Source organism: Urocitellus parryii, chromosome 1 (assembly GCF_045843805.1).
Source record: "Urocitellus parryii isolate mUroPar1 chromosome 1, mUroPar1.hap1, whole genome shotgun sequence".
Classification (NCBI taxonomy): domain Eukaryota; kingdom Metazoa; phylum Chordata; class Mammalia; order Rodentia; family Sciuridae; genus Urocitellus; species Urocitellus parryii.
The window spans coordinates 101,480,757-101,624,935 of NC_135531.1; the positions used below are offsets into that span (position 1 = coordinate 101,480,757).

Consider the following 144,179-nt stretch of genomic DNA (forward strand, 5'->3'; position numbering starts at 1 on the left):
ATCCCCAGCACCACACACACACATACACACACGGCAAGGAATCTAGTAGGATAGTTCTGCTTGTACATTCCCAGTTGGACGTATCATCTGACCTTCCCCACAAATGAAAGCGATAATCAGGCTTATTGGATGATATTGTCAATTCTTTCCAAGCCTGCCTTTCATGGTTGGATGTCATGTGAGCAAAGTGAAATTTTATTTGATGCAATCATGAGAGCTGGGAGATGCTTTTCATTGAAATGACACACTCTCTGTCCTGTTCAATAGCATGAGATGACTCTTTGCTATAGGTGGCTAGAGATCCTGATTTGGGATCTCTCAATCTTTATTGCTAATAATGTCTCAGGTAGCTTGATGGCAATGCTTCAGTGCTGCAAAACTTAGATTTAACCAAACTGAAGCACTATTTTATTACACAGGGGAATCTTTTTCTCAACAACACAAGTCAAATACAGCAGTTATAATAATTACAAAGCACTTTGTGCTACTTTAAGCACCTCTTGTTCCAGAATTGCAAATAAAATATTTCATGAAAAAGCATTTCAACCCCATTTTTCAGATGAGGAAACTGAGGCACAGAGAGGTTAAGTGACTGGGTCAAAGACATCTGGGTCAGCAGTACATACAAGGACAAAAAGTGGGTCCCCAGTGTTCTAGATTTTCTTGCAGATTCTTCAGTTATTGTTCTGGCTTGAAAAAGGTTAGCACTAAAACTGAAGGATAAAGATGCTGAACTCACATATGGAAAGATATGTGTAGCATTTTGTCAAAAGAGTTTCTGGCTCCCTACACACATTCTTTATGCGTGGGAATTCTAACCCCACAAATAAAACCTTGACATTTTGAAAAATTGAGGTTATCTTGTTATCTATAGTAAATGAGGTGTAAAATTAACTTTTCAGGAACATGTAGTTACTCTCAGAGTTGAGTCCAAGACTCAGTAATGCATAACTTAGGAAAAATACTGGCCTTCTAATTGTCTCTGGTATAAAATGGCCTTATCAGCAACATAATGTTACCTCTCTATAGAAAAGTAGAGCCATCTTGTTGCTGCTAGCTGACCAGGAAGAAAAGTCATCACTCTAAATGACAAGAGGTCAAATTGCTCTAGGTATATCAGGAAATTTTAATATTCACATTTTGGTGGTAAACCCAACTGTTGGTAGAAGTTTACTTATCACCTCTATATGATGTTTTAACCCAAATCATATAGCATATTCATTGCAGGCAATTTTTAAACTGAAAACCAGCAATTATGGAAATAGAAGGATTCAGAGGTGCTCTCTGGCCCATGTTCCCTATGGATGTTGGTGTTCTAAACAGAACTAAGTCAGGGAGCTTGCAATTTAGAGTATCATCTTCTTAATATGAATGAGATCAGTCTGTTGTTGGTGAAGGAGTGCAGATGTGAGAGAAGAATAAAGAAGCATCAAATCCACATTTACATCTCATGTTACATTCACCGGAGTCCTTTGACTTGGTTGCCAGTTTAGGTAGGGTCACTGAGATCCACTTCTGTCATCTGTCAATGCATTCCACCAGCTTCATCTTTTGCAGAAAATAAAAATGGAGAGTGCTTTTCTTCCCTTCACACTGCAGATGTCTCTGTTCCTGAGTTTAAAACAATCATAAAGACAGAAAAGCAAATCCCTGTAGTAAGAAACCAGACTTTTCAAATGAAACATTTTATTGTAAATAGCTCCTCATAGGTATTCCTCGTGCTTCATTCCCCACCCACCCTTATTTTTTTGTTGTTGTTGGTTTTGTTTTGATTTTTTAAAATTGTGTTTATTTTGAGGACTGGTATTTCCATGGGGTGTGGTGTTACATTAAAATGAGCCCCCTGCACAGCAGGGGTTGAATGTTTCATTGTAACTTTGGTTCCATGCCCAAGACACATCTTTGCTTGATCTGCTGAAACTGGTTTCACTGCTGATTTTTTTCTTTACACAATATATGTTTATAGTTCATTTCTTCTGGTTTGACATATACATGTTTCATTAAATGCAGCATATATTGTAGATTTTCAACAGGGTCATGTAGGAACTGTCAAGTAAGAAACCTTGAATAATGGCTTTAAAGTACAAGTTGCAGTCTTGGCTACAGGGTACTTCTTAGCTTTTGATCTCCTTTGCACTGGTGTAAACAATTTTGCCATCTTTGAAGGTTTAGAAGCATTTGCCTTTCTGGGGTCTGTTCCTTGTTTTCGGTTATTCTGTAAAACAAAGGAAAAAATTCTTTAATCACCGTTTTTTGTTAATGGCTGAATGAGGAAAAAAAAATGTCTAGCACAAGGCAAGTTTGTTTTAATTCCCAGCATCCCCACCCATCCCACCAAAAAAAAAAAAAAAAGTAAATGTGTAAATGTGTTTTTATAAAGATAAAAATATTTTCTCTACTATCTCTTTGGGCTGAATGCCTTTGTGCAAGTTAGATGACATCTCTAAGCTTAGTTACTTTAATTTTAAATGAGAAAATGAAAGTCTTTGTTTCAAAGTTTGTTGCAAAATAATGTATGTAATTAATGGTTCTTGTCTCATAGTAAGTGGCCTGAAATATTAGCTATTATCTTTATTGCCTTTACCTCTGGAGTCTTCCAGGGCGGTATCTTAAAACTCAATTGTATCATCATGGCCCTGACATTAATTTAAGGTTATTTTAGAAGCAGTTCTCTATATGCCCTTCAGCCACTAGCTTTTTTTTTTTTTTTTTCAGAGTGGAAAGTAGAGGCTTTATTAAAGGACAGCAGAAAAGACTTCTCCCGGAGGAAGAAGGGGACCCAAGAGATGGAATCCCAAGCCACTAGCTTTTATGTCATGCTTTCTCCCAATAATTATAGCCATTGACAGGTAGTCTCCACCCTATTTGGAAGACTACCTGGGATTCTGCCACAGGGTTTTCCCAGGTGGCCCCCAGATGTCTCTGAAAAGTTGCCTTTCTGGAGCTATACCAATCAAGACTTTTACCCTGTTCCTCCTTAGGTCCATGCGTCTGGGTTTTCCCTTGGATAGAATATCACCTAATACTTCTTCTCCAATAAAAGCAGGAAATGGCAGAGGATGTGCGATCATGTGCTTGACCAAGGACAAGTTATATAAGCCCGCTAGACCTCAATTTCTTCATCTATAAAATGAAGATACTAATCAATAGAAAGATTTTATTATTGTCCCTGAAATGTTGACCAAGATCCTAAAGGAGGGAAAAGAAGGCACTTAGTACCCAAAGGACACTTTCAGGATACCATATATTAGCAAATTAAAGATTCATAGAACTTCCTGCTGGGAGGACAAGTCAGAAATATTTGGGATTTTTATTTGTAGATAGAGCCACTCTGCTCCCAAGACTGGGTTAGATTAGGATGAAAGAGTTGAAGTTACAGAGAAGGAGTAGTGGAAAGGAGTGCAGTGGCTGGGGACAGCCACCCTGAGGGAGGGGGCATAAGGTGTTAAAAGGCATGATGAGACTTGGGCTGGGTGCAAGAAGAGACTCGCTTTCTTTGGTGCAAACACAGACTTGTTTCTCTTGTTTTTCTGAGCGAAGACCTGGAGAGAGATGACAGGGCAAAGATGGAGGAAATAGTGTAGTTGTCTTCTAGTCTATTCAACTAAAGACTGCCTCCCCAGCTGGGAGCTGTGGGATGTACCAACTATAATATGGGAGCCAAATGGCAGTGGAAGAGGTTGGGTGGAATAGTGGGACTACTGCAGGGGCATGCCTCCTTCTGAAGAACTCACACATCTCCCAGGATGTCCAGTCTTTCTTGCCTCTCAGAGGAAAGACCTCAAGACCTGGTTAACAAGGTCAGTGAATTGATCCAGGGGCAGGATGCCTTTCCCTTTCCTTCCCTGGAAAAGGGCAGAACTTTGAAGGTGGAGCCATGCCTCTTAGAGCAAACCAGGAATCTACTCTCCACAGGGTACCCAACTCATAACTCAGGTAGGATAACGGAGAAAATGAGGCCAAACAAAGGCTGAGACTGAATTTTTAAACTGGACAAGACTTTTGACTGAAAAGGTAGGGAAGCACCTTGGGATCTAATTAAAGAAAGAAAGAGGGAAATAGGAAAGAACCTAAGAAAACAGACTGAGTTCATATTTGCACACTACTGTAATGACAGCCTTAAACAACTAATTGCAAATATAATAATCTCTTATTCCCTGGTTGAAAAAAAAAAGAGAACTGATCTAAACATTCATATAAAAGACCTTTAAGGGATATATGATTGTTTGTGTATCTGTATACATAAAAACTATACAACACAAAAGGCTTTTACTTGCAAATTTTCAATTTATATTTCAATAGAGATTAGACCCTATTTTGTGTCAAAGCTTGTAAAGGTAATTTCTGCTTTTTTACAATTGAGGTAAATAAAACCTATCATTTGAGCAAACACATGTTGTTTTTAAAAACCAATGAACATATAAGAATTCTCCCATAATGTTACATTTCTGTAAATTGACATTGACAGGTAGTCTCCACCCTAAGGACTATTTGGAAGACTGTAAAAGGACCTATTAAATTTATAGTAAAGTCAGATTTGAATAAATCTGAACTTCTGAATAGCTGCAGTTATCCAGATCACAATAGGGGTCATAGGGATTCTGTCACCCAGGTTGCTTAATTGTGCTGAGCTGTACTTTCCTTCTCTGTGAAACAGCAATTGCAGCTATCATTTCTGAAACTTTACAACAGGCTATCAGACGTGAAGTCAATGACTACAGCATGTCACTCTGATTTGGGACTCTAGTATGTGGAAGGGCTCTATCGTCCAATCAGCTACACATTGCAAAACCTAAGAGCCATCGTCACATTTTTCACTCCTTCAACACTCATATTCAATTTATCATATTGTACAGTGTTTTCAGTAAATGGAAACTGCTTTCATTATGTACATTTAAAGATGAGGAAATTGACGCTAAGGATTGTTAAGTAATTGGTTGATGAGAATCTTGTTGGGAAAAGCAAATAATAATGTTGAATGGAGCCTAATTGAAGCCAGGGGATGGAGGCAACCCTGATTGTCCATCGAGATGGGAAGGACAAATGGATGGTGTTTGATGTTGGTGTGGGAAATGTGGTCTAGGTAGATGGAACGCACATTTTAAAAGGCATGAGATAAGGCAGCATGGTGGCGCATGCCTGCAATCCCAGTGGCTTGGGAGGCTGATGCAGGAGGATGGCGAGTTCAAAGTTAGCCTCAGCAATTTAGGGAGGCCCTAGGCAACTCAGCAAGATCCTGCCTGTAAATAAAATATAAAAATGAACCGGGAATGTGGCTCAGTGGTTAAGCGCCCCTGGGTTCAATTCCCAGTGTTCAAAAAAAAAAAAAAAGGCATTAAAATTGTAAAATTTTACATTGTAAAATGTAAAATTAGATTTGAGTTTAAAAATCTCACCCTCACTGCTGTGTGGGGAGTATCAATAGAGAAGCAGTGAGGGGCTGGGGATGTGGCTCAAGCGGTATCGCACTTGCCTGGCATGCGTGCGGCCTGGATTCAATCCTCAGCACCACATACAAACAAAGATATTGTGCCCGCTGAAAAACTAAAAAAAAAAAAAAAAAATTAAAATTCTCTCTCTCTCTCTCTAAAAAAAAAAAAAAAAAAAAAAAATAGAGAAGCAGTGAGCCCAGTTAGGCTATTCCAGCTGTGGCAGAGGGGGAGAATGCATCTAGTTGTGTATTCTTTGCTTTGTCAAGATTGAGTCAAGATAGAGTGCTTGGTATGTCTTAAAAACTTGGCCATTATATACAAAAATAGTGATGCTATTACTTGCTAAATTTGGCAGGGTGTGTGTGTGTGTGTGTGTGTGCTGGGTTTTGAGCCTAGGGCCTTTCGCATGCTAATAACTTGCTGCATCACTGAACTATATACCCCACAACTGCTAATTTTTTTTATATCAGAAAATTAATATTGGGAAGAACTATGGTTTGAATGTTCATGCTCTCTCCAAATCCATGTTGAAACTTAATCCCTAAGCCACAGGGCCTTTAGGAGATGGATGCTCTCATGGATAGTAGTAGTGCCTTGTGAACAGGCTGGAGGAAGCTAGCCAGCCACCTCTGTCCTCCTGTCCCCTCCACCATGTGAACACAGCCACAGGGTGCCACCCTGGAAGCAGGGAGTGGGCCCTCAGCAGACCTTGAACTTACCAATGCTTCCATCTTGGACTGCCCAGCCTCCAGAACTGGGAGAAACAAATTTGTACTATTTATTAATTTCTTAAACTCAGGATTTTGTTATTGTGGTACAAACAGAGCAAGACAGTAAAGTATAATCTATTTTGCAGGGTTGTTATGAATATTAAATAAAGTAGTGGATATTAAATTAATTAAAAACTATAAACCAAGATATCTTCTTCTTTTTCATAATATCATTACTACTATTTTTAAAAGCATTTAGTGATTATTGACTATGTGCTAGGCACTGTCTAGGTGTTTGTGATATATATTTATATACAACGAGGGAGAGAGACATTAAAAATTATATATCCATATTTTCAAATTTATATATATACATACACACATACATACATATATGTACACATACATATGTGTATATGTGAATCCATCCAAATTGTATGTAAAACTTGGCCAGAACAGCCATCAAGAGTGACATCTCTGAGCTGAGATCAGAAGAATGAGTGAGCAAGGTTTACTGGGTGAAGTAGGGGAAAGTATTTGTGCACTAGACAGTTTGAGCAAATTCTGCTGGAGGCAGGAGGGAGTGTGGCTCATCAAGGAAAAATGGAGCAACAGGAAGCCTGAGAAACTGTCTGTAGTAAGACCACTGCTGCACATATTAGGGAACCAGTACTTGATTCTAACACTGGAGCTTTCCTTGGATAAGTGTAAAATTAGATTTGGGTTTGAAAACCTCACTCTCACTGCTGTGTTAGGAATATCAATAGAGAAGCAATGAGCCAAGTTAGACTATTCCAGCTGTGGCAGAGGGGGAGAATGCATCTAGTTGCTTTGTTTATGAATTCTTTAAGTCAGTCTCCCAATGATATATAAAGAACAAATTCATGATGCTATTTTATTATTACAGTACTACACTATTGATGGCTCTGTTCTCACATGTCACAAATCTGCTTTCAAATTCATTTACCCAGGTATTTACTCAATCATCCATCTTCTGTTCTGTCAACTTCAATTTTATGCACCACCTAGTATATATCAGGCATGTAGTAGCTAATGAAATTACAAAAGCAAATATAGCTGAAATCCTTCTCTATGTCTATTGAGTCCAATTTCTGAGACAGAAGTGGAAATAATTTTGGTATGGCCAGATGAAAGACAATGGATATATTTACATAAAGAAAGGAATGATTAACTGGCATATGGTGATTCATCTTATAAATTTTACTAATGTAAAAACAATAAGAAACAAAATTCTTCTATTTTAAACAACAAATACAATAGAAATTCCATATGATCCTTTGTTTTCCACGGGCCACTTGTAAATTTGGTGCAAGGGGATTGAAACATATAAATGTTTTTAAAAAGTGACATTTGCATATTTTAAGGTGATTTGTAACCATTTAACTGTAGTGCAGCTATTTTTATAATATAGCATTTAAAGTTTTTTTTAACATCAGAAGACTAAGATAGTTATAAGTGTTTTTTATGTGTCAAACTAAGAATATTAATCTGATAAATTCAATAATTTGTGGTTGACACTGAAGAAGTGTCATTAGAAATGATCTAGGCCAGGGTGTGTAGCTAAGATGACACTATGGCCTGTTGTCTGGTCAGGTGTTGTCCTATTCACTAATCCATTCCTGTTCATAAGAGTGGGTTCTCTCTCCATTGGTTCACTGCAACCTCGATATGACTAACCCAGAGACAGGTATCTTTCTACTCCTCTCATTTTTATCTTCCTTTTTCTCCTGTGTAACTGTCCAACATGGAAAAGTTAGTGATTGGTATGTCTTGAGTGTGTCCCCCCAAAATCATGTATTGGAAAATCAACAATGAGGTTGCATTACTTCTCAATGCAATAGTGTTGGGATGTGGGGCCTATGAGAGGTGTGAGGCCATGAGGGTGGAGTGAATGGATTAGACATTAGAACTCTGGATTTCTTAGCCTTCCAATTTGGAAACTTTCACTTGAGGACTTGTAGGACTTTCTGACCTTCGACCTTGGACTGAGATTCATACCATTGGCTTTCTTGGTTCTCTGGCCTTCTGATTTGTGTTGAGCCACACAAATGGCTTCTCTAGTTCACCAGCTGACAGATGACCCATCATGGGCGTTAGCTTCCATAGTTATATGAGTCAACTCCCTTAATAGAGCCCACTTATCCTATTCTATTCTATTCATTTTTTGTTTCTGGAAGAATATGACTGATACAATGGTACACTAGCTCTTTGGAATAAAAAGAATGCTTGGACAGATGATACCTCTGGAATGACCTGTTTAAGGTAAAAATTCTCATGTAATCCAGACATCTGAGTTATTCAGTTCTCAGGCACTGAGAGCAGTGCAGGTGCCTTCTGGGGAGATTTTAGTAGCTTCCATATCATCACTGAAAACAATGGCTTAGATAATTGCTAAAAGAAAAGAAGTATTGGTCACTTCATTTTAAGGAAGGAATAAATTTATACATAAGTTAGTCTTGGGTTTCTGAGCAGAGGATAAATAATTTATTTATTAATTTGTTATTTATTATTATTCATTAAAACCATTTTATGGTTATTTTCAGTATACTTGTATGACCTGCTAACAATGCAAGCACTTTTCTTCTTTACTTCTTCCTATCTCTTTCTTGCCTGCTTTGGAGATATAAGTAGCATTAATCAGATTAATCAGTTTTCAGTTATAAAGTCATACTACTTTACATTAATTAAATCCAGATTATTTACCAAAAAAGAGGTGATAAAAAGGCAATTTTGTATTTGGATTTAGGCAATAAACTATCTAGAAATACTAGAAATTATTATTTCCAGTGTTTATATTTGCAAATTCAATAAATTTGATAGCTAACTTTCTAATGATAATAGCTGAGAGTTGTTGATTTTTTAACTTTGTCAGGCAATGTGATAAGTGTTTTATATGCATAACCTCATTCAGTTCTCTCAACATCGTGCTACAGACAACATAATCACTTTATGGAAGAGGAAACCTAATAATAAATTGATTACCATCACATAGCTGATCAATGGCAGAACTCAAACATATTGACTTCAAAGCTGTATACTCTACACTACTGACCCATTTTCTTGCATATATTTTATACAGATCAGATCCATTATCACATTCATTTACTTTATTATAATAATTATATTATTTGTCATCATAACATCATTTAACAGTTACTGAGTTTTAATTATGTGCTATGGAAGAAAACAAATCAAATTTTGCACATTGTTTAAGGAATTACACAGAACAGAAAAGAGATACAGAGATAAGCACATCAGAATTTCAAAAGCCAAAAGCTAAGTTGTACTAAGGAAACAGTAGACAATGCTTCTGACTGCTGACACATGTGAACATAAATGCCCTCTCCTTTGGAAGTTGAAATTAGACTCTGGAGTGAGTTATCTGGATACAAGTTCCAGTTCTGCCAATTGCAGCTCTATGGTCTTGGGAAAGTTACATGCAACTGTAAAATGGGAATAAAAGCAATACTCACCACCTAGGGGGTTTGGTGAGAATTAAATGCATCTAATGCTCAGAAACATCTCCTAGCATATGACAGCATAGCCATTATTGATATCAATATTGAAACTTTGTGGTTTTGTAGCTAGTACTTATCCACTCCTATAGAACCTTGCCCCTTTTTCTATTTAGGTATTATCTTTCACTTTAAGACTCAGACTTCCTCTTTGTGTACTGCAAGACTCTCACCCTTCTCACCAAAGGACAGTTGTCGGACTAAAAAGAAAATCTTTTGGAAGAAGAAATAAAGCCAGAGAGGTGGCTATAAGAGGACATGCTTCACTCTCCTTGTATCAGGTCATGCTATAAAGCCCTCTTCCTTGTTTGCTTCACAAGCAGGTAACAGAATTGATTCTTATGGAGGAAGAAAGGGCCTCTCTTCCATTTTTCAACTTGTTAGAAAAGAATGTTAAATGACCTGGGTCCTAGGAAGGATCTTTATATAGTAATAACTTCTTAGGATAATCAAAGCTGACATGCACCATGGTAAATGGATCTAGAATAGCAGCTAGAATTTCTTCCTTTTTAACCATGGTATTAAGATTTATGGCTTCCATACCTGGCTGGACAGCAGAATCACCTGTTACACTGGTTAAATGCGGATCAATCCTTGCTTTCCACTTTTTACCCTCTTTCTCAACTCCATTTTCAGTGACCTGATTCATTGAGTCTGCAGTAGGGCTTTGGAATCTGTTATTTTTAAGCATTGGAAATCACTGGCTAGGATTACTCATGCATGTGTTCATGAGATACGGACTTGATGATGGCAAGTCCCATTTTTTCTTCCTAAATTGACATTGAAATGTAATTTATTTAAAAACAAGATATAATGTCACTTAATAGTCTATTTCATTGAAGTTCCATGAAGAGGACTAGAAAAGGGTTAAAAAAAATAGTAGTCATGGGCTGGGGTTATGGCTCAGTGATAAAGTATTCACCTAGCATATGTGAGGCTCTGGGTTTGAACCTCAGCACCACATAAAGATAAATAAAGGTATTGTGTCGATTTAATACTAATATATATATAATATATTATATATATACATATATAATATATACATACATATATATACACATGTATACACACACATATATATATGTAGTCATTATTGGATTGTTAAATTCTCAAAATCAGCATTTTTGTTCTTTCTTTCTCTCTCTCTCTCCTTTTTTTTTTTTTTTTTTTTTTTTGCAGGAGTTGGGGGTGGTATTGGGGACTAGGGACTGAACCCAGGGGTGCTTCTTAACCATTGAGCCACACTCTCAGCCTTTAAAAAAAAATGAGACAGGGTCTCGCTGAGTTGCCTAGAGCCTCACTTAGTTTCTGAGGCTGGGTTTGAACTTGCCATCCTCCTGTCTCAGCCTCCTGAGTTGCTGAAATCTCAACTGGTGTGTATCACCATGTCTGGCAGAATTGGCAGTTTCAAGCTGGAAGAAATACTAAAGCCACAGTCCTATTTCTTCACCCTATAGATACAGAAGCAACTCTTTCCATTTAATGGGAGATTGCTATGAGAACACCATGATCTAAAGGCACTGTGACTTCTCAAAGCAATATAGATAACTGGAAAAAAATTCTTAATTCCCACTAATAACCCTTAATTCCCACTTCATAACCCTTCTATGTCTTTAATAGTCATCAAAATGGATTGAATATGTTTCTCATTTTTTGGCTAAACAAACCAAGGGCATTTGTTCTTAAAAAACATAGCAGAATAACTATTTGCAGCACCGTTCTTATCAGATAGCACTTAAAACCACATTTTGAGAATTAAATGGAATCTTACCTTTAAGAGGCACCTTGACATCAAGGCCATAGAATAAAGGCAAGAGAGAAGAACAAGAATAGAAACAGAAACTGCAGAAGAAAAAGAAGACGATTATGTAAATCTGAATTTCTGTAGAGCCATTTAGGTAGTACAAAACCTAAGCATTTCCACATTGCTCAGGTCTTCCCATTTCTCATGTGCACAAGTACCTTTTTGTTTCAAAAATTCACACCTTTCATTTATCTATTGGTAAAGCAATGCCAGAGTTTAATGCTGATTCATATAATTTAGAATTGCATGAGGTCTTCTAGATATTTGGTTTAAGCCTCCAATTTTATAGATGTGTAAAACAAGTATAATAAATCAATAGTTCAATTTCACACAAGTTTGTGCCACAGTGAAGGCTAGAACCTAGATATCCCGAGTCCTACAGTATCTTTATCTTCTATGTATGGGAGAATATTTCAAAAACATAAAATATGATCAGAATATACATGTAACGACACATTAAACTGTCATTGTCTGGTTGATGGGATAGGTTTAGAATCAAGGTGCAGCAGAGAGAATATTAATATGTAGGGTAAACATATGATCAATTATACACAGTGGAATACTTCTAAGAGGGAAATGGGCTGTTATTAGTAATTACATTGGGGCAATAGGGAGTTCCTGGGTATGTGTGGGTATAGTGTATACACCTCCTGTTGGTATGAAATATGCTCCTGCATCAATGGGCATGTTAGATAATGAATGTGTGATGTTCCCACTATTGTGCCTCTCGTATAGACCGTTTCTTAATGGACTCACGATTATTAAATAAAGTCTGACTTATCTCACTTTACTGAGGACTTTCACTAGAAAAGCAAATAATTGGATGAACAAACACAGACTGTGTGGCACTGGAGTACAACCAACTGTAGGCTAATTATAAAAGGTCATAGGTTAGGTGAGTTTTAAAACATTTTGATTTCCTTGGTAATGTACTTATTACTGAGTCCATAAGTCTTTTGCTCAATTATCCCATACAGAAAATATCCTGTTGGTTCCAGCATATTTGATTAAGGGTCAGATATGAGCTTCTCATAGTGTACATACTATTTGCATATTCCCTTTACTGTTGTTGCTTATAAGGTTCTGGCTTCACTGTGGCTAAATTGTATAATCAAGTTATAAATATGGTGCTCATGGTCATGTATTAGTGACTATTCCATAATTTTGAAAAGCAGAAATTTTATCCATTAAAAAAAAATCCTGGAAGATACACCCACAGCAGGGAAAGCTAGAGATGGAGAGAAACAGCAGGCTTCCCACAATTACTATGAGAAGGTCTGACATCAGAGCTACTTCTCTGGTCATAAGCAGATGTCTGCACTTAATCTGTGATGAAATTCTTGGTCCCTGCAGTATGGTGGACAGATCATGGCACTTGGAGTCAGTCACACACCCTGACTTCTGGTCTTGATTTCCCATAGATTAGTTACATAATCTTGGGCAAGTTATTAATCTCTTTGATCCATTGTTTTATTATCTACATAAAAAGGGACCAGAACATCTGCTGTGTCTGTCTCATAGAGTAATTATGAGGATCATATGAGATGACGACTTTGGAAATGCTTTGGACTATGCTTTGGACATAGTTGAGGTAATTTTGTAAAGTGTGCTGATATCACCTGATTTATACTAACTGTGTGCATGGCAATGGGCCTCAAATAAGGGATTCCAAGTACTCTCAGTAGGTGATCTAATAGTCCAAGGGAAAGAATGGAGAGTATCTCTGACATAAATGCTGTTTAGCCTTTTGGAGAGTATGTGAGAGTGAGGCCAACTGAATAGAAGGTTCAGTATAAATCTCATCTTTCATTCATCTCTCTAATCAGAAACAACTGGGATGTTTTTGAAGTGGCTTAGCTTACCATCTCATGTGCAGTATGTGGCTTTGATATCTACAGTCCTTATTTCCTGTTAGGAAGTTAATGAATGTTTAGGAAGTTCATAAATAAAGTGAAATGTATTGAGCAAAAGGGTTGGGAACATTTTCACATTATGTTCTTACAATGAACAAAATCTTAATTCTTTTTTCCCCAAAATTTCTATGGGATTTATTTAGAGAGGGGCTAGGGTGGTGACATTGATAGATATAGTTCCCTCCCCACTTTTCTAAACCTCAGCTAAATGGGGACTGAATGGCATCATCAAGTTTTGGGGGCAGAACTGCCTTAATATCAACTTTCTCCTTTAGCCATACCCAGCAAGTTTATGAATGAGCAAAGCATGGCCAAGGGCTGGCTGCTTGAAAATGTATGAATGGACAATGTTAGATGTGTCTTTGACCCCAGGGAAGCTGGGAGTAACACTGCCTTCTGTGGGTCTTCCTACTAGTCACTGGGAGATTAAAGATGGTTCTTGGTTTACCTCTGCCGTTGCAGAACTATACAGACCACTTTTGAAAAGGGAAATTTGTATTTAAAATTTTATGTGTACTTTAGGAGTATAAATTTCTTTTTAATTATACTTTTAAATTTGATTGATAATTTTCTTAGTATTTCCTAATTTTCACATGTGACCTTGTTACTCATGGGACCCATGAGAAGTGAGTAGAAATGTTGGCATTCCTATTTTCTAGGAATAGCTTAGACATAAGGTGTGCGGTCATTCACTTAAGGTCAAAAGAGCTCCTGAAGAAGCTCCCGTTTAAGAATCTGGTGCTTGATGGCCTGACCACTGCAATCCACTCCTTCCCCATGACCTCACTAAATAAGGATAGCTATAAAAGCAATGTGAGATTAATCAAATCTTGACAATTATCTCAGGAATGGCTGATGGTTTGCTATTTTACTCTTATGTGTCCATGGAACAGGCTGAAAAATAGCCATATGCTTTTTAAATACAGGGTTTTAGGTAGCTACTTCCATTCAGTAAGACTGGGATGCTAGAGAAAACCTCGTTGCTGTCCTTTTTGTATTTCTCCGGGGGACTCTCTTGGTATTTTGGGGAGGACAGGTTTTACTATGTAAGACTGTTAAACTCACAGCATCCCTTCCTGAGCCTCAGCCTTTCTCCCAATACACAATCATTTCCAAGTGACCTCTTTCAGAATCCCTATGTTTTGCTCCCCGCAAACATTGATTGACTTGGAAGAAACATTTTCTTTTTCAGATCTCAGAGAAAGTGATAAGAGGCATAGTTATCATGTGTCAGCCTAAGATTCCGAACTCATGGTTGAAGTAAAACTGTAGCACAAGGATGAAAGGGCTTTTAATGAATAATAATTGGAAAGATTTTTTTAAGGTGCTAAAAATATTTTCAAAAGAAAGAGTGGAGTAATGAAATTCAGAAGAAAGTTTGGGAAAGGAAATGAAAACAAGAAACAAAAACAGAAAACACAGAAAAGAATAAGAACCAACACACAATGCGAAAATGTCAAGGGTGGGTGACTGGTGTCCCAGCCTCTGCTGGAACCCTGGGCCTAACTGCAGGTGAGTCCTACATTTTCTGTACCTGCACCTACCTATGCCAAGTCCACAGTAACTGAGAAGAGAGAGGGAGGACACGGGCAGCAAAATCAATACTACTCTCTCATTAAATAAATAAAGGATAAAACAGATATTGAACTTGACGCATACCTTTTCTTCTAAGTCCTTTATCTGTCTTTTCTGAATGTCTGTTTTATCTTCTAAGTCACGGATTCTCTGAAGAAAGGAAAAAATTAAAAGGAAAACATTGGTAGGTGTTAAGTCATACAGAAAAATTGTTCACAAAACCAAAATTCAAACCATTCTATCAAAACATTTACATTTGTATTGTAGCTAGAAATATCACATAGAGTTTTTTTTGTATGTGTGTGTGTGTGTGTGTGTGTGTGTGTACATACAAGATTGTTTCCACCAGGCTTATGGTGAAAAATTGTCATTGGTTATATTAAAATATTTCCCAACTGTTATGGTTTGGTTCTCAGTTGCTTACCAGAGGCCAGTGCACCAAAGGTGTGGTCCTCAGTGGCAGTGTTGGGAGGTGGTGGAACATCTATTTAGGAGGTGGGGACTAGTTGTAAGGAAAGTCACTGGGGGCATGTCCTCCAAGGCAGTTGCCACTGGGGGTGTGCCCTTACAGGAGATATGGGGACTCCAGCCCCTTTCTCTCTGTTTGCTTTCAGGCTGCCAGGAGGTGAGCAGATTTGTTCCACCACAGACTCCCCACTGTGATGCACAGACTCACAACGCATCCAAAAGAAACCAGAGCCAACCATTGAACTGAAGCCTTTGAAACATGAGCCAAAATAAACCTTTTCCTTTAAGTTGATTTTCTCAAGTATTTTGTCACAGTGACTGGAAGCTGACTAACACACCAGCCCTTTACACTTGGCCTGTTCTTACAGATCCCTTCCCAGGGGAGAGGAATAGATCCCACCAGCTGACTTTGGGCTTGGCCATGAGAATTGTTTTGACTAGGGCATTGTAAGTTGGTGTGATATTCAGGAATACCACATCCTTGTAGAGCGAGCAATATGTTCTAGAACTAGTGAACGAGAAAAAAAAAGGTGTGGTATAAAACATTTGGATTGAGATTTTTGGAGGTTTGTTAGCACAGTGAAAATGGCAAAAGCTCTTTTGTCCAAATATAAATAATCCCATTGCTTTTTTATTAAACCTTTCTTTTCAACCTTATTTTAACTGCTTCAGGGTGGAATTTTTTTTTTATAATAAAAAGTCTATTCAGTGAAATAATACGAGAAAACGTCCCAGAATTGAAGAATGAGACAGAATCCCAAATCCTAGAAGCCTACAGGACGCCGAATGTGCAAAATCATAAGAGATCCACACCTAGACACATTATAATGAAGATGTCCAACATACAGAATAAGGAGAGAATTTTAAAAGCTACAAGAGAAAGGAAGCAGATTACATTAGGGGTAAACCAATCAGGATAACAGCTGATCTCTCAACACAGACTCTAAAAGCTGGAAGATCCTGGAATAACATATTTCAAACAACTAGAAAACCATCTCTTCAAAAAATCCTTGGCAAAACACTACAGGAAGAGGAAATGGAAAACAACAATGAAAACCAACAGTGGGAGGTAGGACAGTAAAGGGGGGAAAATAATCAAAGAGGAAAACAAATCAGGTTTAATAGCATTAATAAACAAATTATGGCTGGAAGAACAAACCATATCTCAATAATAAACCTAAATGTTAATGGCTTAAACTCACCAATTAAGAGACACAGGCTAGTTGAATGGATCACAAAACAAGACCCAACAATATGCTGCCTGCAGGAGACGCATTTGATAGGAAAAGATATACATAGACTGAAGGTGAAAGGTTGGGAAAAATCATATCACTCATATGGACTGCGGAAACAAGCAGGAGTGTCCATACTCATATCAAATAAAATAGATTTCAAGCCAAAGTTAATCAAAAGGGATAAAGAGGGACACTACATACTGCTCAAGGGAACCATACACCAACAAGACATAACAATCATAAATATATATGCCCCAAACAACGGGGCTGCTATGTTCATCAAGCAAACTCTTCTCAAGTTCAAGAGTCTAATAGACCACCATACAATAATCATGGGAGACTTTAACACACCTCTCTCACCACTGGACAGATCTTCCAAACAAAAGTTGAATAAGGAAACTATAGAACTCAATAATACAATTAACAACCTAGACCTAATTGACATATATAGAATATACCACCCAACATCAAGCAGCTACACTTTTTTCTCAGCAGCACATGGATCCTTCTCAAAAATAGATCATATATTATGTCACAGGGAAACTCTTAGTCAATATAAAGGAGTAGAGACAATACCATGCATCTTATCTGATCACAATGGAATGAAACTGAAAATCAATGATAAAAGAAGGAAGGAAAAATCAAGCATCACTTGGAGAATGAACAATAGGTTGCTGAATGATCAATGGGTTTTAGAAGACATCAAGGAGGAAATTAAAAACTTCCTAGAGTTAAATGAAAACACAGACACAACATATCGGAATCTATGGGACACATTGAAAGCAGTTCTAAGAGGAAAATTCATTGCTTGGAGTGCATTCCTTAAAAAAAGAAAAAACCAACAAATAAATGATCTCATACTTCATCTCAAAATCCTAGAAAAAGAAGAGCAAAACAACAGCAAAAGAAATAGAAGGCAAGAAATAATTAAAATCAGAGCTGAAATTAATGAAATCGAAACAAAAGAAACAATTGAAAAAATTGACAAAACAAAAAGTTGGTTCTTTGAAAAAATAAATAAAATTGACAGACCCTTAGCCATGCTAATGAAGAGAAGAAGAGAGAGAACTCAAATTACCAGCATACGGGATGAAAGAGGCAATATCACAACAGACACTTCAGAAATACAGAAGATAATCAGAAATTATTTTGAATCCTTATACTCCAATAAAATAGAAGATAGTGAAGGCATCCATAAATTTCTTAAGTCATATAATCTGCCCAGATTGAGTCAGGAGGATATAGACAACCTAAACAGACCAATATCAATTGAGGAAATAGAAGAAACCATCAAAAGATTACCATCTAAGAAAAGCCCAGGACCGGATGGGTATACAGCAGAGTTTTACAAAACCTTTAAAGAGGAACTAATACCAATACTTTTCAAGCTATTTCAGGAAATAGAAAAAGAGGGAGAACTACCAAATTCATTCTACGAGGCTAACATCACCCTGATTCCGAAACCAGACAAAGACACTTCAAAGAAAGAAAACTACAGACCAATATCTCTAATGAACCTAGATGCAAAAATCCTCAATAAAATTCTGGCTAATCGGATACAAAAACATCAAAAAAATTGTGCACCATGATCAAGTAGGAATCATCCCTGGTATGCAAGGTTGGTTCAATATACGGAAATCAATAAATGTTATTCACCACATCAATAGACTTAAAAATAAGAACCATATGATCATCTCGATAGATGCGGAAAAAGCATTCGACAAAGTACAGCATCCCTTTATGTTCAAAACTCTTGAAAAATTAGGGATAACTGGATCATACCTCAACATTGTAAAAGCAATCTATGATAAGCCTCAGGCTAGCATCATTCTGAATGGAGAAAAATTGAAGGCATTCCCTCTAAGATCTGGAACAAGACAGGGATGCCCTCTCTCACCACTTCTGTTCAACATAGTTCTCGAAACACTGGCCAGAGCAATTAGACAGACGAAAGAAATTAAAGGCATAAAAATAGGAAAAGAAGAACTTCAATTATCACTATTTGCAGAAGACATGATTCTATACCTAGCAGACCCAAAAGGGTCTACAAAGAAACTATTAGAGATAATAAATGAATTCAGCAAAGTGGCAGGTTATAAAATCAACACGCATAAATCAAAGGCATTCCTGTATATCAGCGACAAATCCTCTGAAATGGAAACGAGGACAACCACTCCGTTCACAATATCCTCAAAAAGAATAAAATACTTGGGAATCAACCTAACAAAAGAGGTGAAAGACTTATACAATGAAAACTACAGAACCCTAAAAAGAGAAATTGAAGAAGACCTTAGAAGGTGGAAAAACATACCCTGTTCATGGATAGGCAGAACTAACATCATCAAAATGGCGATGTTACCAAAAGTTCTCTATAGGTTTAATGCAATGCCAATCAAAATCCCAACGGCATTTCTTGTAGAAATAGAGAAAGCAATCATGAAATTCATATGGAAGAATAAAAGACCCAGAGTAGCAAAAACAATACTAAGCAGGAAGTGTGAAACAGGTGGTATAGCGATTCCAGATCTCAAACTATACTACAGAGCAATAGTAACAAAAACAGCATGGTACTGGTACCAAAACAGGCGGGTGGACCAATGGTACAGAATAGAGGACACAGAAACCAACCCACAAAACTACAACTTTCTTATATTTGATAAAGGGGCTAAAAGCATGCAATGGAGGAAAGATAGCATCTTCAACAAATGGTGCTGGGAAAACTGGAAATCCATTTGCATCAAAATGAAACTGAATCTCTTTCTCTCGCCATGCACAAAAGTTAACTCAAAATGGATCAAGGAGCTTGATATCAAAACAGAGACACGGCGTCTGTTAGAAGAAAAAGTTGGCTACGATCTACATACCGTGGGGTCGGGCTCCAAATTCCTCAATAGGACACCCATAGCGCAAGAGTTAACAACTAGAATTAACAAATGGGACTTACTCAAACTAAAAAGTTTTTTCTCAGCAAAAGAAACAATAAGAGAGGTAAATAGGGAGCCTACATCCTGGGAACAAATCTTTACTCCTCTCACTTCAGATAGAGCCCTAATATCCAGAGTATACAAGGAACTCAAAAAATTAGACAAAAAGACAACAAATAACCCAATCAACAAATGGGCCAAGGACCTGAACAGACACTTCTCAGAGGAGGACATACAATCAATCAATAAGTACATGAAAAAATGCTCAACATCGCTAGCAGTCAGAGAAATGCAAATCAAAACCACCCTAAGATACCATCTCACCCCAGTAAGAATGGCAGCCATTATGAAGTCAAATAACAACAAGTGTTGGCGAGGATGTGGGGAAAAGGGTACACTGGTTCATTGTTGGTGGGACTGCAAATTGGTGCAGCCAATTTGGAAAGCAGTATGGAGATTTCTTGGAAAGCTGGGAATGGAACCACCATTTGACCCAGCTATTCCCCTTCTCGGTCTATTCCCCAAAGACCTAATAAGAGCATGCTACAGGGACACTGCTACATCGATGTTCATAGCAGCACAATTCACGATAGCAAGATTGTGGAACCAACCTAGATGCCCTTCAATAGATGAATAGATAAAAAAAATATGGCATTTATACACAATGGAGTATTACTCTGCATTAAGAAACAACAAGATCATAGAATTCGGAGGGAAATGGATGGCATTAGAGCATATTATGCTAAGTGAAGCTAGCCAATCCTTAAAAAACAAATGCCAAATGACTTCTTTGATATAAGGGAAGTAACTAAGGACAGAGGAGGGAGGAAGAACAGGAGAAGAAGATCAACATTAATAGAGATGAGAGGGGGGAGGGAAAGGGAGAGAGAAGGGAAATTGCATGGAAAGGGATGGTGATCCTCAGGGTTATACAAAATTACATACAAGAGGAAGTGAGGGGTAAGGAAAGAATAATACAAGTGGAAGAAATGTTTTACAGTAGAGGGGGTTGAGAGAGAAGAGGGGAGGGGAGGGGAGGGGAGGGGGGATAGTAGAGAATAGGATAGAGAGCAGAATTCATCAGACACTAGAATGGCAATATGTAAATCAATGGAAATGTAATTGATGTAACTGATGTGATTCAGCAATCTGTATATGGGGTAAAAATGGGAGTTCATAACCCTTTTGAATCAAACTGTGAAATATATCGAAATAGATGTAATGTTTTGAACTACCAACAATAAAAAAAATTTAAAAAAAATCATAACAAAAATATTACAAGGAACCATAAAGACAAAAAAACCTCTGGGACTCTTTGAACTTACCTGGTTAACTAGGTAATAAAATCCCTATAATTTTAATAGCACAGATTAAATATCAACATTACATGCATAACTATTTACAAGTAAAAATGTCTTCACGATTACACCTGGCAACCTGACATGTTCATGCCCACGAGAGTACTATGCAGGCTTATTACTGCATCCTCTGTTTGGAACAACTGGGAAACAAGAGAACTAAAGCCTAAGAAGACCACAGTGGTAGCCAAATGCAGTGATAATATATGAAGAGAGGTTTTTATAATGCATGTGGGGAGAAAAAAGGGAAGCTAAGGCAAAGGGTACTTGAACTTGGAAATTAGATCTCTATAAAACAGTAGCTCTCAAGTGGGGCTGATTATTTCCCCTACCCTGGAGGGACATTTGGCAGTGTCTGAATAGTTTTTTTTTTAAAGCTAGTATGCTTATTTTAACATGTATAATTCAGTGGTTCATGACTTTATGCACCATCACCACTATCTAACTGTCTGGACATTTTTTATTGTCATAATTGAAGGTGTGTACAACTAGCATCTTGTAGGTAGAGGCCAGGAAGGCTCTAAATAACCTACTAATGTGATACACAGGACAGCCCTACGCCCTCCCCAGTAAAGAGTAAAGAATTATCTGGTCTAAAATGTCAGTAGTGCTGAGACTGAGAAGCTGTGCTCTATAAGAAAGGCCCTAAGATTTGTGCAGGAGGGGCTGGTATGTTTTGCTTAGAGTTGAGACCATCAAGGGGGGTGTTGAAATGATGTGGGCAATGAATGCTAGAGAAGGAGACGGGAGTGGAATGTTGCTGGTTTGTATATATGTGTGATGTGTGTGCTGGTGTGCATCTCATGATACTTCTATGCTCCAAAGCCATGCAGTAAAAGAGGATATTTGTTAGACATTTCCACCTTGAGTGTGCAAGTAATTCCTTGGCATGTGTCCTGGGTGGGGAGGCAAGTATGATACTGAGAAAAATCATGAATATGTGAGATTACTGAAGTACTGGTTCAGCCATCAACTCTGTGCTTGCTGGACACATCTTGCCATGTTTAAGACTGTGCTGGATTTAGTGGAGAAGATAGGCAACCATTAGACCCTGATCTCAAAGAGCTATTAGATCCAGATGGGAAGACAAAATTTAAAACACAGGAATTAGCAAAATTATGTGGAAAAGTAAACAGTGGCCAAAAATGATGTATAACTCCATCACCAATCTCCAATTCCTGATACAGTTCTTGGCATGGGGGAGCTTCCCTGCAGAGTGGTCAAGTGAAACTACTGAGCTACTTTTCTGACCAAGGCTTCATTTATTTTTGTTCTCATCCCCTTGCCATCCAACCCAACAGGAAACCTTTTTGGGCCCAAACGGATCCCTTTTATATCTTCTTTGTTTACCTCTGCTGCTACCAAGTACACCACCTAGTCGCTGCTGTCCCCCTCAGGATGGTGTGAGAGCTCACTACCAGCCCTTCCTGCCTGTCTCTCATCCATCAACGGCAGCCACGTGAACTCTGAAAATGTGAAAATGACCAAGCAGTCCCCTGAGTTTAAGAAACTGAAGAAAGGGAATAAGAAAAAGTTAGCTGCCTTGTGCTCAGAACAAAATCCAGACGCTGGCAAGGCCCTACAGGATCTGGCCTTTTCTTATCTCTCAAACTTGACTGTGTATGTGCTCCGGCCACACTGGCCTTTTCTCAGTTCCTTGAATGTTATAAAATGATTCCCACCCCAGAGACCTGGCCCTTGTTGTTCCTATCTCCTGAGACATTTTGTCAAGATCTTGGGGTGGCACTTTCCCTGGGTTTTAGATATCTTTTTGAGAGGCTTGCTCTGACCAGTGGTCTAAAGCAGCCAATCCTGCTCCCACGCTCTTGTGCACATTCATATGCACTGTACAATCTTCTTCATAGCACTATCACCACTCTTAGAAATTGCCTTGATCACTGTTCATTTGTGTGTGTGGCTTTGTTCCTTTCCAGCTGTAAGACAGATGAGAGCAGTGACTCTGATGTCTTTGTTCATCATCATATTCCCAGCACCTGGTGCCCAGCAGGCCCCAATACCTGGTTTTGAATAGGTGTATAACAGGGTAGTTTTTTTTTTTTTTTTTTTTTTTTTGTAACAGGGGTAGCACCCAGGGATACTCTGTCACTGAGTTACTTCCCCAGTCCTTTTTATTTTTTATTTAGAGACAGCATCTTGCTAACATGCCCAGACTGGCCTCAAACTTGTGATTCTCTTGCCTCAGCCTCCTGAGTCACTGGAATTACAGGTGGGCACCACTATGCCCAGCAATGAAATGTAGATTTTCTTCTGCAATGTGTGGTCCATTTTGTTCATTAGGAATAGGACCCTGAAGGAGGTGGATGATTAAGTGGAACTGGAAAAATGGTAATGACTGGCTAAATGCAGTGACAACAGAAGGATATTATGGGGTCAACAATCATGCAAAGGCTTGGAGGTGGAAAATCAAGGTCCAAATGATACTAGAAAGTTTTGCATGAGTAGTGTAAAATATGCCCTGGAAATAGTCTTAAGTCAGGTTTTGGAGAGAGGGGCAGCTGGTTGATAAAGGCCCTGAAGAGATCTGCACAAGACTTGATCAATGGAAAATGGATACCATGGGGACTTTAGGGCAAGGAGGTACCATGAAGAAAGGTAACAAGAACCTGTGGTGGAGCTGGCTATGGTGGTGCATGCCTGTAATCCCAGTGGCACAGCATGGGGTGGAGTCGGGGAGTCAGGGAGGAGAATTACAAGTTCAAAGTCAGCCTCAGCTACTCGGCAAAGGCCTAAGAAACTTAGTAAGACCCTGTCTCAAAATGAAAAAATAAAAAAGGGCTGGGAAGGTGGCTCAGTGGTTAAGTGCCCCTGGGTTCAATCCCTGAGCCAAAAAAGAACCTGTGGTGTTATGCACAGTAGACTGAAAAGAAGACAGCAGGAAGCCTTCCCATAACAAGGTCCCCATGGTACCTGCAGGTGCTTTTAAAAATGCCACTTATCAAGTAATGTCATGACTGTCTCCTAAATTTTGTAAAGGCAGGATCTACGGTGAATTCTCTATCATGCACAGTATCTGGCACTAGGAAATACATTTAAATGTTTGAATCAATGCAGAGATGATAGAACTGGGTTACTTCAGGAAACATTTGGAACATCTGAAAGCTGCAGCAGTAATGCCTATAATAATAGGTGTGAACAAAATGGACCAGCCTCAAAAACATTTGGTGGGGAACGCCATCTGGATGCAGGGGTTCTTTAATTGTTGGGGGCAAAGGACAGAATGTTTCCAGCACAGGTGATTTGAGATAAAGTCATTCTGCTGACCAGCAGAGGCTTATGGAGAGAAAAGAGGGAAGGTTATAAGTACAGGGATGCATATTTGAATTTACTCTGAAACATTTAAGCAGATATGTCTAACAAATGGTTAGTGATATGCTCCACATTTAGACTGTATTACATAATTATATATGACAAATCCTGACCAATATTTTCTGAAGTAACTCCCAGAAATAAGCTACTGTTTAAAAGGAAATAAAAATCAGAAATAACTGGAAAAGGCATGTCCTAATGAACAATTGTTTGTGAGATGGAAAATGTCAATGGAACTCTCTGAAGCTAAGAAATATAATGTGCCTATTAGCTCAGGCTGGGTCAATTAAATAAATGCTGTTCTTTCAGGAGTGAAGTACCTCAGCTAACTGGTTGAGGAGAAACTCAAATGGGAAAACAGTTTTTTTTAATCATAAATTTAGATATCGAGTAGTTCATTCAAAAATAAACATTTCTGTGGTTCTAAAACATAACTCTCAATTTGCTAAAATCAATTAAATGTCATTTTTGCCTAAGAAATTTGTGCAGAGGACACTTTTATCCCTTGATAGAAAAAAAATGAATGCATGGAGTAACGCAAAGGGTGCCACAGAGTGGCATTATTAAAGGCTTTAGAATTTGCATGGGTCAAAATCCAGGCCTTTGTGATGGGCTCTGACAGTGAGTCAATAAAACCACACATGTGTTTGTCTCTGGGACAAAGTAATTCAGGCTTCCTTGCTAACTTGGGTAAATAGCTTCTAAGGGCCTGCAAAGATCCTGGCTGCTTCTGAAGACTGCCAATTCCAAGTTCCCACCAACTGTTCTTACTGGTGCCATATTATAATCTCAATTCTTTTTTCACTTACCTCCATCACTGATAGCCACATGATTTCAGTTCCTATATATGCTATCTGGCTTTTAGACCAGTTTCTTGTTACAATACTGAATACTACTGCCTGGCATTTTCAATTCTGGAATTCTTATTGAATCTGCTTTTTTGGCCAGGGCCTTATCCCTCATATGTCAAGATAAAACATGTAAGAATTAGAGTTAAGAATTTTAGTTGGAAATTAGTCCAGGATGCCTATTTTGAGTATTGATTGATTGATTGATTGGTTTGGGGATTGAACCCAGAGGCACTTTACCACTAAGTTACATCCTCAGTCCTTTTTGATTTTTTTTTTTTTTTTTTTTTTTTTTTTTTTAGTTTGAGGTAGGATCTTGCTAAATTTCCAAGGCTGGCCTTGTACTTATGATCCTCCAGCCTCTGCCTCCCACACTGTTGGGATTACAGGTGTGTACCACCACACCAGGTCCTATTTTAAGTCTTGCTGGTTTAGATGAATATGAGCCACAGATGATTTAAACTACATAGTGCAGTACTGAACAATGGTTACACACACCAGTCTTGGGATCAGGCAGACTTAGGTTGTAATCCTAGCTCTGTTACTTACTCTCTGTTTGATCTTGGGAAAATTGCTATCTGTGTGATTTTTGTCTCCAAATTGGGATAATAAAAATACTTACCTTGTGGGCTATTGTGAAGATTAAATAAAATGGTTTAAGTAAATCCTTTAGTTTATAGTTCCTGACATACAGCAAATGGCAGTTAATAGAGTAACTTCAGGTTTTGTTGTTGCTGCTGTTTGTTCTGGGAATAAAGAGAAGCCCTGTTCTTTTTCACACTATTCAGATTATTTTTTAGGCTCAGTTATGGACTAGGATAAGTAATAGAAGAGAAGTAGTATTTCTGCCCTGGAGAGACAGTGTTCTGCTCAAAGAGATTCAAAGGATATTTCATGACAAAGTAATTCTAAAAACGATAGCAGTATGCAGTGCTTCTGAAATACCAATTTTCTGAAGACAGAATTATTACAAACTGCCATCCTGTATTGAGTGATGGTAGAAAATAATATTTATTTTAGTGTCTAAAAACCTCCTGAGCTTCTCCGTTTATACTCAACACCATGTGCTTCATACTAAGTCCCACTTGCTTAGTACTGGCCTATACGGATGTAGGGACTCGGTCCTCACCTGGTGGGCTTGTTGTAAGAGTTCCATTCTCTCCTGGAGAATCTGACAGTCATACTCTCTGCTCTTCCTCAGCATTTGCCGCCGTAACTTTTCTACTGCCGTCCTCAGCTCCTCTTGCTGTTTTTCACTTAATAATTCACCAAACTTGATAACAGTTTCTTGCTGCAGAGCATTGTACAAAGTAGCTTCTAGTTCCTGGATTCTCTGGCAAATAGAATTAGAAAGGTCTAACTTTGGAATGGAGCATTTATGTGTGGTGTGGGAATGTACAGGTGTGGGTGGATATGCACATGGAGGGGTGCCTGAGTCTCCCTGGATCCTGGTGATAGAAGACATTTCAAAGTTTCTCCAGCCCAACTACCCTTCTGGATAATCCTCCTATGAGGGAAGACCACCTGTGAACTGCTCTAGTGGCAGAGATTCATTCATTCTCTGTCTTGGGATCCTGACCATTTCATATACTTTTCATTTTTAGAAAGCCCTTTGTTAAAATAGCCATACCTCCCTCTATTCTCAAGTATAGCTAAGAATAGGTTTATTCTCTCATTTAAAAGCCCCTCAGAAATTTAAAAGCATCTATCATGGTGGCCATTCTTTTAGAATTAAGTGATCTAAGTTGGAACAAAATACTTGAAATTGAAGATATATTTCATCCACAAAATGCTGCCTTTCTTTCACACAACAATTCTCTGTACTTGGGCTGGGGATGTGGCTCAAGCGGTAGTGCGCTCGCCTGGCATGCGTGCGGCCCGGGTTCGATCCTCAGCACCACATACAAACAAAGATGTTGTGTCCACTGAAAGCTAAAAAATAAATATTAAAAAATTCTTTCTCTCTCTCTCTCTCTCACTCTTTCTTTTTCAAAAAAAAAGAAGAAGAAGATGGCTCGATGGTCTCCATGTTTTTTTTTTTTCCTTGAAACAAAAATTGGGGAATATGATTCAAATACGGCTTAGATTCTTGGAATTGGTCTGTTTGTAATACACTGAGATTTATGGTAGCTATAGTGTTAACATTTCTCTGTGAATCCTTGCTCTGAGAGATAAAAAGATTCTACTGTCTCTTACAGCTCAGGGTTTGTACTTGTATTTTTATACTCTTCAGATACAGTTGCCAAAAATCTATAATTGTATCTCCTCTGATTTTTGACAGGAGTAACTGAGCATGTCCGGATGGGGATATTTTCCTAGCTCTTAGCCTTGACTAAGCATATCTGTCTTTGAAAAGTTAAATATGGTTTTCTAAATGAGGACTCAATACTTTTGGGAATCATATACATACCCAGCTCAATTTTAGTATGTATAGGAAGGGTAGGAAGGGAGGGGAAAAATCACTTGCTTCTTTGTTCTCTAAGTAGTAACCAATTGTCATTCTCTTCTTTTCCTTTCAAACAATGCCAGAGTCTCTTATTCATTTTGGAGAGGGAAGACTAATTCATCTTTGTAATAATAAGGGGCTAAGTGTATCACTCTTCCCCCAAAGTGACTCAGTCTGCTTCCAGGAAAGCATTATAAAAACCTCTGTTAGCAGCTTCTTGAAATATTCCTCTGGTTTGTTCTTTTTCTTTTGATTTATTACTATGAATTAATGGGGGCAGGGCACGAGGAGAAAGGAAATATGAGTTGGAGTCCAATATTAGCAATCCTGCAATATGAATTGATGGAGAAGAAATCAAACATGAGTCTCTATCAGCATATCTGTGGGGGAGGAAAAGGCAAGAGTCCACTTACTGACATAGCCTTATTGCTGTGCCTGGATTAGGGTAGCTCAGACCATAGCTAAGACCACAGCATCTAAAGCCAGACCTATACAATACCCACTGACTGGCCTAGGAAAGTTTTGTTTTACTCTCAAGACTTTCCTTATATGTAACGTAGCAATAGTGATATCCATGTCTTACAAGGTAATTATAAGAAATAAATTAATTAAAAATATGCATAAAAAACATTAAAACATCATTACTCTACCACTACATTAGACTTCCACATGTCTAGGTTGCTTAAATAAAATTTCTTTTTCATCTAAACTGCCATCCAATGTGTCTCAATGTTATTTAACAGCCTAAATTTAATTTTTAAAAAATAAAGTATACTTATCTAACATTTTAAGAACACTATAAAAGAAAAGAGTAAGGAAGTTCTTGTTCTAAAATTAGAACCAGATACCAGTAAGTATATGGCCTGTACATTGTGGTCTGCTCAAATACACAGCATGATCAATTAAGTAGGATCCCTGACTCCACAGCAAACAATTGTAAATTCTCTGGATGGCTCCATTGCTTGGTGTACTTACCATATATGCTTGGTCGAGAGCTTGTTTTCTGTAGTCTAGTTCTTCTTCCAGATAGCCTTTTATTTTGCAGAATTGTTCCTATAATAAGGGCCACATTGATAAAGAAAAAGAGTCAGCTTAGTTAAATAGAAAGTGGTATATAAATCACACTGATTAATGTTTTCACAAATTCCAATGAAACAACAAATCACTGGTATTTGTAGAATCAGAGACTTTTGTTAGGGAAAGAGTCTAATGTTCACAGTCTCACACAGGGAATATGAAAATCAATAGACTGAGGTATAAAAGACATAATGAAAAATCCACATGGAATGCTCCAAGATTTTTATTGGAGACAATGTGATTAAGCACAGATTTTGACAAGCTATGTGTTAAATAATAAGTCCATTTGTGTAAATACGGTCGGGTCTGCATCCAGATTCAACCAAATGCAGAGTGAAATTACTCGAAAAATTGTACATCTGTACACGTAGAAACTGTTTCTCTTATTATTTCCTATAAAAATACAGTATAAAAACTAATATGCAGCATTTACATTGTATTAGGATATAACAGATAATCTAGACATGAGGTCAAGGATATAAGATGATGTGTGCCAGCTATATGCAAACATCGTGCCATTTTATATAAGCGACTTGTCCATCTATGAATTTTGATTCAGCAGGGGGTCCTGGAACCAAAGTCCTATGAACACAAAGGGAAAACTCTATATCGTGATAGTATATGTTCTTAAGAATATTGTGAAATTTGTATGATAACCAAATTTAACTTACTGAAATTTGTCTGTGTACAATTAGCAAACTCAGACACAAATAACATTGTGGTGGGGGGGGCAGTTGTGCCTAGGCTGCCCCTTGATGAGCAGGTGTCTGCCCTTGCCTCAGACCTGCTGTGAGCTGGAGACGGCACTGATGCTTCCTCCCTTGCTCCCAGTTCCAGTGGGCTTCTCATATCCTGGACATTGTGCCATTAGGATTTAAAACTGCATCTTTGTGTACAGCATAGTCACAAGTGAAAGTCAATTATTTATTTGGGTGCTTAATTGAAGGGATAGGGACCTTTTCCTGTCCTGGAGAAGCCTCAGTGATGCAGGACTTTGAGACAACAGGAAGCAATTTCGCTGTTGACTTTCTTGATCACCCTTGGGTTCCACTGCCTACAGCCAGCTGATACAGGCTGATTGCTTCATTAGTAACTGTGCATTTCAAGAGCTTTCAAGGGTAATTTTGAACATAGACATTTCTTGTTATATGTTTTGACTATAGAGTCTATTCCTTTTGGTAACTTTACATAGAGCATAAGTAAATGATTTATATGCTGTAAAAATACAAGTTGTTTTAATTCTCTGATAGGAATACACTATATTTTTTTAATGATAATGAGAATATTTATGAATTCTGTCATAAAATTTTATACATTTCTGTAGGTTAATAATAACCAATTCTTTTTTTTTTAAAGAGAGAGTATTTTGAGTGAGAGAGAGAGAGAGAAAGAGAGAGAGAGATTTTATTTATTTATTTATTTTTCAGTTCTCGGCGGACACAACATCTTTGTTTGTATGTGGTGCTGAGGATCGAACCCAGGCCGCACGCATGCCAGGCGAGCGCGCTACCGCTTGAGCCACATCCCCAGCCCAATAATAACCAATTCTGACACTTGGGAATTTAAGTTTTAAAATCATACTGTACTACACATAAAATTTACCATTGTAACCATTTTTAAATGTTCAGTTCAGTGTTGAGAAGCATATTCATATTGTTATGCAACTAATGTGCAAACATTTTTCATCTTGCAAAACTGAAACTAGTCTCATTAAATACCTTTCTATTTTTTCTTCCTCTCAATCTTTGGTAACAACTCTCTCTCTCTCTCTCTCTCTCTCTCTCTCTCTCTCTCTTTACAAATCAAATAGTGATTTTGTTATTTTTACTTATTTTTTAATTGGTGCATGATGACTAGACATAATAGTAGGATTCATGGTCACATATTTGTACATGCACCTAAAATAATTTGAATTTCATTCTTTCTATGTGTTTGACTACTCTGGTTACTCACATGAGTGGGATTATACAGTACTTGTCTTTTTGTGACTAGTTGATTTCATTGAACACAGTGTCATCAAAGTTCATCTACACTGTAGCTTATGTTAGATTTTCTTCCCTTTTAAGGCTGACTTATATTAGAAATATGCCATATTTTGTTATCCAGTCACACATCAATGGACATTTTGATAACTTCCACCTTTTGACTATTGTTAATAATGTCACCATGACTATGAGTACACAAATCTCCCAGACCCTACTTTTAATTCGTGTGTGTGTGTGTGTGTGTGTGTGTGTATGTGTGTCCAGATGTGATATTGCTGGATTGTATGATAATTCTGTTTTGAATTTTTTGGGGTAATCACCATACTGTTTTCCAGAGGGGCTGCACCTTTCCCAATAGTGTATAAGGAATCTGATTTCTCCATATTTTTTCCAACACTTGTTGATTTCTATTTTTTTTAAATAATAATCATCCAAACAGATGTGAAGTGGCTTGGCAATTTAAGTCATCACACTTTCAGTCACCATTTCTATAATTTTTACTTGATAATTCTATGCAGCAAAGAAATTAGCCTAAAAAAGAAAACACCTTATTCAATTTTCTGCAGCTTTAGTTTTGTAAATATCACCAAAATACGTACACTGCTCTTTTTGGAGAATATAACTTGAAATTGTTGAAAACTTCTCAAATTTTATTCCACAGTTTGTATGCAAACAGGGAAATTACAAACTTCCATCAGTGCTGGATCAAACCAAAGAGGCAACTTTCATTTTCCATTTGCCTTATAAATGTTTGCTAATTTTCATGGTACTTTGTCTTTGCACTCACCATGTCACTTTCCAATTCCATCATTTTCTGGTGTAGGGCGGCCTCTGCTCCTTCAATCTGCTGGATCCACTAGGGATTAACAAGAAAACATCTGATATGACTGAGTGATCTGGCATGCACCTTGCAGGCTGTTAATGGGCTCCTCATTCCTCAGTCTCCCCACTTTAGATCTTAGCAGGCTGAGAACTCTAGTGAAAACTTAATGCATTTTCTTTTCTTTTGGTTCAGATACAAGGCTAGAGTCTTCCCTGCGTGTTTAATTCAACAAATGCCTTCACTGACATCTGTCTCTCATCAGGCACTATGCTTAGTGGTAGGGCTACAATGGTGAACAAGACCAACCAGGCTGTTGCTCCCACTGGAGGACACCTTGGGAGGCTCTCCTGGAAGTGGCAATTGCACTGAGGTCTAAAATAAGAGTGAAAGATACCTGGGGGATATTTGCAAAGGAAATCCCCAGCAGAAAGGACACTATATCCAGGTTGGAGGAAGGATAATAAGTAATAGTGATTTTTTAGTAGGAAAAACTGATTAGAGCAAAGTGATAAAGAATTATTTTTAAGTGGAGGCATTTCTAATAAATCACATATAAAGGACTTATCTTCCTAGTGTTCAGAACATATAATTCTGTTATATGGTATTGACGTTAGCATTGAAAAACACCCTGAATGATTTTAAACTATGACTAATACAGTGTGAGCGTACCACGTATATGGTTTATTATAATAGGTCTCTATCAAGTTAACCAACAGCTGATGTGTTAGAAAGGCAACTGGGCTTAATGGTTAAGTGTGTGGACTCTGCAGGGAGATTACCCTAGCTTTCTAGTTTTTCATGTCTGTGTGGTGTTAAAAGCTAACCTGACCTCTCTGTTTCAAGTTTCTTATCTATATAGTGGGTTAATAGTAATGTGAAGGTTAAAGAAAGAAAATCCACATGAAGCACTATTCATCAAGTGCTGCATTTACTCGTGTTCTTCTCCACCAGGTACATTATGTGGTACACAGAGCACTTCAGCATAGTAGAGCCTTAGTGTTTACAGACAGACATCATGTTCAGCCACCCTTTGGTGGTGTTTCTTTCCCTATAGGCTGGAAAGATACTCTCCACGTCCTTTGTACATACATATGGCTTCTTCTTGAAAAAATTTCAAAGCCACAGTTTATTTTATACTGTTGAGTTTTACTAAAATATTTCTTTTTGCTTATGGCTCATTTGTCATAGAGAAGCAAGTTTGTTTTTTAAATCAGGTTTTTGAGAGTACTGTGAATCTTTAATTATGAGCTTTAGCATAGATCCTTATGTTGAGTCCTGCCCCTTACAATTCTGTGCAATCCAGGACAAGTTACTGAATACCCTCAGTCTTGGTTTCCTCATGCATAAAGTGAAAATAGAGACATCTGTAGACTGGATGTGAGAAACAATGAGATAACATATGTACAGTGTTTACTGCAGAACCTGGTCTGCGTTCTCTCATGTAAACTCACTATTAGTATATTTTAATTTTAAAGATAGAACTTCCATATAGTACAATGCTATTCAAATTCATGGTTTCAGAAAACTCAAGGCTGACATTCAGAAATACTTGGGAGTAAAATCTTATCTGTGAGTCTCCCAAAGTAGGAAGTGACTTTGAATCTGTGAAATGCAAAGATCTGCTCCAAAAAGCAGTTGCATCGAGTATGAGCACTTTAGGGCAGATTATGTCTTATTCATCTGGTTCCTCAGTTTCTAACCCAGTGCTCAGCTCATAGCCGTCACTCTGTGTTTGTTCAACTGAACCCCACAGACACCTGACTTGCAAAGGAGGTAAGTAGAGGCATGCACCAATTCACCATAGTGCTAATAACTCAGCTCCCATCTGCTAGACAAGGTCTACTGCCTGCTTTTAATATGATGCCTGATGAGGAGTTTGATCAACATTAAGATTATGGAGTTTGAGTCTTGACTCTGACTCTAATCAACTTCTAGCTGTGTGACTTTGTGCAGTCACACAGAAGAAGACCTACCTTCTCTGTGCTTCAGATTCTCTTTGTAATATTGAGATGATAATAATGCTTAGAGTCAACAGTTAATGCTCAAAAGAGACACAGTGCAAGTGTTCATTGTGATTGAATGTACTTTGCACCACACTCACACAGGGCATCGATGGATTTAGATTGTTGAATCTAAATAAATATGAAGCACACAAGGTCATTTTTCTTTTCATCTCTCTAGTCTATACCTTTCATAGAATTACCCCCATTTTCTTGGTAGTTTTCAAGGCAGTTTTTCTTGCACTAAAGAATTGCAGTCCATCATAACTCAACTTCATGAGACTCTCTACCATTACTAAGTAAATTCTTAGAACTGGCGGGATGATTATGTTTTCTCCCTTTGGGTCACAGGAACTGTATCCTGTGAGCATTCACAAATTCATGTGTTTACTTCTTCAATGAACACTTACTGATCACCTATTCACCTGCTGTTCTGGTTGGAAAGCTTGGAGGGGAAAGAGGAGGGAGAAAGGAGACCATTTTGACCTCATAGGGCTTAGAGTCCAGTGCCAGGTAGATGGGGAAGGGTAGCAAAAGGAAAAAGTAAATGGGAAGGTGCAATGCAATGGTTAAAATCCCAGGAGCAAAGCACAGGCCAGTGTGAAAACACTGAGAACATGTTGAGAGCAAAGCCCTGCCTAGGGAAGCCTTCTGATTAGGATTTAGCCAGGAAGGCACATGCCTGGAATCCCAGGCTGGAGCAGCAGGATGGTAAGTTCAAGGCCACCCTGGACATCTTAGTGAGAACCTATCTCAAATTCTAAAAAATGGGCTGGGGATGTATCTCAGTGGTAGAGTGCCTGCCTAGCATGTGCCAGACCCTGGGTTCAATTCCTAGCACCCCATATACATATAAAAATTTAGCCAGACATAGAGAAAATAGGAAGATGGGAGCATCTTCTAGGTAAGAAGAATGGGGTAAAGGAACTAGGAATAGAGACAGAGATGGAGGAAGAAAGGGAGCAAGAGAATAAGAGGTGCTAGAAAAGTAATCAGTAAGTTAAATCCCAGGGGGTCCCCTTGTCAAAGTTTGGATTCTGGACCTGGATTTTGGGTTAGGGACAATGTGCTGCTACTAATCTGCTGGGGAAAGGAGAGGGAAGCCATTGGGTTAGTAAGTAAACTGTCCGATTTTAAAAGAGCAAAGCACAGCTTTCACATCATTTCATATGTAAGCACTCCAACATGCACTTCTTTCAGATAAAGCCTTAAAAAGACAAAAGAAAAAAAAAGAAAAGAAATCACAAGGCTATTTTCATATTTTGCATAATTAACTTTAATTTCTCTCATTATCTTATACCTGGTCCATATTAAAATTTCTCCAGTGGTCAGTGAAATGTCTTTAATTATTTATTTACTTATTTATTTTTTTGCTCAGCCACTGAGCCACATTCCCAGCCTTTTTAAATATTTTATTTTGAGACATGGTCTCACTAAATTGCTGAGGCTGGCTTTGAACACAATTGTGCTCCTCCTTCCTCAGCCTCCCAAGCTGCTGGGATTACAGGCATGTGCCAATCTGCTTAGCCAAAATAAATGTCTTTTTAAAAAAACAAACAAAGAAACAAACAAACAAACAAACAAAAACACCCCACAACACTTGGTTTCCCTACATCAGGATTAAAAAAGGAGCATTTTAATATTTCTTAAGTATCCTTTTTATTTGATAAAAAACTTCTTTCTTGCTCTTCCCTTCTCCCACCTACCATTTCCCCTTTGTGTCACTATTTGAAGTAACATATTTAAAAAATTTTTATAACTTTATTTGTTTACTTTTTTATGTGCTGAGGATTGAACCCAGTGTCTTACCTGTGCTATGCAAGTGCTCTACCAATCAGCTATATAGTCCCAGCCCCTGGAGTAACATATTTTGACCTGTAGAATTCCCTCATTTCAGATTGGAGAAAGCTGACTATATGTGCTTGGTTTCACTTAATCTCCAACAGATTTTTCTGCATCTCAGAACTTAAAAAGCATCTCAGTGAATGTATACAGTACAACTCTAATTTTACCCAAAGGTGTGTGACTCTCAAGTATGCACTTGTACTGAGGTGCACTGAACACAATCAGTTATCTGGCTTCTCCATTTATTTCTTTCCTCTTCTTCTTGCCTTGCCACTTACCATGGTTGGACACCAGGGGGCAAGAGCACACCAGTGTTGCTTTTCTCCTGACAGTCCCTACACAGGGCTTTCTGAATGGGACTGCAGTGAACCCTCGCCAAGCTACAGAATCAATGGAGAACAATATGTGTGTGTACACCCAAGGAAGAATGTGACAAGAATGGTGCTCCAGGTTACCTCCTCTCAACAAAATCCTTCTTTACTGGCTTCCCAGCTTAGTTAGGATGGGTTGAACAATGTAGCCCAGAAGTTTTTTAAAATATTATCAATTTTTTAGCTGTAGATGGACACAATACCTTTATTTATTTATTTTTATGTGGTAATGAGAATTGAACCCAGTGCCTTACACATGCTAGGCCAGTGCTCTACCACTGAGCCACCATCCTAGCCCCAAGAATTATATACTTTTTAGGGACTTCAAGGTTAAAATTATCCTAAATCAGTGTATATACTTTTAAAAACACATTTATACACACACACACATATTTTATATTCTCATTCAATCTGAGTTGGGTCACATTTATTACATATTCATTAATGCAAAGTCCTGTGCAAAGGGAATGTCCTCCATATTCTACCCTATTCTTTAGATGTTAAACCAGACATAGAGATGATGTGATATGTTACTAAGACTTATTACCTACCTTCTCTGCTAGGGACAGCACAGTACTGGCCTGAATGATGGCCACTTGTTCTTCATTTCTTAAATTCTGTGAAAAATAAAAGAGAAAGGCAATAAGATGAATATATTTATATTTACACTACAGAAAATAACTGATGTCATAGATGCTACTCTTTATGAATGCACAAAAGCTTAACAAATTCCTATTGCTTAGTAATAATTCCCAGTAGTTAATCCAAAACCTGAAAGAGGCATATCAAGTATGATTTCTTTTTCTTTTTTTACATTTCCCTAATTCTGATTTGATTTTGTGTTACTGCAAGGATACTTCATTAATAGCTATTTTATGAGAAAAACAGAAACCAAATAAAATAAAGAACACTCTTCATAGCTGTTTTGATGTGATTCCATAGATTTTGTTTTCTCCTTTGATAATTTTTCAGAATAAACAGTGACTCCTTGAACTTGCATGCATCATTCAGCTAGTATCACAATGAATGATCGCCCACTGAATTAATATGCCTCGACCCTGTCTAGAAGGAGTTTTTAGAAAGAAAAAGGATTATAGCTTTCTGCTTTGTTTTTATGGAGCTGCCAGCAACCCTAGTATTTAGCAGCATTTGCAAATGCCTGACTGATTAATTTTATACTGGATGCCTCTGAGCAACAGTCAGATGGTAATTAGCTTTAATGACTGCAGATGTGGTCAGCATTCAGATCTGAAACCTGCCCATGAAAAGCACTCTTCCGGGTCCCATTTCTGCTACTACCTCCTACAGATCCTAACATCCCCTTTGGCAAAGTTGCTTAATAAATTGTAGAATCTCCCAAGGGAGCTACATCTGTAAGTGAAAACGGTGTCTCACTTGCTATTATTTCATGTACATGATATACTGGTAAGTATTTCTTATCTCTTGTTTAGGCACATTCATATCTTTATCATACTTAATCAATTCATTACTTACCCCATTATCGCCCAAGATATCAAGCTGCTTTATGAGATCAGGGATGTTCACATCCTGCAAAATCAAGAAGATGCATTGAAGTCAAAGAGATGAATGTGGCTTCCTAATCTACCAGTGCCAGTCACCAATTCAGTGAAGTCATTTTAGGGCCATTATGTCTGTGGGCTGTCTTCCATGAGGCATACCTTGTTTTGAGTTTCCACTCTTGCTTCTTAACAGCCGTGTGAACTTGGGAAGTCTACTTAACAGTTCACTCTCAGCTGTCTCAGATGCAAGATAAAAGAGATAATAAAGAGATAATAAATATCTACCTCATAGGCTGGTGTACAGAATGAGGCTGTGTGAGAGTCTAGCATGAAGTAAGAACTTGGGGTATTAATTTTTATTCTTATAATTGCCAATTTTTCCCAATTATGATAGGTTTCAGGCATCAAAAAAGGTAATATAAAGAATCAATTTTGTTCTAATTAAAGGAACCCTGGTTTGGTTAATTTTGACTGTCACTGTAGAAAACTACAAAGCAATTCCTTTTTTTTTTTATATGGTTAGATTAATTTCATCCTTTGGGGAATAGCTTATGGAAGACTCTGGTTCTTGTATTTGTTTGGAGCAGCTAAACTCTGAAACATTTCTCTTGGATATAAGTTACATCCACTAAGTTGTTTAGAATTAGGATTTCTAATCCATTGGAATTAAATTATGATTTATCCAAGGAAAAATCTGAGGGGAAAAAAACCCCTGTTTTCATTTAATTAAAATTAAATTAAAATTTGCTTTGATTTACAAATTTTCATGTAACCTAGGAAGAAGGCCAGAATTTTAAACACTATGAGGTTGTTGAAGTGATGGAAGCCAAGGATGCACAATTTTATTGATTAATTTATATCCCACTTTTTTTTAAACCTCATTATACCACTCCCTCCTCCTACTCATGTTCAAACAACAGCACAGCAGAGCCCTGCCATCAGGAAAGGCAAAATCTATCTCTATGTGATAGGAAGAGAGAAGGCAACTGAAGCAGGCATGTTTGGCAGCTCAGAGTAGGAGCAGACCGGCCATGCAGAGGGTAAAAGAGAGACCAGGACTAGCAGGGCGCATAACAGCTGCAGCTTGGGAAGAGAAACTCACAGTGCAATTTCATTACACGGAAGGACAATACATTTTCTGGGAAATGCAGATACTTCAATTTCACCTTATTCCATTAACACTAAGGGTAGATTTTATTTTATTAAATAAGTGACATGTTATAAAACTGAAGCACTTCCAAAGTGGAAATCCTCTCTAAATTAAATATATCAAGCAAACTAGATGATCTCAAAGATGTCTTCTAATTCCAAAATCCCATAATAATGAATTCCATAGCACCTAGAAAGTCAGATACATTTTTATCTGCAGACTTGCAATATGCTTCTCTCTCTTTCTCTCTCTCTCTCTCTCTCTCTCATTTTTAAAATTTTTAATTTTGCAATCCCGGGAATGGAACCCATAACCTTACACATGCTGAGCAAGCACACAGAGCTACATTTCAGTCTTGATATATGCTATGTGAAGTATTGACTTACTTTCACATTTCCCTTCATTAATTAAGGCTAATTATCTTAATAAATAAGATATTAGAACAGAACTGCTCTGTTCTAAATAATTATGACTGCCTGTGTCCTTACTGTTCATGTATGTGTGACACATTTATATTCTTATTGATTTTTCCAACAGATGTGACTATTTGCAATTCCTACATGATTTGTATTCAGTGATTGAAAAACAAAACAATCATGAACAATTTCCCCTTTTCCAATTCTCAGTTTTTCTAATTTCTAAAAACAAAAAATTTCATGTGTGCCTACCTTGACACCTTCTTTCATACAGTAGATCTGTAGAGCGCTCACACCATCTGAGAATGGGTGGATTTGTAGATTAAAAGGAGGGGATCGCCTCTCTCTCTCCTTGAAATACAGCAAAGAATATGTGAGAATTTTTAAAATAGGGAGCAACTGATTAAACACTAAACCAGTTGTCTCTTTATGCAATTTCAGCAGTGTATCAATATGTCCATTGCCCTCCCCACACAAAAAATTAAACTCAAGGTGTTCATGCTTAAATTTAATAGAAAAAAACTGACCAGTCAACTAAGTGATATGGGAGAAAAATGGATAGATAGTGACATTCATTCTTGCAAATATTTTGATTAGAGAAATGCAGAAAGTGAAGTTCCTGTTTCAACTGTATAAATATTTAGAACTTTCAGATATCAAAGAGTAGCTTGCAAGGAAGTTTATGGTAGCAAATAGCCTTTTCAGTCCACTCAATCATTTTGAATGAGATCTGTAGGTGTAAAAGATGCCTCACTCTTCTTTCCTGAAGGATATCAACTAACTTTTTATCCAGGTCTAATTTGAAATAGCCTCAAGAAGAAATAACTGGTAAAATAATATAAAAATCATACAGTAATTTTCCTTGCAATTTTACATATTAACATATTCAACTTGACCATAAGCCAAATTTTGCATGATACAATCAAAATCTGATTTGATTTCCGTTGTATTTTAAAAAAAAAAAACAACCCAAAGTCAAATACCTGAATTTCCCCCACTTAATCAAGTATTTCCTAAAACATGTTTCCTTGCTTCTTAGTATACTTTTGCATAAATGTTTTTATAGACTAATGTTTATTTAGCAATTCAAATTTAACTAAAGTATTTTCTCTAACATTTTGAAATATAATTCTTGAAGTGACATTTCGGAGTCAAGATTCAATGAAAGATGGACATTTTTTAAAAGCAATGAAGTAATAATGAGGTTAAAATTTATTATTTAAATTATTTTAAAATCATCAGACTTGTGTATAAAGGCATAGGTGTTTGAAAAGCACAGAATGTGAACACACAGTTCTGATTTGCCTCAAGGTTTTACCACTCACAGCTTGGGGGACTTGGAGAACTTAGTTTTAGTTGCCTTGGTGATAAGATTGAGGTCCATGTGGGAGTATGAATTTGAAATGCTTCCTTCAGCCCCTATCTAAGGTACTCAGTGGGTTTTATCATCATCATCATCACCATCATCATCATCTCCTTACTTCTAGTTCTAGGTTTCGAAACTCCAGCAGCTCATTCTGGTCTCGGGCGTCCTGTAGCTCTTGTTGTAGCCGGTGATTTTCTGCCTCTTGTTTTTCTATCTAATAAAGTAAATCTTGAAGTTAGGTGAGCATTGCAAAAAGCAACTACAATTTTGCAAAGCAAGCATGGCTAGTGTTAACTTCCTTGGTGAATCAATCATCTAGACCATGAAAAAATTCCCAAAAAGATGTGAATAAAACTAAAATCCTCCTTTTAGTTATCCTCCAGCTAAGATGTCTGAGTCATAAAGAAAAATGATGGAAGAAATCTCTGTTTCTGGGGATAAAGTCCAAGGCTCCTGTGAATAGTAAATGTGAGCTACTCATATGCTCTTGTGGGACAGACATGGTGGAGTAGAACAAAGTCAAGGATTTCTATAAGGGGTATTGACACCTCTCAATTCTGGAGATACCACTTGTCAGGGAAGTATATTATATTGTAAATGGACAATTTATAATTGTATAGATTTATAGGGTAAAAGTGATATTATAATTTGTGAATATATGTGACATAATTATGTCAAGACAGTTAATTCATCCAGAACCTAAAATACTTGACATTTTTGTGGTGATAATATTTGACATTTATGCTCTTAAGGGTTTTGAAATGTAAAATAATTTTTTAAAAACAACATTTATCTTATACAAAACTTCACTAAATTCCAATTATCTACAGAATAAGGGCAAACTCCTAATTATGAAATTCAAATACTTTAGTAATCTGTTCACCATCTAACTTTAAATCCAGTTTTAAATGTATCAGTATCATTCCTAAAAATCCTCTATATACTCACGTGACCAACCACATACACACTAGAATCTGGCAACCTCAATCTACCCAGATGAAGTGATTCTTCTAGAACTCTGTCTTTTCTTTCTGAAAAGCACTTCCCTATCTCCTTTTTTACAGACAAAACCCTACATTTCTTGGGCACCAAGCTCTAAGGTCCATAAGAACTTTCCTGGGTTGGGGGGAGTCTACCCATTTGGAAGTGACACCTCTTCTTTCTGTTTTCCTATAGGACTTTCTTACAGGACATTTATACAACATGGTGAAGCATAGAATTAAGTTAGCTGTGTACAAATGTGCCTCCTCCTGTATACAGGCTTCTTGTCTGAGTCATCTATGGATATAAGGGATCAGAAAATCTTTATGAATGACAATAGACTTTGGGCTTCCTTTGACACTAGCTGTGTGGGTGGGCATTATACACAGTATTTAAAAATCTCAGATTTAGAAATACAAACCCAGAGTCCATTTCTTTTTATCACAGAATGTATCTTACTCACCCAAATATATACTTTTAAAGTAAAATATTTACTTTTAAATTTATTCTTAGAAGCCAGAGCTCAAAACTTCTCCTTTTGGACCAAATTAAAAAAAAAATACTAAAGGAAATCAGATATAAGACATACAAAAATCATTTTTCATGATAAAAATGAAATAACACTTATTATTAGACATCTCTGAAATTAACAGGAAAGAAAAGGTGGTGAAATTATGGAATATGAATTAATGTAATCAATTCAAGTTTTTTCTTCTTCTTTTCTTGCAGTGCTGGGGATGTAAACCAGGCTTTCACGAATACCAGACAAGTGCTCCAGCACTGAGCTATATCCCATCCCTTAACTCAAGTTTTTTTTTTAACTCTAGATCTTAGTGGTTCAGTGAACTTTCAGATGTCTCTAGAAATTAACTCAGATTGTAAAGGAGATTCTACATTCTGAAATCTTGAATTGGGTCAGTAATGGGATATTTGCTGGTCCTGGTAGTTAGTGAAACAATTAGATCAGCTGTCTACAGATTTGAGTTCATGGGCTGGCACTAAGGACAACGAGGTTTCTTATAGGAACACTCAACCTTCCCAAGGGCACCAGTTCTCGATTTTGGATACCTACACACCCTCTATATCTCAGCTCTGTCTTACATCATGCAGGAAATAAGACCTTGCAGGGCTAGAGGCTGGGGGAGAGGAGACGTGCATCTGTTTCTTCCTTCCCATGCTGATCAGGGTATTGTGCTTAGTTTTTATGACTTGTCAAAGGCAGAAAATGCTGGTAGAAACAATCTACAAAATGATTTTTACATAATTCTGGACTAATCCAGTGAATTAAGTGAATTATTTTCATTACTCAAATAAGCTTTCAAATTCTGTTTCTATCAAGGATAATATAAATTTTTAAATTTTTTTTATCCTTGATTAAATTTGTAGAAGGTAAATAGTAAAGAGAAAGTTGTCTTTGAACTTAAATCATTCTCTGTTAATGTAAAATTGCCTCAAATCAAAAGCCAATGTTCGGGCAGCCAAAATGAATTACATATACTGGCTTGAAATCATGCTTTTGTATCTCACTTTGTTGACCAATTTTCCTAGATGTGCTGTTTTGCTTTAGATGCATCTTTTTAAAAAAAAAAATTCTTAAGAAAAGAAAAAAGAGCCACTCATGGTGGCACATGCCTATAATCCCAGTGGCCCAGGAGGCAGGAGAATCTCAAGTTTGCAGTCAGCCTCAGTGATTTAGCAAAAAAAAAAAAAAAAAAAAGGCGGGGGGTGGGTGGGCTGGGGAAGTAGCTCAGTGGTTGAGCACTTCTGGGTTCAATTTGAGAAAAGAAAAGAAACAAGAAACAAGAAAAAAAAAAACAATCAAGCTTAATGAAAAAGGTTAAAAGTGAGAACACAAATCTGCTGAGTTGCCTCATGGTCTTAAGAGTCATATGCTCATTTCCTTGCACAAAACAATATTTATAGTAGGAGCTGCGTTGTTTTTTTTTTTTTTTTTTGTGGGTGGACAACCACATAAGATGTGTACGTGTGTGTACATATATATATCTATGTACAGTATGTGTACAATATATATATATATATATATATATATATATATATATATACATATATACATGGTTAACAGATCAGCGAGTTGTAGGGATCACACCCTTCAAGTCTGTAGGACGCGCAGCGTGGAGCCATGCACACGTGCCACTTAACTGATGGTGATGGTGGTGACAGGGATGCAGTTGAGCACGCAGCAGAGGATAGAGCAGCGCCGGAAAAGCCTCCCCTTCCCTGGCCCCTGTGCCACTCCTGAGAGCACCCCCTGCTGCTCCTGGATCTCTTGTCATTTTCTCCTCTGCCCCACTAGGGTGTTGCGCCCAACATACCTTTTCTAAAAGCTCCTGGTTTCTCTTAATGAAAAGTTGTTTATCTTCTACCCAGTGTGAATCCTGTTTGACAAAGAATATCGCGCAGTCAGCATTTCAGAGTGGCACGAAAGAGCACGTGTCCGCAAACCACTTGGCCAGAGCTGTCTTCTCTCTACCTGGTGCTTTTGCCTACCAACAGCTGATAAGTGACACCCACCCCTGCCAGCTCCTTCTTCAAAGACATTGGGGCCAAAGTTGCCAGGAAGATTTCACCCCCTTTCCCTCTCACTGGCTACCTCTACCTTTTTCTGTCTGAATAATCCAGGACCAGCCTTCTGGGGACTCAGAAGTGACCACACAGGCAAAAAGTGAAAAGGGTCAGAATGCACACAGGCTAGATACATATGAATGGAAACATTAAAATGCAGAACCATAGATGTAGCATAGAGGCAAAGAATGCAGCTGAGGGTCGGGTGGGTCTTAGTCTTAGCAGCTTGTGAAAACTCTAGGCTATTTGTATGGGGTTCCTCTTCCTCTGGCCTCTTCTCTCTCACCCCACCTCATTCCCAGTTGTGGCTGGTTTCACACTCTGGCCAGCAAAACACCAGGGACAGAAATACTGAGTGAACATTCTGACACAATTTGAGAAAGGTCACTGTGGAGAGCCAAGGTGTGTTCTTGGTTTGGCCCATGCGTGGGGTGAACTGGAGGAGGGTCAGATTGAATTCTGCATCTGCAGAAGAGGTAGCAACCGCATGCCTACCTGCCCTTTCTGAGCCAGCGTTGCTTCCAGATCTTCGATTTTGGCTTTATACCTCAGCACCTCTGCTTGGAGCTGCTCTTGAGCCTGGTGAAAATGAAAATTCCAGAACTCAACAAGCAAAACGGCCAGTACCCCCACCAAAGAGACCCCCTACCATATTTTAATATATATGCTTCTCCAAGGACACCCCCCCCCCCATAATTAAGGTTCTCTTCTCATCAGAAAGATTTTTACACAGGATATCAGTAATAAGTTCTGCAGAGGGCATTGCTCTTTGTAGGGTTAGGGTTAGGGTTAGGGTTGCAGGAAAAAAAAAAAACCTGTCTAGCCTAAAAATATGAGACAAAGAATAACTGTTATATCCCCAACCCACTAACATGTCACCACCCCACTGAGTATAAATCTAAACGAATTTCCAGACTCAGGGTCCAGAGGTTTTTAGGTGATAGATACTCTGGACTACTGCAGCTAGATAATTCTGCTTCCTAAAAACTGCTCAGGTGTTTAGCCTCTTCTGTCCTACATCAATTTAACATTTTTCTTTCTCCCCTGTTCCTTCACTAGTTACTCAACAAGCAACAGAGATGAGAGAGAGAAAAAAAAAAGAAATCTCTAGGACAAAAGCATCTTTCTAAACTACTTCTATGATCTAAATTCTTGCTTAAAACCCTCAGTGGCTCCCTTTATCATCAGGTTAGTGTCCAAGCCCTTTAGCACGGCAATCAAAAAAAGCCCATGTTTTCCTACTCCTCCTCAGCGTGGAGTCTACCCCTTACCTGCTGGTGACATTCTTGTTTCCTAAATCCTAGTTTCTAACTTGCCACTTCTGCATTTGAATGAGTTCTGTTTCTGGAAAGCCTTGGCCCATTTTGCATGTCCACATCTACCCATTCTTACAAAGCCAACTTTGTACCTAAATCTAAATCCAAATCCTAATATTTTAACTACCCTTTCCTGTGTCAGTAACAATGCTCAGTAAATACTGGCAGTGAAAAACACAAATATTACAGTTTTGAGGCAAATGCATGATATCATACAGGTATACCCCTTTCTAATGAAGGATTGCCTGTCTGTTCCAAGCCAAAGTTTCATTAAAAAAATGCTTACTCCCTTATGTATTCAAATGTGTATAAGTATGTGTATGCTACCATTTAACATATATAATTGTAATAGCCATCTTTCCTTCTAAACAACTGACAGCAGTTGCTACAGTACTCTCCAGTATACTGGCCTGTCGTGGTAGCGCACACCTGTAACCCCAGCAGCTTGGGTGGCTGAGGAGGGAGTTCAAAGCCCTCCTCAGCAACTTAGTGAGGCCCTAAGCAACTCAGTAAGATCCTGTCTCTAAATAAAATGTGAAAAAGGAATTGACATGTGGCTCCTTGGTTAAATGCCCCTGAGTTCAATACCTGGCACCAAAAAAAAAAAAAAAAAAAATTCAGTATATTGTAGTCCCTTCAAAAACAAAATCACTGGATACAAATGCTCCCTCAGTCTATGAGGTAGGAATACTGTGATGACTATAACTTTGAAGTCAGAAGGCTAGGTTCATGTCTTTGTGACCTAAGGTAAATAATTTAACTTAAACTAGGTACATTTAACTTCTACTAAGTGATTTTTTTCATAGAGTTTTTTAGGATTACATAGATGCATGTAGAGTACTCCACACAGTGTCTGTAACACAGTCAGCACTCAATAAATGTTAAATATCAGTAGTATGTTTTAATTTTTTTTCCTTTTTTCCTTACCCCACCCCTCCCTTCCTGTCTGCCTTTCTTCCTTCCTTCAAGATGGGCTTGTACGAGGTACTTATGATATAAGAGAAAGAACATTTGACCCAGGAAGATATGAGGTGGAGGGCTGGGGTTGTGGCTCAGAGGCAGAGCACTTGCCTAGCATGTGTAAGGCACTGGGTTTGATTCTCAGCACTGCATATAAGTAAATAAATAAATAAAGGTCCATTGACAACTAAAGAGAGAGAGAGAGAGAGAGAGAGAGAGAGAGAGAGAGAGAGAGAGATGAGTGATATCCCAGCTTTGCCATTTACCAGCTGTGTGAACTTGGGCAATTAAGTTAATCTTTCTGTGTCTTAAACTCCCTTTTAATAAAATAACTGCCTTAGGGAGCTGTCACTGGAATTAAGTGAGATAGAGTCTGTGAAAATTCTCAGTGAGCTGTCCAATGAAATATTATGTAATTATTTACTAAGAAAAGAAACTAACTAGCCAAAAAGATAAAAGTTATTTTTTTTGTTTGCAAGAAATTAAAACCAATATTGTCTAGCTTTGAAAATCAAAGTTTTCAGATGGCAAGAATGAGAACTACATACTCAACAAAAGCATCAATCTAGGTTGTTTTTAATGTCTTTAGATCCAAGGTGTATTGACAAAAAAATTAAAACAGTTCAAAAGCCTTGGAGGAGAGAAGGATGCTACTGACTGACATTTTCCTGTTGCTGAGATCCATGCTGCAACCTCTCCAACCTAATTCAGAGCGCTCTGGGCAGTGGAGCACCAACCTTGGCTTCTCGCTCAGCATCGATGATGCCTCCCGTCTGCTCTTGTAGCAGGGCATATGCTCTTTGGAGGGCCTGGTATTCTTTTGTCAATTGTCGAAATCGTAGCTCAGATTCTTCAGCTGCTAAACTCTTGAGGTTAAAATACAAACAAAAACCAAAACCAGCCCCAAAGTGATTGTGTTAATTAAGGTTCTGTGTTCCAGGTAAGCAATAACTAACATTCACCCACTGTTTATTGGGAAGGAAAGTTGTTTGAGTTAACATTCTGTTTGATTTCATTTTTAATTCTCAAGTGTATATGTGGACACAAGTACTGTAATACTCTCAAGACAGACATTGCAGAAATGTGTAAGAAATGAATTTTAAAAAGAAGCATTTACTCACTTGTTCATTTCTGATTATTACCCATTTATGATTGGATATCAGACAATTTAGATCCAAATGCAAATAAGTACATGGATTTTGGATCTAAATCAAAGGAAGATGATATTCAAATTTTACTTCTTTTCAATAATTCATATCCACGACTTCTTTTGCAGATAAATTATATAAAAAAAAAACTGTTTATATCTCAAGGTCCTAAACTTCAGGACTTACACAATCACTAGGGAGTTTTGTGAAAATTGAAGACTGGGGGATATTCAACCCCAGATCCCAAGTCAAGGGATGTGTGTTTGGGTCCTGGATTCTTCACTGTAATGAAACCACCTAGATTGGTCTGTTGAGGGTGGATCAGAGAGCCTTAGACTCTATACAGAAAACCCCTGAGCTTGTTCATGGGCTCACAACTTCCCTAGATGAAGGATGTTGGAGAGTAACTTTTATTTTGAAAGAAGTCTTCAACTTATAGAGCTGAATTGCAGAGCAATTTCTAGAAGTTTCACATGACACAGATGATATTACTTATTAAGAAGGAATAAGGCAAACTGTGGTCTCAGACTTGGTCACTGTTATGAGATCACTATGTGTGGGTCATAAAGGAGATGAAAAGTGATTTTTTTTCTTTCCCTTAAAGGAAAGATTTGGTGACAACATCACACAAGACTAGAGAAACAGATGAGCTTACCTCATCGAGGTCATCGTCGGGAGTAGCTGGTGTTCGGTCTGTTCTGAAGGAGGCCATGGAAGATGTCTCTGAATCCATAGAGTCCTCATCATAGCCAATGAATGGGTCCAAAACAGGCCTCTAAGCAGAGGGAAAGCATGTGTTGACTGACATAACTACACATGGGAAAGCTGGCATGTCAAAACACCATGCCGACATACATGTGGATGAGCACGGGAGACACCCTGTAATGCTTCTTTGATGAGAGAAAAATATTAGGCAGAAGCACAACAGTAGCAATGGATATTTCTCCCATGTTATTTCATTTCTGACTTATTCAAAGGGGATTCATTAATATTATAGCCTCTTTTACATTACATTTTTTATCTTGAAGAGAGAATGTAATTTACTCTTTCTAGTATTTAAAATGTGCTCACAGGACTTTGAAAATCCAGGCATCTAAATGCTAACATGATGCAATACTATAATGCCTTCTCTAACCTAATTTTACAGGTAAGAACATACAAAAAAACATTTTTCTTAGGGTCAATAAAATATTCTTTAAAAAGTTAGGCATTTATGAAGAGGATCATCAGAACTTAAGTCTGGCCATCTAATTCCATATCCAAGTCAAGTCAAATGAGGCACTTAGTAAAAACAAACACTGAAACCAAACAAATAACAAGACTTCTGTGGGCACTAAGAGGCCATCCTGATACTGGTGAATTAAGAATGTCATTATCAATAAAATTTATTGTTCAAGTGAATAATGAAAATGCACTGATAGAAGGAGCAGAAAACTCTGATATTATCCAGAGGGAGACGTCAAAGCATATCTACCTCTTGCGTGTTCTTGGATTGTAACTTTTCAACTTGTTAAACAAGCCTTTCTACATTGAACTTAGTGGCTTCTCTATTCAGAGAAAGTCCTATTAAAGCAAACACCATTATTTTCAGACTCTGAGAAATGTCAAGAGAAGAGATTTCTTTTAGCAAATAAAGCTCCTGGTTTGCTGAGTTCAGGAACATCTGATTTATCACATTTTTGCAGGAAGATTCCTTGGTAAGCTCACCTCTCTGGCTATTTGTGGCAAATGCCTGATAACCTAGTTTTCTCATTACCTTAATTGGCTTGGAACTTCTTCTATGCTTTCTCCTACGGATGAGCTTTTCTCTGTCCTGTAAAACAGATAACGGGTTTTGAGTGCTAGTTGGTATATATGTCCGTACAGGTTTCTTTTTCTTTTCTTTTCTTTTCTTTTTTTTTTTTTTTTGCAAAAAACCGATTAGTTTTTCCCTTGAGGCCTTACATATTTTTCTTCAAAATAAGATTTTTGTTTGGAAAATTCTGGCAACTTTTGGCTTTGAGGCCTCACCATCAGGAAGTGTACTGTGTTCCTAATCAGAATCCTTGGTTTTATTTATACTTAAAAATCAAGCAGTTTTGAAAATCATTACTTATATAGCCACAAAGCACAGTCCTTCTATTTTCCCAGACCCCAGATTACTTTAGATTTGTGTTTAATATAGTAGCATTTCACAATAAAATGAACCTTTATTCTTTTATTTTCTTCATTTGTAAAGTACAGAAAGCTATCTTTTGGCTATTTTGTGGAAACTTGTTTGGATCCTAGTTCACTGGATTTATTCAGTGTTTCTGTTTTGTTTTATTTTTATTCATTTATTTTTAGGGGGAATTATTGTGTCTTTTTTTTTAATTTGTTCTTGCTATGAATGGAGATACTGAGGGAATTTGAGGATTACTTATTAAGCATTCTGTGTATTTACTGTACAAGTTTAAAGCAGATGTTCTGATCAACATGCCTAAATAGCCTAGAATGCTATATGAAACTTATAGCTTAATCCAGGATTTTTAAAGTGAGGTAAATTCCTGAACTTGTGAAAATGTGACATTTCTGAGTTATTACATTGTGAAAATGAAGTGAGGAACCCAGAGCTTCATATCACATTTGAAAAGTAATGTGTTTTAAGCAAATGGTATTTAAGCTTTTTGATTTTTTGCCTTTACAAGTTAAAACATTTTGATCTTGACACCTCACTGTAGTTGACGCTTTTTTTTTTTTTTTTTTTTTTGGTAATGGGGATTGAACCCAGGGTTGCTTAACTAACCACTCAGCCACATCTCCAGGCTTTTTTTTTTTTAATGTTTTATTTTGAGACAGGGTCTCCCTAAGTCCTTAGGGCCTTGCTAAGTTGCTGAAGTTGGTCTCAAACTTGCCATCCTCCTGCCTTAGCCTCCTGAGTCACTGGGATTACAGGCATGCATCACTGCACCTAGCTGTAGTTGAGACTTTTGAAATGGATATGCATTACAATACTTAGATAACCCTCCTAATTAGTGTATGCATTACAGCATATAGTCAACATAGAAACTGTTTAAAGGATAAACAATAAATAATTTACAACCAAAGTCATAAGTTTCCCTCTCTTAATGACAGTGAACTATCTTGCTCAACCACTTGGCAGACTATTGCCTAACCCCCATCTCTAGTTTCTCAAGTGTGGGGCTTGGTTGGCCCTGAAGTGCAAGGAATCAAGGATATCATTCTCAGAATAAAGGCAGAGAGGCAAAGAAGAGAACTCAAAGGTTTCCAAGGTCTCAGCCCTTGTTGCAGGTAACACAAACCTCAGCTAGATGTCATCAGTAGCAGTAATTGCTCTACCTATACAGCAGGGACTGAAGCATAGTCAGAAAATTTGGACTGGAATTCCAGTTCTGTCATGTAATTATGTTGTTGTTTATTCAGAAAATAATTACTAAATGGCATCTGTGTTACACACTGATTCAGTGCTGGGTAGCAAAAGATATATGGTTCTGTATTATAAGCAAAATATTTAGTCTCAGGATTCTAATACTGGAAGACAATTGTAAGACACACACACACACACCCTGCAAACTTACATAACAATTCATTTCAAGGTTCTTTTAAAGTGCTTTGCAGCTATTATTTATGCAACCAAATTAGTTAACAAAGGATTATAAATGAAAAGATCTAAAGCAGTTTAACAATATAAAATATCTCTGGAATAGAGTCTCCTAAACCTAATTATATACTGAACATGTAAACTTGGGCCTCTGGGGTTAATCCAAAATTATTAAGTGCTTCCACTGTATGTTGATTTGTTGGCTATTTGTTATGGTTTAGATATGAGATAGCCCTCAAAAGGTCATGTATAAGACAATGCAAGAAAGTTTAGAGGTGAAATGATTAGGTTATGAGAACTTTCATATAATCAGTGCATCACTCCACTAATGTGGATTAACTGGGTGGCAAGTATAAATAGTTGGGGAGTGGCTGGATGAAGTGGGTCACTGGGCGCATGTCTTTGGGGTTTATATTTTGTCCCTGATGAGTGGAGCTCTCTCTGCTTCCTGATTGCCAAGACCTGAGCTGCTTTCATCCTCCACGTCCCTCTGCCATGATGTTCTGCCTCACCTTGGGTCAAGAGCAATGCAGTCTGTGGACTGAGACCTCTGAATCGGCGAGCCAAATAAACTTTTCCTCCTCTAATTGTTCTTGTCAGGTTTTTTTCATCACAGTGATAAAAAGCTGACTAACACACTACTTGTCCTTGGGATCAGTGTAGAGTTTACAGATTGATCCTGAACCTACCCTTGTGAGCTCATCAATAATGTTCTGCTGTTCAATAACCTGAAGTTTTAGAAACTCTGTCTCTTGTTCTTCGTTAGCTTGGTCGAGGTCATTCAGAGATTTTAATTTCTTCAAAGGTGGGTGCGATGTTATTTTTTCTCTCTGGATTTGAAAAGAAGAGAGTACAGGTGGAAACTTTAAAAAAATGCCAAAGTTCAGTCATTACTATAAAACACGGGCAGAAAGTTTATGAGGCTCCAGCTAAACATTTTCCAGTTAGAATGTGTGTTTCTACACACACCAACTAAAAACCCCACGTGTGTTTTATCTGTGATACTATGTTGAAGTCATTGGGGGATTTTCTGGAGACCTCTATAGCTGTGTTGGAAATCTGTTAAGAAGTGCATTAGCATATCACCTGTCCATACCTAATGCCAGTGACGGTTTCTATTTTCCAACTACTATGCCAGTTCTTAGAGGTGTCCCTCTGTCTAGTTCTGAAAAGGGTACATTGGAAGAAGGTCTCTATGGCTGAGGAAACACACTGAAGCTTTGCTTTTGGAAAGTGTGCAGACTCCTGGAAGCACTCCTCCAGTTCTGTAAATTTAGAAACCCCATAAAATTCTGAGGCAGCAGGCTTCCCTTGCTTTCCTCCTTAAAGCTTCCTCGCTTACATAAGGAAAAACCCAAATAGCATGATACTTCAAAAATAAGCAGAAAGAAAACAGTAAGTCAGGCTATTACAAAGAAGGAAGGAATATAGGGAAGGAAACTTGAGTTCTGCCGAGCCTGCAGTACGCACCATTTCTGAATTTTCCTTGGTGACGGCTTTTAGTTTCTCCTCCATGCGTTGCAAAGACACCATCAGCTCATCATTTCTCTTGGCGAGGCACTTGTTCCTTTCCAGGAGAGGTTTACATTGCTTTTCTGTTTCCCGCACACGTTTTAACTAGGAAGGAACATCAGAATTTGTCTAGGTTTGGAGAGGGGAGTCAATTGATGGGAGAGAAAGTACCTTCAGAGTGAGTCCCTTTGTCTGCTTCACTGACATTCCAATCCTCCATTTAACAGATCCGCTTCTTTGTTTCCAGATTCCTCTACTGCTTTTCATCACTTTCTTTAAAGCCCTGTATCTCTATTACCCTAATGGCTGCAGAGATACTGCTTTTGGAAACACTCAAGAGTAAGAGCTCCCTTTAGCTGTTCCTGCCTGTTTACCCCATTATGCTCAGCCCCCTTCCCTGGAACTGGGATGGCCTCTCATTGTCTCACAGTGACAAAGCAGCTCATCCAGGTCACAGGGCCACCAAGTAATGCAAGCACGTCCTGAATCCAAGCTTGCTTGTCTCCAAAAGTTCATCCATTTCCTCAGAGATTTTGCTGAGATCTCTTGATTCGTACTAAAGCTATTTATTTTTAAAGAAGAGACATATTGAACAAAAACGGTATTGATGTTTGTGTTAAGAGTACAATTTTCACCAAGTCTTGGCAAAGTATGATTTTATTGTTATCCATGCATAACCAAAAGTGACTCTCATTTTCCCAGTTCTAAGGCAGGGGGTTTTCTACCTCAGCACCTTTGACATTGTTGGAGAAAGGTTTTTGTTGTAGAAGTTGTTCTGTGTTCTATGCTATGCTTAGCAGCATTTCTTGCTCTCTGCCCATTAGATGTCAGTAAACCCTGCCATTTGTGACAACCGAATGTAAATGCTGCTCAAACTGCTTCTGTAATTTAGAACCACTGACCTAAACTTTTGAGTGTTGTCTTGAGGTAAATGTAAATGGTCCCCATTTTACTCTCAAAACTCTCCTGTTTGGAGATGTATTTTATGACCAGTCTACTTATATATTATGGGTTTCCATGTTAAGTTTCCCATGATCAGTATATTCTTTTCATAGTAGTGATTCTGAACATGAAAAGTTATTAGGGAAGGAGTGACCAACACAAGGAAAGGGAAGGGTTATCAGAAACATCTAAGAAGATTTTTTAAAGTTACTCCTGCCATTGAGAGTCTGTGGTTTTGGGAGGTGCTGAGGTAGGGGACTTGGCTATCTATGAATATTTGAAAATGTTGCCTTGGAGATTCTTAAACAGCACCTTTCCTACTTCATTCTAATCTCCATTTGAAAACTTCCATTTTATAAGGAAGTCCAGATATGTATTGATTTCCATAAATAACCTGACATAATTCTCAGTTCTTGAGCTTCAGTGCCTGAATCATTAGTACTAAATATTAAAAACACATACGGACAAATAAATTCTTCTATTAGGTGCATTATTTTGATCTTGATCTCTTTTCTGGAGGCCAATGACATGAGTTTTAAATATCTAAGTTTACTTACTTTTACTATTCACAGAAAACATAGATAAGCACAAAGAGAGAGAAATCTCTATAATTCTAACAAAACATAGACCAATAATCAGTTCTGTGGTGCCCCCACAAAATGTTCCTTTTAAAAAAATATATCTTAAATGTAACAACAAAAGATTGAAAGTAAAGTATACACATATGTGTTTGTGTATATATTTATGTATCTACACTTATAGATTCATGCAAACACTAAAAGAAAAAATGTGATTCAGTTAAATTAACAATAGATTTTAAGTCAAGTCCTAGAGAAAAGAAAGTATTTCATAACGATAAAAGGGTAGTACGCCAAAACATGCAATGAATTCTAATTTATATGCATCTAGTAATATAACTTCAGATATATGTAAAGCAAATTGATAGAGTGAAGCAGATAGATAAAACTTTTGGGAAATCAGGCAGGCAAAAATATCAGCAAGGCTACCAAAAATTTTAAATAGACTTAACAAACTTGAATCAAACTATAACTAATAATTATAGAGTATATCTTCTTTGCATGTGAACATGAAACATTTCTAAAATTGACCATATGCTCAGTCCACAAAGCCAATCTCTACAAATTCCAAAAGAAGCCTTCCAAGGGAGAAATCTATAATCAAAGGATAACTAAAAGATCTCCAAATTTTGGGAAATTAAGCCGTATACTTCTAGTAGCCATGGAGCAAAGAAGAAATCACACGTGACTAGAAAAGATTTTGAGTAAAATAGCAGTGCATTACGACACTTCAACACTTGGGAGATGAGGCTAAAAATCAGACTTGGAAGAACAATTATAGCCTAAAATGCATGTATTTTTTAAAACATGAAAGGCTGAAAATAACTCCTCTATATGAACAACTCCATTAAAAATGTAAATAGTAAGCCACAGAGCAGGATATTTTAAATGCAATATCCCACAAATGATGTTTTCTCATCATTTTAGCCTTAATATTAATAAGAAAATTAAGGCAGTACAATAGAAACTGAGCAAAAGGCTAAGGGCAAAACCTGGAGGGAACCCAAAAGACTGGGAGATGTTTGCAAGGTTACCCAACCTCATTGATAATGATAAAACTAAAAATTAAAATAAAAATACAGATACATCTCATGGGCACTGAAATGGCTAAAATTAACAATTATCTTTGCATTTTTGCACGTATGTGGAGAAACTGCAACTCCCATACATTGTGGATGGAGATGTAAAGAGTTAAAAGAACTTTAGGAAACTGCAATTACCGCTGAGGCTGCCTATATGCTACTCTAGGATACTCTAGTAGTAATGGACACGTTTTTCACCATGTAGCAGCACCATTCTTAACAGCTTAAAAGTATTGTGGAACAAGGCAAAAATAGCCCTTAACCATAGAATGAATAAGTATCTTATGATATTTTAATTGAATCGTATAGTGTAAAGAAAGTGTCCTCCGTAGCAATGATGAATCTCACAAACATAAAGCTGAGCAAAAGAAGTTAGACACAAAGAGTAAAAATTGTATGATTCCTTTTACAAAAATAAATAAATAAATAAATAAATGGTGATGTCTATGGGAATAGAAGGCAAAAACGGTGGTCATCTTTAGAAGGATGACAAATGGGAGGGGTCCCAAGAAAGAGAGGATTTGAGAGCTGGTAATCTACTCATTCATCTTGGTGGTGGTTAGGTAGATTGGGTGTGCCACTTTGCAAGTATTTATTGAACTGTACCTTTGTTATATGCTCACTTTTTTATTATGTTACATTGCTAAAACATAATACCTATTTCCAAGATATAGGGCTTAACCCAGTATACTCACCAATTCATTTCGTTCATCTCCAAGCAAAGTGTTCCTATCTTCTAATTTTCTTATAGTGGCGTTTAACTCTGCTATTCTCTTTTGATTTCTTCGCAAATCCTACACATGAAAATTAAAATGGGTATTTCATCTTTAATACTTTTCACAAAGTTTTGGAATGCATTTATTAAAGTAATAGGCTGACTTCTCCTTATCTACTTTATGATAAGGAGACATCAAAATTTCTCTTGTTCAGAGAAGAGTAAATATTTACCCTTTTCTAACTCCCAGTATTCACCACTTGGGTTGAAGATCAAGCTAGGTGGAAATGGTAAATGAATTCTACATGGCAGATACTCAGGGGTCCAGAATCAAGGCAGGGGCAATGGCAGAGTTTTGGATCAATGTATCTGAGCTCTGTGCTGTGAGACCAAGGTCATGTGGTGATTACATGAGGTTCAAGGAGCATCCCTCATGTCATGGCTGCACATTGCTTTCTACTACGAATTAGACAGCCGTCCTGCTCTTACACTTCGCCACAGAGAGGACAGATTAGGAGGTAGGTATGGGCTTTATAAATTCCTTCATACTCCTGGAGAAAAAGATCAGACTGAAGAAAGGTACCTTTCCTTTAGGTACAAAAGGCAGTAGTTTATAGGGTAGTCTACACTAAAATATTTTGTCCAGTGTGACTGGCTTTCCCATGGGCAGAATTGCTATGAATCACCTTACACAGCAGTCATGACTTAATTCTGTACTAGAGCCCATAGGCTGTCATTATCATTATTATAAGCTGGCAATTCTAATATCATTTAGGAGTGCTGTTGACAGAACAGTTTCACAACCATTATACCCCTAGATTTACAATATCCTAGGGGATTCAGCAGGCCAGGTAAACTTCATGGAAGCATAACTTGTTCAAGGTCTTATGGCTTATGTCTGCAGATTAATAGCAAATTTGTATTGGATGTTAGCTGCATGCCAGATACTGTGTTCAACATTTCATACACCATTTCTTCTGATCCTTTGAACTGCCTTGTGGGATACCAGTATAGCCTCTACTTTACCAATGAGGAGATTCTGTACAGTGAAGTGGTTTGCCTAAGGTTATTCTGTTAATGTCAGATCCAGAATTTGAACCAAGGAGTCTGATTCTAGGGCTCATTTTCTGACAATTATGCTACAGTGTAGGTAAGTGTCAGTGATAGAACTAAAACATACATCTGCTACATCCTAGATGGGTATGCTTTCTACCACCTACTAAGCTATATATATCCTGAAAACCAATTCATTAATTATTCATTACTTTGTTCTAAGTAGTACTTGGGAACTCATCTCTATTCCTAAATAATACATTTTCATCTTTTTAGCAGCTAAATAATTTGAAAGGTAATAGCCAACTACATACAAGCTGACTTCTCTTGCCGTACTTCCAAAAATAATTTCTTATATAAAATGATGAAAATCCAGGTAAATAAATGGCAAGTTCAATCATACTAGAAGCTTTCACACAATGATTATAAATGGTTTAGTCTTTTTACAGATATGTGTTGACCTTTGTAGATTATAACTCTCTTTACCAATTTCTAACCCAATCGTTCACACAAGGGAAAATTACCAGTCTTGGCAAGAGGCAAAATATTTTCATTTAATTTATGATTCTTATAATCGACTTAAGTTTGCACAGGCATTGTTTGGCTAGAAGCAGTCTATGAAGAGATCTATAATTCTCATGTGATCTGCTAATGCAGTGCAGACCACTTTGTTGTCTATGAATTTAGAAAACCTTGTTCCCAAGATATTAGCTGGTATTATAGTAGGAGATCAAATTGATTTCTGGGCAGTAAACAGGAAAAGAGCTTAAGTGAAAGGTAAAACTTGGGGGCTAAATAAAAGATGACTCCTGAGTTCCCAACCCCAACTTGAGTGGACTTACAGGACTGCTGCAGTGTTCGGAGCCATCTCCTGCCCTTCCTGGGATTTCCCGTTTGGGACTGCTCATGTTGCACTCAGCTTCCTTAACCAGAAAGAGCTGTTCATCCAAGGCCTCCTTCTGCAGTTGGAGTTTCTGTACATAGCCTGTCTGGGTCTCCAGTTCCTTTTCCAGAGAAAAGATGATCCTGTCCTTGGCTTTGATTTCATCCATCTGAATGAAATGAGACCCAGGACATTTTAACAATGCTGTAAAGAAATGCATTTTTCAATGGTAGGAGTTTAACTTATTTCTTCTGATTGATTCAGGGGGAAAAATGAATATGACAAGTGTATTGAGCACATGAATATGATGGGTCAACAATGTGTAATAAAGGGTCATCCTAGTTTAATTAGGTGGCAAGGAGAGCAGTTTTTCTTTTCTAGTATATTCTGCACAGATGTTCTCATTCAATGTATTGTTTGAAATGGTCTGGGTTGGTTAGATATGGAAAAGAAAGGCTAACTTGAAAATGGGTCATTTGTGTTAATAAAGACAAATACTGAATATTTTACTACAGTGTTTCCCAGGCAATTTTTCTGTTGCCTTCTCTTCAGGGGAATGCACATTTGAGTTCAATCCAAATAGCAAATATCAGCTGGTCATTTATAACTGCAGACTTCTCAGTGGCCTAATGATCTTTCAAGACTAAGATGTTTGCACTTGGTTGGCCACTTTGAAGGAGGGTCCTCTCAATGGTTCATGTTATATGGTTCTTTCCAATTCCCACCCATATTTCAGAGCAGGCTGTACTTGGCAAACATTTTGCCATTATTGTCAGAAAATCATGGTTGGGACTAGAATTGGGATGGGAAATACCTGCTAATAGTCACTATTTCTCCTCCTGCATCTGTGGGACATATTTATTGATCTCAATACTCATTTGTGCTAGGCTTGGGTATGGCCTCAGAAGTATTTCTTAACTAAAGGGCACACACATTCAATAACAATTGACCAGACTTCCATTGGACTGAAATCTTTTTACTATCCCTGGATGAGAGCTAATGAAATAAGTGTTGGCCAACAGTTTTTGAAGAGACAATAGCTATTGGTGAAAACTTTCTCTCTGTTTTATTACATTATATGTAAATATTTGAAATATAACTGGGAAAAGATTTAAACATCATTCTGTTTTTCTCTTCCTAAAATGTCACCTTATATTTAACAAATCACTTTCTTTGTATGCTCTTTAGACCAGAGGAAAAAAAAGAAAAGCATTTGGGATAGATATTGTTAAACATAGTAAAGTCTTTTCCACACAGAAATGCCAGTAAACTATTGCTTCTAAGTCACACGTTTGAGGTCTATTTTGGGAGGATGGGGGGCTAAGGTATGTAGGATCTACAACATCATCTGATAACATGGTAAGTAATCAGGTACTGCTCTGATAAAAAAAGAAAATATTAGCTTTTATTGTCTTGCACCGGACTCTCGGCCCCAGTTTTATTTTTAACTCAAGCAGTCATTCGTCAAGGTCACCACGGGTAATGTTCTTCATGGTTAAAACACAGCTGCAGATGGGTGTCTTCTGAATTCCGACACACTCTGCCTAACCCAGCTTGCTGGGGGAATCATCCCATCAGTGCCCAAATAGTCACTACCATCATCGCAGCTGAGATTTACTGATCTTTTACCATATTTGAAGCACAATAGTCAAAACATTATAATCCTACCCAGTGGGTTTTGTTATTACCCCTTTACAGGTGATGGATTGAGAACCTGAAAGGTGAAATCTTGGTTATAGGCAGCTAGCTAGGAAGTAGGGAAGCATGGTTTTCAATTCAGTCTTCTGATTCTAGAGCCCATTCTGTCGGGCCCTAGACTCTATGGCTGCAAGACTGGCCAAATTCTCAAAGTGGTTCTCCATAGCTGGCACTGAGGAGGCTCTCCATTACTGTGGTGGTGGGAATGGGCTCTGATCTCCAAATACTGAAAATAAAGCCAAGCTCTAGCTCTCAGATAAAAAGGGGTATGCACCAAATTCTTAGATAAGTTTTTCTAGACAGAACAGCTTCCATTTCTGGCCCTTCCAGTTCCAAAAAGGGAGCTGGGTGTGGGTAGGGATAGGTAAGAAGAAGGAAGAAATGAAGACGAATGCATGTGTATTATTAAAGGTTTCCTTTGGTATTTTGTTTGCACTCAGTTTTTGGACCACTCTTCAGGTGATCTAAATTTTACATTGTTATTAAGGGGGATTTCATGTCTACTTCAGCAGTACCTTAGTAAGGAAGCCATGGAAGAAATTTATGGCCAGGCACAGGGGCACACACCTGTAATCCCAGCTACTTGGGAGGATGAGATAAGAGGATCTCAAATTCAAGTCCAGCCCAGGCAACTAAGCAAGACCCCATCTCAAAAATAAAAAATAAGAAAGGGCTGTGGATGTAGCTGTGGATGTAAGAATCTATCACCACACTGATTCTTAGTATCACCATAAATTAAATAAATAAACAGATAAATAAATAATCACAGATAAACAAACACATGTACTTGTACATTTTACATTGAAACCCATTAACAAAAATATTTACTGCAGAGCTTTCTTTTTCATTTACCTATGTGCCAACTCCAGCTTTCACAGTTTTGATTCTTTATTCATCAGCCATTGTCACTTGCAAAACCAAAGACAGGGCAGGGACCAATATTTCTGCACTGTGTTTGGTTTTTATTGTCAAACCATCGCGTAGAATGAATTGCAGATATAAAGATTCAGAAGGTGTGGCAACAGGAATAGTTTACAGTCATACTATATTACATTACAAAGAAAATCACACATTTAGCTATTTAAAAATGTTCTATGGTAACCACTATTACCTTAAAATTTAAATACTAGGTATATCCAAAGAACATAATTAGAATTCTTAGAAAACAATTGCTTAGAATTGGCAGACGCAGGAAGGAAAATATAGGTTTTTTTTATTCTAAGAAAATACTATTTTTAGAGAAGCATAAAGTACATTCTAATAGGTGATAGTTAATTTAATAAGATTAACTAAGATACAACTAATACTAAACATCTAAGTGTAGATGAACATAAATGCTGTTTCTAAAATAACTAAAATGGCCAATGTAGGGCATTTTAGCTTTTAGATGTTGGTTACATTTGTATTTTTTTTTTAAATTTATTTATTTATTTATAGTGAAAGATCTATGTGCTTTTGGGTTATACAAGGTAAAAGGAAAGATCCAAACTGCAGGGGCTGAGATAAATCTTGAATATTGCAAATAGCCAACCAGCTACTTAGGAATAACATCCAATTAAGAAATTATAATGACTCTTATTTTGAATGACCCCTGTTTATTTTGAGAAAAGATCAATTTTCAAAATGATTAAAGCTTTTATAGCTCTGTCTCTTGCTTTCAGAGATGGTTCATGGAAAAAAAAAGATTGGTGAATCACTTAGGATGTTCTCAGTGGCTACCATTTGCAGACATCTTGAAAAATTACAGAACCATCTCCTGTGCCCTGTAAAAATTCCAATGAGGTTTTATAAATGCAAAGTCCATAAAAACATTGGAAGAGTTCATAATTTAGAATATTTTTACAGATGTCAATCAAAGAAAGCCATGGTCATGGAACAGATACTCTCTAAAAATGTAGGACTAGGAAGAGCCAATTAATAAGAGAAGGGTGATTCCAAATTCTCTTATGTTTTATAATTTCTTTTGGGCCTGGGCACATCCATCTGTTTATCTCGCTCCCTGAATACCTGTTGACCTATCTTGCATTTTGAATAGCGCACTGGACAATAATTAGGCATTGTATACCATCCACTGACCAGGAAACACCTGAAAAAGCAAGTCCCACGGAGCTCTGAGCCTAGAAAGAGAAGGTTTCTGCACCGCATGGTCTGATGGGATTACTAACCAGCCTCCGAATATCCCGCTCCGACTCCCACTTGATCTTGGAGATGGCTTCTTGGTGGGACTGATGCTCACTCCTGAGGTCCCCAGCCTTGATTTTATCCGCTTGGATCATATTGCTCAGAGCCTCGTCCACCTGCTTCTTGGCCGTTTTCAGGTCCGCAATTTCCTGTAAGAGCTTAAGGCGCTCTGCATCAAACAGTTTCCGGGCCTCCTCCCGGGCCTCAATGGTGAGCGCTGTCCTTACTTTGTCGCTGCTGCCATCCCGGAGAGCACACAGAGCCGACTTGAGCCTCTGGATCTCTCCATCCCGCACCTTCACTGTCCTTGACATTTCTTGCTCGTGTTGCTTGATGAGATTCTCCCTCACGGCCTGCAGCTCCTTCATCTTCTCCTCATGGAGCTTGGCTTTGAGTTCTGTTACCAGGACTGTGTGCTTGCGCTGCTCCAGCTCACGAATCCTCTTTGCTTCTTGGGTCTTCTCTCTTTCAAGCTTTGATACCTAAAGGCAGAGAGGCAAAACGATGAAAAGCAATAAGCCTCAAAGAAAAGGTGTGCTCCCAGGCAGGATTTATAGTTTATGCCGCTGTGATCACTTAATTCCTCATCTCTTTTCATATTCCAGGCCACCATGGGCTTAGAGGGGAGGGAATCAGGAGCCTTAGAGCTAGGAATGCAGTGTGTAGAAGGAGGAAATACCCAAGAGGGTTTTGGGGACTTTGTTCAGACAAATATTTGAAGTTCTGCAGCCCCCACTATCCAACGTGTCACCTGCAGACAAGAAGGAAGCTATTATCCAGAAGCTGGCAGGAAACACAGAATCCTGGGCTCCATCCTAGACCTATGAATTAGAATGTGCAGTTTAATAAATTCTCAGGCAATTGGAATATACATTAAAATTAGGAAGTATTGCTCTAATGGGGTTCCCCTGAAAGGAGAAGAGTTTAATACAGAGCAGCTGGAGACCTTTTTAGACTCTACAACCCTCCTTGGATCCAAACTGGCATCTCCAGTTAGCTCATAGATTGATATTGTGATTAGGCTAATACATTGGTGACTAAGATGATATTATAAAATGTTCTCTTTCCTCCTTTTTGGGTGGAACAGAATATGCTACTGCTAACGGAGAAGGTGAAAAATAGTTGATAATGGCCTTAACCTTACCTGTCTTAGTTCAGCGACCTAGCTCCTTTCCTAAGCTCTGTGCACATGCACATATGGAAACACAAGCCAACCAACAAACTAACAAAATGAAAACACTGCAGTTTGTAGAGTCCTCTCTCTGTCTCAGCATTCAGGCACACTACATCCACTTGTGGAGAAGGATGTCTCTTTACATCCTTCTCCACAATTAGTCGAAACCCTGTCCTGTGCTGTCCCCAAATCAACAGACCAGGTAGCTTGAAATATCCTTCAAACCATCTTGCCTCCTAAGAATTCTGGCTAAGATAATGTTCTGTGTTTTGTTACATTTCCAGTAATGATGGAGGACTCCTAGTAGATGAGCAATGGCACTCGCTGCCTTAATTTGGCTGAGTAAGTCTCTGATTGAGGACATCAGGATGGGGCTTGGCATTAGTAGCTAGAAAAAGCCTCTCAGTGACCCTGTTTTGTGTCCTCTTTCCCTGACTTCATCTCTGCAGCCTGCCTCTGTCTTCTCCATCTCTATCACCACACGCACACACCACCCACCCACACACACACTTAGAATAACTTGGAAGAGAAGAAAATCCCAGGAGTATTACCTAGCTGAGTGATACTGAGTCTCTGCCATTTGTCAAACTGTAAGATCTCACAAAATATTGGAAGCCTTTCTGACTATAATATTTTTTTAAGATTCAAAGTCTATTTAAATCATGGTAATTATTAAGTATCTGAGATTTTACTTACCTCAATAGCTTACCTACCTTTATCTATAAGAGTATATTCTAGGTCCACATAGCATTTTATGAATATTTCATTTTTAAAGGCACAGTGATTATTCTCAGGATGGTTATTCTAAAAGAGCTTGGAACCCAAGGGGACTTAACTCACCTTCATCCTACTCTGCTCCAGCTCAGGTCTAAGGCCCCTTCCTAGATGCCTGTTCTCTTGAATGCTCTATAGCTGGTTGTCCAGGGTGGTGGCCATTAGATGCACTGAGCACTTGGAATGCTGCAAGTTTGAGTTGAGATTTGCTCTGATATGCTCAGGATTTTGAAGACTTATGGTAAGGTAAGGAATGTGAAATTTCTTGTTAATCATTTTTATAGTAATTATAAGTTAAAAATGCAAGATTTCAAATAGAGTGAATGGAAGAACATATCTTCCAGATGAGGATGGGCCAAATAATAGCCATGGTCCAATCCATCCTGCTTCCTGCTTTTATGAATAAAGTTTTATTGGAATACAGCATGTCCATACATTTACATATTGCTTAAGGCTGCTTTTATTGTACAGTTTAGTTGAGCAATTTTACAGATACTCTGTGTCTAAACTCTAAAATATTTACTACGTTTCCCCTTACAGGAAAATTTTGCTGATTCCTATTCTAGAAAACACATCTTTATAGAGAAAGGGCCTTGTTTTTAATAGACACAGAAACTCAGTTTTTCTTCCATATAAGACATTGGAAAGATACTTTAGCTCAAGTGATGAAAACTTAGTTCTCTCCAATTTCAGCAGGATGTATTTATGTTAGGCGTTTGGCACAGTGTCACAACCACAAGAGCTATCAGGTAATAAGTTACAATGGGAAGTTCTAACAATTCTTCCTAGAACAATGAAAAACTGTAGTAAAAATGGAAAAAGGATAAGAAATTCTGGATCTACATTTCCCTTTTACCATCTGCTATCTCTAAGAAACTTACTTGGAAAATTCCTGAAATGGTTGTTTCTAGTGTTAAATTTGAAAACACATGGGAAAAAAAACTTGTCCTGTAAAGTACTATGATATATAAGGTAATATTATCATTAGCTGTGATAGAAGACACCCCATCTAAAGTTATTTATAATTTAATTATAAATAAATATAATTAATTATTATTAATTCTCTTCAGGTATATGAGATAGTGTCTCCCTGTGATTTTGTCATTTCTTTCAAATTATAAACACTAACCTTTTATTTGTGTAGCTAGGAGGTGAGATGAACAAAAAGAAAAATGTGAAAATACAGATGCGGGGAAAATACATTCCAACCTGAAGTCAAAACCAAATATAAAAAAAAGCACTGCCCTTCCTGCCTATCAATTAAAATAATCCATAAAATCAAAGAAAGTTCAAAGGAATACAGTAACATTTAACATTTTTTTATGTCCACTTATTTTAGTTGTCAGGGAACCAGCCCTTGGCCAAGCTGTTTCACCTGTCAGCCTCAGTTTCTCATCTGTAAATTAATGTTGGTGATATCATTCTCAGGTGGTTGTGGTGGGGACTGAGTTAAACAATATATCAAAAATCCTTTGGAAAGCCTGCAGCATATAGGAGATGCATTACCATTGATATATGGTAAATACTATAGTGCTAATTTCGATAAATACTATTGCATATAATAATATACTATCATACAATGTTATATTAATAATGCCAACAAAAAATAAGGACCTATATTATTGTGATAAGACTGACATTACTATATAATGTTATTAAGACCATAAATGTTTTCCGAAAAGAAAGAGAAGTTCACGGGTGAAACTGGGTTTCCTCTGTACTGAGTTTGCTGGCACTGGTGGTATGGAATCTTAGCTTGGAAGACACCTGGAAGAGGTGTAGGCACAAGTAGTGGGGTGGAGGTGGACCAGGGCAAGGTGGGAGGGAGCTGTGAACAGGTCATTGAAGGATGAGTTTTCACATCCCTTCCACCCTGGAGTCCTATGGGGAAAAATGATCATTAGGAAACATTAATCCTACTAGGGAAAGGTTAAACGATGACAGAAGGAAGAGAATTCATGGCTACCTTACACAGGCTCCACGTTGTATTTTTATCTTCTGTCCTCATTCTAGTCTGGCCTTTGAAAAACGCCGTTGTAAATTCTGCTGAGGTAAAGATGGTGATGGTGTGAACTTCAATGTGATCATAGAACTAGGATGAACAGCTGGATCCCAGTCAAAGGGAAGGGAAGGGCCAAGAGGTTATCAAAGCAGAACAAGCTTACAGAGGCTTCCACTTGGGTTATCTGCATTGGATGTTCCTGGAATGCTAAACTCTCAGTAAGCTGGTGAGGATTCGCTTTCTTTTTCTTTTTTTCCTCATTCCTTTTATTTTTTTAAACTTATTGGTGCATTATATTTATACATAACTGTGGTATTCATTGTGTATGTAACATAATTAATACATGCATATAAAACACACTTTGATCAATCTCATCCCCTAGTACCTTGCCTTTTCTTTCCCTCCTCCCTCTCCTGATCCAGTTGGTTCTACTCTACTGATCTCTCTTTTATTATTATTAGTACTATTATTATTATTATTATTTTGTTAGTGATTATAATTATATATGTGTATGTGTGTGCATATATGTATGTATGTGTGTGTATTATACTTCCCCATGCCTGCTCCTCCTTCCCTCTCCATCTGCTTCCTCCACTCTATTGGTCTCCCTTCTATTTTCATAAGATCCCCCTTCCCCCCAGCCCTAACTTTCACATAAGAGAAAACATTTGTCTCTTGATGTTGAGTTGAGCTTGTTTTACATAGCATGATAATCTCCAGTTTCATTTGTTTACCAGCAAATGACATGATATCATTCTTTGTGGCTGATAAAACTTCATTGTGTGTATACACCACATTTTCCTTATCTATTCATCTCTTGATGGGCACCTAGGCTGGTTCCATAACTTGGCTAAATGAACTGTGTTGCTATAAACATTGGTATGCATGCATCACTATAGTGTGCTGGTTTTAGTTCCTTTGGATAAATACCAAGGAGTGGGATAGCTGGGTCTTATGATGATTCCATTCCTAGTCTTTTGAGGACTCTCTGTGCTGTTTTCCAAAGTGGTTGCGCTAATTTGCAGTCACACCAACAATGTGTAAGTGTACCTTTTCCCCATATCCTCACTGGTGGGAATTTTCACGTGTGCCTTGTAACTTTCCATCTGGAGATGTGGAGAAGGGAAAGCTACCACTACAGGAAGTTTGCTTATAAGAAGCTTTACAACTTGAGGAAGTACAAAGGATTAATATTTTTTAATTTCTTGCTTTGAGTTATCTTGAAAACAGTGGTAAAGGTGCAGATTGAAATAAATATCCAACCCCCAATTTGAGCCTTGAACCTGAAGGGTCTGAGCACTTGAGGAGAGAGAAATCTTTCTGAGAGTGCCCTGGGGACAATGGCACACAGTGGAGTTAGATGCTCAGCATTCCCCAGATCTCTTTTGCTTACAGAAGGGAATTCCCATTTTAGCTTCTCAGTTGCTGTGTCACTGGGAGTGAATGAGTTAAACAATTTGAAACTGGTTTTCTTCCTCAGTGAAATCAGAATATTAGTCACGCCCTGCCATTGTCCCAGGCTTGCTCTGAGGAGGTGAAAGCTCTTTGCAGTCTGAAGGGCTATTCAGGTGCAGACTACTCATTCCTGTCTGGAGCCAATTCCTCCCAGACCCTGCCACCTGGTCTGCTGTTCTGCTGCCTCTACCCCTTGAATCCTTTTCTCTGCTTCTGCCCCTTCATCCCCCTGTCACGTGCTCACACTGCTCACTACAATTGTATTGTCTTAGAAGAAGAGGACAAGCCACAGGGAGTCTAGTGGATGAACTTCTTATCTCACTGCCATCCCTGGTGTGTTCATGCACAATGAACATCGGACCCAGCCTCACGGTATCCAGAGAAAAGACAGAGGAAAATATTATAGCTTACTGGCTCAGGGAAAAGATGGACCTTGGTGGAAATCCTTACCCCACCCAAGCCTGAGGCTTCCCACCTAAATAAGCATTATAACAGTGCTTTTGCGACAGAGTTGTCCGGAAACCATTTAGGAAGGCTCAAGTGAGTTTACTCAGCAAGTAGTTTGGAGCACCTCCTACCTGCCAGGCAGTTTCTTTATCTGTAAAATTCAGATAGCAACAATGCCCACCTCAAGGCAGGTAATGAGGGTCAAATGAGACAGATGCATGAACACCTTTAATACACTTGACACAAACTGCATCACACACACACACACACACACATATCCTATGAAGCAGATGCCACCATTGTCTCATATGACTGAAGAGGAAAACACAGAGGGCTCTATGACCTACTCAGAGTCACTGAGGTGCTCAGGATAAGAGCTGGGGTCATGGCAGGCTGGAGTGGGTGTGTTAGGTGTGTGATGGATAGAAACATTCAATACATTGTAGCTATTTACATTATCAGTATTTATGACTCTGTTCTGTGCATGATAGATGTTTTGTAAATGTCAAAGTGATTATATATCTTGCTGGAAAGATGAGTAATGGCCCATCACCCCAAAGCTTTCCACTCTTTAACTACTCTATTCCCAATAGTTGCAGTATCATTTTATCATCAGCACCTCAGAGCCAAACCAAGGGTGTAAATTCACAGCTTGCTATTGTTCATGTTCTTTCTGCTACAGCCTGGTTCTTTGAAAACACAATCATATTTATTTATAATAAAACTGCTTTATGACTTGTTTGCCCTCTAGATTCCCTGTGCTCTTTGGGGAAGGCTGCTGACGGGTGGGTGGTGAGACTTTGTGCTGGGTTGTAATTAGCTGCCTCAGACAGGGAGAAAGGCAGGGGCAGCCAGGAGAGGGAAAGATAAGGCTGTGTTTTTATTCGAGATTCTGCTGCTAGTGTCCTGTCAGTGTCTGCAGAGGAAGGGGAGATGACACCTGTGCCCATTCCCAGAGGGACAGGCAACCTCATTCAAGCTCGAATGTATAGGAAAATGGTAATGGTGGTTTCCTTGGGGCCTCTGTTTCTTGGGAATCTATAGAGCTTTTCTGACAAGCAGGGACAATTTATGGTTACCAGTCTTCATACCAATGAGCCTCTTCCTACAAAGATCATTTGTCATCCTGTTGTTGCTATAATTAAAGGAGTCTATCTCCCTTCAAATATTAAACTGCCCCAGGGAAAACCAAGGACAGGTTCACAGGCAGTGAGACCTGGGAGGGGTCTTAGAGTGGAGTGGTTGTTGGCACTGGGAAGCCCCTCCATCTGAATTGCCTGGGCTGCTTCTCAGCGGTACAAGTCCTGGTCCCCACTCTGCCTCCTTTATTATTAGAATTCTTGGCCTGGAGGCTCAGGAAATCTCAATTCTTAACAAGTTCCCAAGATTGGTCTATTGCACAGTGATGCTTAGAAGACAGATATCGAGTCACAGAATCAGTCATCTGAATTACAGACAGAGACATCGAGACACTTAAATTTTCCTCCAGAGGGAAAGATAACACTTAGGACTTCTGACTCTCAAACTATTTTTTTTTAATCACAATTCCTTTTGCTTTGTGGAAACCAAGTAATTTCTTTTGTAAACTTTATTTTAGCGTTTATTTATCCAAGGCCAAGGCTTAGCTGAAACAGGAGGCAGTGGGTTTCGCTGATCCAAAGCCCATTTATTATTATTGTTGAAACAAGGAGGAATAGAATTGGGGGGAAATAACAATTAACATTTAATATGATGTCACTGAATAAGAACCATACAAAATGGAATCAGAACATTCATTGCCTTATGACCTAGTGCTGCTGATCTAGAATGCTTTCTTACTGCACAGTTATCTGAATGAGACTTCTTGACACTGATATGGTTGTCTCCAGATGACAGGGGTCAAAAACGTCTTAGTACATAATGGATATTTCAAAATGCTTTCTTGGCTTTATATTGACTCTGCCCTGGTGAGATATGTGCTAGCTTATCCATTTAACTGATAAGATTCAGAGAAGTAGTAAGATTTTCCTAAATTTGGTTAGCAACTGACTGAAGTTCAGAGAATATTATAAAGAACACTAATATTAATAAGTTTTTGAGCGTTTGCAGCCCTCTGGACACTTGTGAACAATTTTCTTACTCAATCCTCACAGGTACTTTTATGTACCTAATTTATACCTCCTCACAGCCCCAGGAGATAGTGGTAGCACTTTTTACTGATGAATAAACTGAGTTGTAAAGAAGAAACCACTTTTTAATCACTACTTTATTCAATAAACAGATGTTGATTTTTAAGTTCTGGATATTATCTAGGCTCTAGAGACACCAAGTAAGCCAAGTCTCTCCTTTCAGAGAGATGACACTTGAGTGGGGAAAGATGAGCACTAAGGAAGTAAATACATAAATAAATATATAAATGAGCATGAAATGAGAATGAAAAGAATAGTCCTCAGGGAGTCCCTCGGCACTGGGGGAAATGATCTGTGTGGTCAGATAAGTCAAGCTTGAACAGCCACAGAGGGAGGTGAGGAAAGGAGCAGGTTTCTGACCAGGGGAAGAACAAGGGCAAAGACCCCGAAAGTGCTTGGCATATCTCTCTTGATCCAGCAAAGAGACTAGAGCAGCATGATCAAGAGAAGGTAGGTAGTGTGGGATGAATCAAAGAGGGGGCTGGAGGTCACATCCGTTAAAGGTAAGGGAAATCCTTCGACTGAAAGAGGGTTAGGAAGCCACTGGAATATACCGGGCAGCAGAGTGAAATAAAACGATGTATTATCCCAGGACTGCTCTGAATGCTGTGGAAGGAATACTCAACAGAGAGCAAGGGTGGAACTCCTCCAGGGTTGTACAATAAAGCGTTAGGAAATGGTGGCGGCCGTCCTTGTCTCAGTATGTCTGTCTCGTTTCCTGCACCAGCTTCCTGAGGAGGTAGAGCTGCATCTAGTGAGCATGCTCATCTCACTCTCTGTCCCTCCACCACAAACCAGAGAACCACCATGCATACAGGGGTTGTTGCCCTCTGGCAAAGGACATACTGGGGTGGGCCAGCAGACAGAGCTGTGCTTGCTGCAGGTGAATGTGGCCAGGACTTTCCCAAGGCCACGGCCACAGGAAGCCCTCACTCACCTTGGACTTCTCTTGATGCAGCTCTATCTGAATGTCTGTGAGCTTGGTCCTGAGGTCTTCATTGGCAGCTTGAAGGGCGACAATGAGTGCCTCGGGCTTCTCGCCCTTATTTCGCCCTTTCTTGGACATTGTTCCTTTCTAAGTGGAGTCTGTTGGTTTGTAATCCTTTCAAGCAGGTGCTGCCATGTTACTGATTCTTAGCCTGGGGTGCGTGGTTTCAGCATCTACTGCATGGCGCTCCTTGGTAAGGTGTCCACATCTGCCCTGGAAGCCCTGAGAAGAGGCAGAGACAGCAGTGACTGTTTGGCAAAGACCTGGGCTTGGAGCCAGGAGGTACACTCTCTGCCTGAGTGGCCTGCAGCTGCCTCCTCCTGAGGCTCTCCTGTCTCTGGCATCTCCTCCACACTTTGCACTGAATTTACAGTGGTTTCTCCAAAAGCCTAGTCTGATCATGTCAACGCCCTGCTGCTCCAGCTGTAAGCATATGACTTTCCCATCTTGGAGTGCTCTTCCTGAATCTGCCCACTCTTCTATCCTTATCCCTTCCAGGTCAGTCACTGATAGTCTGGCCATTAAGGAACATGGGTCTTAAGGAAAGTCACCTATGTGGTCGTCTCCAAACGCTCAGAGCTCGAATTTTAAGAAAATCCAATGTATGTAGACTGAAGATTATGTAATGGCTAAACGACAAGACGTGGGGATTAAGTATTAATGGATTAGTGGGTTAAATGAATTACTCAGACATTCAGTTAATGTTGTTAAGAGTTTCTTCCATATGCTTTGCTAGGTGCTATATGTTGAAATAAAATAAAATAAAAAGAGTTCCAAGGCAGAAGAACAATCCTCTCCATCATCACCACTATCATCTCTCTGATTAGAGTTTTAAAGAAATACACACCAATTGTTTCAGAAGTATAGACAAGCACTTTTCCTTCTGCCTGGGGTGAATAAGAAAAGCTCCTGAGGAAGGCACCATTGGCCTGGTACTTAAGGAGTGGTGCAGCATCAATAGATGGAGAAACAGATAAGGCATCCTGGGCTGAGAAAATGGCCAATGCTGAGACACAGCAGAGACAAGCCACAGTGATTATTGTATGGAAAAGATGGGATCTTGTTAATTACAGTCTGGATATGGATATGTCTGGTGGGCACTAGTGATGGAAGGGTTCCTGGAAGTGAAAGATGGTGAGAGACCTAGAATTCTAAGCTTAGAATTTTGTAATATTTTTTTTTTCAGTCAGCAGTGGAGAAGCTGTTGAAGTACCTGGCAGGCGGGAGCACTAACAGGAAAGAGATTTGGTGTGGTGTTCTGATGGCAGAGTGGGGAGAGAGTGGAGGCAGGGAGACCAGCCAGAATGCTATTGAATTTGTCTAGGTGATGGGTGATGAAGGCCTAATCAAAATGCCTGGTTTACAAATCCTTAAATACTTCATAAAAACAAGGGGGAGTCAGAAAATTATGAGCATTGAATGGTTAATGTCACTGGGAAAAACATGACAAGATACTGGAGAAAGGTTCCCATGTAGTTGTTCAAATAACAGAGTGTTTTGTACATTGAGGTGCTTCAGTCCACACCTAAGTGTGTGTGTGGGGGGGTGTTCTGCTGATCATCCATGTGTTCCAGCAGCTGCTATGCTCTCAAGGGTCTTGTATTTATCTTTGAGGGCTGTGCTGGGATCCTGGGCTGTGTGCCATCCCTCATGAGCACTGGAACTGTGCCCTTAGGAGTGTGTCCGGGAGACTTGGGAATAGGGAGAGTCTAGGAGGGTGAGCCTGCCTACAGCAGTCATTAAACTGTCCACCATGTTCAATCCTGGGCTAGATACCAGAGTTGGCCTTCCTGCTTTTGCAAATGTTGCCTGATCATTAAACTGGAGGGCTGGAAGACTTCTAAAAAGCAACCTTTCCTTGCAGTTAGTAGTAAAATGAATTAAGCAAGCATTATTGAACACTACTAGGCATAAAGACAAGTATGAGTCTACTTAAAACCAAGTAGGTACTGATTTTAAGTATAATCAGGGCTAACTGGTTTCTTTTCCTTTGGTTGATCTTTAAATGTTGGAGTTCCCCAGGCTTCTCCAGAGCATATCTCTTGGCCTCTTCTGTGACTCCCAGTTTTATATCATTAGCTCTAAGCATTCTTCAAACCCCACACTTGTATGTAGATTCCACTGTTTATTTACCAAATTCACTTGAGTATCTGATTGGCATCTCAAATCTAACATAAATAATGCACTACCTTTATAACTAGTCTCCTAAAACCACATTCTCCCAAGTTTCCTCGTATCATTAAACGGGACTGTCACATGTCCTGTTGTTCCTGACACAAGCTTGGAAGTCATTATTTTCTTCTACTTTATTCCTTATTTTTCTTAACCAGTCTTCTGGGATGTTCTTTCTGCTTTACCTTTCAAATAATTATCTTTAGCCAACTTCTGTCAAACCACTAAAGTGCTGTTGGGACACAAGAAAAAGGAGCTCAGGAAAAAAAAAAAAAACTTCCTATTTTTTCACATGGCTTTCCTGAATGAAGAGTGGGAATTTTAAAATGGAAAATATGGAGCAGCAGAGGAAAGAACTTGATCAAAAACCTGGAGCCACAGATTTGCCTGATGTATTCAGAAAAGGCTGTGAACTGGGAGAGGATAGGTTGAGGTCAGATTTCAAAGTTTCTTGCATGATAACCTGGGAGTTTGGATTTGATTAGGCAGAAGTGAGGAAATGGCAATATTTGACTATTAAGTGTAATAATAAAAATAAGAGCGGATGGTGACTGACTTGAGTATCTGATTGGCATCTCAAATCTAACATAAATAATGCACTATCTTTACTACTAGTCTCCTAAAATCTCATTCTCCCAAGTTTACTCTGCTCCCATCAATCAGTCCATCATTTGGACTAGGCACTGAATATTCTACTCTCATTTAATTCCCACAAAAATTCAGGGACAAATCATTCACAGAAAGATTAGATCATTTGCTTAAGCCGATCAAGTGTTGGCAGCAAAGCTCAGGTGTGAATCCAGGCTGTCTGAGACTGACCCAAACTCCTATCCTCTCCTATCCTCTGGTTCACACTCCTTTATATTGTGTTTTAGAAATGTTAACTGTGTGGTTATGAAAGATGAGTTACTAAAGAGGGAGAGATGGGAGGAGGAAATCAGACTGCTTCAACAGTCCATGTGAGAGGTGACATGGGCCTGAAGGGATGAAAAAGAGAGGCAGCTTTAACAGAAGGAGACATTGATGGAATTATGTTCTCTTCTTAAACATTGTTACTGGTTTGAACATTCTCTCCTGTTACACATAATAAGTGCAAACTCTCAGGAACTGCTTGTAGCCAAAATGTGCAAAGCAACAGGTACAATAGATACATTTTGCATTTTCATTTATAATCCTTTCCAAAGAATTATAATACTATGCACCTGATTTCATGTATTTTTAATCTGGGAAGTAGGAACGTAATCCCATAAAAGCTGAAGAAAAAGAATGGGTAAAAGAATTAGATAAATGTTCAGGGGAGAAAAAAGCAACATGGGAAATTAGAATCAGCTTATGGATATCTTAAGGTGGGAAACTACACAACTATGATCCTATGCACCCCTCTGGTGGCATAGAACTTTCTAACATCTTCTCTAGGGGTGATGGGTGCCTGGCAATTTCATTTTCTAAATTCACTATTAAAGGTGTAGCTTTTTATGAGATAAAAGTCACTCACTCCCCATGAACTCTACACTTTTAAAGTGCATAATTCAATTGTTTTTAGTATATATTAACACAGTTGTACAAACATCATCATATTCAATTTTAGAACATTTTCATCATTCCTAAAAAAAAACCCTGTATTGATTAGTAGTCATTTTGAGATTCTCTCCCAAACTCTCTTAGCTCTCCCTGTAAACTGCTAATCTACTTTTCATATGGATTTGCCCATTCTGAATATTTTGTATAAACAGAATCATACAACATATATTATTTTCTGCATGTACAACTGACTATAGTCACCACCCAGTTAATCCATTCAACTGGATTAAGGTTCTGATTAGGTTAAGGCTCTTATAATGTATTCATTTGACCTTTTACTTTAGTGTAATTTTTTCAAGGTTCATCCATGTTGTAGCATATATTGATACCTAATTTCTTTTTATAGGATTTTTTTTTTGGGGGGGGGATGACTGGGGATTGAACCCAGGAGTGCTTTACCACTGACTGAGCTACATATCCAGCTCTTTTTATTTTTTGGTTTTAAGGCATGGTCTCACTAAGTTGTTAAGGGCCTTGCTAAGGTGAAGCTGGCCTGGAACTTTCCATCCTCCTGATCAGCTTCCCAAGTTGCTAGGATTACAGGTGGGCACCACCACATCTGGCACTTCATTTATTTTTACTGTTGAATAATATTCCCTTGTGTGGACAAACTGTATGTTATATATCCACTCATCACCTGATGGACACTTGTGCTGCTTTTGCATAAGAGCCTTAAGGTCAGCTTTTGAGAGAAGCTCGTGACCCTGAAGAGAGATCCCACCCTTCAGGTGTGTGCTTAAGAGCACAAAGGAGAACACCTGAAGTGTCCCAGCACACAGATGGGTGTTTGTAGACCATCCAGAAATTCTTTGTCATTGAGGATGTCTGACCGCAGATGATGTGGAGGAGGGATAGAAGCCTTGTTCAACTAAGGACCAGTCCTCACAGGAGCTTTATAACATCAAACACTTGAAGGAATTTTAGGTGAACCCTACATTTCCTTCTCATAGCTACAGGGTCAGGCAGTAGAAGCCTCTGACAACATTATGAGGTATCAAAGATGTGAATTTTACTCTATCCTTGTGGCCCTACTCCATTATATCATGCACCTTCTACAGTCAGAGTGGCTGAGTTCTCTGTTATGACATCTCTGAAGAAGATATTAGAGACGATGGAAAGACTCCCAGGATTATTTGCATTTTAAATGGAGGATTGCTGCTCAAGAGCAAGACTTAATGCAGGAATAGATTGTTAATGGAAGAATAACAGACACCACTCACTCATTTAACAGACATTTACTAAGGAGGAAATATCATGTAGTATTTTAGAGTAGAGCTACCCAAATTTTTGGTCTGATTGCATCAAAATATATGAGAGAGCCTTGGTGATCTGGGGATTTTTCTATAGTTGCTGCCAGGGGATTCTGGCTCACAGGCCTCTTTGAGGGCATCTAGTACAGTATATGCTATGGAGTTTAACTGTCACCTATGTGATTTGGATTAAACCATTTAATTCTCAAGACCTCAACTTTTCTCACCTTTAAAATGGGGCAAGAGGCACAGGGATCTACAGTACTTATCACATTCGACTGTTTGACAATTTAAACAAAGAAGGCAAGTTGTGCTCTTACTGGGCTCACAACCCAGGAAGATGGACAATCTGATTGTTTTCCATTTCTACCATTGATTTAGGTGGAAGACATGAAGTAGCCTATAAGCACTGTCCTCAAGGTACTTCAATAACAGACACCACTAGGGGATGTGCAAAAATCATGATCCTTGAGGGTCTACACTTATGGGAGGCGTCTTATATTAAAAAGCCCTTCTGTTCTTGGTTCTTTACAGACTTATTTAGATCTTGGCAAAAATAAATAAATAAATAAATAACCTCTTGAGTGAGAAAAACAGAGAAGGGAGTGAACTCAACATGAGCAAATGACACCCCTGTTCTTTCTCACCAAGGCTGCTCCTCTACGACTTTTGGAGACCCCAAGCATGGCGCCACATTTGAAATCATCTTGAGCTTACCTACTCCCAGGAGTAGTCCTTTTATATTTTTTTAAAGTTCAGGTAAACTCAGAATTATTCCTTTAGATAAAATTTCCAGGTTTAAAAGTTTCTGTTTTAGTCAGCTTTTTCATTATTGTGATCAAGAGACCTATGAAGAACAAAGTAGAGGAGGAAATGTTTATTTGGGGCTTATGGTTTTAGAGGTCTCAGTCCACAGACAGCTGACTCTTAGCTCTGGGCTCAACATGAAGCAGAGGGTGTGGAGGAGGAAAGCAGGCAGTGGCCATCAGGAAGCAGAGGAAGAGCTCTGCTCACCAGGTACATGCCCACAGTGACCCACCTCCTCCAGCCACACACACCCTATCTGACTATAGTTACCACCCAGTTAATCCATTCAACTGGATTAAGGTTCTGATTAGGTTAAGGATTTTATAATCTGTTCATTTGACCTCTTTGCATTGCTTCATGAATGAGCTGTTGTGGGACACCTCATATCTAAACCATAACTGTTCCCATTTAGCCTTCCTTTTGTCATGACAAAAATCTGTGTTGTACAATATGTTGTTTTGAAACTTGCATACATTAGGGAATGGATAAGTCAAACTACTTAATGTATGCATTACCTCATATACTTATTTTATCGAAGTAAGAACACTGAAAATCTACTCTTTTATCAATTTTATAGTTATATAATGTATTGTTATTAACTGTATTCACTATGTTATATAATAGATCTCCAGAACTTATTTCTCCTAACTGAAATTTTCTACTTTTTTAAAAAAATTATCATCTCTCTGTACCCAACCCCCTGCCTTAGCCCCTGGTAACCCTGGTTCTGTTCTCTGCTTTTATGAACTTGACTTTTTATATTTCCTAAATAAGTGAGATCATGCAATATTTGTCATTTTGTGCCAGGTTTGTTTCATTTAACACAATGCTGTCTGGGTTCATCCATGTTGTTGCACATGATTTCCTTGTTTTTAAAGACTGAGTGGTATTCTATTTTATATGTACAGCACATTTTCTTTTTCTGTTAATCTATGAGTTGGGTCGATTCCATATCTGGGCTACTGTCATACCAGTATTATTCTTTTTATAATGACATACTTTAAGACCCAAATGAAGAAATTGGGAACATATAATTGAATCAATGCATAAGTATTTAAAACATGATAAATCTATGCATTGATCTCAGGTTATAATCCTGGCTGCATACTCTGCTCAGAAAAATAAAAATATCCTAGAAACCCTAATATTTTGGTGTCTAATTATATATTTTTTAAATACAAAATACATCACAAATTTTCATGTCATCTTTGCCCAGAGTCCATGGTAATCTTCTTGGTATTGTTCCAATTTAAGTATGTGTGCTGCCTAAGTGAGAACTAACTACATTTCTACTGGCTCTTCCATCCTAAAATACTACACAATTCTTTGACAGAAATGTGGCCACATATTTGATCAAAAAAAGATAGGCACTATTTACTGAGCTTGACTTTTTGTAGATGTTAAGAGGTGCAGGTATCAATCCAATCCTTCAATCACTGACCTCCAGTCTATAAAGAAGAAACAAGTAGCTGCAAAGAGAAAACAAATTCTAGAAAGCTGTGAAGGGTAAAAGCTGTGGAACAGCACCACCTGGCTGGAGAAGGCAAGAAGACTTCATAAGGGACCTGGCATGGGAGCAGGCCCAGAGTGGACTTCTCCCTTACTCTGTGCCATGCCTAGTGCTAAGCACTAATGCTAGAGCTACTCCATTCAACTCTTCCTAATTTTTACTCATTATTGAGGATCGAAAGATTTAATTAACTTGGAAAATACTGCAATCATGAAATGTCAGAGCTGCAGCTCAAATACACATCTGTCAGTCTCCAGAGCTTCTTAGTTACAATGCATTTTAAAGGGCAGAATTCCATTGCCAGTAGACTACAGCTATGGCTCAGAATGGAAAGGTCAGCTGGGGACCTAAGAACATAGAATCGTAAAAATGGTGGTCAAGAGCCTGAAATCTGAAATCAGAAAAACTGGGCTTTGAATTAAACTGCTAGCAATATATTCTAGAGAAATTACTTAAACTTCTACAGGTACTCTTATTGTGCAATCGGGAAGGGAATGTCCTTACTGAGCTCTTAAAACTAAGAATAAATGGGTTAAAGTATAAGAAATGACTAGTAAATTATTATTATCATTATTATAATACTTACAGTTTTTCCACTAAAGTAATTATCCACTAAACACCAGCTTAATACAAAGGATAGAAGCAACAAATTTATCACCTCTTTGTGTTAAAAAGACAGGGCAGGGAAGGCACAGAGACCCCTGAAAAGACGAAAGAAATTAATGCTTATGCTTCTGGGGAAATAGGACCTGCAATGACAGGATCACTATTCTCAGGGGCCTTGGCTTTGTAGCCAGTCTTGCCTCCAGCTATGTGCTGAATAAAGTCATTACTAATCTCAGGGTTTCCAATAAGGCTGTTGCCACCGAGTTATGATTCTCGAAAGCAACTGTCATAAAATAGCTGGAATTCACATGTAGGCAGCTAAATGCTTCAGCAGTTTTTCATAATTAATATTTGGAAATGTCCACTCTAACAAAGCCTTGTTAGTTTGTCTAAGTCTACATTCTTTTCCAAAGATGGCACTTTTGAGTGAGATGCTGTTGTTTAAAAATGTATGAATTAAACTTGCACACTCAGTTCCTGGTAGCCTGCAGAGACTTGCTAACACTCCTGAAACCCTTCTCTATGCAGGAAGAATGTCTCACTGGTCATTTTGTGAGATCTGACACTGAAATGTAATGTAAAGGAGAGAGGCTGCTATTTAAAAGTGAGTCTAACCCTGTAGCTCTAGTTCCCCTATATAAAGGAAATGTGGTGGCATGGCTATGGGGTCAAAAGGCTTTTACTCCATTACAGATCTGTTAAAAGAAAATGAAACTGAAATACTGACATTCAGCATGGTAGTGATTATGCATCTTCAAAATTGTAAAATGCCAGGCTTGTATATCTCTTTATGTTCACCTCTTTCCTATTTTTCCACCAAACCACCCTCTTTATCTCTAACAAAAAAAGAATTATTACTATCAAAATTTATTTCATGTTAATGCATTAAGTTTTTTACACAAAAAGAGTGCCACATATGTACAACAAAAAGTGGTTACTCCTGATGAATTGCTTTATAGATCTCAGGTTTAAATTTTCATATTAGAAACATTATTCATAGCATATAGAGCTGGAGAGAGCTCTTAGCATAAATATAAGAGACATTGAACCTCCTGCAGGGGAGTGTCAGGAAGGCTTGGCAGAAGTGATGTCTAGGTTGAGATCTAAATGCGGTGGCATTCATCCAGAACTGAGCTACTATGCAAACCATCGACTGCCCTGGTGGTTCTCTGACTTCCCTGTTCTGTTCTCAACTTCTTGGTGAAATCCTGACTACTCATCTTTTAAAATCAGATCAAATATCACTTCATATTACTTTCCTTTACACCTCTTTACCATTCCCTGGGTGTTATGGTTTAGATTAAAGGTATCCCCCAAAAGCTTAATGCAAGAGTTTTCAGGTGAAATGATTGGGTTATGAAAGCCTTAACCTAATCAGTGAATTGATTCACTGATAGGGATTCACTGATAGGTTGGTAACTATAGGGTTATAAGATAGGGTATAGCTGGAGGTAGCTCATTGGGGGTGTGTCTTTGGGATATATATTATGTCTGTGATGGGGCGACTCTCTCTTTGCTTCTGGGTTGCCACATCCTGAGCTGCTTTCCTCTTTCACACCTTTCTGCCATGATTTTCTGCCTCATCTCAGGGTCTGAGTACTGAAGTCAGCCATCTGTGGACTGCAACCTCTGAAAGCATGGACCCCAAAATAAACTTTTCCTCCTTGAAAATTGTTCCTGTCAGGTCTTTTAGTCACAGTGGCAAGAAAGCTGACCAAGGCACAGGGTAGAATGAATTTTTACCTAACATGGGTTTTCATTTTCTCTTTGAAAATGGTTTTTATAGCATTCATCACTCATTCATTAATTCATTCACTCATTAATTTATAAATAGTTGCAAAATGCCTGGTGGAGGACATGTCTGTGCTAAGCAAGAAAGGCAGGATCCCTTCCCTTCCCAGAGGGGGAATCAGACACTTAAAACAGTGTGATAATTGCATCAATGATAGGAGTTGGGAATCAGCAAAGAATCCATAGGCAAAGTGATAGATAAAAATAGATCTGTAAGATGAGAGGGAATCATCTAGAAAATGGTCAAGGAGGAATAGGAAGGAATATGAAGGTCTAGAAGTAAGAAAGAATATGAAAGATAGTTGAAGAAAAATCTTGGTAAGAGTGGGCGCTGGGGCTGTGGTTCAGTGGTAGAGTGCTTGCCTCGCATGTATGAGGCACTGGGTTCGATTCTCAGCACCACATATAAATAAATGAATAAAATAAAGGTCCATCAACAACTAAAAATATGTATTAAAAATTTTTGGTAATAGTTTCCAAAGTGAGTGGTAAAGCAACAAGAGATGAGCTTGGAGACATGAGCGTGGCCAATGGAGGGGGACAGGATAGACAGTGCTAAGGGATTTGGGCTTCACCCATCATTGCTATGGGTTGTCATCAAGGATTTCCTTGAGACTTGAGAAAAATTTGACTTTTGTGATGATCCTCTGGCAATAGAGGACAGCACAGATTAAAGGGGTAGACTGGATGTAGAAAGAATAGTTAGGAGGAGGGGGCCACAACCCTGTATATTACTAATCTTCAGGTGACTGAGTCCCATTTAAGAGTAAAACTGTGTCTTACTCATCTTTGTTCTCATAGTACCACCAAGTTCAGTTTAATTAACATTGACCCTGATCAATGGAAAACACTGACACTGAGAAACTTATTTCACAGTTTCTATAAAGATCATTATGATAAGATTTATTATGGTAAATTACTTTATGAGATCCCTGGAATAACTGTTTTGAGTTCAGGCAAAAGTTAAAGCTTGATGTAAAAGTGAATTAAACCATAAAATTAAAAAAAAAAAAAAACGTTAAGCCATATGTCAACATTTTTTAAATCACTGCTGCTGTCCCGGCACTGAAGAAATCATCTTGCTTCATGTTCTTTTGTCTGGATTTAGAAGGCTTCTACAAAGATTAGTTTAGCAAAGTTAATTCTCTAAGTGCCATAAATTTTTATGTCATTGTCTTTGTCTTTTCTGTCTGGATTCAAAGTATTCGACAGCTGTTGTGGAGTGACAGGTATCGACTTCACTGGACATGAGGGAGAAACCCCAAACACAATAGGAGAAAAATATGTATTCAAAGCTAGACAGAGCCAGGAAGATCCATCAGAGCCCCGTCAGAGCAGGCACCACAGTATGTGTGCACTATTGTTAAAAAGTGGTATGTAGGTTAAAGAAACACACTGAAAGTATTGGAGGGAGGGGTTTTCATAGAATTATATTTATAGCTGACAGCAAGATTTCCTATTTTAGGTGTAAGTGAAACATATGTAACCTATTCTGTAGTTTCCTTGGTAACTGCTTTCAAAGGCCTTGAATTAAAAAAAAAAAAAAAAACCTACCAAACCTTTGCAAAGAGTCAAACACAAGCAGAGATTTCTATATATAGAGGAGGAATAATATGTATCTCTTGTTTTTAAAAAATAAAAATAAAAATAAATTCAATTTACAAAAATAAATTCAATTTACAAAAATTTACACTGATTAATATCACTTAGGTAAAAGTACATAAACTTTTAAAATAAAATAGTTTTGGATATATTAGATAGATTTTTATTATAAATGATTATATTTAATGATCTGCACTCTGACTAGCTATCAATATTTCTACTGTGCTATATTATGGCATAATATAATAACAAGTTATAGAGTGACAAAGATTAGTTTTTAAAAATGTTTAGGAATCTGTTTTGAGTTTTGTCCCAGAGATGAATGCTTAGGGGCGAAATATATATATATATAAGTATACATATATATATGTATGAATTTTTGGGGGGGTCCAATTGATGGATTCTTGGAATTAAAATTGTGAGGTCAACTAATGGAAAGTACTTAATGTAACACCATAATCCATATTCCATAGGAAAAACATTTTAAAATCTGATTAACAATGATCTCTTAAACCATAATTATGTGCAAAGCATAAGGTTAGAGTTGAAGATGATACAATATATATCTACCAAAGGAGACTACATAAATGCAAAAGACGTGGACACACACACACAGAGTGAAGACCAAAGGAATTGATTGCATTGTAGGACCAGGATTATGTCCACTTGCCTCCGGTCTCATTTTTGAATCTCAGTGCTTAGTACAGTGTTGGCACAAAGCAGATTCTGAAAATTATTTCTGAACAAATAGGGTTAAAACTGAAACATGAAAGAAAATAAGATCAAGGGAAGTCAGAAAGTCACTGCAAGGTAGTATTGATACAAGTTCAATTAATCAATCAATAGTTAAAAGAATATTGCTACTACTACATCAGATGTGGAAGGTTCAGTTCTGAAAAACCAACAGATGAAGTGATAGGAAAATGAGGTGATAAATGATGCCTATCTTGACTGCCTAGATACTGAATTTGCATTTTATTCAATAATGACCAAGATTTGATCAGCATTCTTAAGAGGCATGTTTCAATTTACTTTTAAGTAGACTAGAACCCAAAGAAACCAGAGAGGTAGGTCCAAAGGAGAATCCACTGCTGACATACATGTAAAAACAGTAAAATGTGGGCTAGATGCAGGGTAGAGGGCTTTTCACTTTCCTAAGATGAAAGAACTCTAATCTATCTCACCATCACCATTTTCTTCATGATTCAACAACTTCTTTTTATGGGGTACTTATTTTGTGCTAAGCCTTGTGCAATGCAGCAATTTATATGGATCTTCCCATTTTGGACTTAATAAAAGTATGTATGACTGCATAATCTTAATAAAAAGATTATGCAGTCATATATACAGTTATTATTCCCAATTATGGATGGAAAAATTAAATTAATAGGAGGCAAGTCTGTGACTCAAAGTCAGAGTGAGGTCAATGGTATAATCAAGATGTATATGGGCCCTGAAGCTTATTTTTTAAAAAAAATAATGTTTTTATTTGTTTTAATTAGTTATACATTATACTAGAAAACATTTATGCACTTTAATATATCATACATAGATGAAATATAATTTCTTATTTTTCTGAGTGTACATGTTGCAGAAACATATTGGTCATGAATGCTCTCAAGTCAAATAATGTGCTAATAGTTAGAAAGTAGTGAGGTAATAAAGAAATGGCCAGATTGATACACAACTGTTGTGCATGGGACATTGGAAGAATGTTGAGATGTCAGTAAATCCATTGAGATTAAAGGAATCATCCATGTGCTTAGAAATAACATGAACTAATATTTTTGCACTCTAAATATTACAGTAAGGAAAAAGATCAAAGTAGAAATACTGACTATATAAAACTATGTAGATGTAAAAAGCAAGTCAGTATATAACACAGACAACCTTAGTCCAGAGCCTATAAACTCAGCCATGCCAGAAATACTCCAGTGGTTTTTATAGAAATGACACTTGAGGAAGAGCAGCACTCTCTTTTTACTATTGATTGATTGATTGACCTATGAAAACTTCATTCCACACCTTATTTGAAATCAATTTTCAAGCATTTTATAGAAACAGACTACAACATAATATGATTTAGAACATTTATAAGGAAGTAGTCCATGTGTTTACTTATATAAAGGCTCCTTCAGAGAGCAGTAAGTCCCCACCCAACCCCCAGTGGTGGATGATGAAAGATCTTATTTTAAACTGAGGTTTTTTTCTTCTCCACCCTAAAGATTTCTATAATAATTGTGATATTGCTTCTGTAATCGGAACAAAATAATGTTTCTGTATAGAACAAAACAAACAAAACACGGAAGTGTTCAGTGAGGAAAGCAGGGTAGAGAGAAAATGAAAAGGCAGATGACGAACTGAAGCCAGGAGAGTGGGGATCAAGGCAAACACAGAGGGCTTGGTGCTCAGTCTGGGGTGCCGTGGCTCTGAAGCTGCCTCTGCTCTCTTCTGAGGGAATAAGCCATAAGTCACAGCAGGTCACAGAACAATTGTTTCCCTGCAAACCTGACTTAATAGGGATAGACTGGGCCAAAACAGACTTTTGAGTGGACAACAGCCCCTTCTCCTGAGCTGCCTAGTGCTGACGTCAACTTGAATGGGTCTGTTTTTGGAAATCACAGAGGTTCTGTTTGCTATCAGCCTTTCTTTCTTAAGGACGCCTTCCCTGCCCACCAGCCTCCATCCGGGCACATCTTTCAGAACTCAAGGATACAAAATCATTCGAGGAAATAAAAGCCCTTTCCTATAATACTTTCTTTTTTCAGTATTGCCGTTTTATTTGGCTCTGGAGACAGGGACTTCCCTGGGCCTGGTCACCACTTTATCCCTAGTGTTTAGCACAGTACCTCACAGCAGGTACTCAAAAAGGAAATATTTGTTGGAAAAATATATAAGAGGAGCCAAAATGAAACTGTCATTGGCAATAATAAACTCCTTCAACCCACAAAATTTAACATTATTCCCCTAAACATGACTATTATAGAAAAGGTTGTAAGTCACCATTGTGTTAATCATAGTGTTATTTTGCCCCACATTGAACTTTGCAGTACACCAATATAATAAGTGGGGAGGACTTAGAAAATTAAGCAATGCACAATGCATGTTCAAAAGTTAGACATTAACATCCAAGAAAACATATTTTCTTTGATTTATTACCTTCTAGCACTGAAACTAGGAACTATAATTTCTCATTTCAAGTTTTAAACTCATTCTATGGACATCTTTGTTAGTGAAAACAAAATCTCAAAGGCTCAAAATTGCTTCCTCCACATCCTAGAATCTCAGAAGATTCTATAGCTGGTATTTCCTTCTTGTATAGTAAGCAATATTTGAAATTCCAAAGCTCTCGGGTCCTGGCCTATAATATCCTAGCAAATAGCATTTGTGGCAATAATTACTACACTTCACCTGCTTATTCACGTTGTACTGTGACAGATGAATACTAGTACCATTGCTAATCGTCATCATGATAATTACTATTGACCACTTACTACTGCTGGTCCCTGTGCTATTTACATGCATTATCTTTTTAATGCTTCAAGCTGGGTGTTAAAAGTCTTCTAGTTCTGCCCTGAGTGTATGATTTATGAAGCCTCTCTACAACTCTTCCCTACGGGGAGAGACCAACATGTAAATAATGAACTGCAGGCCAAAGATGTAATAAGAGCCATACCAGACAGCAGACCAGGCACTGCCTGCACTCAGGGGAGACCCAGTTCCCTGGGGAGGTCTGCAAGTACTCCTGGCAGAAGGGATGGCCATGCTGACTCTTGAAAGATGAGAGAGAATCTGCCATGTGGTCCAGGGAATAAGGAAGAATCCGGTAAATATTTTATGAGAAGATTTGGTAAGAATTATGGGTGTATTGAAGTTACTGATTAACTTGGATTTGGGGAAGATGTATTTGACTGTAGAGCTTGTTCTCTTTATCACTGTGGTGCCTTCCTTGTTGACTGCTGTTAAAAGTCATGTGGATTAATGCAGGTAAAGTTTAACATGGTATGTGTCAAAAAGTGCTCTGTATTAAAATCAGTTTCTTCAATTAATGGATATTAAATGCTTCATGGCTGCTGAGCACTGTTGGTTTGGTATTTTTGAGGGGGGGAAAGGGGGTTGTACTAGGGATTGAACCAAGGGTCACTTTACCACTGATCCACATCCCCTGCCCTTTATAAAAAAAAAAAAAGTTGTTTTGTTTTGAGACAGGATCTTGTTAAGTTGCGTAGGGCCTCACTAAGTTGCTGAGGCTGGTTTTGAACTTGCAATCCTCAGCCTCCTGAGTCTCTGGGATGATAAGCATGTACCACCGTGCCCAGCTGAGCACTATTTTGACATGGAAGGTATAGCAATGAACAAATAAAATATAACATTGTTGGCTCATGTTTGTAGGGAGAGACACAAAAAGAGCATAATGCATACATATGATAAAATGTTATGGAAAAAAATTAATGTAGGACAGAGGGTGATAGGAATTGTGCAAGACAGGTTGTGATTTCAGACCTAAGTAAATTCTATTTGGATATCTTTGAGGGCTGGAAGAATGTGTCATGTGTGTGCCTAGAGGAAAGTTTTCCAGATGAGGGAGGAGAAGGTACCAAAGCTCCAGTGTGGCTTAGGTGTCCAAGTTCCAGGAATTGCTGGGATGCTAATGGGAATGGGGTTCAGGGAATGAGAGCTAGGACAGCAGCCAAGCTGAGGTTAGACACCCACCAGAGGGCAGCAGTGTACACCCTGCTGTGCTATTAAGACCCTTTTACATTGACTTGGGCTTTTATCCAGAGTGAGTGGGAGCAACTGAGGGGTTCAAAGGAACCAGTATCCTGAACTGACTGAGGTTTACACCTTTCACTCTGACAGCTCTGGTAAGAGCAGAAGAATTAGCATAAGGGTGAAGGCTGGGAGATTGGTTTGGAGGCCACTGCAAAACTCCAGCTTAGAGATTGTACTACAGTAGACCAGAATGGGAGCAGAGGAGATGGGGAGAGAGCAGCAAATGGAAGCTGATGGCAACTCTCTTTAGATTGCTGTTTTATCAGAGTCCCAGGAGCTGAGATACAGAGCCACATCAATCTGACTGAAGTATTAAACAGTGTGCGGTACTGTTTGTCTCTGAAACCCTGAGCTCCTGCTCTAGGCAAGGTGCTATGTCTGGCATTGCAGCTAAGAGTAGAGGGTGATGGTCCCTGTGCCCAGATGGCTGTCCTCTTATTAATGGGACAACAGGGGTACATCATAACTACGTGGAGGCAGAATACAGCCACAGAGCATTTGTACATTTTCTCTTTTGGAGGTACACAGTTTTAGGTACTGGAGTTAGAATTTTGACTAGAATATATACAAATTCCTGCCCTTATGGAATTTACATCCTAGAAAAGTGAAATAAAAATGAGCAAGATAAATATAAAAGTTTTATAGCATTTTAAAAGGTAACAATGAAGAACTTGATACCAGTTTTCTAAAGTGGTATGTCAGGGACTGTATAGTAGTCTGAAAGTATGTAAGTAGATCTACATACACCAATCTTCCTAGATGGATGTCAAAACATTATTTACTCAAGAGAAAAATTATGCATAAAGTAAAAGGACAATGTCATTTTTGTTAAAAAAAAACTAGTTATATGTATGCACAAGTACATAGATACACATACACTCCTGAGTGTACATGTTTGTATATAAGTGCACAAAGACATTTTGGACCAACATATGGGGTAAAGATCTCCACTTCATTACAGGATCAAAAAGTCTTCCTCAATCCATTACACCTGAAAGTCTCCTGGGAATGTGTGGCAGTCCCTCCACTCTCCCGTGAATCTGCAGCTCATTCCCAGCAGCTTCCTGGCCACTGTAAGATACACCTGTGTCACACTCCAGCTGATTAAACCCCACCTGGACCACAACTCTGACAAATTACATATTTGGGCCTGTTTCTGGAGATGCTGAAATCTTCAGAGTGGAAAGGATCTGTCCTAGGTCCAGCTTCTCTCCTGGATCCAGGGCAGTTGTGGGTTGGGTGTCTGAAGCTCTGCTCTGGGTCTTCCTTTCCTCATTTGCCTTGATCTTCTCACCTGCTAGCTTCAGCCTCTCCAAATTAAGCTGATCGACCACTCCTGGCAGTGCACTAGCAGATAAGGTTCACATTTCAAAGCTCTCTCATCCCCAAGATATGTAAGTTTTACTCTTAAAAGGAGTTTGGAAGACACAAGCATTACATGAAACTGTATCCAAGAAGGCACTGTTACCATAAAGCACCGTGCTTGTGGCCAGTTATTAAAAGGATTCTTATTAAGGCTCCCGCCTTCTCCACTGTGCACAGATTGAATGTTATTGTTATTATTAACCTTCTCACCTCCTCCATGAGATACAGATTGGGAAAAGCTATTAGTAATTCCCCTCTCCTCTACCCAGCTTCTGCTGTCACCATGAAGTCATTTGGATGAATTGTGTGAGGTTTAAAAGGTCAAGTTTTTCTATCTTCCCTATTTCAAGTGGCATTCTTTCCTCTCATTACAAGTTGATGAAGTACTAGAACATGCTTTATCTCACTGAATGTCCACAGTGGCACCCAGGGACACACACTACTCTCCTCGCACTTGAGATGAGAAAACTGAGGCTCAGAATCTTGCAGTCACCTACTCATGTCCTCACAAAGCTGAGATTTAATCCAAGTCACCTTCAAGCTCCACACCACAACCCAGGCCTTAGCTTTAAGCTCAGCTGTGCCTCATAGGCTCTCTCTCCCTCAGCAGCCTATAACCAGGGATTTTCTTTTCCCTCTTGCTACGTGTGGACACAGGAGGGGGCAGCAGAGTTGGGGTGAAGATGCCCAGGTTTGTGATGCCCACGCCTCCTGGGAAGGGAGTCTGTGCATGGGAACCTCTGGCCAGCAGCTGTGGGTGCACACCTTGAGTCCCATTGTTCCTGTGATTCCTTGTGTACATGTTTGTCTGTCTTCCTAAGTCTTCAAATAGGATGCTTCTCCATGCCTTAGGGCTGTTGCAGAGGCCTTTCTTCCTTAGATTTGAATATCACGGCTCAAATGCAATTGACTCCAGGAAGAAGTTGTCTCACGTGGGTTGAGTTGTGCCCCTCAGAAACACAAGTCCTAACTCCTAGTCCCTAGGAAGGTCACCTTACTTGAAAAGAGGGTCTTCCATATGTAATCAAGTTAAGATGAATACATTAAGTTGGGCCCTAATCCAAGGATTAATGTCCATTGAAGAAGCAGGAAATTAAGACACAAACACACAGACTCTTTCAGTGGAGAATGCCACAAGAAGATGAAGGCAGAGGCTGAAGGCAGTGATGTGTCTACAAGTCAAGGTCTAGATTCTTCCCCTGACACCTGATTTCTGCCTCCACCACTGTGAGAGAACACATTTCTGTTGTGTAAGCCTCACTGTTTGTGGTAATTTGTTATGGTAGCCCTAGGAAACGAATACAGAAGTCTTCCCAGGCTTTCCACACCAAAGCAGGTTATTATAGACTGTGGTCTACTGATTTTTGGATCCATATTCATTTCTCCACTAACCAGAAGCCCTGCAAAAGCAGGGATAGTGCTGTGAGTGGGACTAGCCTACAAGCAGGGCAGCAGCCAATACGGAATTTTAAACAAAAGAGAGCAAGTGCCTGTGTGGGTTGGTGAACGACATAAAGAGAACAGGGCACTTGCAGTCTTGGCCTGGGGACATGGGGAAAGGGTCCATCCGAAAGCAAAGCAAAGCTTTGCTCTCTTAACCCCCACTTCCCCATAGCTCCCTGCTTTTTTTGCTTTTGTTGAGTTAGATTTAGAACATGTATCTTTTTAAAAGTCTGTGGGCGATGACAACATTGACAAAACAGTTCATGGTACCAGGGAAACCGTCAGCACTGACACTGATGGTGGAGAAGAGAAGGCAAGACTGTGAAGTAGGAAAATAATTCATTCCTTTCTGTAAGTTAGAGGGGTCGGACGCACCTTGTCATTTCACTGTATTATCAAATAGCACAATAGTAATTATTTGTGTCATCACTTCTGTATATAATATAAATCATACACAATTTTTGCTTAATGGAAACAGTAAAAGTTAGCTATTTATAAAAATAATCACATATTCACATTTTTTTTTAATTACTGAAAAGAAGATATTGTTTGGGCTTAAGGACACTGTTCTGGAGTCAGAACACAGATTTAAGGACCAACTGTAACCAATTGCTAATTGTACAACCATGGGTATATATTAACTCCTCTCTGCCCAGCTTTTAACTTCTGCCTTTGGAGGAGTTGTTTGGATCTATTAAGTTCACAAATGCAAACACATACAGAAGTAACTGGCATAGAGAAAAGCACAGTATACTCTAGCCATTATGATTACTCTTGGAATCTGATGTTTGATGAGACCATGGCAAGTAGTCATTGAGATAACCTCATTTATCTGGGTCATCACTACAAATTACAGATCATTTTTCTCTTTCATCTTTAGGAATTAAAAAGCAATGAACAAAACAGAGGAGTGACCCATGGGGTTAGGGATGGGAAAGACATTTTTTTGCAAACATTTCTTACAGTAAAAAATGCTGTTTTGGCAACAGAATAAGGGGCATGAAATTAAATGTTTATTAAAAAACCACTGGAATTAAAATTCCTTACTTTCATTTCCTTAAAGGCGTCAATTTATTTTTATGGCAATTTTTAATTGCAAAGTTTTGTACTTCAGTTCCAGTCCTGTCAAGTCAAAATTTTAGCAACTGTGAAAAACTCAGCTTAACTGAATGATTTTTATACTCAGAGTTACAATCCATTTGAAGATTGAATTTCTAATCAGACAAGTCAGATTTCAGAAAAACAAATCCAGTAAGCATTATCTTCAAAGTTTCCTATTTTCAGAAAAAATACCTTGCGCCTGGCACAGCAGCACATGCCTGTAATCTGAGTGGCTCAGAAGGCTGAAGCAGGAGGATCACAAGTTCAAAGACAGCCTCAATAACTTAGAGAGGCCCTAAGCAAATTAATGAGACCCTATCTCAAAATAAAAAATAAAAACAGGGATGGGGATGTGGCTCAGTGGTTAAGTGCCCCTGGGTTTAATCACTCAGTTCCAAAAACAAACAAACAAACAAACAAAAACCTCACTCTAATAGCACAAAGAATTTTATGGTTAATTAATAATATTTAAATTGAATACAATAGCCAAACTAGAACTTGTCTCTTCTCCTGATGTCCAACATGGTCACTCTTGTTTGGTCTTAGGTTTAATGTGGAATTGTCTTCTGCAAGTCACTATTAGCTACAATAGAAAAATATCAATGTTTTCAAATTTTCTTTGATGTTCTATTTTTGCTAAAGAGGATTAAAGTTCATTTTCCTGAGGAATTCATTCCAGCAGCTTGTTCCCATTTTGGGTGTCTCCCATTTTATTTGGGGGTTAATTGTGGAGTCACAGTCATATCAAGAACAAATAAAAGAGAAGCAGGACTCTTCAATGGGCTGCCTACACCACAAACAGTCATTATTCCAGGTCGGGATTTCCTAGGAGCTGGCAAGATTCTGCAGGAAAATGACCCTTGACAACAAAATTCCCATAGATCCTTTCATTGTCTGGTGAAATAGATAGGCTCTGCCTGTCAAAGCAGCTGCTTGCCATTCTTCCTTCCTGCCTCCCTCCTCCCTCTCTCCTTGTGGCTGGCAATTTCCATCTGCAGCCTGGACAGTCTGGTGCATAATTTGGCCTCTCACCTGTGCCTTCGTGTTACTTCTTCTGAATCTGCCTATTTCTCAAACTTTGCTCATTTCCCAGTATCGTTGAGTCACTCTTCCTTGCTGTTGAAGAGTTACAGTACATCTTTGAAAAATATATAGTAAAACCAGACACAAGTATCAAATGAAGAAAATAAAACTCAGGGAATTAAACTGTTTTGTCAAGCATTAACATTAAATTTCATGACTCTTGTTCTTCTGACCAAAATACTCACATATGGGTTCAGAGTTAACCAATTGTGAGAAATTTTGTGTGCTTCTGGTTCCCACTGAAGGATGAATAACTTGAAGCACAAAATAATAAAAGTACATGCAAGCAAGCAATTTGATATTTATATGACCATCATTAGAGGACTGGAAGGATTCTCTCCCCCTTGTTCTTACATTTTAGCTAGGGATGAATATTAATGATTAAGTCTAAGAAATGATGAGTATTAATGCCCAAGATTCTTACAGAATGAGTCTTGTACTAAATTTGGCAGTTTATAGATAGCTGCCAACAATCCAACTCAATTAAGTGCTTTTTAACACAAGCTAAAAGAAAGAAAAGCCTATTTAGTAGTTGAGAGGGGGAAAAAAAACAGTAAAATGGCATCAAATTGCCTGGCTTCCATCCACACCCACCCATAGAAGACTCTCAAGGATGTAGGCTTTCTTTTCTTAGACTCGAGATAGGGCAAATTTATGAAGGACATTGGACTAATGGTTCCCACATTTCCTGTCTAGAGAGCCAGTTGAATAGGCTTCCCTCTTCAGGCATTATTTAATGGGAATGGCACTGCTCCAGCTGCAACATCCCTTCCTTCCTAGCCTCTGATCAGAAACAAGTCTCGCTTCTCTGTTTTCCTTCCTTATTATCACAGAAGTGGAGGTGTGTATGTGTGTATGTATGTGCATACATGTGCATGTGCATGTGCATGTGTGTGTAAAAGAGAGAGAGTACTCATGGACTTCTCCTGGTAATTGGTATTCACTCATTGTACATTGGTTTATAGAAATCAAGGTCTACACGTTGGCATACATGCTTGACTTAAACTGAGACACAGGTTAAATATGAACTGAAACATTTTTCTAACGAGCTTATGCAAAATAATACTTCTATTATTTTAAAGCTGTTAACCGATCTACTAAGATGTGAATACAGTATTATGATATTTGTTTCCATTTTAAAAGAAAAACAAAGGTTTAACAATAATCTATGGTGATCTTCCCAATACAGGGGGTGCTAACAGCCTTAGTTTCCCTATCTCAGCATAGACAAGGAAACCACAAACAGAATACCAAAACAGATCCCTCAGGCATTTGGACAAAATTTAGTGAGCTAACTGAATGCCCGCCATGTTTAAGATGTTGCTCAACAGAGTTTGAGGCATACTAGTACTGACATGTTGTATAGCTTCAGGGGATGTCATTCATGGATGCTCCCTAAAGTTGCACAGAAGTGGGAGTACAAAAGTAAATATAATATGGGCTTTGGTTTGTGCTCTGTGACCCACAGAATGATACTACCTCCTTAGCATTGAAAGTTCTTCACAATCTGGCTTGAATCTCACTTATCACAGTCTGTGTTATCTGAGGCTATTGAGGATGTATTCACTACCTAGCTTTTCCTAAAACTGGCCTATATTCTCGTATCCCTCCTTTATAATCTACTAAAGCATATAAATGTACATCTACCTATTACATATGGTAGGAAAAGTGCCAAGGCATATCATGTTTGAGCAGCAGGGCAAGGGAAATTTTAAAGAAAATGTAACAAGCAAGACAGTTTAGGCCAAGTAAATTCCTTATTTAATGAGTGACACTGATGGTTTGAATAGATGCGTGACAGGAACAGAGTAGTGGGCTAGTAAGTCAAGCTGGGTTACAGTCAGAAAATTACTGTGATTGTTACACGGTAACAATTCTAGCCTGAGGTAGAAATAAAAAAGACAAATGTAGAGAGATTTCCAGGGCAACAGAAGATAATTGACAGACATCCTCAGAAGTTACTACACTTGTGGAAATACAATGAGGGAGTCTTAAACATGAGATCATGGAAAAGGAGGTAGATAGAAAGGCAACTGAGGTGGGGCTAGGGCTGGGTGACTGGAGGAATAGTGAGGAATTGAGAAGGGTTTCTTTTCTAGATAGAGTGACCTAGTTTTCTTGAACATATTACCTACTTTTTAAAAAATCACAAACTTTCAGGCATCATAACAATAGTAAAAGCCAATAACAGAATAAAACCAGCATTCCAGAAATATAAACCAACACTGCAAGTAGTATCTTCTAAGTGGGATGACTGTTGGGCACTGGGGAAGGAAACAAACCCTAGTGTTTCTTTCAAATGTAGGGCTAACTCTTCACGAGAGGCCTGCATAAAATTGGGTTCCCAAAGAAAACAGAAATCACCCTGCTGTATTGGAACACCAAATGGAACACCATTTCTAACCTGCTGATGTGAGAAGGGGTAAAACTATCTCCTGACATGCAGCCACAAGTCTTCCTCATAGTGGTGCATGACGTGTAGAAACCTGGAGGCTATGGTGATAATTTTGTTTTTAGGAAATGTGTGGTCAAACTATGATAAGGACCTGATGTCATGAAAGAAAAAAGTCTCAAATTAAAGAAATGAAATAAAGAAAGGGAATGGGATTCTGGATAACAGGAAAAGAGCTTCCTGGAAATAGACTGAAGGTTAGATCCAAAGACAGAGGAGTAACTTAATTCACTCTGTGGCCAGAGACTGGTTTGTGGTTGGATGGTAGAGGCTGAATGTTTTAAGGTGAAGAGAATGCTGATTCCTTTTCGTCACCCTCCCAGTGAATGCAAGATGAAAGGCAGTATCTATTTGGAAGGTAAGGAAGGAGTCTTCTTGTCAGCAAAATTTAGGTTTCTATGATACTGCTGTGATGTGAATGGGTGTATCCCTATTTCCCCCACACAATTCATATGTTGAAGCCTAACATGGAGGTAATGGTAATAAGAGGTGGGACCCTTAAGAGTTGGTCAAGCCAGGAGTGCTGCACTCTCATGGATGCCTTCAGTGACATGCCATCAGCAAGAGAGCTTATTTGATCCTTTAGCCATTTGAAGATGCAGAAAGAAGGTACCATCGAGGAGGAAGAGGCTCTCACTGGACACCAAATCTGTTGATGCTTTGACCTTGGACTTATCAGCCTCTAGAACTGTGAGCAATTAATTCTGTGTTTCTAAATTACCCAGTTCAAGGCATTTGTTTAGCATTACTGACCGTTCATTTTTCTTGCCCATCATCTCTATATTCTTCTAATAACAGGACCTCCACTGGGGAACCACCCCTTATCCATTCTTAGCATGATTTCAATAGAGTTGAGTGCCTTTCCACTCCTACCTCTCTCCTACTTTACTGGTAAAAAGTTGGCACATAGGTCTGGGGCTGCAGCTCAGTGGTAGAGCACTCACCTAGCATGCATGGGGCACTGGGTTCAATCCTCAGCACCACATTAAAAAAAAAAAAAAAGTAAGGGTATTGTGTTCACTTACAACTAAAAAAAAAAAAACATATTTTAAAAAAAGGTTGGCACATAATAATCCAGAGCAACTTGTTCTAGGATGGACACAATTTTTTTCTAGTGAAACTCCATTCCAGGAGTTTGGTTGGAGTATTTAAATTTTGGAGTTGATGGGCTGTTGCTCTGGATCTGCTAGTGGTTACCTTGCCCACACAAAGGAAGAACTAACTAACACAGAACAGTAGAACCCAAGAGGGAGGAAATCTGAGAGGAAACAAGATAAAAACAATGAACTGAACATGCTTGAGTACAGCTCTGTCTCTATACTCAAGAGATACTCAAGATTTTCCATTTACACGAGATAACAAATCATCTTTCTTGCAACATCCATTTTTAGTGTTTCTGTAGCCTGCAAAAGGAAGACTCCTCACAAGTACACTTGGGAAAGTGTGAAATGGATAGAATCTGCAACAGGAGTTTCCACAAGGGGAAGAAAAAGCAGTCCTAGAATTTCAAAGAAGTGGGAGTCTCAGCAATAAAGATATCCAGGGAAATGCTGTGATTTGCTTCCAGTCCCAGAGTGAGTTAACGGGGTGTCTAGTGCTACACTCCAGTTCGCCTATCTTTTTTTCTCCGCGAGGTAACATTGCACCTTTCCTTCCCGCTACATCTTTCACTACTGGAGGTTTTGTTGTAAAGAAAGGAAAAGGAGTCACTAACATCACAGTAAGCAAGGAAGGGCAAAGACAACCAGGGAGGAGAGATCCACCCACCCAGAGGACTAAATAACCCAACAATAATCAGTCAGCTTCTCCAAGGATTCCTTGGCTCAGTCCCTACTCAGTGGAGAAGTCTGGCAGAGGATTTACTTCCTTGACTTCTAAATATCTTTGCCTATCAATCACCTTTATATTTGATACTGTTGATTATTCTGACTTTGCAAAAAGGCTGTGGGGTGGAGGGAGGAAGCTTCTCCAAAGGAGCAGCACTTCACATGATGGGTGTGAAGGCAGTCAGAGGCCCAGTGGAGCTGCATTTATCCACATTTCTAAAGGACACAGCACTTATGGGATAGAGCCAGGGAGAGAAAATAGCACTAACAACATAGCAGGGTGTGAATGACAAAGTGCAGGAAAACATCTGCACGCAAATCAGGCAGGATGATTTTATCTCATCATCTGCCATGCCCAGGATGCATGTGAAATCTCCTGGGAATATGCTCATTGGTGCTGCAAGAGAGAATATTCTTTGATTTTAATGATAATTGTCCTCTGATTTCTTGGTTCCTTGGAATGCTTTTTTGCATCAATTAAGCCCATTACGAATGTGCGGGAAAACTTGGATTGATTGAGCTGAGTTTGAACTGAAAAATTCTTATAAAGTCACTTGGTTTCTGCACGTGAAACAGTTGGTTACTGGATCTGGGGAAAAAAATTCAGAACAGACTTAACTCAGAGACAGTGAATGGCAATTTGTTAAGGAAATAATACGTTTGAGGTCCTCTGTGAACCTTGGTAAAATCAGTTCTACTTTGGGATTTCTCTATCAGATCTGAAAAGCGAGGGAAGTGGGCTAAGTGTGAATCAAGGTCAATTCCAGAATGAAGTGTTCTGACCTATCCTCAGGATACAATGTGTGGCTACAGGGTTGGTCCTTCAGTTTGACAGAGAGCTTTGGAAGAGCAGAAGCTCAACTTTATGTGTAATTAAAGACTTGCAATTTGAAACTATAATGCATATTTTTACAGAGTAAAAAGTGTATATTAAGGGCACTGTTTTGCTGCAGATGTGAGGAAACATGCCTGTATTGCAATGGATGTGTAAACCAGCACAAGCTTCTGTAGAACAATCTGACAACATATTTGACAATTGAACAAGCAGCTACACATTGATTTAGACATTATGCTAATAGGTGTACTTGTGCACAGGTGAAATGATGTTTGTATAAGGCTAACCATTATAGTAATTTTTCCAGTAGCAAAACACTAAAAACAGCCTAAATATCCGTATCTATAATGAAATATCATGTGGCTATGAAAAAATAAAATTGAGATTTGATAGGAGGATCTTGAAATATGTTAAGGACTCTCACAAAAGTAACTGACCTTGGTTAAATTTCTAGAGGGCTCAAGAGGGTTGCTTCCCTTTTCTACCTTCCCTGAGATGTGCCTATCAGGAATGGGTGTGAGGCCAGCAACTATGCTCAGTCCACATTGTCAAGAAGGGAATGGGGACTCTGGCTGAGATATACCATTAGTAGTTTCTTCCTCTACCTTATCCCTCTTCTGTCAATTGTTCTCTTCTCTGGGATGTCTGTATGTTAATATCTTTTGTCATGATTACTCATAAACTCTTTTTCTCAATACTTTCATAGCCACCTAGTATAATTTTCTTTATAATAAAGTGAATGATGCTGCGTGCAGTGATGCGTACCTATAATTCCAGCAGTTCAGGAGCCTGAGGCAAGAGGTTTGCAAGTTCAAGGCCAGCTTCAGCAATTTAGCAAGGCCCTAAGCACTAAGCTTAGTGAGACCCTATCTTAAAAAAAAAAAAAAAAAAAGTAAAAGAAAAAAGAAAAGAAAAATAAAAAAGAAAGAAAAGAAAAAAAAAAGGCTGGGGATGTGGCTTAATGGTTAAGTGCTCCTGGGTTCAATCCCTGGTACTAAAAATATAAAAACAACAACAACAAAAAAGCAAACAACAGCAATAATAGTATAGTACCTAGTACCTACCATGTGCCGTGTACTATGACTAGAATTTTATGTTGATTCTACCATTTATTCTAAAAGTGAGAATCTACCTAAATATTGTCTCCATCTGTCAGATGGCAAAACTCAGACTCTAGAGAAATTGACTGGTTTATATGGAGAAGGCAAGTCATTAAGGGGTTGAGATTTATGTCTCTTTCTTTTTGCTGTCAGAGCTTATGTGTGCAGCTGTATGTTGAGCTCCCAGACCTTCTTTGAGGGTGTGTGAAACACATTTTTCTATAAAGGCATCTAAAGAGACACTGTGATTTAATATAGATAAATTAATTAACCCTACGTGCCAGGCACTGTGTGAAGTCCCCTGCAAGAACAGCCAAGCTGCCGACTCCCAGAAAGGAACATGTGCTCTTCATGATGCCAGGGTCCCTTGTCGGATGTACAACCAGTATTAATCAATGCAGAGTTTCTGAATTTAGGCATTATTAGGAAATTATGCCATCATCATAATTTCCCTCTATCCACATGCCAACTTAATATTCTTCAATTAGTTTTTCTTTAAACCAACTCATTCTCCCCCCTTAAAGTTCATTATTTTAGCCTCAATACAGACAAACATTATAAAACCATAGTTGTGGTATGCTAGTAATATTTTTCTAATATATGCAACAATAAGTATAGTACTCCAGGAAAAGAAATCTGCTCATGGTACTATCCACACCACATTATAAGAAATATTGGATTAATATCTGACTGTCTCAGAGCAACAGGACCATTCCTAAACTACTTGAGATCCTCTACTTATATACTGCTACTGCTAAGAGAAATGCAATGTGTGGCCACCAGTTTCCCAAACATTAGCACACTCTCCCTGGTAACATATCCAGCTCCAAAATTGAGCATTTTCCATCATGTACTGCTCTTCCAAAATGTTTGACTGACTGTAACTGTAATGTATAATAGTAGGTTTTGCTAATCAACTTGTGATGAATCAATGACTGCTCTGTAAATCAGGTCAGAAATAATAAGTGAAGAGTCTTAGCAAAAAAGAGAGTCTTGATATGGCTTCCACAGGATGGAACTTGGACTGTTTAATATCAGCTATATCAAATGGTTTGAGGAAAGTTAGGAAAATAGCTTAAACTAGGGTAATTTTTTAGCATTTTTTCCAAAGATCATAAGTCAGAGAAGAGGGTGATTTATATTTATATTAAGTATTTGCCTGTTCTCTAAAAGAGTTCCTTAGGAGATATTCTTGGAAGTGTGCAATTATTGAGTCAAAGAATAAGAAAATATTTTACACATTTAGATACAAGAGGTGTAAAAACAAGACCCAACATTGCAGTGACAAGTAAGGATAATATCAACTTGAAAACAATAAGGCAAGATGAGGGTGGTGACTGATGCCTGTAATCCTAGCTACTCAGGGGCCTGAGGCAGGAAGATTGCAAGTTTGAGGCCAGCCTCAGCAAGTTAGTGAGACAAGTGAGAACCCATCCCAAAATAAGAAATGAAAAGAGCTGGTAACATAGCTCAGTGGTACAGCATTTGCCTAGTATGTGTGAGGCCCTGGATTCAAGCCCCAGTGCAGCAAAAAATATGAAGAAAAAAAAGAAAGAAAGCAATAAGGCAAGCAAAACTGTAAAGTCAAAATAAATTAATAAAAAAAAAGAAATGTGAACCAAAAAAGGATTCATGTTTCCCCCAGCTTTAGGTTTCAGATATTAATTCTCAAGCCTTAAAGAATATCAGTCTTACCAGAGGAGTTTGGTAAAAACACAGACATTATTCTCCACCCAGGTAAATTCTGACTTAGGAGCTGTAAGGTGAGGACTGGGAATCTTTGGTTTTAGCAAGCACCCAGTGATTCCAAGACATCACATTTCAAGACCCTGACTTAATTAACTCCTAGTCACAAAGGAGGAGAAACAGGTTGGAATTATGATTACCAACCCTTACGCTTTAATTAGGATTAGTTTAATAATCAAGCTACAGAATAAATAGTTCTTGAGATGGACACCATTACCCTAAGTACATGCATGAAGACACGAATGTTGTTAATATACTTTGTATACAACCAGAGATATGAAAAATTGTGCTCTATATATGTAACATGAATTGTAATGCATTCTGCTGTCATATATAACAAATCAGAGTAAAAAATTAAAAAAAATAGTTTTAAAAATTTCTTATTTTTCCTTCATAGTTTTCACTTGTACTTTTTAGTCCAACCTGAACTTTCCCCACCATATTTCAATTTTCCTGAAATTGAATTGCTTCTTTTTTTTTTTTATTGGTCGTTCATAACATTACATAGTTCTTAATACATCATATTACACGGTTTGATTCAAGTGGATTATGAACTCCCGCTTTTACCCCGTATACAAATTGCTGTATCACATCAGTTACCCTTCCATTGATTGACATATTGCCTTTCTAGTGTCTGATGTATTCTGCTGTCTGTCCTATTGTCTACTATCCCCCCTCCCCTCCCCTCCCCTCCCCTCCCCTCCCCTCCCCTCCCCTTTTCTCTCTCTACCCCTTCTACTTTAAATCATTTCTTCCATTTGTATTCTCTTGACTTACCCCTCCTTTCCTCTTATATGACATTTTGTATAACCCTGAGGATCGCCTTCCATTTCCATGCAATTTCCCTTCTCACTCCCTTTCCCTCCCACCTCTCATCCCTGTTTACTGTAAATATTTTTCTCAAGCTCTTCGTCCCTACCCTGTCCTTGTTTGCACCCCTTATATCAAAGGAGTCATTTGGTATTTGTTTTTTAAAGATTGACTAGTTTCACTTAGCATAATCTGCTCTAATGCCATCCATTTCCCTCCAAATTCTATGATTTTGTCATTTTTTAATGCAGAGTAATACTCCATAGTGTATAAATGCCACATTTTTTTTATCCATTCATCTATTGAAGGGCATCTAGGCTGGTTCCACAGTCTTGCTATTGTGAATTGAGCTGCTATGAACATCGATGTAGCAGTGTCCCTGTAGCATGCTCTTGTTAGGGCTTTAGGGAATAGACCGAGAAGGGGAATAGCTGGGTCAAATGGTGGTTCCATTCCCAGCTTTCCGAGAAATCTCCATACTGCTTTCCAAATTGGCTGCACCAATTTGCAGTCCCACCAGCAATGAACAAGAGTGCCCTTTTCCCCGCATCCTCTCCAGCACTTATTGTTGTTTGACTTCCTAATGGCTGCCAGTCTTACTGGAGTGAGATGGTATCTTAGGGTAGTTTTGATTTGCATTTCTCTGACTGCTAGCGATGGTGAGCATTGTTTCATGTACTTGTTGATTGATTGTATGTCCTCCTCTGAGAAGTGTCTGTTCAGGTCCTTGGCCCATTTATTGATTGGGTTATTTGTTATCTTATTGTCTAATTTTTTGAGTTCTTTGTATATTCTGGTTATTAGGGCTCTATCTGAAGTGTGTGGAGTAAAGATTTGTTCCCAGGATGTAGGCTCCCTGTTTATCTCTCTTATTGTTTCTTTTGCTGAGAAAAAACTTTTTAGTTTGAGTAAGTCCCATTTGTTGATTCTATTTGTTAACTCTAGCGCTATGGGTGTCCTATTGAGGAATTTGGAGCCCGATCCCACAGCGTGTAGATCATAACCAACTTTTTCTTCTATCAGATGCCGTGTCTCTGATTTAATATCAAGCTCCTTGATCCATTTTGAGTTAACTTTTGTGCACGGCGAGAGATAGGGATTCAGATTCATTTTGGTGCAAATGGATTTCCAGTTTTCCCAGCACCATTTGTTGAAGATGCTATCCTTCCTCCATTGCATGCTTTTAGCCCCTTTATCAAATATAAGATAGTTGTAGTTTTGTGGATTGGTTACTGTGTCCTCTATTCTGTACCATTGGTCCACCCGCCTGTTTTGGTACCAGTACCATGCTGTTTTTGTTACTATTGCTCTGTAGTATAGTTTGAAGTCTGGTATCACTATACCGCCTGATTCACACTTCCTGCTTAGTATTGTTTTTGCTATTCTGGGTCTTTTATTATTCCATATGAATTTCATGATTCTTTTATCTATTTCTACAAGATATGCTGTTGGGATTTTGATTGGCATTGCATTGAACTTATAGAGAACTTTTGGTAATATCGCCATTTTGATGATGTTAGTTCTGCCTATCCATGAGCAGGGTATGTTTTTCCATCTTCTAAGGTCTTCTTCTATGTCTTTCTTTAGGGTTCTGTAATTTTCATTGTATAAATCTTTCACCTCTTTTGTTAAGTTGATTCCCAAGTATTTTATTTTTTGGGGGGATATTGTGAATGGAGTAGTTGTCCTCATTTCCGTTTCAGAGGATTTGTCGCTGATATACAGGAATGCCTTTGATTTATGCGTGTTGATCTTATATCCTGCCACTTTGCTGAATTCATTTATTAGCTCTAATAGCTTCTTTGTAGACCCTTTTGGGTCTGCTAGGTATAGAATCATATCATCTGCAAATAGTGATAATTTAAGTTCTTCTTTTCCTATTTTTATGCCTTTAATTTCTTTCGTCTGCCTAATTGCTCTGGCCAGTGTTTCGAGGACTATGTTGAACAGAAGTGGTGAGAGAGGGCATCCCTGTCTTGTACCAGATCTTAGTGGGAATGCCTTCAATTTTTCTCCATTCAGAATGATGCTGGCCTGTGGCTTATCATAGATTGCTTTTACAATGTTGAGGTATGATCCTGTTATCCCTAATTTTTCTAGCGTTTTGAACATAAAGGGATGCTGTACTTTGTCGAATGCTTTTTCTGCATCTATTGAGATGATCATATGGTTCTTATTTTTAAGTCTATTGATGTGGTGAATAACATTTATTGATTTCCGTATATTAAACCAGCCTTGCATCCCAGGGATGAATCCTACTTGATCATGATGTATAATTTTTTTGATATGTATTTGAATCCGATTCGCCAGAATTTTATTGAGGATTTTTGCGTCAAGGTTCATTAGAGATATTGGTCTGTAGTTTTCCTTCTTTGATGTGTCTTTGTCTGGTTTCGGAATCAGGGTGATGTTGGCCTCTTAGAATGAATTTGGAAGTTCTCCCTCTTTTTCTATTTCCTGAAATAGCTTGAAAAGTATTGGTGTTAGTTCCTCTTTAAAGGTTTTGTAAAACTCTGCTGTATACCCATTCGGTCCTGGGCTTTTCTTAGTTGGTAGTCTTTTGATGGTTTCTTCTATTTCCTCTATTGTTATTGGTCTGTTTAGGTTGTCTATATCCTCCTGGCTCAATCTGGGCAGATCATAGGACTCAAGGAATTTATCTATGCCTTCACTATCTTCTATTTTATTGGAGTATAAGGATTCAAAGTAATTTCTGATTATCTTCTGTATTTCTGAAGTGTCTGTTGTGATATTGCCTTTTTCATCCCGTATGCTAGTAATCTGGGTTCTCTCTCTTCTTCTCTTCGTTAGCATGGCTAAGGGACTGTCAATTTTATTTATTTTTTCAAAGAACCAGCTTTTAGTTTTGTCAATTTTTTCAATTGTTTCTTTTGTTTCAATTTCATTAATTTCAGCTCTGATTTTAATTATTTCTTGCCTTCTACTTCTTTTGCTGTTGTTTTGCTCTTCTTTTTCTAGGATTTTGAGATGAAGTATGAGATCATTTATTTGTTGGTTTTTTCTTTTTTTGAGGAATGAACTCCAAGCAATGAATTTTCCTCTTAGAACTGCTTTCAATGTGTCCCATAGATTCCGATATGTTGTGTCTGTGTTTTCATTTAACTCTAGGAATTTTTTAATTTCCTCCTTGATGTCTTCTAAAACCCATTGATCACTCAGCAACCTATTGTTCATTCTCCAGGTGATGCTTGATTTTTCCTTTCTTCTTTTATCATTGATTTTCAGTTTCATTCCATTATGATCAGATAAGATGCATGGTATTATCTCTACCCCTTTGTATTGTCTAAGAGTTGCCCTGTGACATAGTATATGGTCTATTTTTGAGAAGGTTCCATGTGCTGCTGAGAAAAAAGTGTAGCTACTTGAAGTTGGGTGGTATAGTCTATATATGTCAATTAAGTCTAGGTTGTTAATTGTGTTATTGAGTTCTGTAGTTTCCTTATTTAACTTTTGTTTGGAAGATCTGTCCAGTGGTGAGAGAGGTGTGTTGAAGTCTCCCATGATTATTGTATGTTGGTCTATTAGACTCTTGAACTTGAGAAGAGTTTGCTTGATGAACACAGCTGCACCATTATTTGGGGCATATATATTTATGATTGTTATGTCTTGTTGGTGTATGGTTCCCTTGAGCAGTATGAAGTGTCCTTCTATATCCCTTTTGATTAGCTTTGGCTTGAAATCTATTTTATTAGATATGAGTATGGACACTCCTGCTTGTTTCCGCGGTCCATATGAGTGATATGATTTTTCCCAACCTTTCACCTTCAGTCTATATATATCTTTTCCTATCAAATGCGTCTCCTGTAGACAGCATATTGTTGGGTCTTGTTTTGTGATCCATTCTACTAGCCTGTGTCTCTTGATTGGTGAATTTAAGCCATTAACATTTAGGGTAATTATTGAGATCTGGTTTGTTCTTCTAGCCATATTTGTTTATTGATGTTACTAAACCTGATTTATTATCCACTTTGACTACTTTCCCCCCTTTACTGTCCTATGTCCCATTGTTGGTTTTCAATGTTATTTTCCATTTCCTCTTCCTGTAATGTTTTGCCAAGGATTTTTTGAAGAGATGGTTTTCTAGCTGCGAATTCTTTTAACTTTTGTTTATTGTGGAAGGTTTTAATTTCATCTTCTAACCTGAAGCTTAATTTCGCCGGATACACGATTCTTGGTTGGAGCCCATTGTCTTTCAGTGTTTGAAATATGTTATTCCAGGATCTTCTAGCTTTCAGAGTCTGTGTTGAGAGATCAGCTGTTATCCTGACTGGTTTACCCCTAAATGTAATCTGCTTTCTTTCTCTTGCAGCTTTTAAAATTCTCTCCTTATTCTGTATGTTGGACATCTTCATTATAATGTGTCTAGGTGTGGATCTCTTATGATTTTGCACATTCGGCGTCCTGTAGGCTTCTAGGATTTGGGATTCTGTCTCAATCTTCAATTCTGGGAAGTTTTCTCGTATTATTTCACTGAATAGACTGTTTATTCCTTTGGAATGGAGCTCTGTGCCTTCCTGTATCCCAATGACTCTTAAATTTGGTCTTTTGATATTGTCCCATAATTCTTGGATGTTCTGCTCATGGTTTCTTAGCAGACTTGCTGAGCTGTCTATGTTCTTTTCCAGTTGAAATACTTTGTCTTCATTGTCTGATGTTCTCTCTTCTAAGTGATCTACTCTGCTGGTAGTATTCTCAATTGAGTTTTTAAGTTGGTTTATTGTTTCCTGCATTTCTAGAATTTCTATTTGTTTGTTTTTTATTACCTCTATCTCCCTGTGAAATTGATCTTTTACTTCCTGGATTTGTTTGTCAATGTGATCTTTCATTGTCTGATTTTGCTGTCTCATGTCTTCCTTGAGACTCCAGATCATCTGAAGCATATATATCCTGAACTCTTTATCTGATATTCCATCTGTTGCAGCTATTACCTCTTCTAAAGTTGAGTTGACCTGCATTGCTTGTGGTCCTTTCTTCCCTTGTCTTTTCATACTGCTCGGGTTTCTTTCTGCTTGGTGCAACTGTTGTGTTTTGAAATTTACCCCCTATTTATCTATGTTGCTCTTGTATACTTGAAAAGTCTCCCTTGCAGGTGCGGGCGGCGGCTGTGCCCCTACTCCAATTGGGGTGACGTGTCTACCACGCTGGCGGCTCTCTGGGCCTGTTCCGGGAGTGGAAGGCGGCTCTGCTTTGTCCCTATTCCAATTGGGGTGTCGTGACTACAATGCTGGCAGGTCGCTGGGCCTGTTACGGGCGTGGGCGGTGGGCTTGGCTGGCGGGATTCCACCTAATGGCAGTCCCTAACCTCCCTGCTTGCTAATTAATGGATTCTCTGAGGCGCCACGCCTTCTGTAGCTGCGGGGCAGGCCGCGCGAATCAGATGGCCTGGATCTCCGGGGTCCTGCTGCTGGCTGTTTTGATATTGCAAGCTGTTGGAGAGTGGTGGTGTATTCTTCAGCTTTCCCGGATGGTGGCCGCTGACTGCCTGGATGGAGTGTCCGCTGTTTTGATGTTGCACTCTGAAGGAGAGTGGTGGTGTATCCTTCAGCTTTCCCGGATGGTGGCCGCTGACTGCCTCGGTGGAGTGTCTGCTGTGGGGGATGGGACTGTACCGCTTCCATCCCCTTCTGAGATCCCGTGCTCGGCCCAAGGGTCCGTGTGGGCTTGGCTGGTGGGATTCCACCTAATGGCCTTCCCTAACCTCCCTGCTTGCTAATTAATGGCTTCACTGAGGCGCCACGCCTTCTGTAGCCGCAGGGCAGGCCAAGCGAATCAGTTGGCCTGGATCTCCGGGGCCCTGCTGCAGGCTGCTGGGATCCCTGGCACTCTATCACTTTGATTTTTTCTGCTTGCCCCTCCCCCAGCACTGGCTAGCCAGGTTTCGTTTTGGCTGCTACTGGGAGGAGGGGTTGGAGGTCAGGTGTCTCTGGTTTCCCCCTAGTCTTTATGGAGGCTCAGCTTGATACTCCCTCTCCCGGCAAGCCTAGGAGAGATTTTATGCGAATTCCCGCTGTCTGGGGGGTGAGCTGAATGACACCGACCTGTTTTGATGTTGCACTCTGAAGGAGAGTGGCGGTGTATCCTTCAGCTTTCCCGGATGGGAATTTTTCTCGGATGGGATTTTTTCTCGAATTGCTTCTTAAAGTTGGATTTTTTTCCTAAAAAAATATTAGCCCAAACCAGGCACAGTAGTGAATTCCTGTAATCCCAGCAGCTCAGGAGGCTGAGACAGAAGGAACGCAAGTTCAAAGCCAGCCTCAGCAAAAGTTAGGCGCTAAGCAACTCAGTGAGACCCTGTCTTTAATAAATAAAATATAAAATACGGCTGGAGATGCAGCTCCGTGGTTGAGTGCTCCTGAGTTCAATTCCTGGTACCACCACCATCAACAAAAAGATATTAGCCCCAATCAATATTACAAAATGCAAAAAATTGTGTCTTTCTCAAGAAAGCACCACATTTTCTGGCAATCTCCAAGATCAGGATATGGGGCATCTGTAGTGCTGAGGTTCCTGGCTCAATCTGTGAGTGCTGTGAATTGGCTGTTCAGCTGGGGTTGCTTGCGGGGTGAGCCCAGGCTGCTACCCGATAAGCAGGAGGCTCTTATTCACCTGGAGTGGTGAAACAGCCATCACCACCTCAACAGCACAGTTTGTTTTCTTGTGAAAATCACCTCCGAGAGTTAGCCAATGGTTAGAGCTGGTGATGGATGCATAGGTGTCTAGGAATGATGTTTAATCTAAAAGGTGGGGGGGGGGCTGGAGTTGTGGCTAAGCGGTAGAGTACTTGCCTAGCACGTGCAAGGCCCTGGGTTTGATCCTCAGCACCACATATAAATAAATAAAATAAAGATATTGTGTTCTATCTACAACTAAAAAATAAATATTAAAAAAATAAAAGGGGGGGCATTCTGAGTTAATTAATGCATTAAACTGACAGTTTGAAAATTTTCTTAGTGAATGATATACAGCTTGGCTTTATGGAGCTGGCCAGCGCTTAAGTGATATTTTGTAATTGTATTGTGAAAACTTAAATTACATTGGGGAAGTTAAGAAGATCTTAGGATCTACTAGGAATGTTAAGGCTCTGCATTATGAAACCCTCATATATATGTGCATGAATCTGTAAATATACATACACCACTAAACGTATTTATGTGCACATCTATACTTAGTTATATATATACGTACAAATGCACATATGTAAACAGTCCTATACATAATCACATGATGCTATAAATACATTCTTCTATAAGATATATATGCTGTATATATACTGTTGTATATAGTAATTTTTCAAGATTTTTAAAAGTACAGTAAGTCTTTGATATATTAATGATTTTCTCAGAACTCAGTGTGAAGAAAATAGGAGATGCTCATATTATTCCAGTCTTTCCTCTTTTAATCTGTTTGTACTGTTTTGAAAAAGACCCCATCATATACTACACAGCATTTTATTTATCAATGTGCATGCTCATTGATTGATTGGGCTAGAAATTGTTTAAAGGCAATCATACTCTACTTGTGTTTACATCCTTTGATGTCTAAGAGAGTTCTTTGCATTTAATAGAAGCTTACTAAAATCTAGAAGTGTTGAGTCAATAAAGGAGTTAGAAAACACAAGCTCTATTATGAGCCTAAAAGGCAATGAACTTACTTCTTGAACTTGGGAAAAATCATAATTTCTTTGGCAATCAGTGTATTCATCTGCACAATTGCAGGGTGGGTTTAATTATTTTTTATGGGATCTTAGAGTTTTTTTGTTTTGCATATTTTTAAAAAATATATTTACTTATATATAGATGCAATATATTTTATTTATTCATTTTTATGTGGTGCTGAGAATCGAACCCAGTGCCTCACATGTGGGAGGCAAGTGCTCTACCATTCAGCCACAACCCCAGCCCTGTTTTGCATATTTTAAAAAAATGTTTAAATGTTATAACTGCTTTTAACATTATAGAGATACATACATTTTGCTACAACATAAAGTTTTAACATTTCTTCCATCATATCAGCTCAGAAAAGAAAAGAAAGAAGGAAGGAAATAAAAGTCAAGAAAAATATCTAAAGTCAAAAGCTTTGATGTTTATATACAGCAAAGTGTCAGGGAGAACAAAGAATTTTAAAAGCACAGGCTTAAAAAATCAAAAGTCCTGGAATCTAGTCTGGGCTATGTCATTTACTAGCTGGTGACCTTCAGAACAAGTCAATTAACTTTTGTGGCTCCATTTCCTGGTTTGTAAAATGAAGATTATAACACTTACTCTATCTCTGTCTCAGGGTTGTTGTGAGATCCATTAAAATAATATATGTAGAAGCAGTTTATATAATGCTGTCCAAATGAAGGTTGTAATTTTATCACTTATATCAATGTTTTAATGATATTCAACTATATATTATTATGGCACCATGAATTCAAAATTTACCAAGGCTCTGCTGAAAAGAAGCATAAAATAAAATGATAGATGTGACGGGAAACGGCTCTGAAAACTTAATTGCATTATGCAAATGTAGAGTAATATTATTTTATATCTTGATGCAGATTTCTGAATCAGTTATAAAGATGCATTCCAAGCAATAAAGTGTCTAGGTGACAAGCAAATGCTTCTGAATAGAGAGGAATAAAAGTCATTGTGCTATTTCTTATTTAAGCCAAAAATCTATATTCTTAAATCTTTCTGAATGTTGTTCATAAATGTTGAAAAAATAATACTTTAACAACTAACAATAGTAGAGATATGAATGAATCTATCTTAAAACAAATACCTTTTCTTTCATTTATTTTCATGGAAACTTTGAGAAAATGAGCTTTATGACAAAAATGAAATATTTAACTATTAAGGCCAAGAAGTAGAAGCTTGTGCCTGTTACAAGAAGAAATGCCAATCAAACCCAGAGCCTGCAGTTTCCTAGAGTCATATCCAGGTAATTGCCAACCTACAAAAGTGATGATAACACTCTGTTTATTTGATCATTTATTGGATCATTCTACAAGGAACACAGAGGCAGGATGGTATATTGGTTAGAATGCATACTTCTAAAGAAAGAGGGATACTTATGGGACTTGGGGGTGACCTCATTTTATTAAGCCTCAGTTTCCTCATTGATAAAAATGAAATAGTATTATCACTGATAAATGAACTGGTATAAATCATAGTCTGTGATACATAGCAAATTTTGAATAAATTATAGATTTTTTATGATCTTGATAAAGATGTTTTTCAGCCATGTAAATTTAAAAAAGTAAAACTTAAGCTTCATTAGAACCTCCGGTCAGCTATTCTGAGTTATAAATTAATCAATCTTGCTTTATTCATAACTTACAACCTGAAAATTTATGCCATATTGAACCTTGAACTCTGTTTTCTAATCTGAATTTCCCACATCCTGACCTTTGGCTCTGTCTTCTGTCTTTAGGTTCTTACCTAATATCAGACCAGACTGCTTCTCCTGCCCTGGCTGGTCCTTTTTGGCTACAACCCACATTCACCTGAAGAAGTCATGTCTTCCAGCAACACCAGGAAATGTCTGTCTGAGCCCAACCAATCCAGGTTCCCTTGTGCTGCCTGGGCCAGGGGAGGGGATTCAGCCAATTGCATTTGTAATGAAGTAATTTACGCTTTCTAGGACTGTTTCCACCTCCATTAAATGACAGGATGGATTAGACAGTGACTTTTTGTCTGCTGCTTCGCAAATTTTTGTTTCTATTTTTCAAAATTTATTTCGGTATGAAAATGATCCTACTTTGCACAGATCGCCTTCTAACGTAATATAAAATCTAAAACAATAGGAACAGATACACCAGGGAACAAAGACTCCAGTCCTTCCACTGACAGTTCTTTCACAGGGCTGCATCCCATCTCTTTGTAAGGCTTTCTCACATTGCAAAATTGCTTTGCCAATGTCAGTTAGTGGAGGCAGGAGGAGACATTTTAAAGCAAGGAATTGGGTGTTTCACTCGGTTGCTCCCTCATCCATCTTGATTTAGACAACATAACCACATAGCACCGAGCACATACCTCTTCCACTCTGATGGAAATAATGGTCACGCCTATGAACATTTAAAAGCAGAAACGAATGGGTGCTCATTTCCCTTCAAAGGCATTCACTTCCCATTCTCCTTCTCAAAAGCCTGAGCAGTAGCACTGTCCATATCGCTGAGGACCAAGATATATTCTGTTTGTTACCTTGAATTCATAAATCAGAGTAACTCTAGGTAGGCAGGGCTCCTTTAAGGAACTTGGCTGCTATTTAGAAGTGTGTGTATGGGAAAGGGGAGTGAGAGGGAAAGGCATTGTCAAAACTGGAAAGATCCAAAAATAATTCTGAATATTAATGATACATTGTATAAAACTAACTTGGTACATTTTACATTTCATTTTGTCAGCTAAGAAAGATAGAATGTAGCTGGCTCAGACATTGCTTACATGAGGTAATTTTAATAAACAAACCTGGTTTGGTGGGGTGCATGGAGGTATTCCCAGTGGCTTGGAGGCTAAGGCAGGAGGATTACAAGTTCAAGGCCAGCATCAGTAACTTAGCAATGCCCTAAGCAACTAAGTGAGGCCCTGTCTCAAAATAAACAATAAGACGGACTGGTGATGTGGCTCAGTGATTAAGAACCCCTAGGTTCAATCCTGAGCTTCAAAATAAATAAATAAGTTTATTAAACAACACAATATTAGGAAAAGACACATAAACTAAACTTAAGCATTCCACGACTGAGTATTATTCTTGGGGCTTTGCATGTATCAATTTATTTAAAACAGTCCAAAGAAACAGCTGACAGCTGACCCTCCCCCACACACACACACACTTTGTTTTACTTACAAGGAAAGTAGGAAGAAATGGTAAAAATTGTGAATACAATGGTGATTCTATTTAATTAATGGCAGAGTGGGTGCTTCTGGCCAATCCCCAACCAATGAAGATAATTTAAAAGACTAGGGGGAAAAAAAAACCCCTCCAATTTCAAAAAAGCAATAAAGAGCAAACAAAATTATAAAAAATTACCAGAGTGAGATCTAGGGGGGAAATATGAGCCCACACCCAAGAACACAGAGCCCTCCAGGGGATTTTGCTACAGTGGTATTTGCTGATCCAGGAGAGATGGCTAAGAGGCTGATGTGAGCTTTGGACAGACTAATGGGGTGAGAGGGGAAATCTAGATGAACTATTCTTGTTTTAGGCTGGGGCCTCAGAGTGTCACATCCTAAAGGCAAAGGTAAAATAAAGGTAAATGGGAACTTTTAAGGACTGCTTGACTGAAAGTGATTTGGGTGACCTGGAAAAATTCAAACCCTGATTTAGATTAAAGTAATTTCAGATTGTTATTTCCCACAAACCTAGGAAAGACAAGAGGAAATTGGCTGGGGGGAACTCAAACTATTTCTATTATTATCAAGATACCAACCTCTCAGCACACAAAGGTAACCAAACACAGGAGGAGACAAGATTTGCAGAAACAAGAGACAACAGGCACCCACAGACTTCAGAAACTGTGGTCTGTACAAAGGTCCTGGAAAACACTATGCTCCCTTAATTCAAGGAGATAAAAGCCAACACTGAACATTTTTTTTAAGGCAACCTGAAAATACTAAAAGTGATACAGGAGATGGGGAAAGAACAAAATAGAAATCACCAAAACTGAAAAAGAGCAACCAAATTTAAGAAATCGATGCAAGAGTTTCTTGGAAGTTTAGAAGAGCAAGAGAATCGAGGAATGAAAGACAGGTCAAAAGCAGGGAGAGATGGGAAGATGGAAAATGGTGTAAGAGATGAAAGAGGGTAAAAGGCATGGAGGATACAGCATGCAAGCCTGTGGTATCTTCAAAGGAGGCATGAAAGGATCCCAGAGAAGGAATGGGGTAGAGGCAATGTTGGAGGAGATAATGGCTAATTTTTTTTCTATAATTGATGCAATATGCTAATCGAGAAGAGTCAAGAAATCCAGTGAATATCAGCAAGAATCAAAGGCAAAGAGGAAATAAAATCTTATATGTTGTCAGAGGAAAAGAGATGGCTAACCTACACACAAGTAACAGTAAACTGACAGCTGCCTTCTCAACAGCAGTGGGAGCAGCAGAGGACAGTGGGATAGTATTTTCAACATGCTGAAAGACAGTAACTGCCAATTAGAGTCCTGTATTCACTGAAAGCATCCTTCGATAATACGGAGAAAACAAAGACATTCTAGATGCATACTAAAGAAACACATGAAGGGTGTTCTTCCGGCAGAAGGAAGATGATATAGGGGGGAATGAGGATTAGGAAAAGGGATAAATATCTGGGCATATGTAAATGAATATTTATTATTTGGAAATACTAATATTATGTATATGTAATTATAATTCACAAAACTAATAACATCTAATGCTATAATTCAAGAAGGGTAAATATGGTTAGAAGGCCTAGGAAAATGTGTATGTTAATTTTAGACTTTGATACAACAAAAATATTATTAAAGCTAAAACAATAGTCTACAATTTCTAAATTAATAGAAGAAAGAAATTGATTATAATTTCCCTACAATCCAAAAGAACTCAAGAAAGAGGTGAAAAAAGATAGAATTGCTTGGGCAAACAGAAAACATATAATGAGGTAGCAGATGTAAGTTCAAACATCAGTCATTACATTAAATGTGGATGAATTAAAATATGCTAATTAAAAGATAAAAATAAGCACTGTGGGGAAAAAGCCAACCAAGCAGAAATGTCAAAGTCATATGCTCTTTAAAGAGTTTAAATGGCTGGGCACTGTGGTGCACTTCTGCAATCCCAGAAGCTCGGGAGGCGGAGGCAGGAGGATTGCAAGTTCAAAGCCAACCTCAACAGTTTAGCAAGGCGCTAAGCAACTCAGTGAGCCCGTCTCTAATAAAATACAAAACAGGGCTAGGGATGTGGCTCAGTGGTCGAGTGCCCCTGAGTTCAATCCATATGTGTGTGTGTGTGTGTGTGTGTATGTGTGTGTGTTTGTGTGTGTTTGTGTGTGTGTTACTTCAGCATATACAACATAAAAACAAAATTTAAAGAGAACTGTAATGGCTACATTAATGACAGAAAAATAGATTTTACTAGATATAAATGGAGTAACTTCATAATGATGAAATTCAATTTCCCCTAGGAGGATAATTTGTCAGCCATCTCTTAATATATTTATTAATATACATTCAATATAGACATAAAACGAAGGCCAACAAAGTTATAAAGAGAAATGGACAAATCCATAATCATAGAAGTTTTTTTAAAAAATTTATCTGAATCAAAGATAGCCCCGCAAGACATCTAATGATATTATTATGCTTAAATCCTATTTCTCACACAAGGAAGTGTGGGAGGAAAGGGAGAGTACCTTCTTAATTTTTCCCAGGACTAGGACCTCTTTGGAAGCAGTCACCTAGAGATGAAAGTATTTCAAAAAACTATGGAACACCAGCCTTCCTTTCAATGGCTATCACTCCTATTTATCCTGGGCTTTCATAAATCATTTACAACAGAAGTATTTGATGGTGTGACATTTTAAAGCAGGTGACTTCCTAAAGGGTCCCATATATCTATGACATTTAGGAAATCAACTGGCTGCTATTTGTAACTTCTACCCAATTTACTGCAAATGATGGATCTTAGTATTTTGCACCTGGTTGCAATTGTCATCCCCATGGTTTTATAAACACCTGTGCAATCATTTAAGGACACTGTTGTAACTTGCTATCACAGGTTTCAGTTTTGTCTCCTTGCTCTTTTTAGTTATTTCTCTCCTCTGTTCTCCTCTCTCCTTCTCTCCCCTCCTCTCTCTCTCTCTCTCATTTCCCTCCCTGCATTTTCTCTCTTTTCATATATTTTTTAATTGTGTACTTTGCATACATCTGAGGTTCCTTATGTAAGAAGCAGTTTTTTTCCTGAAAATTTCTCTCAATGGTTGTCCAAACATCTACATCCTTTTGGATTTGCATCATGAGTTTCATAAGAATGTTATGTGATTAATTAATTACATTTTGAATTTTGAAAAATTTTAACCATGCATCAAGTGACAGTGAAAATTTTAGAATAAAACTAATAAATTTTGCATTTCACTAGGGTTTGCCTTTCTAAACTACTTTTACTTTCTATCCTGTCATTCTAATTTTAATATCATACTAGAGAGAAAAAGCACCACACATCCTGTATAACCCCACACAAAATCCAGAAACGTGTGCATTATACAAATATATTGATTTACTTGGCATTTTATATCTTAGCATCTTATAAACATTTTCTAAATTAGTATATAATACTGTAATTTTAACCCCACTTTCTAGCTTACATAAAATTTTAAGAAAAATATAAGTTTCATTTCTTAAACTATGAAAATATATTTCATCTTTAGAGAATAAAATAAAATTCGATTCCACAAATTGGCAGCTGTCCACCCTATGTTAATTAGAAGCTTTTCAAATTAATATAGATCATGTAAAATAACTCTTCCCAAAATAGGAAACATTTGTATAATTTTAAAATATTCAAAAATAATCTAACAGTGACTTTTTACATTCTAGGTGATATGGTCTATTACAATTTTCTTTGGGCTACAAACATTAATTTGGGCAATACTGTATGGTGCTGTTTGGTCAGTTTTCAAAGAATTTCTTTTCTCTCCATGCCACATGTCTAATCATAAGCAATTTTTGAAATTAAGTAATCATTGGTCAAATAGTTGATACTTCTTAATATTCACAAGATAATTCTCTCTTACTCTCTGTACCTTTGACATGGTTATTTTTTAGCAATTACTGCTTTGCCTAATGTCTCATTCATTATGCAGTCTTTATAAATCACCACTAGAGATTACAGAAAAGAACACCACTTGGCTTAAAAAACACGCATCCTGTCTTATCCCCCAGCTGCCTCTTTACAGTAGCCCAGGAAAAGCAACCTAAACACATCAGCTCTTTAAAAAATTAGAATGAGTGATCTAAGTCCCAAAAGGAAAGGTGTAGAACATACTTGGAAGACACTGTGGTACAAGGACCTAATATTTTCTCATAGCCTGTGCAAAACATATTTACATCTCCAAATGGGCTTCAATCAAATGCAATTCACCACCCAGAAGATGCTATTCATGATAGAGAACAATTTACTTATGCAGACATGTAAGGACTTCATGTCAGACATACTGCAAGGGGATAGGATTCCAAGAAGTAAGACATTAATTAAACAAATGATCTTTTAATCACAAATTACTTTTTGAATTCTTAGTATTTGTTGAGCACTGAGCTAGGTCTAAAGATACAGGTTCGGAGATCCAACTCTACTTTTCATTCTAGAGTACTTCAAAGCATGACCACCACGCCATTCACCATGCCATGTGCTCACAGATATAGGAGGGAATGAAGTGTAGGAAAAGGGACAAATATCTGGGCCTATGTAAATTGATATTTATTATTTGAAAATATTAATATTACTTATGATATGTACATGTAATTATAATTCACAAAACTAATAACATTATTTCTTATTTCTGTCATCTTCCTTCCATTTATTTACCACACCTGTAGCTTCATATAATGAGGCAAGTTATGTTCAGCACTATCTTCTTATGTTTTTCTTTTAATTTTCAATCATAATAACAATAAAAAGAAGAATACCTAGTGTGTTGTATATACAGTGTGCCCAGCATTGGTCTATGTGCCTTATATGCATTGCCCCCTAAAGTCCATAAAAAAAAAAAAAAACTTTACAAGATAAGAACTACCAACATTTTAATATAATGAGAGGAAATTCAGGTTCACAGCCATTTGCTAAATCCCTCGAGTAAACCAGGCTAAGGGGAGGCTCAGCTCAAACTCAGTCAGGTTTCTTAATGAAACAGTAACACAGAAGAAAAGAGGGCTCTCTCTTCATGCTCCAGTCTGCCCAGGGTTGGGAAGGGGGAACTGATTCTCAGAACTGGATCAGAAGAGTGATAAGTTCTCTTTTCCATTAAAACCACTGTCCTGATAAATAAGGAAGGAAGGAAGGAAGGAAGGGAGAGAGCGTGGGAGGGAGGAAGGGGAAGAGGAAGGGAGAGGAGGGGAGGGGAAGAAAAAGGAAGAAGGGAGGAAGATGGAATTTCTTACATAGTACATTAGGATGTCCTTGACTTAAGTGTTGGACAATATTAATTTTAGTCGTGGATCCATGACTTTAGTTGAGACATTCACCTCTTCTATGTTTGATTTTTTCAGTTATAAAGTCATAATTCAAATCTTGCCTAGATTGCATCCTCAGTTCTTTAGGGTAACTTAAAGGATGTCTGAGACAGCAGTCTGGAAACCAAAAGAAGATGCTCTGGTAGAATAAAAACAAAACAAAACAAAACCTGGGCTGGGAAGGAATACAGAAAAATCACCAAGCTTTGTGTCCCTCAAGTATTATAATTTCAAAGGTTAGCAGGGTTGGATGTCGTCCAACAAAAACTTTGTTCTGTGAAATATTTATTCCCTGAAAAACTTCTGAACAAAGTAGAGGATACAGAAGGTTTAAAGAAAATGCAGCAGAGAATTGTCAATAAGAAAGCAGACATGAGTTTGGCTATGCCTGGTTAAAGTGAGTTTGGCTATGTCATCTACAAGACCATAGAAATAATTTAAATTTTCTAAGCCTCACTTTGCTATCTATAAACTAGTAATAACAATGATCTGAAAAGGTGGTTGCAAAAGCTAAATAAAATTACCATAGATAAAGTGCTTGCCATTATGCCTTGCACTTAGAACATGCTCAATAAATGGTCCCTGGAGACTGATATGCTAGGTGATTTCCTACTAAGATGCTTGGGTTTTTAGTTTTGTTTTTTGTTTTGATGCTGGGGATTGAACCCAGGACCTCATGCATACTAGGTAAGAGCTTTACCACTGGGATATATCCACCGTCCTGTTCTTTTAACTATGCCCCAAACCTGAGTGATTTTTAGGATCCTTTAGAAGGACGATGATGAATACAAACCAATTAGAAGTGTCTGGAAGTGACAAAGAGTTTTTTGCTTGAAGGTTTAGGGCCCTAAATCTTCCCCTAGGTCTATCTAAGCACTTGTAAAATACAGTTTTAACACAGAACTTTGGAAGTCAGTTTAGCAAGCACTCCTGAACCTCTATATCTGCCTGAGTTACTCATTCTCCATCACCCTCAGTTGATGTCTGATCACCATGGACTGACTTCAGTAAGAATCCTGGCAGGTCAAGTTAGCAGAGACCTCTACCCTTTACACCTGATATTTTCTCTCAGGAATTTTCCATCTACTGGCCCCTTGCTGCTCCTTGGTTGTAAGTTCCCTCTTGCCCGCTACATTCAGAGTTGAGCCCAATCTTTCTCCCTTCTATAAGACACCAATGCAGTATTCCTGATATCTAGTTATAATCCTGAATAAAGTCTTCCTTACTATGCATTATCAAGTATCATGAATATTTTTTTCTTTAGCAGAATAATAGAGGTAAGGTTGGTAGACTGAAAGAAAATGAATGGGCTCAGAGGCAACGTGTTGCGGAAACAAGAATCTTGTTGATTCCATTTTGAATGGATTAGGAAGGATGGGTCAATAAAGCCACTAAGATCCAGGCTTCCTTAAAAGGCATTGCTTAAAATTTTAGAAAAAGAAAATTTTAAAGACAAAAGAAATCCTTTGGGTGATGTGAAGTAATTTAAACTTAATTAAATGATGGCCATATTCCAGTTCACTGTGGACAGACCTGCTTCACACCTGCTGTCCTGGCATAACTATCAACAGTGCTCTAAGTGTCCAGATCTGAATAACAAATTACACAGAGTCTTTCTACTTCTGGAGTCTTCAGAATAAAGGAAGAATATTTGGAGAGATTCTGGATGAGGCTTTTATAGTTGTTCTAAAAACAGTACTTCCTGAAATAACATGCAGTTACATTCATGATCTCTTAAATCCACGATCATATTTATCCAGGAAAAAGGACTTCAGGTTCAGAGTCCCAGCAAACACAACCATTCTCTCTTCCTCTTGTCTCGATATTTTTCTCCAAGATAACAGCAACAATAGTTTTGAAAAATAGGTCACCTAGATTTCAAAACTATTTTATTCCGAGCCATCTGGGGCTGAGGATGGTTTGGAAATTAGCTGTTCTTGGTATCATGGCAGAAACCTGACATAACACATTTATTCAGCACATTTCCCAGTGTTGTAACATTGTTCTTGGTATTTGATATTCAGAAGATGTATTGAGAATTTGAGTCTCAGAGAAACAAACTACTCAGCATTTCAATTGGGATCAGTGTGTCCTGCATACAAAACATAACTACAGAAAATCTTAGAACATGATGGAGTACATGGGTTTTAAAATCTGAATGTTGCTGAGCAGATGTAAGTTAAATTCTATTCTGTACAAGTGACCTGGTTCCTTTGACCTTGAGTTTTCTTTTAAGAAAGGTGGTTAATAAGGACTCCAAATGTACACCTCCAAATTCCTTCCATTTTGTGTTTCCAGTCCGTGTTTTTTCTAAATTATTTTCAGCACATTTAGTTGACTCAGTATAAAGCTTTAATTAAATGGCATCTAAGAAAGCAGATCATGTGATTCTGTATATTTCCCATTATAACCCCAAATAACTATAAAAAAGATCAGTGGCTTCATTTACAATCGTTGCCAGTGTTGCACCCTTCCTCCATGTAGATGGAGTAATTCTTTTCTCTCTCTCTTTTTAATTAGAGCTTTATAGTTATATATAGTAGTTGGGTTCATCCTGAGTAACTCATACAGGCATGGAAATTGATTTCAGTTCATGATCTCTCCTTTTCCCTCCCCCGTTTCCCTCTAGTCTTCCCTCCCCCACTCCATTCTCCGTTGTCTACTAGACTTCCTTTTGCTCATCTATTAATTTATATCTGATTGGTCTTTATGTGAGCCTATCTTACCCTCCCCCTTTCCTTTATTTTACTCTAGCTTCTGCATGTGAGAAAAAACATTCAACTTTGAGTTCCTGGGCTTGACTTATTTCATTTAGCATGATGTTCTCCAGTTTGGAAGGAGCAATTCTTTTTCTTTTGTACTAGGGGTTGAATTCAGAGGTGTTCAGCCACTAAGCCACATCCCTGGTCCTATTTTGTATTTTATTTTTTTAAAGACAGGGTTTTACTGAGTTGCTTAATGCCTCACTTTTGCTGAGGCTGGCTTTGAACTCATGATCCTTCTGTCTCAGCCTCCTGAGTTACTGAGATTACAGGTTACTGAGACACTGTGCCCAGCTAGATGGAGTAATTCTTAGTGTTGTCTTTCAGCAGGTATTTGTATGGCCACTGCAGTTCAGTCCAGATGCTGATTATCAACACAGAAAACAGCCATGTCTCCATCTGTTTTAGTCAGCTTATTTCACTGCTATGACTTAAAGACTGGACCAGAACAACTGTAGAGGAGGAAAAGTTTATTTGGGGGCTCATGGTTTCAGAGATATCAATCCATAGTTGGCAGACTCCATTCCTCGGGGCTTAAGGTGAGGCTGAACATCATGGCAGAAGAGCATGGGAGAGAGAAACAGCTCACATGCTAAATATCTTAAAATTCCTCCCACCAATTTCAAAAAACTTCTGAACCACATGGTCAGGTTAGTCACAGCAACAACCCCACTTCTCGGTACCAATTTCTGTTTTAGTCAGCCTTTTTGATACTGAGATTAAAAGGCCTGACCAGAACAATCATAGAGGAGGAAAGGTTTATTTGAGGGCTCAGGGTTTCAGTGGTCTTAATCCACAGAAGGCCAGCTTCATTCCTCGAGGCTGGAGGTGAGGTTGAACACCATGGCCAAAGAGTGTGGCACAAGGAAGCAGCTCACATGATGATCAGGGATCAGAGAGAGGTCTCCACTGGCCACATACAAATATATACCCCAAAGCCACACCCCAATTCCCACCTCCTCTAGTCACACCCTACCACTTCAGTTTTACCACTCAGTTAATCCCTATCAGGGGATTAATTCACTGAATGGGTTAAGGCTCTCACAACCCAATCATTTCTCCTTTGAATCTTCTTGCATTGTCTCACACATGAGCTTTTGAGGGACACAAACCATCCAAACCATAACACCATCACTTGTAATAAAGTTAGAATTTATATAGGGCTTTCCTTTCCTTTCTTCTCCTGTTCTTTCTCCTCCCCTCTCCTTTTTCTCCCTCCTCTACATCCCTCCCTTCCTCCCTTCCCTCCTTCCTGTCTCTCTCTTTCTTTCTTTTCCCTGGAGTACTAGGGATTGAACCCAGGACTTTACACATACTAGATTTATATATGGCTATTTCTTCCTGACTGCCTCAATGTGGATGCAGGAGACAACACAGGGCTTGTAGTGTTTTTTAAGATAATAATAAGGAGAGATAGCACTAACATTAGTAATGATAATAACAATTGTGTGTTGAGCATTTACTAGGTACTGAGGGCCTTACCTGCATTATGCTGTTGGTTTTCATGAAACCCCATTGAGGTAAATGCTAACCCTCTTATTGTCTGAGAAAGGAGACGAAGACTAGAGACTTGCCCAATGTCACACAGCTTGTAATTTTTCATGAGATCAGAGGTAAAACCCAGCTCATGCTGTGATATTTGTCTTTCATTACCTGGTATTCCAACATATCTGACACCATCATGCCACTTGATTTTACTATGTTATATAAGAATTCCTGTTTTCCTATCACCTTTAAGAATATGTCTAAGATTAGGATCTTTATGGTGCTTAAATGTTTTTAAATTGTTAAGAAATTAGCTGTGAAAAAGTACTTGTAATTAAATCATGGTTTAGGTGAAGATTTTCAAAAATCTATTAAAATTTCAAGGCTCTTAGAGAGAGAGATAGTATTATTTCATTCCCATTGATAAACACAATAGTGATAGATAGTTGTCACCAAGTCATACTTGTTAAATAAATGTAGATAAAAATGGGAAAAATACTTGTGATAATACACTCACGTTAGATTTGAGAGCAGGATAGAGATAGGAAAACTGAACCCAGCAACATCACGGGCTGTGCTCACCAAGGCAAGGGGTGATAACTTTATCTTTATAAGGTTCATGCTTTGCCTGCCCTAGGTTCATTCTTGCCTCTCCTAATCACTATCATTGAGTGCTGGCATTTTTTTATTCTGCTCTCCTGCCTCTTAGTTTCCCTGTTTATTCTTGACTAACTTTCATCTTTCCATTCACCACTGCTGCTTCAGCATCTTTTTATGAGAGGCTATTGACAAAACCAACCACTTTCCAAGAAGAACAACAGATATTGATTTGAGGTAAGATTTACAAACTACATGCAGATCATAGCAAACTGCTAATAAACTGCCTTATGTTTCTCATGGGTGTGAAGAGTTTGATTTATCCTCTGTGTTGGGGGCAGGGACTGAGGACTCTTGCAGATGTCTTGTAAAAAAAGAAATACTGGGCTGAAAAAGCAAAGCAAACACCTCCTTCCAGTAGTTTTGCAAGATGAAACGCAGAGACATTCTTTTCAGGGTATTCCTTTGGATCAGCACATGATGGGTCAGAACCCTGAAGACGGTGTGTTCCGAGATTCTTCCTGTTCAGGTATCTCCACCTCAATGTGTCTCTGTCCTGCCAGACCTCTGTTGAAGTCTAGCTCAACAATGGGATCAATAATGTGACCTTGACTAGATTACCAAAGCTATCTTACTTCCCATATTTGAACAAAGTGGGTTACATTAAACTCTAATCAGACAAAATACAGTGTCAGTGTCATGAGCCAGCCCCGGGCAGTGTATGTGAGCTATGAGCATTTGAGTTTATGGGAGGACTGGTCTGGTGTTGGGTGCTCTTTGGGCTGTGCAATACACGTGGGCACTTTCCTCTCACTCTGTCTTTGATCCCACACAGCATCCAAGAGGGGTGTGGCCTCCGAAGATGTCAGTCAATCTGCTGACCACAAGATATCATGAAGCTAGATTCAACCACCTGAAACCTGACACTTGCCTTATTTGGAAAGAACTTTCTATGGAACCACCCTTTGCATGCCCCGCGCCCTATAAAAATAAAGAATCCAGGAGCAAGCTCTCTCTTTCCAAAGGACCCGTAAGGTTGAGAGTCATTCCAGGTTTTGAAAAGATATTTCTGTGTGCTTGCATGCTTTCTTTGCTGTTTTCTCAGTTATTGATGTAGCCAGATTTTGTGAACCCAGCATAAGTCACCAACCAGGCTAGCTGGTGATAATACAGAATATGAAAGTGATTTTCAAATGGTAAGGCATACTTCAAATATTGCTTGTATTATTACAGGTATCATCTTGCAAAAGTTTCCACCAATTGAATGATCCATTATCTGCTAGTTAACAATATTCTGTTTTCTAGGCCTAGCACTTACTTTTCAGTGGTGTTACTTTCTAGAAAACATTCGTATCAGTAACTCAGTGAAACTCCATTTGTAGAAATAATGAAGTCAGCACGGAAGAGTCTGATGAGCACTGAACTGGAAGTTGGGAGTTGGACAGTTCTGTTCTGACTCGAGTTCACTCTGGGCAACTCAGGGCCTCTAACTTGAGACAATGACTGTAAACTAGTCCTCTTAACCACCCCTTATTCTTAACTTGACTTAAAAAGGAAATATAGTAAGTCGCTTTTTAAGAGATGGGATTTTCTAATTCATTTAATTAAATTAGTTTAATTTCCTGATTAAATAAAATTAAAATTTTATTTCAAACATTGCCAAAAACATTCTAGGAAGATTAATCCATTGGATTTAAAGAATATTACCTGCTAAGGATTTTTCTTAGAGGTGACTTAATCAAAACCCTGGGTTTAAAGATTTTTGAGGTTGAGTATTTATAAGTTCCTTTTTCCACAAATTTTATGTGTTTCCTGTATTGTTATTACTAGAGATATTCAGGTAACTGGGAACAATTTAGGTTCAAACCTTATAACCCATCAGCTGAGTATTACTATTTCCAGTTGACTTCCCAAATTAGGGAAGAAGACAGAGATTTTCTAGAAGATATCCTGATTTTAATAGGGTAAGATCTGAGATGTCCTTAATTGCTATTCACCTTAAGTGCTGTTCACCTCTTTTACCACAGGGATAAACATGCATTATCCTTTCAGGTAAGATATTTTTGACTACCTCATGTTAGGCCCAGCAGTCTTTATTAAAGAACCCAGATTTGAACCCTAATCCAGGATATGTACAGAAATATTCATTATAAAAATAAAGATCATGAATGTTGCATGTTGAATTCTGAAACTTCAATATTGCTTCATCTGGTTGAATGAAAATACTTCCCACTTTTATGTCAAAACATTCCCTAATAAAATTAGGTAATAAAGCTGAGGCACATGATTACTGTGAATTTTGTCTTGGTTCCCTGTTCTAGCTTTGCTGCATGTGATTCTGTTCTTGCTGTGTTATAAAGCAGGACTTTGCTGGGTGCAGTAGTGCATGCTTATAATCTCAGCATCTCAGGAAGCCAAGATAGGAAGATCTTAGGTTTGAGGACAGCCTTAGCAACTTGGCAAACCCTAAGTAACTTAGTGAGACCTTATCTCAAAATAAAAAAATGAAAAAGGCTGGGGATGTGGCTCGGTGGAAGAGCATCCCTAGGTTCTATCCCTACTACCAAATTAGAAAAAAAGACTTTAAATATCTTTTTAGGCCAATATATTCAAGTACCTTTTTTTCTGTAGACAGGAATAAATGAAGATGAAAGCATTCACTAATAAATAGTGATGAGATTTTAACTTCCCTCAACAAAATGGTGATGATTTAAACTCAGATTTAAAATCCTCAGAGATTGTTACATTGAGCAGGATCTTCCAACAACTTTTCCTACTTTCATAATCTTTAGGAGATGTGGCCCAGAATGCAATTGCACTATGATAGACCCCTAGGTTTAGCTATTTATAATAACATATGAGGATTGATTCCAACAGAAGGTGACTGATTTTGAGCTTCTTCTCCTGAAACATGTTTCCTCTACTGGAAAGTAATATTCTCATTAATGGTATCCAGGATTATTCTTTTTTACTGATTTTTATATTAAATTTATTATTGCTTTTTTTATATCCAAATAATCAACTTACTATTATCATTTTGGGAAATGAGGAAGGTATAATTAACTTATTCAACAAATGCTTCTACAGCTTGCTTATTTGTTGAATACTGTTAGATTCTGTACTGTATTCTCCAGGTTGTTCTCCTGGCAATTTGCCTTTTTGGTTCAGATTTAAAAAACCAAAACCAAAGCAAAACAAAACTGTTTATCAATTTTTTATGGTGAATACATTCAAATTCCTCTTTTATAATTATTTTTGGATTTATGATGTCTTATTTTAATTAGATTTATCCTACTGTGTCATAGAAAATTAAGACTTATTCTTCCTATCAAACAGTAACATTGGACTCATCAATCAACCTCTCTGCCTGCCCTTTTCCCTATTATTCTCTGTCACTAGTAACCACAGTTTTTAATTAAGTTGGTTGATTTTAAATGGCCAGGTTAACACAAATGTCTTATTTGTGCATATATATGGATTTTTTTTCAAAATGTTATCATGGGTTTAAAGCTTTGCAGAAAAATTCAAGAAAACTCAATATATGGAAATTCAATGTATAGGTCAGACAGACAACTTACTTAGCACACCTCAGAATTTCCCTCTTAGAACATTGGATTTACAATGGTAAGTAAATGTTGGTAAATATGAAGTTGATGATTAAAAGCTTGGGCTTTGGAGTGAGAAAAGCTTAGGATTGAATACTGTTCTGCCACTTACCTGCTATATGAACTTGAACTGATTACTTTTCTAAGTTTTAATCTTTACATTGAAGACAAAGTATGATAAGAGTTGCAGTTATCTCACATGATGGTTATTAAGATTCCAGCAGGTCATAATATGGTCATGAGTAACAGGGTGTTGATGTTAAAGTTCTAAGCCCTAAGTATAACAAATACTGCAAATCAAAGACAGAAACCAAACCAAAATGGACATTTTGAACACCTGTTTCATAACCCTTGGACATTTCATCTGAGGATCTTCAATTGAGACATAGGATACAAATGCTTTAGCATGAAAAGGGGACTCGTCTGGGTGGTTTGGGGAAAGAGGCTCTGGAAGATGGTATGTCACATCTGCTCCTTAATTCTTTCCAAGGGGAAGGGCATCTAGAAACCCAGGGAGGGGCTTTCACAAGCTCTCTGTGAGAGCTTGATGGATCTCCTAGAACCTTGAGTCAATGGACTTGAACTTGGAGACATTTTCAACAAGAAGTGTGGAGGGCAGCAGAAAGGCTGGTGAGCTGCTTTACGGACACAGCGGAGTGGGTGTGTTCTGCATCTGCAGGGTGACTGCATTTTCTCTTGTCTCTCTCACAGGTCAAAAGAGTATGTGAGCTTCTCATACTCATACCACATGAGATGGGGTGGCCCAGGGCTGTTATTGCGGGTGTTCCAAAGTAGCAACTGGAAGGAGTGCTGGACTTTCCATGGTCTATGTGGCGTGTGCTGAGACAATGACAGCAGACAGAGGGGTGGCCAGCCATGAGCAACACTGCCTGGCTCCTGAGAGTAACAGCTGTGGGAGCCCATGGAAAAGGCTTTGAGGGACTCACACAAATGCCCACAGGGACAAAATCAGTTGTGAGCTTATTTCTCTTGTGGACAAAAATATCATTCATTCATCATCATCATCATCATCGTCGTCGTCGTCATCGTCATTGTCATCATCATTATCCACAGGAGAAAAGAACATGAAGCTCTCTGGAAGCAGCACAAGACCCAGCAATACCTTCTCTGTCCCAGTTACCCTTTCCCTTTCCAGGGCTCCCACTTCAGAGAGGGCGATGAGAAGTGAGAGGAGACTGGAGAATGAGAAAAAAGACAAGGGGACCCCACGCACAACAAATCAATTCAGAGTTGTGCTCATCTCTTAGACTAGACAGTCTACTTTCTAAAACGAGACTGTCATTAAAAGAGACTGCATTAAAAGAGATTGTCTTAAAGAAAGCAATGGAAAGATAAAAATGAAGTGTTTTAATTCTTGTTCCACAAGCTATATTTTTTAAAAGTATGACTGATAACAAACATAATAAACAGCTCTCTCTTGAGAGAAACTGAAAAATCTTATTTTCTGGACACCAGACCCTTACCCCTATAATCATATGGTGTCTTATTACCATGACTACAATCTATCTTGAAGAGAAAGCCTCACATATAGAGTTGGTGAGAAGGGACATCGTCTCTAAAATGAGCTGTGGGTTGCTTTTATATGGGGAGGCATCCTAATGTGATCACAAATTGCTAGAGCCGGAAGGTCCAGTGAGAGCATTTTTTGTCACCCTTGACAGTATTTTGGAATCTAACTCCTCATTTTCATCTAGCCCTGACTTCTTAGGATGAAGTTAATCAGTATGGGGAGCCCTCTCCCTTCAGGTAGAGAAGTATATTATAGCTGGGCATGGTGGTGTATGCCTGTAATCCCAGCAGGTCAGGAGGCTAAAATAGGAAGATCGTAAGTTCCAGGGAAGCCTCAGCAATGTGGCAAGACCCTAGGCAACTTAGTGAGATCCTGCCTAAAATAAATAAATAAATAAATAAATAAATAAATAAATAAATAAATAAATAAATAAATAAAGGCTGGGAATGTATTTTCATGGTTAAGCATCCCTGGGGACCAAAAAAGAAGTATATATATATATATATATATATATATATATATATATATGAATATATATATATATATTCTGCTGCAAAAACTATGATTAATTAAAATATCAACTTGCTCAATTAATTTAGGTATTAGGATATTACTTCGTGATAAAAATCTTTTACCTTATGTACATACTAAACAATTTCAGTCATTCTCCAAATATAAAATTAAAATATTTTCACAGAATATATTTACCAGAATTTTAATTGCTGCATTTAAAAAGACTTATAGTTTTTTTAAAAATGTAACTTTTCTGGCCTCAGAATACGATTTCAAAATGCTATTTCTTAGAGAGGAGAATTATGTGTAGCATTTAATATGTCTATCCTTTTGATTTGCATTATTTTTTTCTAAAATGAATACATAAGTTGTATAATAAGTATATGCTTTTTCCTAGAAGCAAATGATTTTGCTTACATCCTTGATTAGTTTATCAGAATAAGAAATCTTTGTTTTATTCCAGAGCCTTTAGTAATTACTCAGTGAAAGAAAATAATTGCACAGAAAACTGGTAGAGACGGGTAATACTCATTCCAGATATTTAACTAGAGAATAGCATCATTCCTTCAGTGAGGCACAAGGAAGTGTTTCCTTTCTAGCTTTAGGGAAAACCTGAAAGCTATAATTGAGTACTGAATTAACACTCCTAGTTTAGAATCGATGGTCAGTACAATCAATACCAGAGCCTGAATAAACTCTGGGCGCATGCATCAGCAAACTGCTGAAAAGCAGAAGCACTCAAGTTGAACTTCATCTGCTACCCCACATCACCTGACCTTAACCATGAAGGTGACAATAGTATTAGTGTTGGCCAGAGAATGAAAGGTGCAGCTGGAAATCTCATTAAACACACACGCATCAAAGGACAACAGCTGTGTCGCTGTAAAACCACACTGCTAAAAATGGTACAGCTGCGTGGGGCTGACAGTGTCATGTGGTGGTAGAGCACTTGGGTAGCATCTGATATGGTATGAACTGGGTTCATCCCCAACACAGAAACAGAAATAAAGAGACAGACAGACAGACAGACAATTTGAATCTACCTTATCTGTGACATTCTTTCTTTGTTGTCCACAACCACCGAGGTTACAGACATATTTATTCTACTGTATTTTATGTTTTAGTGAGTTTGGGAAGGTTATACCATGCTCCTTAAGATAACCAGAGAACTCATGAGCTGTCGAGCTGTCACAAAAACCCTGATGCTTATTTATTCTGTGCAATTAGGATGCAGCACAGCCTACTCTGGACTCCCAGGATCATGCCATCTAATATTTCAACCCATTCTTGAGCCCTTCTGTGGCAAGGAGCAACTTCATTCCTTCCTTTATTAATACGCAAGAAATTTATTGAACACTGACTATTTTCCAGGTCTAGGAGACAACTGATGAAGTATGGCACCATGGAGTTTGTAAACATGTGAAGGGAGACAGAAAATAACTAAAAATGTGCATGCAGTGAGACAGATGATAATGCTACTTAGAATGTAAAACAAGGTGAGGAATAGAGAGACAGGGGCTAATTCAAACAGCATGGTCAAGAAAGCAGAATGCAGGGCAGTCTCATTGTGGAACTAATCCTGCATTTGTTAAGTTAGTTGGTCCTTAAAGAAATGATGACCTGGATCCCTTCCCCCAGTGTTTCTTTTTCAACTTATTGTTTATCATCCCTGCACTATTTTGGTGTTAGAAAAAAATTAATTATTGAGGAATGGCTTACAAAACATGTCTAGCACAATGCCTGGCACACAGCAGGTATTTTTCAAGACTTCTTGACTTATACCACTGTAAACCAAAAACAGCACTGAATTTTGATTCACTCTCAAGAATTTCACACAGTATTTTTCAACCTTCAATATTTGGCTTTCTCACTATGAAAAACCTTTCAAATCATAATCATAATCAGTTATGAGCACTTACTACAATAAAAAACTGAGCTGCTGTATCAGTTCTTTAGAGCATCATCTTATGAATTTGCACATGACACTGAGGAAAGTACTTCTTGATCCTTTTGATTATTTTTTTTTTACTTATTCATTTACTTATTTGGTGAGAAACGTGCATCTCTAGATTACCTGCTATTCATCACACAGCTTGCAGAAGGTACCATAGTTCTAGAGCCAAGAAAGCTGAGCTGAAGCAAACCAGTGTTCTTTGTCACTTTCAAGCACATTGTCTAAACAAATCTTACATTAGCCATTTAATTTGAAGTAACTTTTTAGAACTTGAAGGCTGTTGAACCTGACAAAGATGCAGATATCACTAATGGTATTTGACTACTAGTACTAAAGTGGGTGGGTGTGGAGAAATCTTTTATTTTAATTAGAATTTGTGTATCTCTCACAATAAAATGCAGGCATTAGCAGGGCAAGGTGGCTCACGCCTATAATTCCAAAGGCTCAGGAGGCTGACAGGAGGACAGTGAGTTCAAATCCATCCTCAGCTAAAGCAAGTGCTAAACAACTCAGTGAGACTCTGTCTCTAAACAAAATTCAAATTAGGGATGGGGATATGGCTCAGTGGTCGAGTGCCCCTGATTTCAATTCCCAGTACCTATCCCAACCCCTGCAAATATGCAGGCATTAGACCTTGATCTCAAAGGAAACTTATAGCACAGATATAAAATCTGTTTTAAAAATTTATTTTGTGCACTAATGGGTTGAGGTTTAGAATTAACAATTTTATCCCTATTCTCTCCATTATCCCAGAAAATAATTCAGTGAGGCTACAGTTTGGACAGTGCGATACTACTCTGGGCTTTATTAGGGAATGCGCCATGCCACCTACTATTCTAATGGATGTAGAAAATCTGCTTATGGATATTTTTTTTCTCCCCTCTTGGTTTTTGTCCAGGGTATTATATTCAAGTTGGCTCTGATTTCCTGGTGAATTCTCTGAAGCTACCAGAAAGGCCCTTGAAGCCCTTAACCTTTTAACAGAAGTTCCTTTCCAAAAGGTTCAGACTTGAAAAACAGAATTGAAAATTATGCTCCACTGTGGAGGCTGGCATTTTTCCAAGTTTCATCAGAAGCCTGAAAGCAATCCTTCCCTTGCTCACTCTTTTTAAAAAATATTTTGTCCTTCCTTTCTTTCTTCCCCTCCGTCATTGTCCCTTTTTCTCTCTTTCTCAAATGCACTGCTTCATTTTTTTTTTTTAAGACAAAAACACAAACAAATGAACCAACACAAAATTGGCCTGTTTCCAAGGGTACCTGGAGAGGACCTAGGGTGGCCAATGAAATTTTCCCCAACTCTGCTTGCCAAAGGAAAAAGTCTTCTCCCCCCTGTCATGTCATGTTTTGTGGTAATGGCTACCTATAAGGCTAGGTTCCAACTTGATCCTTCATATGCCATTGTGAAAACATGTTCAGATTCTTGAACGTTCACTGGACTTTGATGTTAACAAATGCATTGCTCAATATTCAAAGACCAAGTGAGGATTAGGCCACTTCTACTTTGGAGGCTCCAGTTATATTACAAGTGAATACAAACCCAAAGCAGCCATCAGGGAGGGAGAGGAGAGTGGCAAGGGCAGAAGAAGGGTGGGTGGACAGGATGAATGCACAATATAAGTATGTATATATGGAAGTATCACATTGAATCCCATTAATTTGTACAATCAATATGCATTAATAATTATAGTTAAAATGAAAAAGAAAAAATTTCAAAACAATTCTCCAAAAGTTGTTCCGTATTTTAATCCTATTACCAATTAATTCTGTTTTAAGCAAAAGTTGCAAAGCAGTATAAGGGTTCCTCACAAAAGGAATTGCAATATATACCATACAAAATTAATCTTAGTTAATAATGGGCTATAATAATGTTTTGCAATGTAAAGATTTTAAATGGCTGTTGCATGTCTTTCAATCTCACACAGCATTTCTGTGACTGTACAGTTCTTTGTGTGGACATAGCACCATCAGTTAGATATGAGACCATCTTTGGAAACGAGATCTGCCCTTAGTCCCTATTCTAGGTGCTGCAAGCTGTACTGAGTGCGTCTTGAATACCAGATCCTTTGGGAAAACACAGACACACAAACCTTAGGGGATGAGAGTTAGATTATACTAACAAACATTTATCAGTTTCCTGAGGACAGCACACCAGTAAAGTAGTAATCAGTGCAGGGAAAGGAAGATGGAGCTATCTTAAAATGATCTGGACAACTTGAGACCTGTTCTTTGAGATTCCCCAAGTTTTGGCTTATGCTGGACTCTGCTTGATTAACCACCCTTTGCTTTATGAATGGAGAATGCCAGAAGCAGTCAAGTCTTTGTTATCTCTGTGTCAACATGATTATGACCTGTGTTCAGATGCCATTTGCTGTGGTCAAGTTATACCCATAGAGTCTATGCAGGAGGACAAGGACACTTGTTCCCTTACCATCCCCCACCCTCAGAGAGTCAAATTTGATTTTTATGGCATTTTTTACTGTTCTCATTTGTTGTTAGTGATTATATTTCTCACATATACTACTGAGTCTACAAGTAACAGAGTCTCTTCCAATCTGTAATATTTTATTTACTAGAAGTTTAAATTACCAACTTTTGTTGGCTGTGTCTTTTAGGAAAAGACATAGTCTTGGGGAGATGTTATTATCAACACAGGATACAGGGCCTCAATTTTAGTGCATGAATTTAATGAATTTATTTTTGTATATTTGCTTATTCAGAGACTCTCTGAGCCTCAGATTCTTCATCTAGAATTTGGATGAAGATTAATATATTCATATGGTATATAGAAATAGACCTCATGTTTTATAGGAATACACTATTATATATGAAATTATACTTAACTAATATCAACTAATACTTAAAATTACTATTATTTTTGATTATAGGTTGTGTTGAAGATAGAGAACATTTTTAGAGAGTTGAATTCTGGGGAGATGATATCAAATTTTGAGAATATAGGATCTGGGAAACTCTAAAGGTAAATATATGATTAGAAATAACAGGATTTTTGCATGTATTAGACCCAGTCAGAGGAAACAGGAATACTTCTTGAGGACTCTATTGATAAACTAAGTGACCCTGGTGTAGCAAGGTTTGATCAGAATTTAAAAAGTCTTCATGGTCCTTTATTCAGACATGACGGTTAGAGGTATTTCCTCAGCCAATCCTCTCCTAGATAAAACCTGGAGATGTAAATTATAAAAGGAAAAAGCATGAATAGAATTTACACAAAGAACTCCAAAAATGCCAAAATGACAATTTATTGGAATCAACTGTTCTTCTGCTACTTTAGGTTTTCTTATGCTTTATAAACTAGTTTGCAAATATAAATATATAAATATTATCTAAATATAATAAATGTGATAAATATATAAAATAATAGGTATACAAAATAAAATATGTAATCAATAAATCTTTGTACACACACGTATATAAATACACAATTCATTATGGAGCCTGAACCATGTAAAATGCTCGAGAAGAATTAACTAGTTCCATTATGGCAGAGTAAAAGGTGTACTCACCAAAATATTAATTAATTATATAAGTCTGTGTTTTCCACATGTTTTACACATACATCTTCATTCATTCATTAAGATAAAAGCACATTTTTCTAAAAATGGTTATTACTTAGAAATTCTCATATATATTATATTAAAGCATTGATGAAGATCATATATTTAACTTTATAATTTGTATATTATATTGGTGACCTAGCAATCCAATTGTTTGCTTTAGAATAGTTTGTTAATGATTCCTACATGTTTGAACAGTTAAGCCATTTATTTTACTAATAAAATCATGAAATTAAGGTGGGCATGATGGTACCTGCTTGTGATCCCACCTACTCGGGATGCTGAAGTAGGAGGACTGAAAGTTCAAGGCCATCCTGGCAACTTAGCAAGATATTATCTCAAGATAAAATAAAATTTTTAGGGGCTGGAGATGTGGCTCAGCGGTAGCGCGCTCGCCTGGCATGCGTGCGGCCCGGGTTCGATCCTCAGCACCACATACCAACAAAGATGTTGTGTCCGCCGAGAACTAAAAAATAAATATTAAAAAAAAATTCTCTTTCTCTCTCTCTCTCTCTCTCTCTCTCTCTCTCTCTCTCTCTCTCTCCTTTAAAAAAAAAAAATAAAATAAAATTTTTAAAATGCTGGGGATGTACCTCAGTGATAAAGCACTTGCCTAGCATGCAAAAGGCCCTAGGTTTAATCCCCACTATAAAATACCACCACACACACACACACACACACACACACACACAAACAAAAATCCACCCCCAAAACTAAAGTCACCAAAGGAGCCAGTGCCCCATAAAGTTTATGCTTTAACTCAAAAGACTGAATTTTTCTCCTAATGCTCTCCAGGAGGACCAGCACTTCAGACAGAGAATACTACCCAGAGTCCAGTGCTTACTGATGATCACACAGCACTGATTCACAGGCTGTGAAAGAGACTCCATGAAGCATTAACGCCCCCTATTGCCCACATGTTGGAGTGCCTGTATTTTTTGCCCAGTAGTCATTAGACGCTCTTTTAAACACAAGGTTCTTTTGTATTTTGAGAGTGCTGCGGTACAACCAGAGAATGCTCACCAGCACAGAGGCATTCTACTAAGCACAGGCAGACAATGGAACACAGGGAAATGAACTCTTCTCCATTTCTCAGTTGGGGACAAAGCCTAGAAATCATTACAGATGTAAACATTCCTGCAGAAAAAAAAGGGGGGGGGGCTTTTAAAACATCACTTCTAAAGGACCAGAGTTTCTGATCGGAGGATAAATTAAACCAGTGAAGGAAAACAAATTACAACATAGGAAAAGCTGGCCTGAAAACGTGAGGCTTCTAGCAATTACATTTGGTAATTATCAAAATGTAAGTCAACACAGAGGCTGAATTTCTGTTCTGATACAGTCTCATGGCTCCTAGGTCAGCCTTAGGACCTCATCATATGCTTTGTGAATGAATTCAGCTGCCTTTTATTAGGTTACCCTTGATCCACATTATCCTACAAACCATCTCAAGATGCCATCAAATGAGACTCAGTGTTTTAATACTCCAAATCCATAAGTGACTTCCTCTCACCAGATTTCTTACATTTTGTTGAAACCATCCCCAAATTTAACCCCAGGCTATCTTTTTAAGAGCTTTTGCCATGGACTACCTCCCTCATGCCATGTTACAGCCAAACTGAACTTTCCCTATTTTCCCTAGATGTCCTGTGCCTTTCTGCCTATGTATCTTTATAAAACCATTTACACCATCTGGAATGTTGAAGTACAAAAATTCTCTGGGTTTGCTTAACTATTTTCTCATTTATTTATGCTTATTATAAATAAATGTGTTCATATTATTTAAGTGGCATTTCATGTACTACTTCCTCTGAAAAGCCACTTTCCTTTACTTATTATTTATGACAATAATTGGGAACACTTACTAAAAGCTGACACTTCTCTGAGCCCTCTGCTGAAGGTTTCACAAACTTACCTAGCGAATGAGAAGAGGATTACGTAGTGTTAAAGAGCACAGAACGCCAGGGTTCACATCCTGGCTCATACTTGGTGTATGAACTTGGGAATTTATACTTCATAGTCCTCAGATATGAAATGGGGATAATGATAAGACTGGTACTACTTAATAAGGTTATTATGAGGATTATAGGGAATAATACCTATAAATCCCTCAGAATAGTTCTTGGCACATTGCAATTACAATATAAATATCTGATGCCATTACCATTATACTACATAGTATGCTACAAGTTGATGTCATCATTGTTCCCATTGAAGAGAGGAGGAAATGGAGGCTTAGAAAGGTTGAAAACATGTCCAAAGCTATACAACTAATATATGATATCGAGAACACATACAAATAAATCTTTCTGTTCTAAACCTATGATCTTATTTTCTGCAATATAAGCAGACTGGTTGTCTTTACTTTTAACATAATGATTTCCTGAGAGTTAAACAATAGAGCAACAACAATATGCAGTAGTATTTATTGAGTGATTGCTATGTGCCAGTATTTATTGAGTTTTCACAGTAATCAGTGCTATTCATATATTATCTCATTTAATTCTCACAGCCGACTTAGTGAGTGGGGACCATCTTTACCCTCACTTAACAGAGGAAGAAGCTGTGCTTTAGGGAAAATCATTCAGTCCCACAGCTTATATGTGACAGAGCCAGGACTCAAACATAGACTCTTCCCTGAATGGAGATCCTGCTCAGCTGGTTATTCTTTACTCTTCTAGGAGAGTTATTCTACTCTTCTAGGTCTCTCAGTGGTTGCTATGTCACTTGGTGCTTTGTTACTTGTGCATGTATCAGCCACACCTGCCAGCCTGTCAATCATCTGAAGAGTAGGACCCTGCCACTCACACTGTTGCCTACCTAAGAATGTCTTCTAAGCATTACATACCTAAACAATCCTGGACTAAATTAAACCTCATAGTGGAATTTGGACTATGGACCATCAAATGGTGCATAGGAAGCATTTGGCATACGTTTGGACACTTAAAAGAGAACACAGTTAAGCTTAGTTCCTCCATGAATGATTAATAAACAAGAAATGACTTTCTCATTTAACCTTGAGCATGATACTAACTTTTTTGTTTGTTCTATTTATCCACTCTGAACCTCAGTTTTTTTCATCTGAAAAGAGAAAATAAGATTGCTGACGTGATGAAAAGAGAATATTCATGAAAACCACTTTAAATTGTGACTAACACGTGGCAAGTACTCAATAAAGGTTTGATAGATAAAAACTTATTATTTCCAGGTCAAACAATTAAAGAATAAATTCTTATCATTTAAGCAATTGCTCTTAACTGTGAAATGAACTTAAGTGAATATGAGAGAACAGAAAATAAATAACTCACTTGGGAAAGGCACCCCAAAAGGGCCACACATGTGAGCAATGGCAGGAAGGGAGGCCACTGGTGGTAAACAGCTTCATTCTCATCCTTAGGGATGGGGATGTCCCCTGTGGACCTGTGTGTTGTTAAGACACCTGAGAAAGGCCCCATGGGAGGGGTTTCCTTTGTTCTACAGTCTCACTGACAAAGTGAATTTCACAGGGAGCGTTCATTTATCTAGAAATTCTAATCTCCAATTTGGTAAAAACTAAAAAATTATTAAAAGTGATGGAATGCATGACAGCCAATCAATCAATCAATCAATCAATCAATAAAAGAGTGGGCTGGGGATATAGCTCAGTTGGTGGAGTGCTTGCCTTGCATGCACAAGGCCCTGGGTTCAATCCCCAGCACCACGCCAGGGTGTGGGGAGGGCGGAGAATAAGCACAGATTATCAAAGAGGATGCTATTCATGTTGCCAGAAAATACAAATGGACACCCTCACTCAAAACCCCTCCCACACAAAACCCAGCCCCCTCCTTCCACTATAAAGCCTTTATTAAGTACTATTGCAATGTTTGAATGCTCCCGACTTCTCATTGTTATGGACTGGATTTGTCCCCCTCAAATTCATAGGTGGAAGTTCCAACTGTATTTGAGACAGGGCCTTGAGAAGGTCATTCAGGTTAAAGAGGACATGTGGAGGCCCTGATCTGATAGAACTGGTATATTGATAAGGAGAGGAAGCCACACCAGAAATCTCTCACCTAGTGCACAGAGGAGAGGTCCTGCAGCAATCAGTGAGAAGGCGGCCATCTGCAAGCCAGGAAGGGAGCCCTCACCAGAAACCAGGCCCACCACCACCTTCTGGCTTCAAGAACTATGAGAAAGTAAATTTAAGCCACCCAGGCGGTAGTATCCTATTACCACATTCTCAGCAAAAGAATACTTTCATTTTATTAAATTATTTCCCATCTTCCTATAAAAATAATAGTTTTTATTTTTCCAGTGAGGAGTCAGGACTTTTAAGAGAAAGAATTTCTGTGTCCCTTTCAAGTCAAAAGGTTTGTTTGGGGGACATAGATTTTATCTTTCATATTTCAAACAAAAAGAAAAATTACGGCTGGGGATGTGGCTCAAGCGGTAGTGCGCTCACCTGGCATGCGTGCGGCCCAGGTTTGATCCTCAGCACCACAAACAAACAAAGATGTTGTGTCTGCCGAAAAACTAAAAAATAAATATTAAAAAAATTCTCTCTCTCTCTCTCTGTCTCTCTCTCTGTCTCTCTCTCTCTCTCTCTCCCCCCCTCTCTTAAAAAAAAAGAAAAATTAAGGGCTGAGGATATGACTCAGCCTAGCATCCCTAGCACCACATTAAAAAGAAAAGAAAGAAAAGGAGAGTAAGAGAAAGATTAATAACATCTCCAAGCAAAGTCCTTGCTTTGTAAAGTCTCATTTTAGCAATCTCTTCCTTAAGTACCTCCCTCCAGACATCATGCATGGGCAGAGGGCCACAGGGAGACAAAGACCAGCCACACAGCCACAGGCACACTTAGCAATGACACAGGCTCTTTGTTAGATGGATTTTTATTCCTTTGCTTTCTGAAATTTAAATTCTTTCTAGTTGAAAGGATTTTACAATTCCATCTTCTGAGGCCAGTTGTACTTGACAATTTTCGGTTAGGGAGGACAGAATAAAGCTGTGGTCTGCCCTGAGGGATGAGGTTCTGCAAGCCTTTTAGGACTGCAGGCTTGAACCAGTCCTCCGGTTTACATTGATTGAGAGTATTTATTCTTCCTTTGAAAAAGTGCTTTTAAAATGAATATGTATTAATTGTACAAATTAATGGGCTTTGCTGTAACATTTCCGTCTATGCCTGTATGGGGCATTGATTATGTCTACTTTCCCTTCTACCCTCTCTACCCTCCCCCATCCCTTCCCGGACCCTCATAACCTCCTCTGTTACTTTCCCAATATGCAATTTTTGAGGACTGTTTTATTCCTGGTACTGGACTAAGCTCTGAGGACAGAACAGTAGCCTAAGTTTTGGCTCCCTGCTTATAACTAGCATGTAAATAAAGAGCATCCTACAAAATTAACCAAATTAATCATAAGAAGTTTTCAGATGGTGGTAAGCATGGGAAAGAACCTACAATAGAGTCATGGATAATGCTGTCATTTGGAGGGAGTCTTGAAATGAAGTCAGGAAGCCTTCTCAGGGATGAATGTAAGGAGGGATCAGTCATGTGAAGAGTGAGGACAGTGCAGGACAACTCGCATAAAAGCCCTGGGAAGGGCATTTGCTTGTTGCCTTTGGAAATCAGGATGGAGAATGCAAGTGGCTGAGGCAGAAAGAAGCTCTAGACTAAGAGGGCCAGGCTGACCATCATGGAGAAAGCTGGGGATGTATTCTTCCTGCTTGGAGAAACCATTTTTCAGGGGTTTAAGATAAGTGAGTGCCATGAACTTATTTCACTTTTACAAAATCACCCTCACTAGTCTGTCTGCAGCCTGTTTTTGTAAATAAAGGCTGACTGGGACACTGCCATGCCCAGCCATTTAATTATCATCAATAGCCGCCTTTGTGTTACAAGGGAAGAGTTGAGTGATTGCGACAGACACCACAAAACCTAAAACATTTACAATATGGCCCTTTACAGAAAAAGTTTGCTGGAGTGGAAGCAGGAGGAGGGGTCAAGAGGCTGTGGGGTTACCCAGTGGAGAGGGGATGATGGCGTGGACCACAGGGTTTGGTAGCAGTACAGACGTGGGAGGTGGACAGACCAAGAACATGCTTTGCAAGAAGAGGTGACAGGACTTGGTGATGAATTAAAATTGTGAAAGACAGAAGAGAGGAAAAGAGTGGAATCAAAATATTTCTGGCTTTTGGGCTTGAACAGCTGAGTGGATACCAGGACCATCTGCTGAGATAAAGAGTTCTGGGGAAGGAGCCGCCATAGGAAGGATGCGAATGAGGATCGGTTAGAAGTTCTGCTCAATGACCTTTTGATAGGACCTCTCTGCTGTTTTTGCTTTCTCAATACAGTGCAGCGATTCTGAAAGTAACCCAATGACCTCTATCTGATCTCTTTGTTTCATAAAACAAACAAAATCTACATTGCCCAATAGCATTATCACTGGTTCTTTTTTTTGGATGTTAACATATAAATTCGCTGAAGGCAGAAATCATGCATGTATCGGTTATCATTATATCTCCATACTTAATCCCATACTTGGCACACAGAAGAAGCTCAAAAAATTTTGGTTTTGAGGAGAAGAAATAGTCAGCATGTGTTTACAGAGAACTTACTACACTATCAGGGACTGACTGAGGCACTTAACGTAAGTAACATTACTTTATTTAATCCTTAGTGAAGTCCCTCATGCAAGTTGCTATTATACTAATTCTATGCATTTGGAAACTAAGGCTTAGAGGAAAGTGTAAAAAATACAAATGCGTACCCTACAGGGTCAGATGGGGATGCATAAGTGGGTGAAGGGGACCAGGTACTGACTAATGGGACCTGGAAGGGCAACAGCCTTCCTCAGGTGGGCAATTGCTCCCCAGCCACCCCTGAGCATTATTCTGTATAAATGCAGCCACTCAGTATTTCCAGGTCTGATTTTTCAGAGGGAGCTGGAAATCCAGTTTATTTTATACATATGTAGTTTCTCAACAAAAACAAGCAAACAAAATACCAATCCTAGCAGCTATTTCTCACACTTTTTGTGTACTATCTTTCTTTCAAGTGGGGAGAAAAGCTAATCCATCCTTAGTGAATATTATTAGTAAATCTGGTGTATCACACTGTCCCTGTGTGCTTAGCCAAATACAATTTCCATTGAAGATGTTTCCTATAATAGCTAAGGGGTTGCACTGAGCATTAGCTTTTCTGTTTAGAACATTGTATCCATTGTCTGATGTCTGAACATCTGCCTGATGACTAGAATGAAACACCAAATCATATTGTCTGAGTGGCTAATGAATTCCTGTAGTTTTCCTAATGCAGTGATGCAATCCTGCCGACTTCACTGTGCCAAAGAGCCATGCAAATTTAGAACAAAAGATATTGGATACCCACTCCTCCTGCTTTTTGAAAGATTCGATTCTAGTCACTAAGTTTGGTTTCTGGAGAGCAGATATCTCATTGCATTCCAACTCAAAATAATTTCATAAAAATGGGAGATTAGAAAATCTGATTGTTGGCTTATCTTTTTAAAATTTTCAGCATAATAATCTCTAAATAGTGTAATGAGGGAAATAAGATGTTTAATGGGGCTGGGTGTTGTATCTCAGGTGTAAAGCGCTTTCCTAGCATGAGTGAGGCACTGGGTTCAATCCTTAGCACCACATAAAAATAAATAAATAAAATAAAAGTATTGTGTCCATCTGCAACTGAATGTATGTTTACAACTAAATATATGTATATATATATATATATATATATATATTTCCATCTACAACTAAATATATATACATACACACTCAAACAACTAAATATATATACATAAACACACACACACACACACACACATATATATATATATATGTATATATATATATATATATATATATATATATATATATATATTTTAAAATTTTAAAGATGTTTAAATTTCTCACTAGTTCAATTTGGGGAACAACTCTTGAATGCCTATTATAGGCTGAATCTGTGCTGTGTCCCAGGATACAAAATGAATAAGCCATTGTACCCATCCATGAACATTCACTGTCTGGTCGGAAAGAGGACCCATAAAAATAATACATTGCAATGTATGCTATAATAGGAGGATTACAGATGCTCTGGGAAGTTAGATAAAAGGATGATTAATGATGATTTCATGAGGGAGCAGTCTAGGTCAAGGAAACTTACACAGGAAAGTTTACTGATTTGTTTTAACTTTCAGGATATCTAGAATTTCAGATTTCAGGTATATGAAAAGGTGCACTCTGGGTAACTAGCTAATTGATACAATCTTTTCCATAGGGAAGTTTCTATACTTGCACCTACAATTCACTCCTCACAACCCAGTTAAGTGAAGCTTATTTTAAAGTCTTACTTTTCATATTACAAAAATAAGGCCCAGAAAGGTGAAATAACTTAATCAGAAATCCTTACCTAATTATCAGCAAAAAATTTGAACTCCTTTCCAAGTCTGTATAATTTGAAAGCCTCATATTTTAAACACTCATCTCTGTTATCAGATAGTGCAAACAGCAGGAGGACATAAAATATTTTGATTTGAGGACAGATTAGTCCCTTATAAGTAGAAGGTAGCTTACATCCCTGTGTACAGGCAGAAAGCAGCTGTATTTCAGTACAGGTTGAAAACCCCTTATTTGAAATGGTTGGAACAACAAGTGCTTCAGGTTTCATATTTTCTCACATTGTGAAATATGTGTATATACATGAGATAGAGGGCTGGGTAAGGCCCATGCTGAAACAAGAAATTCATTTTTATTTCATATAAAACTTGCAAGCAAGCCCAAAGCTCAGTTTATATAGTAGTTTTGGAGCATCTGTGTTTTAACTATAACCTGTCACATAACATCATGTATGGGATTTTTCCACTCGTGGCATTATATTTGTATTTTGAAGCATTCTGGATTCTGGATTTGGGTATTGGGGATGTTCAATCTGCATAAAGTTCGCAAAGTAAACTGGGTTCACATCTTATGACTACAGAATTGAAGTTTTATTTCATAGGCAACGAGGACTTTTTGTTTTCTTGTAAGAATCAGAGTAGCAAGATCAAGAATAAGCTCATTAGATAAACCCAAGACCTTCATGCAAGCTTTGGAGAAACCAAATACTAGCAGCAATCTATAAGACGTTATTGAAATAATCCAGATGTAAGGTGACTATGGTCAAAACAATAGTAATGACAGTGGGAAAGATAGGGATGTGTGAAGATGCTGTGCAGGGAGAATCAGCATGATTTCAGAGTTACTAACTGAAGTGAGGAAGGAAAGGTCTCATGAATGACATCCAAGATTCTGGCTTGAATAATTTTAAGTAGGTATTGACCTGAAATTTGAAACATAACAGGAAGGTCAGTGGATGTTCAAATGGATAAGTCCAAGAAGTAATTGGTAATGTAGAGATTTGTGCTGAAAACAGATTTAGGAACCACAAGAAAGGGGAGATTATCTACACCCAGGGAAAGTGTGTGGAATACAAAGAGATAAAGACCTCAGGTACAATAGCGATAGCAGTAATAGTTTTTCTCATACATGGATGTTATTGATAATGGTAAACCTGATATTAGTTACTGCTCTTCGCAGTGTCTCTGTAATTGATTTTTGTTATATGATTGCAATTAAACTGACGGGTAACTTCTTAAGAAAACAATTAGTTTGTCTACAAGGATTAATAGGTACTAAGGTTTTTCTGAGCATTTACTGGTACAAGGGTATCTGCAAATTTAATATGTTTGCTTTGGAGACCCACAAGGAGAATTGAGATCATTTAATTTGATCGAAATATGGGTATATCCTGTAAAAAGAAACACAGGCCTTTATATGAATGTCCTTACAAACATCTGCATTATGGTTTATATATGAGGTGTCTCCCTGAAAGCATATGTGTGACATGATGCAGGAATGTTCAGAGGCGAAAAGTTAGATTATGAGAGCTAATCAGTGGATTAATCCATTTTATGGATTCATAATTTTACAGGATTACAGGATTACTGTACTGGGTGGTACCTGTAGCCAGGTAGGGTGTGGCTGGAGCAATCAGGACCCTTCAGGCATGCAGAGTGTGAGCCTCACTTTCTTTTTTTTTTTTTTTTTAAAGAGAGAGGAGAGAGAGAGAGAGAGAGAGAGAGAGAGAGAGAGAGAGACAGAGAGAGAGAGAATTTTCAATATTTATTTTCTAGTTCTTGGCGGACACATCTTTGTTGGTATGTGGTGCTGAGGATCGAACCCGGGCCGCACGCATGCCAGGCGAGCGCGCTACCGCTTGAGCCACATCCCCAGCCCTGAGCCTCACTTTCTTTCTGTTTGATGGCTGCCATGAACTGAGTAGCTGTCCTCCACCACTCTCTTCCATGATGTCCAACTTTACCTCAGGCCCAGAGCTATGGAGCTGGCAGACCATGGACTAAATCCTCTGAACCCATGGGCCAAAACAAACTTCTCCTCCTCTAAGTTGTTCCTGTCAAGTATGTTGGTTACAATGATGAAAAGCTGATCAACACAATCCATAAAAATGTATGACAGATGAACATATCAGTGCAGGGACCAATATGAATATTAAAATATTTTTTAAAAGGAAGATTCACTGTGATTCATGGTCTGACTTTAGTGAATTAAAGGAAAGTATTAAAAATTTCATTCCAAAGCACTTTATATTTTCATGTAGCTGCTGAAGTGTCAGGGAGAAGAGTTCTATCAAAGACATTTTATTTGTGTTATCTTTACGGAGGAAATCATTTAAGTCAGTAAAAATAAATATATAACAGGAAGGGTCCTGCCTTTACCCCTTACTGTGGCACACACAGGGATCAGGGCATCCTAGCCACTCATCCTTAGAAAAATCCCATACCTCACCTCCTCAGCTATTCAAAAAGCCTTTGTTCTTGAAAACTTCTCATGACTATAATACATGAAACAGAAAATAACTAGCTCAGCATGATGTGTTGTATTTATGCTTCTTTTTGTTTGAGGAATTGAAAGAGCTTCACAAACAAGGCCTAATAAATCTTTTTAATACAACTCCTTATGGAAACTCTTGCCCACTAGATGGAGATTGGATCAAGTAAAGGGAGAATGGAGAGTTCGAGAGGAAGAGGAGGGTAGACAGGTGCCTGCTTTTGTCTAAAGTCACTAGAGACGTGGAGGGCTGCATGTTTGTCCTCTGGTAGGACCAGCAAAATAAATAGCCTGCGCTCAGCCCTCCCATGTGCTAGCTGTTGTCTCTGGATTTGCCATCTGTTCACTCAGGTGAGCAACAGTGAACAAAACACCAGAAGTGCAGAGAGTGGGAAGGCAAGAAGAGAGACAAAAACAAACAATATGGAGCACAGTACTTTCTATGCTCTGCAAACTGTGCCAGAAGCTGTCACATGTATAAATGCTTATTTTCTTTCCCTTCACATATTTTGTGCTATTTGATTAAAGAGAATTAATTTTTGTAGAAAAGAAGAAGAGAGTCCTTGTGAATGAGTCCTGCTGATCATGAACGAAACTAATTTATGCATGCTTGGAAGCCCAAAAGAAAAGGCACGGTGCTGGGTCAAGGTCTGTTTGCATGTTCCAGAGGGTGATTACATCCCATTGGGACCTATTCATTCACAGAAAATATTGCTTACCAAAAATGAAGAACCCAATAGACAGAAGCAGTCACTGGGACAGAATGCAAAATTTCTATAGACCTTCCCTCTAGTGAAGAGGACTAATATTTAGGATAGGAAGGGACATTTCACAAATGAAGTTACTGTCTGTTAGTTTCAACATAAGGTGTCCCCCAAAAGCTCATGTGT

General features: G+C 38.2%; 1 protein-coding gene and 1 non-coding gene across 3 annotated transcripts; both read right to left on the bottom strand.

The window, feature by feature from the left end:
• Positions 1 to 11,469: 11,469 nt before the first annotated feature.
• Jakmip2 (janus kinase and microtubule interacting protein 2) lies at positions 11,470 to 70,427 on the bottom strand. 2 transcript variants are annotated; one of them, XM_026384405.2, is made up of 20 exons: positions 70,299 to 70,427; positions 61,326 to 61,823; positions 57,422 to 57,631; positions 55,507 to 55,605; positions 52,168 to 52,314; positions 51,387 to 51,527; positions 48,874 to 48,930; positions 47,773 to 47,892; positions 46,707 to 46,835; positions 44,189 to 44,272; positions 43,444 to 43,506; positions 40,245 to 40,343; positions 39,016 to 39,114; positions 37,172 to 37,225; positions 36,229 to 36,294; positions 31,426 to 31,494; positions 28,552 to 28,629; positions 26,260 to 26,463; positions 15,055 to 15,120; positions 11,470 to 11,520 (listed from the first exon to the last, which is right to left on the bottom strand). In XM_026384405.2, exons 1-20 carry the CDS (start codon positions 70,425 to 70,427, stop codon positions 11,470 to 11,472), a joined length of 2,463 nt encoding a protein of 820 aa, XP_026240190.1. The 2 variants fall into 2 exon arrangements, with proteins under 2 accessions (XP_026240190.1, XP_077652816.1); XM_077796690.1 differs by lacking the exon at positions 43,444 to 43,506.
• Positions 70,428 to 77,330: 6,903 nt separating this feature from the next.
• Positions 77,331 to 77,437, bottom strand: LOC113179793 (U6 spliceosomal RNA). Its single transcript, XR_003300384.1, has one exon. It is a non-coding gene; the product is annotated as a U6 spliceosomal RNA (small nuclear RNA).
• Positions 77,438 to 144,179: the final 66,742 nt, after the last annotated feature.

What these genes read in the sequence shown, in the direction of transcription:
- Jakmip2 (XM_026384405.2), bottom strand. Translation starts at nt 70,427, where the DNA reads ATGTCCAAGAAAGGGCGAAATAAGGGCGAGAAGCCCGAGGCACTCATT. An exon ending in CCGAACACTGCAGCAGTCCT is followed by an intron (nt 55,606 to 57,421) that starts GTAAGTCCACTC and finishes TTTCATGTGTAG; the next exon opens with GATTTGCGAAGAAATCAAAA. An exon ending in GAGATGAACGAAATGAATTG is followed by an intron (nt 52,315 to 55,506) that starts GTGAGTATACTG and finishes GTTCCTTCCTAG; the next exon opens with TTAAAACGTGTGCGGGAAAC.